Genomic DNA, 144,179 nt, shown 5'->3' on the forward strand with positions numbered 1-144,179 from the left:
ATGATTTCTGCACTACCATATTCTGGGCAGGAAACCAACTTCTGCTAAAAATGCTTCTTTAAGTGGTGCTTACTGGAAACGCTCACATAATGCAAACACTAACAGCTGTGGGACTTTTTTTTTTTCCCCTCTTAAGGATATAGGTAGCTTTAAATTAAAATAAAAATATAACGTTTCAAGACTCATCCCCATTACAAATACATTGTAATGAGTGAACTTTCAGCGGTCCCTATTTTCAGCTCACAGCTGAAGAAGTCTGAGCCTTAGCTGCTTTTTACATGGAGAAAACCCATGGGCTGAGTCCCTGCTCTAGCAGCAGTATTTTGGCCAGTGGCAAGAGAACCCCCCACCACCCCAAAAAAAAAACTGCCCCAGGGGCAGGCTCAGGCAGCTCAGCAACATAAAACTGCTTCTAGAGGTAGTTTTTTATTGATGGGGTCACCATCAGCAAACTGCATCTGCTGCAGGATTCTGCTTTTGCAGAAGATCCAGATGATCGTTTTCCTACAGAATCAGCTCATTGGGAACCTCTGAGCCTCCTCTTTTGCTCCATGTTTCCCAGCTGCTAAGCACGTGCCTAGGGGTAACAGGGTTTTGCCCAGCAATCAGCAAGATCCCAATCTCCATTCTGCTGAGGCTCATTTAGGGTAACTTCCACTGCTGTCAGCGGTGCTACTTCAGTTTGCCATGATGTAATTGAAAGCAGAATTTGATCCTGAATTAGCTCGAATTAATCTGCTACTAATGTTGCTGATTACAACTCGCTGTGATGATTTAGACAATAAAATGAAACAGACTGGTAATCATTTAGCATTAATGCAAGCAAAACTGCAAATTAACGGAGGAGAAGAAAGGATCTGCATTTTCAGTAGCTTTCAATTTTTGCCTAATTAAATTTCTTTAATGCAGTCAGAAATTAAAGGGAAGCCCAACAATTGGTCCTTCAGGTGAAAGAAAAGTTGATGTAAAGGCAGGAAGGGCTGATGCTGTACTCTGTTCTTCCAGCCCTAAGTTGGTATTTTACAGTTGAAAAATGGTAGCGATATGAAAAGTGCAGGGTTCATTTCACTTTACAGCAATAACAGCTTTTTGGCCTAGTGCAGAGAAGGTAAGTTATAGCATTTTTTTTTTTTTTGGTATTTCTGAAATATGATACGATACATTTGGTTAACATACTTATTTTACAAGCTCTTCGCAAAGTGATGCCGTTGCATTTACCAAAACAGCGAAGAAGTACTGATTTAAATAAAATGTGTGTAGATCTAAATTGTTATTTTAAATGTACTATTTTTTAAGCGTTGTAGTTCTTCTACAACATGGATTTTCCAATGCTGTCTTTGTAACCAAGTATGAAATAGGTTTAAAACCTATATCTTAGTTCTGTTATACTGTTGATACAAGCATTCTGTCTTAGATGCATAATGGCCTTCACAGGGATGCTAGCAAAGGATTCTTAAATTGGGTTATTGTGATAGCCATCACTCAAATAAATAACTGGAGCAGATCTTGACAAAATTGTGAAGTTGACTCATTTTTATGAACTTTGTTTGGAATCACAAAATGTGGCTGAGTATAGCTGATCAGATAGAACCTGCTGTCTTTAATAACAATACAATGGCAACCAAATCTTAAATGTTATCTTTCATTTTTGACTCCAATTATCAACCTTTGTGGACTAACCAATGAGGGAAACCAAGCAGCAAATATTTTCCTGTTTTGCTTATTATCAGTAATATTTTCTGTGTGATTGTGATGGAAAACATGGTATTTCCTAATGGTCCTTAATTATCTTTTGCGATAAGAAAAACCCGAAAATGTAGATAAGATTCACAAGGTTCATGCATCAGAAGCACATCTTCAATAATTTCAGCAATCAGATTTGGATTTAGGATTAAATGAAGTAGTATCACTTGAGTTTTGCTAGCAATGATGAAAGTGAATAAAGCGCCCTGGTATTCAGGAAACTTCCCATTTATTGCTTTGTGAGAGGTTTGGGTATGTAGTGGAATGCTCCTGGGTATGTATCCAGATAGAGCGTGAGTGTTGGCAGGGCTCCTCTGTGAGCAGGGGTGTGCCTTGATCCCACCTATTGGGGCTGGTTTTCTAATTTTTGGTAGGAGAATCTGCCCAGGGTTTTGGCCTGGAGGCTGGCACATTGATGAACCATCCCAAAGCAAGCTGTAGTGTTTCATTTCAATCATATCTGAAATCGCTAATAGGGCACAAAGTGCTTTATAGGGGGGTCAGAATGGAGCAAAGAAACATCTGAAACATCTTTTGTCCCTTATGGGTGTTGCCCATCTAACATCAATGTGTTCAGGTGTCTGAGTGCTTTACTCATCTCTTACATTGGTTGCATTGTGGCTTTTTAAGTGAAATATTCCTTTCCGTATTTCTCTCCTTAAGTGTGTTACTTTGCCCAGTACAATGATATTACTGTTAATCACTATTATTTACAATTATTGGGAGTACTCCCGGGGGTTTCTGGTATTGCTGTGTATATTTTTGGTGTATATGCATGAGGAAAACAGTAGGAATAAAGATAAAATTGGAGACATTTGTAGCGAAACTTTAAATATGTGTCCCAAGTCAGCAAGATACTCTCCAGGTAATGCATAATGAGATATCTGAATCTTTTGAATTAATAAATGCTCTTGAAGCAGCCCTTATATAATGACAGAGATAGCTCTCAAGATATCAGGGAGGCAAGATTGATGGGCTATGCAGATGCTTATGCCATTAAAAAGACCTTCAGAAAGAAACAAGTAGGATTGCTAAAAATGTTGTTTTAAATTAATGTCTGACTTTGGAAACAAATTGATGCACCCCAAGATAATTGAAAAAGTTAGAAAACAATCAAGGAAGAACAAATTGAGGCTCCATGAGAGACAAAACCCCTAGATAAAGGAAGTCTTTAAATTCTACTTCCAGAACAGAGACCTTTCTCCTATCTGAGGGATTTTTTTTACTGTCCTATTTTTTTCTCTTCCGAACAGAGCAAGTCTTGCCTTGACATATGTAGGACTCAAGTTGAGAAGGGGCTCTGCTGGGAGGTGGGCTGCAAGACCCATCCTGCTTATGTAGGGTGTTGTCTACCTCTATATGGAGGCATCCCTCCCTCCATATCTGCCCTGTAGACATTACGTGTTTCAGTGGAAGGGGCTTAGTGTCATGAAAGGGATGGCAGTGGTTGTTGCTTGGTTTGTTTTGGGGATGCCAGGTCTTGATCTGCCCTCCTGGACCAGCTGCCTTGATGCAGTGCCTGCCACATCTCATGGCTCCCTTCCTCCTTTCTAGCGGTGGGAGCTGCTTTCTTTCAAAACAGATTGTCCATTTTAATTCAGATGCTTTTGTCTGAAAAGATGAAGCATTTGATCAGGCAACTTTTAAAATGATTAGTTGCGCTCGTTGCTTACACCGTGGTTTCGTGATTCTTCTAACAACATAATATGTCAATATGATGATATTGATTCTTCAGTTAGCTTTATAATTAATGATAAATGACTTGTATTCCACTGTTCATAAGCTGTTCTTTCCCTGGCGACGATAGCTGCTAAGAACTGTAACTGAGGCAGATGAGTGTGGTGCTGAGAACTGGAAGTGAGAAACTGCAGCAGGCAGTAATGCTGAATTATACAATGCAAAATGGTGGCCTTCTGTGGTGGAGTGACTGCGTCAGTTGACAAGGGATGATGGGCTGATGTCATCTACTTGGACTTCTGCAGGACCTTGACACGGTCTCACATGACATCCTGGTCTCCAAATCGTGGAGAGATGGATTTGAATGGAGGACCATTCAGTGGATAAGGAATTAGCCTGAAGGTTGCACATAGAGTCAATGGCTCCATGTCCCAGAGGAGGCCGGTAATGAGTGGTGTCCCTCAGGGGTCTGTTCTGGGACTGGTGTTGTTAAATATCTTTATCAGTGATGTAGGCCATGGGATCGAGTGCACCCTCAGCAAATTTGCAGATGACACCAAGCTATGTGGTGCAGTTGGCACAACAGAAGGAATGGAAGAGATCTGAAGGGATGTGGATGAACTAGGCCCATGTGAACGTAATGAGGGTCGGCAAGTCCAAGGTGCTGCATGTGGGTCAGGGCAATCCTGGGTGTAAGCACAGACTGGGCAGAGAATTCACTGAGAGCATCCATGCAGAGATGGACATGGGGGGGAGGTCTGGTGGGTGAAAGGCTTGATGTGAGCCAGCAGCACATGCTTGAAGTTCAGAAGCCAAGCAAAAAGCTATGTGGTAAATGATTTTACTTTTAAATGAGTTTTTCTTGGGGTGCCCCCATTGGAAAATGGGGCCAATTTACAGCCTGTGTCCCAGTGCTTTGAGTTTATTCCAATTCTTTCTTGTCTTTTTTTTTTTTTTTAATAACTTTCTTGGTTCAGGTAGGCATTGAAGGATATCAACATGTATCAATGTATTTCCTAAACGCGTGTGAGGGTTATCTGAGGCAGGGCTCAATGGAAAGGGGATACCTTCATTTTTAGCCTACAATTATAGCAGATTTAGTTTCTGCACTTAAAATAAATAAATACTTTAAGCAAGCCCTCAGCAGCCATAAAGCCCTAGTGTGCTTTGTATAGATTTACGTCAGGAGAAACAATTTGCCGCACCAAGAATGCCTCTCTGAGGGGTAGCTGGGAGCGTGCTGGAGGCACTGCACTCGGGAGGCTTAAGGTAATATCTTGAGAAATGTGGTGAGGGACCCGTAATGAGAGATGCTGAGTAATATGCACAATAATGGTATGAACTATTTGTGTACTTATTTTTAAATGCATTTCTAACATCAACCCCAACACCTTCAGGGAATAATTTCATTTCCTATTTAATTTCAGATGCTGCAAGTGCCTTAAGGTTGTTATAAATTATGTATAGAACTAAAAGTTACAGTTTCTATTCTTTGCTGGCTACAGATTTCATTTTAAATTAAACATGCTGTAGATCCACAGTTCAGCAGGACATTAGCTTGTTTCATTTGCACGATTCTTGTCTTGGTATCTGCAATCAGCAGCTCTGAAAGGTGTGAAATGTTTTATGTCTCAGTGCAGGGTAATCTACATGTTAAACAGCTCTTTGTGAAATTCTGTTGTGGTGGTTTTACCGTACTGGGCAGCTAAACCCCACAACCGCTCTCTCACTCCCCCTCCTTTAGATGAGGAGGGGGAGAAGTAAAGCGAAGAACAACTCACGGGTTGAGATAAGGATAATTTAATTAAAGGGAAATAATTATAATAGTTAAATAAAGACTACCATGAACTAACAATTTAACTAAGGGGAAAATAAAAAGGGAAAGGGGAAAGGGAGGGGAAAAAAAAGGAAAATAAAAAGAAGGGAGGAAAACAAACAAACAAAATAAATGAAGGCTATATGGAAGTGCAGAGGAAAGAAATTACTCTCTACTTCCCACAAATGAGCGATGATTGACCACGTCCTTGAAGCAAGGCCTCAACGCACGCAGCCGGTGTTCGAGAGGAGGACCGACGTCTTCCAAACGAGAGCCCACCCCTCCCCTCTTCTTCCTGTTTCCACCTTTTATTGCTGAGTGTGACATCACATGGTATGGAATATCCCTTTGATTGGTTTAGGCCAGCTGCCCTAGTGATGTTTCTCTCCTCACCTTTTGCCCACCCCCTAGGAGGGTTAGAGAAAGGCCTAATACTGTGCCACTGCTGCTCAGCAGCAGACACAACACTGGTGTGATAACACTGCTGTTCCAGCTACAAGTACAGAGTACGGCACTGTATGGGCTGCTGCCGGGAAAGTTAACATTCCAGCCAGACCCAATACAACCTCCACCCCTTATTCCATAACATTTGTGTCACACTCAGATCCCCATACTTTAGCATACAAGCATCCTCATCATTATTCCTTGTCCTTTAACAGGACAAGGATTTAATAGGACAAGATTAATAGGCAGGTGTATCTTCTCATTCCATAGGTCTTTCTTGGAAAACGTTCATAAGAACTGTTGATGATTAGGTCTTCATCTGCCAAAGTGGCCACTCAAGGCAGGTGGAGTTGGATGTCTGGACGCGAGCACCAGCTTAGCTCAAGTTCTTGTTGCACTGCCCGGCTCCTTGCAACGTTGACCTGTCGTTGATCCTACAGCATCTTCCTACAACATATAACTTAGATTACAGATTAGTTTTCTCTCAGTGTCAAATCTCCTTGAGGCACACACTTGATATCCCCATTCCTTTGCATGACCCACCAGGTATACCCTGGTCCTTGGGCGAAGACAATCCCACGAGTGGGTTTGCCTTTTCCCGAGGCAGGAGCAACCCACACTGCCTTCCCCATCCACCTTCCTACATGCACTACGGGAACTTTAGCTCCTTTCACAGTGTGTAGGGGTTTTGTTTCGGCAGGACCAGCACGGCTGTCAGACCCCCTATTGTTAACTAGCCAAGTGGCTTCTGGTAGATTTGTGTCCCATTGTTTCCATGTCCCAGCACCTAATGCTCGTAACATAGTCTTTAACAGTCCATTGTACCTCTCAACCTTCCCAGAGGCTTGTGGGTGATAAGGGATGTGGTATACCCACTCAATACCATGCCTCTTTGCCCAGGAGGTAACAAGATTGTTTCGGAAATGAGTCCCATTGTCAGACTCAATTCTCTCTGGTGTACCATGACGCCACAATACTTGTCTTTCCAGGCCCAAGATAGTATTTCGGGCCGTGGCATGGTTTACAGGGTATGTTTCCAACCACCCAGTAGTTGCTTCTACCATGGTAAGTATGTACCGTTTGCCTTGGCGGGTTTTTGGAAGTGGTCCAATATAGTCAATTTGCCAGGCCTCACCATATTGAAACCCTAGCCATCTCCCCCTGTTCCAGGGAGATTTTACCTTCATGGCTTTCTTGATTGCAGCACAGGTCTCACACTCATGGGTAACCTGTGTGATGGCTTCAATGGTCAAGTCCACCCCTCGATCACGAGCCCATCTGTAAGTGGCATCCCTCCCCAGATGTCCTGATGTTTCATGGGCCCATCGAGCTACAAACAGCTCACCCTTACGTTCCCAGTCTAGGTCCACCTGAGCCACTTCAATTTTCGAAGCTCGATCCACTTCTTCGTTGTTCCGATGTTCTACAGTAGCGCGACTCTTGGGCATGTGGGCATCTACATGACGTACTTTAACATCCAGGTTTCCTACCCGGGCAGCAATATCTTGCCACAGGGTAGCAGCCCAGATAGGTTTACCTCTGCGCTGCCAGTTGCTCTCTTTCCATTGCTGCAGCCACCCCCACAGAGCATTTGCCACCATCCATGAGTCAGTATAAAGATACAATACTGGCCAATTTTCTCTTTCGGCGATATCTAGGGCTAGTTGTATGGCTTTTACTTCTGCATACTGACTCGACTCACCTTCCCCTTCCATGGCCTCCGCAACTCGTCGTATGGGATTCCACACAGCAGCTTTCCATTTCCGATGACTCCCTATCACACGGCAGGATCCGTCAGTAAACAACGCATACTGCTTTCTGTCCTCTGGCAACTCATTGTATGGTGGTGCCTCTTCAGCACGGGTTACCTCTTCTGTTGGTACTCCGAAATCTCTACCTTCCGGCCAGTCCATAATCTCTTCCAGGATTCCTGGGCGATTGGGTTTTCCCATTCGAGCCCGCTGTGTAATTAGTGCTATCCACTTACTCCATGTAGCATCAGTTGCATGGTGTGTAGTGGGAATTTTCTCTTTGAACATCCAATGTAACACAGGTAACCGTGGTGCCAAGAGGAGCTGTGCCTCTGTACCCACAACTTCTGAAGCAGCTCGAACACCCTCATATGCTGTAAGTATTTCTTTTTCAGTTGGGGTGTAATTGGCTTCTGATCCTCGATAGCCCCGACTCCAGAAGCCCAGAGGTCGGCCTCGAGTTTCTTCTGGGGTTTTCTGCCAAAGGCTCCAGGTGAGGCCATGCTCCCCCGCTGCAGTGTACAGTATATTTTGCACAGCTGGTCCAGTACGGACAGGCCCAAGGGCTACTGCACGAGCTATTTCTTGTTTGATTTGTTCAAATGCCTGTTGTTGCTCAGGGCCCCACTCGAAATAGTTTCTCTTTCGAGTCACTCGATATAGAGGATTCACAAGCTGACTATAGCCTGGCACATGCATTCTCCAGAATCCCACGAGGCCTAGGAAAGCTTGCGTTTCTTTTTTGCTAGTTGGCGGAGACATTGCTGTTATTTTATTGATCACATCCATTGGAATATGGCGACGTCCATCCTGCCATTTTACCCCCAAGAACTGGATTTCCTGTGCAGGCCCCTTGACCTTGCTCTGTTTAATGGCAAAACCAGCTTTCAGGAGAATTTGGATTATTTTCTTCCCTTTCTCGAAAACTTCTTCTGCTGTGTTGCCCCACACGAGGATGTCGTCAATGTACTGAAGGTGCTCAGGGGCTCCCCCTTGCTCCAGTGCAGACTGGATCAGTCCATGGCAAATGGTAGGGCTGTGTTTCCACCCCTGGGGCAGCCGATTCCAGGTGTATTGGATGCCCCTCCAAGTGAAAGCAAACTGCGGCCTACATGCTGCTGCCAAAGGGATGGAGAAAAATGCATTAGCAATATCAATTGTGGCATACCACTTGGCTGCCTTTGACTCTAGTTCGTACTGAAGTTCCAGCATGTCCGGCACTGCAGCACTCAGTGGTGGCGTGACTTCATTCAGGCCGCGGTAGTCCACTGTTAGCCTCCACTCGCCATTAGACTTTCGTACTGGCCATATAGGACTATTAAAGGGTGAGCGAGTCTTGCTGATTACTCCCTGACTCTCCAGTCGGTGAATCAACTCATGGATGGGAATCAGGGAGTCTCGGTTGGTGCGATATTGCCGTCGGTGCACCGTTGTAGTAGCAATTGGTACCTGTTGTTCTTCAACCTTCAGCAATCCTACAACAGAAGGGTCTTCTGAAAGGCCAGGCAAGGTAGACAGCTGCCTAATCTTTTCTGTGCTCAAAGCAGCTATGCCAAAAGCCCACCGGTATCCTTTTGGATCCTTGAAGTACCCTCTCTTGAGATAGTCTATGCCAAGGATACATGGAGCCTCTGGGCCAGTCACAATGGGATGCTTTTGCCACTCATTCCCAGTTAGACTCACTTCAGCTTCCAGTACAGATAGTTGTTGGGATCCCCCTGTCACTCCGGAGATACAGGTGAGTTCTGTCCCTTGGTAGCCTGATGGCATTATGGTACATTGTGCGCCAGTGTCCACTAAAGCTTTGTATTCTTGTGGTTCTGATGTTCCAGGCCATCGGATCCACACAGTCCAATAAATCCGGTTATCCCTCTCCTCTACCTGGCCAGAGGCAGGGCCCCTCTAGTCCTGGCTGGAGCGTCTGCCACTTAATTCTTGCAAATGAGAGGTAGAGGTCTCTTCATCAGGGTCAAGAATAACATCAGCTCTTCTACTGCCTCTGGGGTACTGCCCCATGGAAACTGGAGCAGCATTTCTCTTAGGAACCCCTCTTCTTGCTGCTGTATTTCCTTTCAGTTCACGTACCCGAGCAGCTAGGGTTGAAGTAGGTACACCATCCCATTTCCTCATATCTTCCCCATGGTCACGCAGAAAAAACCACAAGGTGCCACGTGGTGTACGTCTTGGGTACTCTCTCTCTTGAGCGCGCGAATGCTGATTCTTAGTGGCTGAAGTATCACTCTGTCTAAATGAGGGGGAATATGCTCGTTCCACTCGTTCCACGAGCTTGTCAAGTCCTTTAGACAGTTTCTCCACAGCTGAGACACTGGACTGTAGCGGAGCAGAGAGATTGTCTTCATATTTTTGAAGCTGGCAGGACATATCATACAATGTTGGTCCCCTCCCCTCATCCCAGTTAATTGATGCCAGGGTACTGGCATGTGCTGGTGGTGCACTCCGCACAAATTTACGCCACATGGATGTTGTGCACTGGACTTCATCGGGGTCTTGAGGTGTCTGGGCATTGTCCAAATCACTATAAATCATCTCCCGCACAGCTAATTCCCGCAGATGCTGGAGACCTTTATCTATAGTGGTCCACTTGCCTATTTGATATACAATATCTTCCTTATGGGGATATCTTTCTCTCACAGCCGCCAGGAGTCGTCTCCAGAGGCTGAGGGCCTGTGCTCCTCTCCCGATTACTTTGTCGATTACCCTTTCTCTAGAGAGGGATCCCAGCTGCTTGGCTTCATTGCCTTCTAATTGTAGGCTATTGGCCCCAGCATCCCAGCACAAGTGAGGACACGTGGCCTCATTATTGCTGATGGCATTTCAGCTTGTGTTTACAGGATGTAAACTCAAACAATGATAAGATTACACTTTTTTTTTTTTTCTCCAGTTATCCTCCAATATAATATGCTTCAGGAAAAAGGAAAAGCAGCAGAAATCTGTAATGGAACAGAATCAACTGGTTTCTGGGAGAATCTGCCCGAATCTTTTTCTTCAAGTGAGTAGACCAGGTGTAGTGGAAGAGATTGGCATTTATAGTAGCAAATATTAATTAGTACTAGTAACAACAATGAACTTTTAGGCTTAGGAAAATTTTAGCTTGAAAGCTTTGGATTTAGTTAATTGCTCCTGGATTTTATTCACATAACAAACACCTATCTGTACTTGTCTTTATGGCGACTATTGCATGGCTGCTGCTGGATCTATGGCAATGGCTCCTGCCTTCCTTCTAGAGCCCTATTAACTTTATTTACAGCAAGTGTGTGTGGCTGGGGACATCTTAGTGCACGGCTGGTACCTAGAGGCATTCCTGCTGTGTGGCAAGAGGTCTCCTGGGTGTGCATGTCTTTTTTTTTTTTTAACCCTCCCTAGTCAATTTATATTCACCACGAAGCTGAGAATGTTTAGCTTTTCTCCAGCGTTCTGACTCCAAATTTATGAAAAATCTAGATTTTTAAAGTTAGATGAGTCTATTCTGAGAGACTCCTGAGCTTTGATAAGACAGAGAAACTTCTCCAACTTAGGGCTGTGGTTGATTTAAATGTTACTAATATTGTGCTATGAGATATGAACACCAAAATATATGCATCTGCTCTGTCCCGTGCTCAGTAGCTATTTCATGTTACGTAATGATTTCATATTTTTTGATACGGAGTTTCTGATTCTTTGTGACTTCTTTCTAGTTTCTTAGAGAAGTTATATTTTTATTTGGATATAAAGAGTTGTGATGAAAATAGTCGTTTTGCAGTGAGTGAATATGGAAGACTATGGATTTGTATTAGATGACAATGCAAGAAAAAAGTCTCATGTTTCAGTTTCGAATAGCTGTTATAGCTTTATGTTTGGAGATCCTATGCAAAGCACCAACAGACTAGTAAGTATTGACACTCAAGAGCTTGTCTCATAAATTAAAGAAGTCTTCATAGTTCTTGAAATTTGAGAAAGAAATGTGTACTCTAGCAGTGAAAGTGTTACATAGTTTGTATTTCAGTTTACATTTAGATTTATGAGACTAGACATATATTTTTCCTGAAATAAAATATAATTTTATAATATGTGATGTAGTCTTATTAGTTCTTGAAAAATGGAGTGGAATATTAAATTATTTTTTCATTAGATTCTTTCATTATGAAATATTAGGAAGGGCTCAATTACAAAATGACAACTGTCCTTGCAAAAATCAGCTTGAAACATTTTCAGTGTTTTCATCAACTTAGATAAACTGGCAATCAAAACGAATTACAGCATCATATCTGATCAACTAAGGCAAAATTTTGTGTTGTTACTGCCAACAAAAGTTTATGTGTAGAGGAAATAGGAAACTGCCCTGAAGAAATGCTGAAGCACCAGTCCTCTGGTAAGAACAGTGGCTGCTGGAACACCATTTCTGAAGCCGTGAGGCTGTCATAAGTATTTTGGAAGTTTTAAAACTGCATGTCTAGAAACCAGTAAAAACCTAGAGAACCAGCAGCTCTGGCTGTCTATAAATACTTAATAACACAAGATAGGGTCTTCCTGGTTGGTCCTTGATAAGGCTGCAACCAGCATCTCTTCTGACCCACAACATGCCACTTGCTGGTAATATTATTGTGCTGTGTATTCTAGATTAATGACTCCTCTTGCAGCGTTTGAATAAACGGATCCTGTCTGCTAACATTGCTAAGAGCATTTGTTAGTTGTAAATGATTTAAGAGACATTCTTTATGGAATAGTTATTTTGAATGTGCTTGTGGGTTGGAAATATTCATGTCAATAAAGAGCAGCAAGGGGAGCAGCTCTAATGGAAGAAAAATAAAGGAAATATAATTAGCATTTAATGATTTATTAATGGTTCATAAATATATAAACAAGATCGTTATACTAATATCAACAGTTCTAGGCAGTTAAAGACAGAAAATTGCTGGCACCATGTATTTGGATTAATGATGAAAGCCCCAAACCCAGCTCCAAGCTGTTGGAGTGCCATTGCTGAGTGAGGAGCAGAAGCTCCTGAGATGATTTTGGTCCCTCTGGGCACAAACAGTGCCAATGGGGACAGAAGAGATAAGTTTTGGGTTGGCAGAGCTTTGTGCCTGTGGCCTTTCTCTTTTATAAGCTGCAGACATGAGGGATGAAGTAGGCATCTACTTGCCCTTGGGGAAAGCAGCACAATTCCTCCTGCTTCCCTTCCCTGGAGCTGTTATGGGAGGCTGAGGGCTGAAGGAGGTCAGGGCCTGTTGTAGGATGGAGAGTGTGGTCAATCCAGATAGCTTTGACACGAAGGAAGCTTTATTTATTTCTGAATTCCAAAGTGCAGGAGATGAGGCTGTCCACCAGAGCAAGCAAAGGTTTCATTCGAAATGTGATTATATTTTTTTTCTATCTGGTCTGGCTTAGGGTTTTACAGTGTCATGAGGACAGCAAGCTCTTGTGTAAGCTCCTGCTGATGATCAGTGTGCCCTCATTATGCTCAGACAGAGGCAAAAACATGCAGGCAGCTGCCTGTCTGCCTGGGGATTTGCTTCCGAAAGTAGAAACAACATTTTTTATTGTTACTTTGGATAATCTCACAGCACTGGAAATTCCTCCAAGAGCAACTAAATAGTCTGAAAAGTAGCTTTGAGTTAATTAAGCGGCTAAAAGATACCCTTGGTCACGTACAGATACACTGCTTTGGGCATTAGGAATGGCCCTGCAATATTTGTTTCAGGAGGATGCAATTACTCTGGTTACAGAAACTTTGTCCAGCACCAGACCAGGTGACCAAGAGGGCTCCAATGAATAAAATAAAATGACCAATTATGATGTGTAGGTTACTTAATGAAGTAAAATTTCCATCTTATATAAGGTGTTTCTTCCAGGCCACCAGCTGACAGCGTGATACAGCTCCCGATGACTCAGTGAGTCTGAGTCACCACGCAGTATTTGACCCATCAAACGAGGCAGCGGACTCATCTGGTGTTAAATGCCCAAGCCATGGCTTGTAAAGAGAAGTTTTGCAGCAGGGTAATTACGCTAATAAACCAAGATGATGCAGTGTGTTTCTGGAGAGCACCTGTGCTTGCCTAGTGGTGGCTGGCTGATGGCAGCCTGCAGGCTGGGCTGGGCTCCGTGCAAGGAGCTAGGCCTCAGCAGCACTGCAAATGATGTGACTGCTGCAAAAGCTCATAACTGGACATAAAGGGGATGGGAAGATGGGGGAGATGCGAGGAGCGAGGGGGAAACTGCTCAGCAGTCACTGTGAGTGGCTCCAGATGTTGTTAGTTGAAGACACTGGAACAAAACTTGGATGTCATGAACATCTCCAAGGTCCACGTGGAAAATAGTTTTCCTCAGTTCATTGGCTGCAGAAGAGAGAAGCCACATGGGAGCAGCTGTTTGTGGCCCTTCCATGTTAGCAGCCCTTTCTGAGCTGTTTCCACGGTTATTTGTTGTTGTCCTTAGCATGTAACGAATGCAGGGGAACCCGAACTGATGGAGATTTTGCAGAGTCTTGTCTCTCTGGTGCTGAAACTATCTGCTACATCGTCTGTCCTGAGAAAAACAAATACAGACAGCAGGGATGCTTGGGTTCATGATTAATAGTTATTTTGTAATGATTCTACCTATTAAATTCAGTGTAGTGACACATTAAATTGTATAATATCCAACCTATGCCACAGCCTATGAGCAAGGCAGACTTGAAGACTTTTATTATTGTCATAAATGAGATATATGTGGGAAAAATTAACAACATTGTTCTGTTTAATGAAAGTCCAGGTTGATACCAACAAGAAATCCTGCAGTGATGCAAGCTTAACTGGTCAATGCTTGTGTCCTGGGGAGCCAGGCCTGTTATAAGATCCTGCTGCAGAATTTAGGGAATAACGTGTTGTGTGCCAGGTGGTATGTGCAGGATGCTCTTAGGTACTGCTTGATAGTGCAGATGTTCCAGTGAGACAAATTTGTGCCATTTATCTTATGAAATAAGCAGGGATCTATGATGGTTCAAGCCTCATTGACAAAATTGCCAGCTGAGGTAAAATAATAGCATTGACTACTGGGGATGAAGAAAAATTGATTTTTTTAAAATCTCATAAGTGATTTGCAGAGATTAAAGTTAGATAACTCATATTAAACATAAAAATTGAGAGAATAAATAAGAAACACTTTTAGACCAATTAAACAGAATCCATTTGCAGCTTATAATAAACTTCAGGCAGCTCCTTGGCCAAAATACAATTTTGGAGCTATGATGTATGAACAAGTGTATGGGCTGGGTAAACTGTTCTTGCAGCTAATGCTGCTAGGAGGGTGAATAAAATGGATCAGCTCATTCTATGCATTTCCACTTAAATTTTCCTTAGTGTACCAATGTTTTTGGAGTTATGTATTGCTGTGGTTATCATGGAGTCCATCAGGAATAGTCCTGCATTACTGCCTAATTGCTGGGTCTAACTCTTAGTGAATATCTGAATTAAACCACCATGAATATATCTAGAAAATGGTTTCAGAGAGGTGGGAATATAAAAACAAAAATGATTTTTTGATTATTTATTTTTCTGTGAAGAATTTACACTTCTCAAGGAAATGTCAGAAATTTTTACTCTTATCAAAATTGTTACTTTGTTCTAAGATTATGAAAATCTATAGATAAAAGCCATTTTTGTCCAGTTCTAATAATCATTAAGGCTGTTAGTACAAGCTTGTATAACACAAGCAGTATATTGTGCACTTCTGAAGCACTTTCTCCATTTCTCTAAAGAGCAGGTTAGTTTTCAGTCTGGCAACAGCTTCCTGCTGTCATCAGAAAAATTGTTGTCAAAATATACAAGGCAGTCATGGCAGGTGTCTGGCCCTGATCATCTCAAACCATTACTAAAAGGTCAAGGGCTAAGACTTCAGTTAAAAAAAGATAATTTTTTTTAATGCATATCCCTTGCAGAAAGTTTGACACTAGTTCATGGTTGAAGAAAAGTGGATCTCTTCAAGTTGTGGTGTCATATCAGGTTTGCCTATCAAATTGTTATGTCATGTCACATAATCTGACATGACAGAGCTAGCTCAGCTTCACATGGCACAGCATGATGTCACTCTTGGAAGAGCTAAAAATCGTTTATTTAAGCCAAGTCTGGAAAATGTGGTTTAAGAGAAAATGTGTGGGAAGAAAGAGGAAGTGAATCAAAGAAATGTTTGCATTAATTTTTGATATTGGAATATAGACTTGCAAACTTTATCACTTTTAATATCTTACTCGTGTGTGTGTATATATATATATCTGTTTAAATTGAGTTATGGTGGCCCAAGTCAGGCTTGAGATCTAAATGGGCAGAACTGCTGACCACACAAATGCTGAAGGCACCTGATAAGAGGTGGTGTAGGTGTTAATGCTTGGCACCTGGCAGGAAGGTTTGGGAAGATGCTTTGTAAAAACTAGAGTGGTTTTGTGGTGGCAGTAAAGAAAGAATAGAAACTTTGGGAGCCTCAGCTTGAACTCTTTGGGGATTATATCCCTGTTCACACTGCTCTGAACATGTTCATTACTTTTCTACCAAACCCTGGAATCTTACTAAGCGTCACTTGAACGCTAATGTTGAGGAAAATTGCGTGAATGATAGTAATGATGTACAATTACAATAAATACATGGATGTAGCTGGGAGCTTGATTTTCTTTTTCTATTTCTTAGAGTTTTATTATTCATTAAACTTGCTGAGCCCAACTTCCTTCACTTACATCAGTTTTACTACAGTCTTTACTGATGTTACCTTTACTGATACCAGCGGAGTTCAACAGGCATAACAAAAGTAACTAAAAGGAGAATAAATTCCACATTAATTAGCCAGCATGCATGATTTTATGCTGCTTAATGACTCTTGTAATCATCTACAACTGTATAAAGTGAATGGCAATCATACCCAGGCAGAGCTATACAAGAACACATACCTCTCATAATGAATTCACCCATTTTATCCTTTTCTTAATAGAAAAGACTGCACTGTTCTCTAAAATCATATCTACAGTATAAATGGTGACAGGGAAAGTAATGATTATAAACAGCCCTCTATGATCTCAGACTGGTTTTTTACCCAGTAGAAAGTGCTATGAGCCCCCAGCCTGTCCTCGTGCTTTAATGAGCCTTTCCAGGCTGGGAAGGATTGGCAGGGTAAAGCTCTTAGGACCTCATCTAAAGACCACTGAAGCAAGCAGAAAGATTATTTGTTTACAGCCCATTATACTTCAGTTTTGTACAGCAATTCCCAGGCTTGCTGGCTTGTTTTATTTTTGTTAACAAGACAAGAAGGTTTTGCAGGAAGAGCTTCAGGGTTCCTTGCACTGAAGAAGGGTGCAAGCTGGTATCTAAAGATCTTTGGACCAGGGTATACAAACAAGTCAGGATCTACTACGTCAGGCAAAGGCTTACTTTGATATGCACAAACTGTGAGTTTGGCTCAAGCCCAGCTGAACACAGCATTTTGTAGGAAGATGGCTCTGTTCTCTGTTGCTGTCTCCCAGGTATTTATTCACGGTGGTAGGGGGGATCATGTCTAATAAAGTCCATAAAGATATTTCACTTTAAGTACGAGCATGACCTGTTACTTCCCATTCTGTTGTATAGGTGTTTAATCCAACACGATTTTGCCTTTCTAGCTTAGGAAGCAACTGTCAAAAGCTCCAGGATAGACCTGGACTCTCAGTGAGCGGAGCACCCAGCACTAAAAAGATATCAGTCATACCTAGTGTTTAGAGACACTCAATTACACACAAATGATCAATAGAGCCAAATCAGTGCTGAATTGCACCCAGATTAGACCTACTATGCAACACTACATTTCTGATTAATTACTGTTACTCTGAGCCACCACTTCTCTTGATTTTTACCTGCATTCAAGCATATCAGTGTTCTCTATTTTTGTTTTTGATATTGAAAAGAAAATTAAGGTTGTGCTAGGTTTCCAAATGTTATGGAAGTGATTCCCCAAATACCCCTCAATTTCAGGGATGTCTAATGGACTGTGTGTGCATGAAGTTCCTGGCCGAATCTAGCTGTGCTGTCAGTGAAAGGGTGAAAAGGAAAGTTCAGCTGCTGAGGATACAAATTAAAATGGTTTCCTCCATTTGAAAAGATGTGGGATTTTATACTAGATTGAATTTGACACCATACCACTAAAGTGAATATAATTCACTGTGATCTTTTTGCCATTTAGAACCAATGGCCCATTCATGTGTAAATGCACAGAGTTAAAGAAAAAAAAGCACTGACAAAGTAAAGATAGACTGTAATGTCATCTGTATCCAAGCAATCAGCTTCATTGTGTCCCTGTGACAAAAGGAAGAGTAAATATTAAACTTAAAAAGGACCACAGTTTTACAGTCGTTCAGGAGTGTAGGTTTTATTACAAAATATATTCAGCAGCTGTATTTTGAGTGTGTGTATATCAATCCGTATTATACAGACTGCATGAACTGACTACAGAGGCTAATTCACTGCTTAATACTGAATCACACCTACTACAGGAACAGAAATTAAGCATCCATGTGAGGAATGATTGTAGATGATTTTAGTCTCTTAAACAGAAATATAACTTGTGCTATTTACAGAATGATAGGTATAAGATACTAGAGATACATAGGAGCTAATTCTTTGAGTCCATGGAAGCTGTGACATCCCCATCTAGTGCAGCCTGCCACAAAACCAAAATTCAGAGCGGTGCAGGAGGCTGGGCTCCCCAGAGCAAGTTCTGTCCCTGCTTTTTGGTAGGTAAAATGAGCACATGTACCAATGGGCACATAGTCAGGTCTCCGATATTATTTTCCTTGGCATGCCAACTCTTCTGTTCTGCCAAAGCTAAGAAAAGGAGTGCTTGCTGCCCCCAGTGCTTGCTGCATCCCTAGATCCCATTGATTTTAGGCACTGGCCAAAATGATTTGCAGCTCTTGCAGACTTGCTAAATGCAGCTGCATTTTGAATTGTTTCATTTTCAGACCTGTTTTGTGAATTGATTCAGCACTTACACTGTAATGCCAACACCTTTCTTATCTAGATTGCGAAGGTTTCTGACAGATGCGCTGGGGCTCTCCTTAAACAGCATCCTGAGACCCCCAAACCCAAATGTTTACAGATTTTGTGCCTGCATTCTAATGTGTTTTTCAAGTAGTTACTAGATGTGTGTTTCCAGTAATAATCTACAGCACACTAGATGAAGGTTAAAGGAGAAAATATACTGACTTTACATTCTAATGGAATTATTGATCTTAATTGTTTAGATATATGCCCATTAATCTAGTACAACAAAATATCCATAAAGACTTCTTAATTTTAAGACTTTATATTTTTTGGTCTTCATTTAAATCTCAGGACAGGTGATTTATCTTGGAAAAAAACACAACACATTAACAGTAAATTTACGTGGTGACGCCACCTCGAAGCAATACATCAAACACAAACAGCATGCAAATCTTTCGTGAGCCTGCAACTTCATTATCTGTGAAAATCCATAAAAAGTGTATTTTCTGTTTATAGCTAAGTAGTAGTCAGAAAGGGCTAAGAGACTTTATATTCTAACACGCTTGAGAACATCTATTCATCATCATCTCTGCAACATTCTGGACAAGACTTTTAATAATTCTCATAACATTTTTCTTGGCCTGTGGTTGAGAAACATTAATGATGCTTCAGTTATATTTAAAATATTAGTAATTAACCATGCTATTATAAGGCCATTACATTCTCTTCATAGCCATAGCTATTTTTAAAAATGTGTGTAAGGTACTTCTGTGTTTGGATCTTCAGTAATAATGTGCATCAGGTGCACTAAATATGCAGTATGTTTGCATTGCCTGAGATGACTCAGTGAGTGGGGACTGATGTGGTGACCCTCCTGTTTTGGGCAACAGGAAAATAAAGATAGGAAATATGGGCAAATAAGAACAAAGATATTTTTTTTTCTATTGGTTTGTGAACTTCCAATAGACTCACTCTTTATGCCATAATTAGATTAATTTCTGCTAAAAACTTTGAACCTGCAGTCTGAAGGAAGAATGAAAGAATAGAGCCAGAGCTTTCTCTACTGCTTTGACGTCTCCTGATGTACTCTGTTTCAGTCTTTTCCTGCTCTTGGTTTTGTCCCCTCATTCATTTATGGTGGTATAATGATAGTAGTATGCAATTTTAGGAAGAATTTCTATTCTGAACTTAAACAAAAAGAAAGAAAAAGGTTTTTAGAATGCATATTGAGAACTGGGAAGATTAAGAAATGGTAGGTAGCCATCGATTTAGTAATCACTTTGCTATGTTAGGTGCAATTGGTGCTGTTTAGCATCTTTGGAGATTTAGCATATTATGTATTTACCACATTTTAAGACTGTTGGAACTCTCAACAGTGGCAACTTTTAGTTTCATTGAGTTTTCCAGCAGAATTGGCCTCTACATCATAAGAAAAGAGGTTAGGGACAGAGCTATGAGTTCAGGGTCATTTCAGCTCCTAGGTCAGAGAGGGTCGAAGGTGGGTAGGAAAAATACAGAGAACTATCCAGTTTTGGGCATCAGCAAGAGAAACTTCTGGTGCTGAAGATACTATTTGACATTAATACAGGCAGCTTGTGTTTAAATGTGACGGGAAGGTAAGAGAACGTTATAATTGAATATAAAATGTTAGAAATATATTAAATACCAAATTATATTGAGCACAGTAGCGCTAAAAGAACTTTTCAGGATTCAACTAATGAGCAATATGGAAAATAAGAGGAAATAAATTTAAAAGGAAAGCCCTAGGTGAAAATAGAAGATGCATTATATACAAATTACAAGCCATCTAATAATGCCAGCTTTTTAATTGCTTCAAAATGTGGACACATTTGCATTATTAGACTGAAGCCATATGTTTCTTCATGGGACCTGACAGCCAATGGATTCATTTATGTGCCCTATTCCAGAACATGAAGCAAACAGTGCTGCTTATCATTTATTCATTAGCATTTATTGCAAAAGATTTGATCAGCTGTCTTTTTTTTTTTTTTTTAGTGAATCTTGATTTAGACTTCTTAAAGGAATATTGCTTGTTATTTCCACTGAGCAGTCTGAGGCACAGTATCACAGTATGTATCGTGCTATACGTGTCGTGGCTCCCTGAGCAGGTTGTCTTCAAATCTCAATGAGTTTTTCATTTGCCTGCAAGATTCTTGAAACCTTATGTGCAGGACAGAAGTTTCTGTCTACTTTCAGATAGCACAAGCAGAGAAAGAGATTGTTATGGAAGCTAAGGAGTTTAACAGTCATTTGATCAAGGACAAGGGAAATCATCCTCAAGGAGATCATGTCGGTATTCTTGATTATTGATTGGTATTCTTGAAAGGAAGCAGAAAGAAAGATGTTTTATGGATTTTTTTTTTTTTAACTTTGAATATTGATCCATTTTCTACATGTGACAGCTCACTCATCAGATTTGTTAAGAGCTAATATCATTCCATTCTTCTTGCAAGAGATCCCCTGTAACAGAATACATCTTTCTGGGGAAGAAAAAGACTCTTCAGAAATGTCCAATGAAGAATGAGAGCTACGGAGTGCGGTGTGTGGTATAAACCATACAATATCTGCCAGGTTTAGTTAATTTGACCTAATTCTGCATGTGGAAAATTGCTGTGGTGCAGGGAGTAATGCTTTTAGTGCTCAGAGGCACTGGCTGCAATTGCCGGTGATATTTGCGGTGTTTATGAACATCATAATGAAGAGGGTTTCAGATAGATCTTGAACTCCTGTGATCTTGCCTGTTCAAATTAGGTTGTCAGTTAATAGGTTATTTTATTAATATGGCTGTTCAAATGTGTATTTAATCAAAGTATAGGAAGCCTAACCTATGAAGCTCAAATGAAGACGTTGTCCTGGTTTGGGCTCCATTGCAAAGTAATTTATTCTGTAGTTCACATGATGATGTAGCTCTTCTGTGGACTGACAGCTGTGGCCTTTTGCTAGTGTAAGGTGGGTCTGGAGTCTGAACCCTGAGATGACTTCTGCATGTCCTGACTTTTTTATGCCTAAATTCTCTAACTATTCTGCATAGATGAACTAAACCCATTAAACTCCTGGAAAAAAAAAAAGTAATTATGCAAGAAATGTGAATAAATTATGCATGAGAATAAATATATTAAATTAAAGCACTTTAGATCAGACGCAGGCCAACTCACAATGTGTGTGCTGTACAGCAGTGAAGTTGTATGAACACAGAGATCGAGATCCACATCCATAACAAACAATGCAGTCTGTTACATTTTAAGTCGATGGATTTGCATTCATTTGTATATAATTTTCTGTTGAAGAGTCAATCATTTTCTGATGTTTGAGCAAGTTCATGGTATGATATGCAAACATTATAAAATTTAATCAGATGGCATTAGATTTGTTGAAGTAAACAAACCTCAGTGATAATGACAGGATGTTATGGATTTCTGATCACTTCTATCATTTAAATTTAGTTCAGTGTTGTAGAGCTCATTACTGAAAAGAAGATGGTGATGTGTTCTATGAAAGGTTATGGTAGCTTAGGACAAACCCATGATTGTTGTAGTCAGTATGTGGTGAGAAAATCATTAACTGGACATATCACTGGTACGCACAATACCATAGACTAAAGCACACCAGGAAGTTTTGCTCCCAGAGTATATTTTGTATTGATCTCAACTGACATACACATGTTGTGATGACTCTTCAAAGACTCATAGGAAATAAGGCTGGAAGTGACCCTTAACAATAAGTGTTGAGTTAGGCCTAAAACTTGCAGATAGGCCTGTAACTCCATCAAATAGAAGAATATGATCAGTGTTATATTACATGATAATATTAAAGTACTTGTCTTATTAGTTTATATCACTTTTCTAATAAACCACAATTTTGATTTATTATGTTAAAAATTACAAATTTGCATGCCTGTTTTTCTGCTCTTTGCTTATCATATAGCAACAATGCCAGCACTTCTCCAGCTTGTATACCAAACACAGTTGGTGGTAAATAGATACTTCCCACTAAAACCAGATTCATCATTGATGCTTAATTCTTTCTTAGTATTTAGTTTCTGGGCTGGGGCAGGGAAGTTACACAGAAATGCAGGGAGCATGCTGGTATGGCTTGGCTTGACTGCTCTTCTGCTGCAAGGCAAGGACTTTTTGGGTATGTGGGGCAGTGTTATTCCTGCTGCCCCCTGGTAAATCACAGCTACTGCCCACACGAGGGGTCTTTGTGGTGCAACACTGTGGTCCACTGCACCTTGTGCAGATCTGCGTTTGCACCTGTGATAAATGTAGGTGGTCACCCAAGTCCAGGTGTTGTGTAGGAAGTGATGAGGAAAACATGAGTACAGGTAAAATAAGGGCTTTTTTGTTTGGAGGGGGGTTGACAAAATTATGAGTTGTTTGTAATTACACTGACATAATAATTTCTAAGTACCCCTAAGGGAATTTAAAGTTTATCCTAAGTGCAGCAAAGGGGGGAAAAAAACGAAACAGCATCAAAAAAGCAGCCCTCAGTGGTCTATTACATATGCTGAAGTGCATGTGGCATTCTATTTGGGAAAAGAGAGTGGCTTTAAAAAGAATATTTCATTTGACTCCATCTGCAATGAAGAATGGGGAATGAGAGTAAAATAAATAGGACTATGACAGGAATGAGAAGATCTGATTTATATTGTGGAATAGAAAAACATAAATTCTTTCCAAGATACTGAAAAAGCTTTGCAGATCAAACACTGAAAGGAGATCGTCCTTCCTCCAGTTTGGTTGTTTTGTATAAGTTTTAGTCTGAAGTCACCCATGGTAAGTTTGAGAAGGGAGCAAGGCTAGTGTGCCTCTGTAATGCAAAATAGAAGTGGGCTGTTCATCATTATCTTCAGAAGAAGTATATTTTAATGGTAGGCTGATTTTTCTGCATATTATATAAAGCCCCATTTTTCAAGAATTAGAAATGTGAAAATGTTACATTAAATGAGACACTGAAATATTTAACCCATTTTCAGAGGAGAAGAACAAACACTTAAAAAGGAAAAAAAAAGTTTTAAAAAATTGAAGAACATTCTCTAGCTATCACGCCTCAGATATCAAGTTATCACTTCTCCAGCAGAGCCTGGTGGGCTGCTGGGGAGCTGAAGGAGTCGTGTTTCCCATGGGTGCATCCTGGGGGAGCGTGTCTTTATGGGGGCGTGGGGCTGCCTCAAGTCTGGCAGCACCTTTATTCCCATGTAATGGCTTTTCATCAGAAGATGGCAGCAAAATCTTATGAACCATAACACTTGCTATCCTGCCTTCCCATTGTTAGGGTGCCAGGGACAACATGAGGGATCTGCTGGAGCCAGCTTTGAACTGTCTTCCTTCTTCAGTTACCCCGGACAAAGCCATATAGTTCCTCGCTCCATGCATATCAAACGCTGTGGGCTGCATCCTCTCCCTTTTTTCCTTTGACCAGATAGCTCTTATAAAAATGCTTCACTAGGGCTCTCTGCATACCACCTGTGAAAGCAGACTCTGTGAGTGTCATTAAACCAGCTGGGAGCCTTCAGCAGCTCTGCTGCATTGCAGTGCTGGGGGGCTCAGCTCAACCGGGGGAGTTGGTGGCTGCCTACCTTGGCCAGGGCAGCTCCGGCCTCCTGGTGTTGTGAAGGTGATTTCTTTGGACAAGAGGAAAACAGCTTCAGGCTTCTGTCCTATGGCTGGTCCATGGAGCCCTCTTGGTGTGGGTTTGCAGATGGCCACCCTTGGGTGCCTGACTCATGCTCATAGCACAACAAGCCCAAGTGACTGCTGGGCTCCCTGTTGAGGTGTCAGGAGCCAAAACAAATTTCTATGTGCCACCGTGGCTCTAGTCTCTGCCTTTCAGCTGTCGGACTTTATTTTGTTCAATTTCTTAGTGCTATGGTTTCACATCCTTGTGTGTGTTTCCTCAATGCACAGTATTTGAATTCTGCAAGGGCGCTACTGCCATGGTGAGGGTTCAGCTGGAGCGAGCACTAAGTGTTTGCTGGTTGCTTTAATCTCTTTAATCTATTTGTTGGCTCGTAGTTGCTCTTTGGGAACTGAGTGCTTATGTTAGAGCTCAGGCTTTCCTGGAGGGGTTTGGCTGCATACTGATGTCCATCTTCTTATAGGAAAAAAACTTAACCGGAGGTATCATTTGTTTCTTCTACTACAGGAAGCAACAACTACACAGTCCTTACCTCTGCTGGTGCTCTACAGAAGTGATGTTGAATTTTTAAGTATGTAAACAGGGAATGATATTTGTGTATACTAGAGCTTAACACCACCTTAAAAGTGATTACATGTTATTAATACAGAATTCATAATTTGGTCCCACTATTGTGTAGTTTGTTCAATTCCTAATCCTTTTAGAATAACCTCAATAATAAACATGGCATTTCCATGTAGCATTCTGGGCATCTTTCTTCTGAAGAAGTTTCTGTAACTTATGATCTGTAATTAGAATCCAATTTAATTATATGTTCTGCAAAGAAATGCTTCTTGAGCAGGGCTTTGTTTTTATGCAGCTGCTGGAAACAGGGATGAAACTGTGGGTTGTAAGAAATAGCTCAGAGGTGAGGGCAAAGTGTCTTCAGAAGCGATCAAAGTTACTGACAGATGAATGTAATCTGCCATATGGACTGTGTGGCATCATATATGGTGTCTAAAAGAGGTACGCATAAGCTTGCATAGCATAAGTCATTTGATGCAAAATATATATATTTTGACTGTTTAATGACATGTTTCTGTATGAAACTTAGCAAATCAAAGACAGTGTTTGTACAGTTTCTTTCCTTTGGGAAATGTCAACACAAAAACCTTAACTAAAAATTCTGAAACATTTTTTTCCAGGGTTTTCTTCATATGCTCAAAAACATACAGGAAAAACTTTAACAACTGTATTATTAACTTAAGGCTAATTCAGACTCATTTTGGCCTTGAACATGAATAATTTGAGACTGACCTGATGATGGTTAAAATTCTTTCTTGTTTAACTGAAGGAGCATGCACTCATTTCATTAACTTCTTGCAGGCAATATTGGAAATTACTTAATTTGACTTTGGAAATGACTTAATTTGTTGAGATTCATGGCAAAGGTTTTTGGAAAACTGCCTGCAGCAGGAGGTGCATGTAATAGATACATATTTCTAGCTTGCAGGCTATGGTGGTGTATGAATTGATCATATAAAAAGGTCTGTTTCTTGGGAAGGTCTTCAGAGAATGCAGTGAAGTTATAAACTCACAGAAATGGACAAAAAAAGTGTGCTTCAGACTAGATTCAGTGACTTCATACACACATTTTTCCTCTACTGCTGATAAAAAGAGTTGAAAAAAAGATGGCATTGGGCCCAGGTGATTAATAAAGGGCAAATAGTTGACTTTAGAAAAATTTAGCTGTTCTAGTTATTTTTACTGAACAGTAATTGATTTCCTCCATGAAAAATGTCTGAGTGCTGTTCATCATTTCAGCTGAGACGCGTTAGAACAGCCAGGACCGTGTCGGTGCTCCCAGCTGCAGAAGGTGTGCTCAGCAGACGGATGGAGCGAGGGCAGGCAGGGATCTGTGTTGGTGCCTGTGCCAGGGTAGGAAAGCAGCCTTGTGGTGGCTCTCCAGGACTGCTGTGTGCAAAGGGAACTGCGCAGAAAACTCACTCTAAGGACTAGTGCTTAAATGTGCACTGAAATATTAATGCAACCTCATTTTCAGATGGCAGGACTCTCCTGAACGAAGCCATATGTTGTACTCGCGGGGGACGAGAGGTGGCTCAGTCTCTGCTTGGAGAAATGTGGCGATGTTGAGAAGACTGGCCTGAGTCAAGTTCAGGGTTTCAGCAGTTTTCTCCTCTACTTTGTCCTTTCTGCTTCAGATTTTAAGACAAGACATACTGCAAAAGCAAACTTTTTTTTTTGCGCCATATCATGCACCATGCACTTAAACCCCACAGACTTTTAGTCTTCTGCTGTACTTTTTTCTGTACTTCAAAGGATTAAAATTGAACTTGTTCCAAGTGAAAAGCAACAGCCCAAATTGACAAATTATAGTATATGTAACCCTGTGTTTCATTATAAAGACTTGGTGTGTTCAGCCTCAGTCTCCCTGGCACAGGGAGTATAGGCCTGCCTCTTCTCGGACGTCTGTCCATACCTCATGGCAAGTCTCCTGCAGCACCTACCAGCTCAAGCCTTGTTTGGTCTGTTCCTGGCCTCTTTCATGATAAACATTTTGCATGTGTTACATCCATCAGTGAGAGGGCACTACCCATAGGAGAAGGCTGACATCTCTCCTGGTTTTACAGAGGCATCTGTGGTGCCTCCTGCAGGGATGGCCTCCAGGCCGGCTGTGGTATGGTGTTAGTGGTAACACAGATGTAACCTCCGGCAGCTGCCAGCCCTTCTTGGCCAAATAAAGTGACTGTTTAAGCCTACCTCTGTCATTCCTCTCCTCTGGTTTGCATTAGGTGCAGTGCTTTTGGGATTATTTCAGGGCTAGCTGCCTCACGGTTATGTTTCCAAGTGCGGTCAGTCATCTCCAGGCAGTGTTTTGAAGTGTTTGGCTTAGTGGAGCCACTTTTTGAAAACTGTAGGGTCTTATAAATCCCAAAATGGAGATGCAGGCAAGTTGTGATGATAAGAGCCTTTGCAGTGTCAAGTATCTCTCCGCAAATTGTATGTCTGGCTTTTCCTGCAGCATCGCAGGGAAGTCCTGCAGGGCCCTGTGTACAGGGGAGGTGTCTCCTCCTCCCTGCTGACAGCCAAATTGCACAGTGCCATGGATAATTTTATATTCAATGCTTCTCTAATGTTGCATTTCCATGTAAAAAATTGCTGTCTTTGCCCCTAGGAACATTATAAAGCAGCCTGAAACTATGTTCAATAGTCCTAGTATTATTTCATATCTCTCACTGAACAAAACGAATGATGAGTTGCTTGTCCCCAAATGGATGATGAATATGAAACACTACAACAGAGGTTCTGTGTGAAGATTGATGGATTTGGGTAATGCCTTTTTTATTATTTTCTCTGTAGCTAAGTTCTATTTAAAACCTTCCCATTCAGCAACTCACCTGTGAAAATTAATTGAGCTGCTTTATGTACGTTGGGCTAATTTCCATATTTTACACTACCTTTTCTAAAATGAGTTAAAAACCCAGTCACTTTAGAAATCACAACACAAGGAGGTTGGGATAACTAGCGCTCACATGGTAGTTTCATTTCTGTTGAAACATTTCATATTAGTGTAATTGACCAAGAATTAGGATAATTTTTAATAACAACATATGGCAATTATGACTGAAAATGTTTGAGATACTTCTGATTTGTTTATATCATGGCTGTAAATGTTAGGAAAAACAATGTGAAATTCCTCCTGAATCGAACTACTTGTTTATTTCTACTGGATAATTTCCTGCAGCCTAAGTGAACTATTAAATTAATCACACCATATTTAAAGGGTAGTATTTGCATTGGTACAACCAATGAATCATAACCAACAATTTACTTTTTATAGCTGAGATTGTAAGAGAACATACCGTTTATTAGTAAATGATCCACAAACACCTCTCTTCTACAAATGACAGCTGTACATTCAAAATTTTAATCTAGGATAATAATAATAATAAAAAAACCAACCCTCTCCCTCAAGCCCCCTGGAAAAGCCATGCCTCACCCTGGTGCAGAATTGCAGCTTTCACCTGGTGTGACGCTGTTGTGGAGCCTCCCCAACCACAAGAGCTCCAGCTTGCTTGCTGTGTAACCCTTCACAGCATTTGGTTTGGTTTTAACTCATTCAACATAGGTGTCTGTCAGGTTAATCTGAGGTTACTTTAGCATTAAAAAGAATATATTTCAGAAAAGTCTTTGTAGACCTTCTGTAAAGAAAAGCAGTTGAATGAGAATGGGTAGTTAACAATAACCATTTAAATTACAGCTCCGCGAGTCTTATCCAATATAACGGGCTCAGACCACGAACTCAAATTCTAATATAAATTCAGAGGCTCTCATTAATTATTCCTTTTATTTTTGGGAGCTGATGATGGCAGCAGCATGAGGGATGTACTGTGCATGGCTCTTCCCATGACTCACTTCTGGCCTTAAGCAAAGCACTTAATGCATTTGTGGCTTACCTGAAAAAGGGGACAGCACTGCTTTCCTCCATGATCGAGCTGGTGCCAGCTTTCCTGAATTAATGTCTGAAAGATGCCTTGAGTTCATAAAATAAAAGCAGCCTTGGATGACTTGGTATTTGCCAAAGAAAGTCATAATCTGCTAGCGGTTAATGCAAAGGTGTTTGAGGCATTGCAGTCACCTTCTGTCAAATGCAGGGAGGTCCTGAGTTTCTCAGAAAAATGAAGGGATAATTCGTTATATTCTGGGTTAATGTTAGAATCAGAGGAGGATGGCAGTCTGAGTTTCTTGTGTGAGAGGTGGATTATCCACCTGAAATCAACTCCAGTATTCTCTCTGGGAGGTTGTGATAAATGGCAACTGTTTTTAGCAGCAAAACAAAGAATGTCAGATGTTGCTGGCTGCAGCCGTGCTGCTTTGGCCCTGCATTTCCACCCAGTGTGCACAGCTGACCAGGCTGCCTCTCCACCACAGCCTGAGTCCACCTTGAGGCTTGCACATGCCCCATGGAGGTGACAGCGACCCTGGTGGAGATCCGTGAGGGATTGAAGAGGTGGGGATGGAGGGAACGATGGTGGGAGGCTAATGGGTGTACTAGCGAGAAGCTTGGCTGTGCAGAGCCACTTGTCCTCCTGCTCCTGCTTGATTGCCCTTGGCAGGAAAATAAGACTGGAGAGACTTCAGATAAATCCAGCAGTTGTCACCTGCCTGGCTATCTACAAAGGTACAAGGCACCTGTGAAGCTCTTGTTTTGGCTGTCTCCTAGGATGTCCAAGTAGTGGTGTCACGAACCAGCCATGAGTGGTTTGCACCTCTGCATAAACAACATCTGGTTTGCGGCGTTTGTCTTTTCTGGTTGTTATTCCATACACTTTGTGGGGAAGGTGAAGAGCAGCATGGCCAGCTTTCCACGGGGATGGGAGCTGGGGGCAGCTTTGCCAGTTTTATTGGCTGTACTAGATACAGACAGCAGAAAACACAGCCCCCCTCTCAACTTTCTTCCCTACAAAAAAACAGGACAACTCTTTCTGTGACCAACCTCCCGTAAGAGTTACAGAGCTGAATTTCTAGAAGGGGAAAGCAAGGAGAAAAATAAAACCTTAGCTTTGGTAAGTGAGCAGAAATGTATACAGAATCTTGTATGATAGGTGTTTTAGGCACACTCTTCATCCTACACTCAAAGATGCATCAGGTTTAGGCACAGCCTACAGACTGGCATGCAGCCTTGCCTTCCTTGCCTTAAAATGAGTGTAGATGCTCAGCTACCTATCTGCAAAAAGGCAACCTTTCCACCAGTTCTGGAAATGGTCTCTTAATTCAATATTCTTATGGTATTTCTTTTTCAATAGCACATACCAGGTATTGTTAATTCAATATTCCTCCTGCAAGTTTTGTCATCCTAAGTAACCTCCACATTTCTGGGACTGTAAATCCCTCTCTTACAACACGCTGAAAATGTGGAGTTTCATGAATACAGAATTACAAATCTGTAATTAAGCTCCTAACACCAAGTGCTTGGGAGATATTATTAAAAAAAAGTATCTGATTTTCCAAAGAGGTGGGACAATAAAATTAAGTTAATGTGGCATTCAGGTTTCTTTCAGTAACCTTGTTCAAACTTGTAAGTGTGCTCAGAATATGAATGTGTTATTATAGGCCTGAAGGGGGGGGGGCGGTGCAATACAGTTGGCCTTTTTTAATATCATGATTTGCATGGCCATAACATCCCTCATTAGCAATGGGGCCGCTGGATGGTAGTGCCATTCAAGAACAGGGGTTGGAATGGAAAGTGCATTGTCCCTGGCTGAACTTACTGAAAGGCTGGGAGAGGATTCTCCTTCCCATAGCTTGGGGCAGCATCAGTAGCTGCCATTGGGGAATAACTGCTGAAGTGAGAATTGCCTTTTCCCTGTGGTTCCTGGCCCACCTGCAAGTTGTGGAGTCAGCCTTCCCCGATGTGACACCACGGGCTGTTCCCACTAAAGACACACCATTAAATCTGACTGTCAGATGTTCATCTCAATATTCCTGTTGATCCATGCTATTTTTTAGTGATCTTGAAAGGTGGTCTACACACTTTTTAAAAGGTGACATTCTCATTAACAGAGCCCCATGGAGCTGGAGAGGGGGAATCTTGCACCTCTTTGCAGAAACCAAAGAGAGGCCAAGAGATATGGCCTAAAAGGCACTTAGTGGGACTCTTCACAAGTTCTGTAGAGCCTGGTTCATTTGCAGTTTATCAATTTGTCTTTTGTAGATTCAGGGCAAACCAGCTATGCTCTTGCAGGCAGGAACTGAATGGCTTATAAAATTGTGGCTCCTCATTGGAAATTCTTGAGATGTGTTAGCTGAGCACATAAACTCTCCTTGTCTGTTCCAATAAAATATAAAAATCAGACTAGATTAAATTCCTGCTGTGGGACAACAGCAGCTACCTCATTTCAGACGACCTATGTTTGGGGCCTTTCATGCTAAAGTAATGTAATATCTGAGGAGCAAAAGTGGGACTACTGGTAAAACTAGAATTTCTATATATGTGTGGGTATAGAAGAAGGTTGCATACATTTTCTTTACACAGACTATTTTATTATTGTTTGGCTAGTATTATTCCCACTGCAATGCTTAGGTGTGATCTGGTAGGGCTCCTTTGAAGTTTCTGAACTTTTTTTGGCTACACAACCTCTGAATTATGCTCAAAACTCTTAAAGCTGTGTCAGCAAAACCATGCTTTAGCATCTACCTCTTTTGCAGACCTGGGGAAAAGCCAGATTCTGTCACTTCCATTCTGTAAGTAACATTTTTGGCAGAGCTTAAGACTGAATAGTAAAATGTTGAATAATTGACATTGCGAGGCACAAGTGGAGACTTTTCATGAGCACGAGGTGGCTGCTCCTTCAGTCATCCCTACAGTGTCTGAGCAGGGGGAAGGACAAGGGCTCTGCTGGAGAAGCTGGTGCAGGTGAAGGGTGGGCAGACATGGAGGGATGGACCCCTAGAGCTGTTATTTAACAGAGGAGAATAGGAACTACAAAATACGTCAAAGCTGATTGAAACTGAAAGTTATTGTATTGTTTATATAGCTGTATAATTTTGTTTATTGGATAGAAACATTATGGGACATTTTTCATGTAAAATTCTAACTGCAATGTGAGTAAAAATGCTCACAAACTTGTTTGGTCTGAGCCCCATTTCTTTTTTGAAGAATTAATTTGGATTCTGAATGCACAGCTCTATTGCTGCTCAGTTTGATATACGATGTAGTAAAAGCCATGTGTGTTGCAAACTGTTGCATGGCATTTGGATTCCTTTATTTTAAAATATGTTTTAATATTTCAGGAGTTTAAGCATAACCTGCTCCTGATCAGAATCTGAGTACTGATTTTCAAGTTATTTTTTCCAATTATCAAATGTGTATAGCTATTTTAAGTAGAACTCACAATGATAAGGTAAATAATTAATGAAGTAAGTTTTTCATGGCCATCTTTAATCATATCTTAAGAAATTGCCTGGAAGAGTTTGCCTTTGAGGGCTAACTTTGTCTTTCAAAGAGAACTTTATTATTGAGCCCTTTTCAAGTTTCCATCACTCCCTTTGACATAGACTAACAGGGCTGTATTGATTTCCCCTGGACTTGGTGCCCAGTGCTAATCTACATTCAGCTTAAAAAACACTACATTAACAGAATATTTACGTTCTGACACAAACTTCCCAGCTTAAATCTGGCAATGCCTCCAGCTCTCTTTGGCTTGATGAAAAGACACCACAGAGAGCAGAAAGTGGCCGGGTGTGAGTTGGAGGGACTCGCTCACCACCGCTTTCTGAAACTGTAGTTACTGTTTTTGTGCAATGTTTATTCCCTTTCCACATGCTTAAAGGTCTTAAGTTTTGCAGTATGTTTCTTATTTTTTATTTTTGTAGTTCCCCCTGCAGGTACGTTGAAGGTCCAAAGCTATGACAAATCGTTCCCTCTCTTGCAGAGCAGATTCTGCAGGGGCTTGATGTAATCAACCAGGGGCTTGATGCGATTGCAAAGCAAATATCGTCTTAAGCAGCATCTTTGAGACATCAATATGTTTCCAAAGGAAGAAAGTAGCACATCTTACAGATAATCTCATGCCCCTTGTCTCTGCTGCACAGTTTGGTATTTAAACACATTTTTCAATGACTGAAAATCAAGTTGAGGGGATTCACTGTCACGTGCATGGGAGACACGGCTACACACAACCCAGCTGGCTTCAGCTAGTAGCTGGACTGCAGAGGAAATCCTTCACAATCCTTTCTGATTGGTGCTTTAAAATTTATTTTTCTGCCCATACATTGGTTTCACATCCCAGTAGTAACATAGGGCCACGTTTCTCAAATGAACTTTAAGCAGCACTGAATTTTATATGTTGTTATGAAGACAGTGAGCTACAGTTATTTTGAACAGTTCTGTATGCGGACAGTCACTTCAGTAAATTCTTGGAGAATTATTATTTTTTAAACAGAGGCAGGAAGTGTCCCAAAGAGATTTAACTTGTCTAATTAAAATCCATTTAAAGATGTTATCCAAGCAGGTTTCATTGGAAAAGGAGAAGTTAATATTGTACTGCAAAGTACCACAGTGTTTTTTTCTAAAAGCAAAGGGAGTCCCACGCATTTTCAACCTCAAATCATTAAATTTTCCTTTTACCAAAATTCAATAAACCAAATCCTCTGGTGTGACTCAGAAAAGCTGAGAAGACTGAATGCCTAGAGATGGATTAGGATTTATTGGACGGGTGGTGTTTCAGGCCTTCAGAGGGGCAGCTGCGTGGTCTGGATCCCAACTGTGTTCCCAGATAGCCACAGGAAACCAATTGACACTTTCTTGTTGGAAAAGCAGAAAAGCATCCCATGTGTGAGAAGATTTTGTGTTAGAGCAAAGGAAATTGTTGGCCATGGCACTGCTTACCAACTTTCCTCCCATGCACTTCAGCAGTCTTGCAGCTCAGAGCTACAAGAGCTATGCCAGAAAGAGATGAAGGCTGGGAGAACTTGCTCTGCTGGGGAATTACCCGCACGAACCCAGCAAACACTGGGGGCTTTCGCCAGTCTGTCTGCCTTGGCCTGTTTCAGTTGAACATGGTTGGAAAGTAAGAGCACATTTCAGAATGCCCAAATAATCCTAAAAGCTTCTTACAATACCTTTCTGCACAGTCCCCCAAGTCTCGATATAACAAAATTTATACTGGATATCAAACCCAGCAACTGATTTGTAGTTGCAGTAAATTCAGTGCTGTCTTGGAACGAAATCCAAGTAGCACATACTCTCCCTGCTAGCAAGTAAATAAACTATAATTGCAATGACTTTCTCCTCCTATTCCTTTGGATGTAAAAGGCGTTTTTGACATAAATTTCTGAATGTTTCAATTAATCTTTCTCTGGTGGAAGTTGATTAAAATCTTACCCTTGTTAATTAATAGATGTGTAAAGCACATTGGGACACTGTCGTTTAGCATTTTAGCATTTCCAGTGCTGACACAGAAGAGAAACAAGCATACCAATTAATAATTTACCTAATGTAGAATCAAATACTCAATTTCCAACAAAAGGCTACCTTGCATTTAAATGACACAATCTGGAGTTACGTTAGCAGTTATATTTTTCTAACTTGTAAATAGGTGAAGGCTTTAAAATTTGCGATGTGTTCACAGGGGAATGTTCATTTAATAATCGCAGAGGCATTCCTGTAGCAGAAATACTCAGGCTGTTGTGGTGTTTCTGACATCCTTATGCATTTTGCATTCATATTTAATGTTGTAAACTTTGATCAGGACTTAAATTCTTCGAGTGAGTGAACAAGAAGCCCAGGAGGATACCTGAGCCATACTGAAAGAATGCCCATCCAGGCCATGGGTACAACCTTGGGTGTCATCAAAAATTTATTTCAGTTTAGTTTTTGATTCCCAAATTGTTTGTAAATTGTGAATTGGATAAAAGGATGCAGTTGCTTCCTCAGGGATAAAACGTCATGGTAATAGGCGATGTCTATGATTTGAAGTATTTAGCACGGTTAGAGGAGGGTACCCAGGGAACCAAGATGAGATCACTTGGTCACGGACTTTGCTAAACTTTGAGCTTTTACTGTATTTTGCTTAGCACACCCAGTGATATGCTGCCTCCCTACTTCTCCTTGCCCACTCGTGCTGGAACCAGAGGAGCATTTTCCTTTGGAATCACACACGGTTTCACGGTCATCCCTCACTGTCTGCTTGGGACTGGTGATGTCAGGAAAGATAGATGTGCTTTGCTTTCTGAATACATAATTCCCATTGCTTTGCAGATTGTCTGGATTTTTTCTCTCTAGTTGGGGCATGCTTTTCTTTCCTACAAAGTTCTCATGACTCTCACATTTCTCCTACTTACACAGTAGTGTGTTGTTATACTTGACTGTCTCTTGCTGTAGATGAAGGAGGTGTCCATTTCCTGTAGAAGGGGAAGGATAACCCTACAGGATGCCTGAAGTTCTAGTGGCTGCATCCTTTACAATCACATAAGATCCAGTTAATCTAAAGCCCTAGGTTGTAGCCGTTCAGCTACAAACCAGTGCAGTAAAGTTGTTTGCAACATCCCAATCACTGGGTGATGCTTTCACAAGATATTGACGTTGTGTAGCCAAAGCAATAGTGAACCTGCTCCTTGCTTTGCAAGACTATATCCCCTGAAGTAGTTCCCAGCTGCCTGACCATAAGTGGTCCTTCTACAGTTAAATGAACATAAAGATTACCCCCAGTCACTGGCTTTCAAGATAATCTCTGAGATAACTAAGAAGCCAACAAAGCCAGCTTCTGTTGGGTGTTTGGCCTTGACGGAAAACATGACAGATTGTATAAAATATGAGCTGATGTATAACATATTAATTTACCAGGAGCGGGGGCAAATTTCTAATCTCCCGTAAGATAGTATGGATGCCCTTACTTTTCTGTGATTCTCCTGCTATAAACACAGTTTATTTTAAGGCAGCCATCCACAAAATGCCGTAACCCAGCACAGGTGTAGGCAGTCTGGTTGTGGCTGCAAACCGTCAGTGGGGCATATTTCTGAAGATTTAACTTTGATGGAAAATTCTGCTTTTGTGATGTGTAGATAGAGACCATATAGATTTTAATTCAGTGAATTACATTTACTATAGCTGCGTTGTTTCTACAGTGTTATTTTCATTAAAGGACAGAGATTAAAAGGTCGGATTTTATTTTATTTAGATTTTATTGATTAGTGGTCCAGATAGAAAAGGGAGGAATCAATGTAGTTTGTTCAACATGAGTGAAGCCATAGAGCAGAGTGCTATTTATGTATGGAAAAATGAGGCAGGAATGGTCTTTTTTAATAGAAATCAATTCAGAATAGTAACCCAGTAACAGTTTGAACAGAAAGAGAATTTGCGTAGATTCCCATTTTGCTGAAGTTGAGTGAGTTTGCAAAATAAAATTTATTTTATGCTAAAATGCTTGTTGCCAGATCCAGTTCAATATCATCCATGGAAGCCTTTCCTGGAGAAGACAGAGGAGCAAGTGAGCAGCGTCACCTCTGCAGCTGTGATCCCTGCCCAGGCTTGTACAAGGGATAGTAACTTTCACATTTTGATTTTAGTGCATACCTACCCGATTTTTTCCTATTTAAACTCTACAGGATCCCATAGAAATATTAAAGAGGTGCATACTATGTGAGCTTTTTCTTGGAGAAGGGGAAAAATCAAGGGAACAATCAGGCAGGAGAAACATTATGTGTTGTTGGGGATGAGTGAATCTCCAGGAAAACCAGAGACATGTCCAAATTAGCTAGATTGCAATAGGCAGGCTAGGGTAAAATCATAACATAGAGGAGAAAAAAAAAAAAGGCAGGGAGTAGGGGGGAGAGAAAAAAGCAACCTTACTTCGAAATTTTTACTTTTGTGACAGAGATAACAAAAATAAAATAACTTCTGGAAATAGAAAAAGAACAAATGGAACCAAATCAACATAAACACAATTTTTTGTTCTCAAATGTGCAGCTTGTTTGAGATGGGTCAGAATCTGTTTTCTTAATGGGAAAGGATTTTATTTTGCTGATCAACTGGTGAACTTCAACAATAATAAGCTGATTGAATTGAAATATTGTTTTGCAGAAAAAAATTGATAAGAGGAAAAATCCAGTACAGCATTATTGGGAAGGATGTCTGGATATTTTGTTCTGAAACAATTTTTTTCCTCTAAACACATCACCACCTGAAATGAAAAATCATAATCTGACAGCAATATTTTGGCTGATCTAAAAAAATATAAATTATGGAACATTGAACTTTTCTAAACCTCTTGTCAGTTGTCACCTTGTTTTTAGATTTTAAGAAATAGATTCCAGCTACTTACTATGCCACTAGATTTGTATCTTTTTACAAACCAGTACATTCTCACACTATCAAAGTAAATAGCGTTAAAAACACTATGCTCTCAGTCACTTTTTATTCCTCTTCTGGAAGAAAAAATATTTTCTATGAGGTGTACAAGTTTTCCTCTATGAATGAAGGCTTTCTCTTTCTCCTCTCTGATGTTAGACTGTGGCAATGTTTTGCAGCATTATTAGCACTTTATCTTCTTTCCTTCGATGAGATTACAGAACTTGCTTGTGTGTCAGGACTTTTAAGGCAAACATTAAAACAAACAAAAAACAAACAACAACAAAATAATAAAATAAATGTCTTTTGGTGAGTACAGATACCTGTTTAATCATAAAGTCGTTGCATTTTGGGAAAATTAAATTAGTTGCACTTGTATATTTTTAAATGGATTTAGCATTTAACACTATTTAACATAAAGCCTCAGTTACCTAGCTTGCTAAGGAAGATGATTCAGTTATGGTTTTGAGCTACACAAACTAGTAGCACAAGTGAGCATTTTCTAAATTAATCTACAAATACATCATACTGGAAAAGTAGGCTAAAAACCTAAGGCCATTTTTACATTAGGAAGTTCACTACCAAAATTACTAGATCTCTCCTAATTTATTTGACACATAGGTTCAGCTCGGATATTAGAGCTGTCATCATAAAATGCTTCCATTTTTTCCTTCCACAGTGCTTTGAGATGGATCTTCTTTGAAGCTGCGTCAAAGTAGCTCTGAAGCGGGAGAAAGTTTAAAATTTTTAGGCTGAAAATCTAAACAGCCTCAATATGCTGTATAAAATTGTTCTGAGAATCGAACCTCCTACTATGGCACCCTGGAGCATTCAGTCACTTTCAATAAATCTCTTCTAATAATTTCTCACTTGTCCTTATTATTACTAAGAGCCAGAGCATCTCAAGGCAATCTCAGAGTAAAGACTTTGGCTGGATGCGGAAGGAAGGCTCATGTGAAAGTTAACATGAAGGAAAAGTTATCCAAATGTGAATTTACTGGGGAAAGTGACTTCTTTGAAAGTGACTTTTTTTTCCCATGAATTTACAGGTGACTGTTGTCAATCCTGTCAGTTAAGTCACCTCTTCTTTGATTTGAAGAAGTTAAGTTATAGGGTAAGTGTACTGAGAATGGAGTTTTGGCAGGCTGTTTTTCTCATCTTTAAAGCTTTGCTTTTATTAGTTTTCTTTCATTATCTCTGGAAAAGCTACACTCAGTGTCTGCTGGGAATATCTGCTGTTAAATCATTTCTGAGGGACACAGATCTGGGCCACTTGACATTTTCCCGGTCCTTTAGCAAAGAAGTATGCTAACCACAACTTTCCACTTGAAAATATCCTGGGAGTCTGGGGAAGGGCTTTTCATGTACTTCAGTACTTTGTGTTAATTGCAAAACCCTTTACTGATCTCCACCTTGTGATGGAGAGTTCAGGCTGGCGAGCAATCCCTTGCCTTCGGCTGGATGCCAGATTTACCCTGTGCTAGTTTTACACTGCATTTATTAACTTACTGATAGAAGGCTTCTCCATAATTCTTACCCAAATAATTATCTGAATAAACAAAGGAAATTCCCTATGTGAGGTGAACTGGATCAAAGCAGCAGGTCAATTACCAAGTCTTTCAGCATCTTTTGTGGGATTAACTCTACCACCCAACTCACAAAACTGTTCCCCTTTTTTTTTCTCCAACAAACTGATTCTTGCAGGTTCTGTGATCCAAATGGCATTATGTGTCATTAGCTTTATTTTCCCAGCTGTTTGTTTAAAAATGTGGTCTTAAGAAATCCTCCCAAAGCGCTGCCTCCTACTTTAGCCAGACTGTAAGGATCCAGTCTTGCAACTGCATCATTACTGAGTATTACCAGGACTGTAAAACATTTCCAATCCCAGTTGGAAACATTTCAGTCTGCATAACATGATGCTCCCTGGAGCAGGGTATTTGATAGAGAAGGACAAAATTGGGAAGAAATAATTAATGTTTGGAATCTTTTTTTTTTTTTTGGTTTTGTTTTTTAGTAACAGAACTGCTGGGAAGAGCTCTCAGACAAGGCTCTGGGTGGATGAGGGAAGCTAATTCTCTATATATGATTGTTCTTTTCTCATAAAAAAAAAAAGACACAAACACTCAGTTTTTCTATCAGTCTATCATAGATGAGATTTAATCTATATAAAACTCTTGACAACTGCAGTGATAATTTCAGCCTGCCAGTTTATGAGATTATAAAAGGCAGTTTACCCTCACTAGTCTGTAAAGGGCTGAGTTTGGGCACGATGCAGGCACTGATTCAGACTGCGTTTTGAAGGCTGCTGAAGCCCTGTAGTGCCTTGTGACCAGGCTGTGTGGAAGGCTGTACCCATGCCATGTCAGGGTGTGCAACAAAGTCCTCCTGTGGGGAAGCACCTCTGTGGCATTGCTGTCAATGCTGCACCACCATTTAGAGCAGACATTGCTGAGAGCAAGCGAAATGCAGGAGCGATCAGGGAGTTAATGGAGCAAAGCCTATATTTCACCCTCTCTGTCAGTACTTCAGAGTACAGAGGGGAAAAGAGAGCTGTGAAATAGGAGGGCATGACTTCTGAACTAACATTTTTGCTTTTCCTCCTGGGGCTGAGGTGAGGCTGTTATGAATCATTAAGGTTTTGCGATTCAGAGGCCTTCAGGCACCAGCTTCTAGGGTGCTTGGCTCAGCCTTGGCTCACCATCTCTCCTGGCCTGTGCAACCAGAAAACCATCTGTTTATGCAGTTACCTGTCAGTATTTCCAGTCCCTCAGAAAATAATGGAATTTGGCAAACTGAAAATGAAAACCTCTATCCCCAAGGTAGGGAGGTGAGAGCCTTCTGTACGTGATCACTGTTGGTGTGAGTTGTGCTCAGGGGTGAGCACATGAACTCAGCCCGTGTAGGAGAGCCCTCAGGGAGGAGGCCACCAATGTGTTATCCCTGTCTTCCGCCTGGCCATAGAGCTTTGTGAAAGCAGAAGGAAAAGCAATGATGTTGTCTTTTCTATCAAATCTAGTCAAACTCTCCAGGAAGAGACTGCTGGACGGGCAGAGGGATGTCCAAGCAGCAGGCTGGATCTCCTTTCCTCAGGAACTGGGGTTAAAATACGTCAGTTCTTCTCTCAGAGTATTGATCTCTTGAGGTGAGTTAAAGGCTAAGAGTAAGGTTTCTTCCTGACTGGTAAGGCTAGCTATAATGAGAATAGGTACGGGATGGTGTCAAGTCTTACAGAAGGTCCAAAGATACCACTATAATCCCAGCAATGCTGTACACAGCCATCCAAAAACATCACAATAGAAGAAGATAAATCTTTTAATTAAGTATTTCAGGTATTGGTCACAATTATTTCTAATTAACATTAATGAATAAGGATGGTGCAAACAAGCAATATAATCTGGTGATAAGCATTTATAATTAATACAAATGGCACAGGCAGTGCTAATGGACTCAGTTTGGTGATACATACTTATTTTAGATATGTTACATCAAAACAGTGTCTTATTTTCTTGAGCTTTTGTTTTCTCCTGATGCAAAATTTTGGACTAGATGCAAATAAATTGTGAGTACTACAAGCTCACTTTTATCCAAGAAAGTATATTGTCCCAGAATTTCAACACATGAGGTGCCATAAACATTCTTGAAGTTTCCTTTGCTTTTTTGAATTATTTCGCAGCTTTTCTGAAGTAATTCATTTGCCCATCATAGCTGAATAATAAAACACAGATTTATACCCACTCTTCTCGATACGCAGTCTTAGACAGAATTTCTGATAAAATTAAGTCCTTGCCTCATCTCCATGGCAGTAGTTCCCTTTATTAACAGTACAATTGAAAATTTGATTTTTTTTTTTTGTGTGCAAAACAGTAAAATACAGTCCACCATACAATAAGGAAATGTTAAAATGACAAAAACATGAAAATAAAAATTGAAATACTCTAATATTCTCAGATATTGACATTCTTCATTAATATTTAGGATTCCTTCTAGGAAACTCAGGCACAGTTTACTCTGATGAGGAATCCAATACATTGTTTTCTATAAAGGGTGGCTTTGCCAACCTGAATAAAACCCTTCAAAATAATAAACCACATGCAGTAGATTAATGTGGATGGCTTTTCTCTGTATCCATTTCATGCAGTGCATGATGTAGCTATCACATTTTTATTCTGGGATGGCCTGGGGTCTCTCAGGTCTTACTCACCATGTCCCATCCTCCCGAAGTATTTTGGCTTTCTAACCATCTATCTTCTGTGTGCTCCAACTATCCTGTAAAGTTTTGCAGGCGAAAATACATCTATATACATCCATCTATAATTATTTATTTTCCTGGAATTTGATGCAGGCAACCTATTCACTTTTTGCAGAGCCATGTGGTTGCTGGGAATTTTTATGGAAAAGATAACCACATTTAGAATTAGCCTGGAAAGGTTTGGGGGTGGTAGAACAAACTGGGAATTAGTCCTGGAGTTGGTGGTCCTCTCAGTGCTTCCAGCAGCAGAACAAATTTGTTTTACAGTTTAAGCTGCAATCTTCTTCTTTGATTTAATTTAATCCATTGCAGCAGCTATGAGACCCTAGTGACTCCTGGGGGTACAGTAAGTGCGGCTGCTGCAAAATACTGTCTTCATTCTCCTCTGTACCAGCACAGAAGGGAAAGTGTGCACAACTGCACCAAAACTTGAGAAATAGTGATTAAAAAGATGGTGGGTTTTGATGCAGTCTCCTTTAGTTAATTTAAAAGCTATCAGAGAAGATAATTCCATCAGATCCAGGCCCCAGATCTAGGACTGACAGATACCTGTAATCCCCCTTGGTTTCTGTGGAACTTTTGAGCATTAAGCACATTTCATTATCAGTCCTTGGACAGGAGATCATAAGTCTTTCCATTACTGAAATTACCTATTTTTAAAATTCATTAGGTGGTAGCACTTAAAGGGAGGAAAAAAAAAATTCAAATCATAATCCTGAATAAGGAATATTTTCTCTGCAGGTTTTCGGTGAGCAGCACGTAGGCATTGTCATCGTAAATCACAAAGTGCCCGGTTCTGTGCGACGAGGGGACCTTTGTGCAACTCAGGGAGTTTCACTGAGCAAAATGAACTACGGGAGAACAGTAGTTTTATTAAACTGCCCACATTTCTAAGACAGATTGTGCAGTTATCTGGCAAATTGGTGAGCCTACAAATGAAATATGTAAGAAGCAGCACAATACGAGCTCCTGGATTTACACCCAGACAGTTTGTCCCTACCAGTAAATATGTTTTAAAAGATGCTAGCCAGTTTGATAAGAACTGTCTTTTTTAGTTATTCAGGCATCTGTTTGAAATTACACTTGGTCCTCACAGCATCAAATCTCATTGTGCCAGTGATATTAGTGAATGATAGGTTTTAATAAATGTATTTGCTGTTTGGTTTGTACCTCTGGGGCCCATTTGCCTCTTGGTGAAGGTAATTATACCTGAAATTTTCTCGTACTAACAGATTCTCCACAGCTCACAAAATTCTGAGCGTACTAATAGAAAAGTATGAATTTCACTTCATTCATTGCTAAAAGTGCTTTACTTCACAGGAGGCTCCCAGATACCATTTGCCTAAATGAAACAGGACTACAACAGAGGTGGAAAATTACTTTGAATTAGATTTATTGATATATATTTTAAATACTTCAAGGCTTCCTCTTTTTAAAAATGGGTTTTATTAAGATTTGCTGAGAAGCTGTTATTGGTTAACCCCAGTTCTTGGTGAAGTCAAGATTTTACAGTCTATTTTATATATTTGCTTCTTTTTAGAGAATCTAATGGTGTAATATCAGCCTGAAATTACTGAATAAAGTTTTCTCTGAGCTCAGGGTTAGAGATTTTCTTATCCTTAGATATGGGGCTGAAAGCCCACATCACCCCAAGTCTTTGGAGGCCAAGTCAGATCATTCTTTCTGGTTTTCCTGGGGACATGGGAAGCAGAGAACCTTCTGATTATTATCAGTATTATTGTCTCTTTTCAAAGGAGGAAGAACCCAGATATATAACCATTTTGTGGATATTGGACCTTGCAGAAAGTTGAAAAGTGTTGCATCCTGGCATGTTTCAATACCTCATCACAGTTGATGACTCTGGATCAGGCCTAGAAACTAGATAAGGAAGTAATGGTAATAAACTGGATGGTAAATACTGAATAAATAATACATTACTGCTACAGAAATGAATCTGTCTGGAGGCTTTTAAATGAAGTCTTGGTTTCTTATAAACTGAAGGAAAAACACTGAATCAGATGTCTTCCTCTACCAAAAGTAGTATTTTAGGAATGCGACTCTACGGCGAAGGGTGGGTTGCCCAAATATCTCTAGGTACAGAAAAATCTAAAGAAATTTACTAGTATAAAGTGAGGCTTAAACACCCTGGGTGGAGTAACTCAAAGCATAAGAAAAAGAGAAATTTATAGTACTTTGTTAATCAACTTCCTTGGACCTTATTTCTGAATTCTGTGTATCCATAATCCCCATTTGCCTGCATGCACAATAGATCCAGGATGCTCATAAAGCAGCATGGCACAGGTGCAAATCCTCTTGGTTCATGTTTTGTAAACTCGTGTTTCCAGGTTGCTCTCAGTTCCCTGATGGAGAGAAGTGGCAGAGCCTGTGCTCTGCAGATGGGTTACCCGCTATAGCTTTTAGCTGCATCTGGCACCCGCGGGTTGGATTTTCCTCTCGTCAGCCAGCCAGGAGCAGCAGTTGCATTTTGTGGACTGATCCAAACCTCATGGTTGAACACACACGGGCAGAGAAAAAGTTTCACTGGCCCTGGTCCACTGCAGCAGGATCAGTGCTGGAGCCAGCGCATCTGTTACCCTCTCTGACTTTGAGGTGCTGTTGAATTTATTCTTCTCTTCACCAGTGTAGCTATTCCCTGAATCTCTGCAGTACTTGTTAACAGGCAGCTATATGTCAGTGCTACAAACACTGTATAGGAGCATTAAAACAGATTTAGAAATACAAACTCTGCTTTTGGTGCTAGGAAGGAAGATGTTTGCCAGGTGCAAGCTCTCTCTGTTGCCTGTATGCCTTGAACTCTCATGAAATCACTTATATAAGAAACAGATGAAAGTTTCAAGAAGGCATATATTTCAGTTTGATTACATTGCTCAAATAGAAGCAAAATATTTATTTGTTTGTAAGGTCACCTACAACTCCAGAGTAGTTTTACCTGTTTGAAAATCTCCTGTTGATCCAAATGGGATTGAAAGCATAGACTGCTACAGTTATATATTGGTATTTGAAAATTTCTGTAGAAGTTCTTGCTATAGAAGTTGAATGACAGACCTTCTACAGGTTTTGTGAACCACTTATTAGAATTCCAGAACCACATGTTATAACATACACAAACATACCTACAGCATACTTAACATTTCATAATGAATTTCTCATAGCTCTCCTCTACGTGTCCTCATTTGTAAACTTAAGAGACCTTCTCATAAATTTCTCCGACTTGTAGGAAGCAGAAGGATTCAGTGGGTGGATCTAAGATCTCTGATGTGTTAGTTCTGGTCTTTCATCTAACAGGGAATCAGATTTGTCACGTTCTGGCCTAAGTGGAGTGGCTTCATTGAACCTTTCATGGTTAGGCATCACATCTAATTTTTGAAGACCCAGAGAGGAAAACAGGCCTTTGTAGGGTCATATTGTGATATTGTTGGTCATCTAGGAAATTAGATGGCTGAGTGATGTTACTTTCTGCCATTTTTGGAGCCTGGTTTTGTATCTTTGCCAAGTATTTGAAATTGCTGACTTCTATCAGGGTGAAAAAGGGTAACTAGCCATGATGAATCAAGATGACAGAACTGCATTGGAAATTTCAAATTCCAAATGACTTTTAATTAATCTAATTAAAATTAATTGCTTCTGCTTCTTTGGAGAGTCTAGACCAGTAGTATTTTCATCCTCTAGATCTAGCCCTTCATCTCTCCTCATTTGCTTTGAAGTGAGTCTTTACAGCACTGACATTAGTTAAGAGAGCTATATTAAGAAACTGGAGAAGCTCTGCTTGTCTATCACATACCAGGATGGTTAGATGATTTTTATAAACATAGTTTTGATAGAAAAATATTCATTAATGAGAGATGTGGTAAAAAAGGTGTACTTTGTGTGGAAACTGTAGAGGCTTTTTAGACTACTCCCCTTTTCTCTTTAATGACTACGTGCTAGTATAGATCATTGTCTTTCCAGCCATTCACATTAATAGATTTTATTAATTTTGGGTCAAATACAGTGGAAATTCAATAAATTTTGTAAGGGTATGCAGAAGGAGAGTGTCTGCTCTTCTGAAGGTACCCCTTTTCCAATGCAACAAGAGACAAGGCAAAGGGAGGCAAGTGCTGGGAACCAAGTCTGGTCAATCATACAAATTTATGAGCATGTAAGAATGTAGGAATGGTTATGCCAATGTTAGCTAATGGAGGGCTTCTATGCTGGGAGACAATCATAAGAAACAAACCTCCCAGGCACACTTATTTGTGGGCACCAAAGCTACTGGCACCACTTCCAGGAAGAATGGAACTTGCAGCTGGTAAGACTGTGAACCAAGTTGCCTCAGACTGTGACGGTACAGAAACTGCAAAGCTCTGCAGACCCATGGGGGTGTTCAGGGGAAAGGGGGGATCACAAGGAACAAAGAGGGGGGACAGGTAAAAAGGTATAAAATGGCTGGTTACATGTAAAATGGGACCAATCAGTACACTTGTCTGGCCAAGCCCTGCAGCTGAACACCACGTTCTGTTCTATGTTCTTGTATTTTCTCATTAAATCATTTCTTAACTTTTTCCCTGTGTATTCACACTCTCTCATGTGTCCATGTGCACTGCAAGGATAATGTACCAGCTCTGAGACCTCTGTGTCAGTGGTGCCTGCTGCTGGAGTCAGGGTGGTGAAGGGCACCCTGGCCTGCAGAGAAGTGACTGGGAAGGTCTCAGTGCTGGTCACTGGTGGGATCTGTGTGTGTGCGAGTGGAGCTGCTGCCTGCTCCTTGGGGCAGGCCGGGGATGGAGGCCTGTGGTGGCTGCTCCTGGAGGCAGGCTGGAAGCAGTCTGGGAGGCTGGTCATGTCAGCATCCTGTCTCTCTGTGTGTCTCTGGAGTACACGTTGAGCTGTGCTACCAGTTCACCCTGTGAAGGGGAAAGCCATGGCCACATCCCTCAGCCTGGGCAGAGACCCCAGGCACAGCCTGGGCCCCAGTGGCCAGGCAGAATTGGTGCTGGGCTGGAGTGGCTACAAGGAGGCAGCCGTGTGCTTAACTCTCGACATCACTTAACAAAGTTCCTTTTCTATATATAAATGTGTTTGAGTCTTAAGTAAAACTATGACTTAATTTAAAAATAGAACAGTTCAAAATGATTGACACTTGTTCCAATTTCCATTAACAGATTTGGAAATGCTCACTATTGGCTAAGGATGAGCCACCACTAGTCACAGAGAATATTATTGTCTGCACTGGTGTCCATCAAAAGTCAGTGTTTGCCAAGAACTGCCACATGTTTCTCTCTGAGTTACTGTAGTTGCATGAAATAGAAGATGATTCCTGTCATACCTATGCTATTTAAGACACAACATGTGATAATCACCATTAAAGGTCAGTATTATCTGCCTGGAAGTACCTGTCACACGATAGAATTATATACATCACAATATACCATCTACATGCCGTAATTGTAATTGAAAAATATTTTCCACCTTTTTGATATTGGAAGATTTTATAACTAGGTGTTATCTAGCATTTTCTAAGTTTGCAAGTGAAATGTATTTTATGACATCTGTTGGCACAATACTTAAAAACCATACAGGAGACATGGTAACGTAAAATACATTTTCATTTGCCTTTCACTTGTTTTTTGTTGTTTTCTTTCTTTATTTGGATTACTTTTAGAAGGAAAAAAATATCTGTTTTTAAAGGCATTTTCTTCTTTTCACAGCTAATGTTTCATACTCCCTGATCCTGTAGTGAATGAATTATTGTGGATTTATGAACATATTAATCATCTCCATGGAAACAGTTTGCAATTTCACAGCACAAGAGTTTGACTTCCCTGCATGATAATGAAAAAGGAATAAGCTAAAAAAGTGAAGCTGAGAGGAGATGTAATGCCCCTTCCAACTCAGGCACAGTCAAAGTTATGAACATCTGCTGTGGACTCCTGGGTCTAGGAGAGAAATCAGTCCATCCAGACTGTGGGTGACCAAGAGCTTTGCAGTTTGCAGGCAAGAGCTTAGGAGGACAACACGTTTAATAAGTCCTCCATGAAAGACAATTTTTGTAAGGGGAAATTTGTGTGTATATATATATACACACACAAATTTCAGCTCCCAGGAAAACCTAGGGAGGTGCAATTAACTGTTTACTACTGTTAATGATAATTTTTGAAAACATTTATTTTGAAAGATGCAGACTTTCAGGAGGAACATGATGCCTGCCAGCTGGGACCATGATGCAGCCCAGAAACACCTGATGCTAGCAGAGAAGCTCAGGAAGGGAGGGTGCTCTGGGGAGACCTATCAGAAGAGGAAGGAAGAGAGGAAGTACTGAAAAAGAAAGCACAGCTTTATCTTAGGTGTTGGTGGGGAGCCTGGAGGCTGAAGGTTAAAGAAAGTTTGGATGTTTCTTCTTGGCTGCTTCTGAAGATGGAGGTGGTGGTTACTTTAAGGTAACAGGGCTGAGCTGTAATACACTTGTCACTGAATAGGAACTTGAGGAAGGTTTTGCGTTGTGGGGTGTTTTTGTCTTTTGTCTGCTGTATAAGGGATGGTCTGCCCAGGGCTGCTGAGCTCAACTTGGTTGTAGTGGCTGAGCACGAACCAAGGAGCTGTGTCTGTGATATGAAAGCCACAGCCTCCTGGGTCTGGGTGTGATGGCAGTCTGTGCCTTGTCCCTGGGACATAGCTAGATGTTTGCTTTCTTTTGTGCTCAGGAAGCAATGCTGAAGGAAGAAAGCTTGCCTGTTGTGACTTGAGCCTAGGGGTGGCTTCCCATCTACCGCCCCCTTGCCTTGTGCGTAGGGGGGTGGTAGGAAGGGGACTTGAGAAGGAGGGCATGGCTGGCTGATGTTGTGGTGAGCTTTTTGATTTTTGAGCTCAAAATCTTGCTATTTTGAAGTCTCCTAAAATTTGCTGTCTTGATGACTGACTCTGAACACCTGAAGGGGAGGAGTTCAGTTCCTTGGTAGTGAAGCCTGTGAGTGCCTGGGGCAGAACAGCCCGGTGTGCTGTCCTCACTCAGTGTTGTGACTGGTAGCTGAAGGGCAAGCAAAGCCATGAGCAGGACACATAGTGTGAAAGACAACCTGTGCAGGTACAGAAAGACCACAAGCAGTCTCGCCAAAAGTGTTCAAATAAGACAGCCTATAACCCAGTGTTAGGTCCTGGTGGAGCAGTGTCATGGCTTTGTAGGCTTCAGAGCAGAAGTTCAGCTTGATCCATGCCTGCTGAACACAGAGGAGTTTTCCTGGTTCAACATCACAGAGCCAAACTTCTCTCTTTAGTGAAATACTTGCTGGTAATGGCTTAAATTGCCCTTGACTATCTTGTGGTACAGGGAATATGTCCTAACAGCTTTCTAATAAATTGAGATTTTGGAGAGGGAGTAATTGGGCAGGCATGCAGTATCATTGTTAGGTATTTCCAGTAGCAAACTGACTTCTCTTGATCTGTCAGCTGGTGTTTACAGCCTGGAGGATCAGGCCCTTATTCTGATGCATGAAAAATTTGGTAATTATAAACAATGGAGCAGCTGGGGGAAAAAAAAAAAAAAGCAACAGCAGTATGCCTCTCTGAGTCAGGTTTGCTTGATGAATCAGAAGCTCCTCCAGAATCAACCCTCTAGGACTGGGAGTTGCAAAAGTGCCTGTGGCCAACATTTTCTCCCCCTCTTCTCCCCCCATTCTTTGTTCTCAGTATTTGACAGTCTGGAGGCTGTGTTTGTAACAGCCCATTAGCTTTTTGGCTCTCAGCTGCTGAGATGAAGCTCACCAGAATGTAGAACAAAACCACAAAACCCTGAAGCGTGAGGAGGAAGAGGAAAAAGAAAACATGGCATGACAGAATTCCTGGATTAGTGTTTATCCCTGTTGAACTTGGACTTAAATGGATGGGAAGGGAGGTCATCAGTGGTAGGCAGTCTCGTGTGAGCTAGAGACTGAAAGATAGTTAAATGAAGATACGCAGCTTGCTTTTCTCCTGTGTATCAGGTCTGTCTTGTCCTGTTGATCTGAATGAACTCACTTGGGGAAATTTGTGTAATTTATATATAGCTCATACCTCCAGACTGATGATACACGTTGATTCAGGCAAAGGATGTTCACATGGATGCAACAGCACACACTGAACTTTAGTGACAGGGAAAATAATCGTAGCTCTCCTACTAGCTGCTGTAATTTAGCACTGCATAACAGCACTGCTCTACCCATCTGACCACGTATCTGGAGGAGAATGAGTGACACCACCATTGTTTGTGTTGTCATGAAATTGTTCAGCTACCATGGTAGCTCAGCTGCATAATCAATCATTTCCAACAATTAAAACAATGCGCTTAGTTGGCAGCTGACAACCCGAAGTGCCAGCTGCCAATTTCTCTAGCTTGTGGATTTTTGGGTTTAAAAATTGCACGTGGATGGGAGTCACCTGACATTTCTTTCTTTGCATAATAACTTTTCTTGCTGCATCTCAGAAGTGCTCATCCAAGGGCACGACAGACCAGTCAGCACAATTGTTGATGTAAGATCGTGTTACCATGAAAGCTGTAACTTTTGTTAGTGGCACAATAGCACAGCTTTCTGCATTTCTAAACGAGCTGGATAAAGAGGTTAAAGAACAGCTGTGTTAACTATTTTTATGACTGGCTTCTCTTTCTAGTGAAAGAGGATTAGTTGTGTGCATTTTCAGTTTCTAAGAAATATTTGAGTTTATTTATGGCTCTTCGTTTAATGTTTCAAAAATTGCTACGATGAAGAGTTGACGCATCTTGCTGCCATTCATCTTTGGGAATCTCTCTTTTCCTGGAGTAGAGTTGCTAAAATTTTCTGTCCTCTGAAACGGTTTCAGTAGAACAGCTATTTCTACGTCGTATTTAATGTATTTCCCCAGGTAGTCCAGTACCTACCTGTATTATGATGCTTTTCTTCAGGAATGGTGATGAGCAAATGTTTGGCTGGAAATCTTTCTGCTTTGTCCTGTTGCACTTACTGATGTCTTACCTATGTGCTACAAACATGTCAGGCTGGCAGGTGTGTGTGGTGAGGAGGTGGAAATCTGTAATAGGATTCTGCAGTTTGACTTCCCAGCTGTGTATAGTGTCTTACAGATTACCAAAGGCTATGTGTCAGGCTTGTAGCACTTCAGCACGTGTAAAGTCAACATGAAGCTAGCTCAAGGAGAACTTGATATCCTATGCTAGACATAGCAGTGACTTAATGAAAGGCAGGCAGGAAGATGGGATTGAAAAACGTTGGGTGGAGGATAAGGAAACAGTTGATACACCTTTGCAATAATAAAAGGTGTATTTATATGAATGTTTTATAACAATGATGTCTGCTTTTTTAGGGTAAATAATGCTTTGTGTCTCATTGCTTAAAGCACACTGAGGAATGCTTTTATGCACAGTGGGTTTTGCAGTGGCGGCAGTGGACTGCATAGATTGCCCTGCAGCCATTGAGCTTGGTGCTTGCTTTAGGACTGAGACACAGCACTGTAATCTACACTGGATCCTTACAACCAATAACAGCACTTCTAATTACTCAAGTAGTATAAACAAATCTCACACTGAGGGTCATGAATTAATCACAGAGTTTGGGAATACTGCTTTCCTTCCTGCTTACTCTTCTGCAAGAGTGCGCTGTGCTGAATGCTGTAAAAGGGGGAATGGTCCTTGGTTAACAGGAGCTGAGCAGCAGCTGCTCTTCAGTGAGCAGGTACTGGGTGGGAAAGGCTGATAACTGTGGGGTGCATGCTCACAGCCTGTGGTACTACACCTGTGGGATCATTAGACCCATATGTATTTTGGCTCTGCTGCACAAGTGGGTAGCTATTTTCTTTTATGTGTACATACTTGCTCTCTTGAGACTGCCTGCACCATTGTAACCCAGATCGCTGGGTTCATTTTGTAAGACTCATGGCACGTGTATTCCTAAGGGAAAAATCCAAATGGAAAGCACCTTTTTTCTTCTCCACAACTTTTTTGACATCTTTCACATTTCTTTTTTTTGATTTCTACAGTTCCAATATTCTTAAAACACTATTTTTCTTACAATTTTTCTTTATATTTTTGCTAGTGGGTTTCACATCAAAGCTCCCTAACTACTTGCGTTTTTGATTGTGTAGCACCTGTAATTGTTCAGTTACTGCAGATCCTTACAGAATGAAATCAATCTTGCAGAAATATGCAGTAATAGAAATCAATCTATTTACGTTATTACCTGCCTGTGTTTCAAGGTCTACTTTTCTCTCTGTCCCTATGTTAATGGCATGGTTTGTAAATTGGTGTGTTGAACTACCTATATATTGATTGTAGACTTACTGAATGTACTTCATTCCAAAAGCTTCCTTTTCCCTTGTCTTAACTGTGTTAAGCTTTGGGCATTTACTTGTAGTATATATTGAACCTCAGTGTCTACTTACTTTGCCAAATGGTCTTTATATTCAGTGGCATGTCTCAAATATTTGTCCTTTAAAAACTAGGTGGACTCTATTTTAACTTGCCATTTAGTTTGTAATCCAATAGAGTATATTCTCCCACAAAGAACAGTGTGTTTTGAAGAATAGTAAGGACTTTGTGTATTTAGTTCTACCTTCTTGCTACAGCTGTTAGGTGTGCATTGAGGCATGGATGAGATCTTTGCTCTAAGGAAGCAAGAAATGAAGGTTATGTTCGTGTACCTACAGCCTTGTGGACAGGCTCTTGAATCTTGGGAAGAACCTCATTGCCTTGGTCCTTTAACGTGCATTTCTTTCAGGTGTTGGGATTAAGCAAAAGCCATCACAAAAAAAAGAAAAAAAAAAAAAGGGAAAAAAGGAAGAATTGGAGTAGGTTGCAAAGAGGATCGTTTCTCAGTTGTATTCCTTTCATATCTTCTGAGATAGGTTCTGGTGGGATCTGGTAAAGAGCTGTTCTTTGAGTGAGACATGATCGAAAAGCAATAGGCATCTGGGACTTAAGGAACAAGAAGGGACTTTAGAATTAAAGAGAAACAAGATAAAGAAGAAAAAAAAAAAGAAGAACAGATGCTGCCTTTACAGTAAATGAGTTGGCAGAAACTCGAACAAGAACAGGTGTGATAAGGACACTTTTTTTTTTTTTTTTTTTTTTTCCAGAACACATCTCTACACTGTCCTGTGAATCGGCGAGCTGTTAGAGACTTGTCTTGCTGATCTGGTGAAGAGGGGTCCAAATCATAGATGCTCAAATTTATCATCAGCATTATAGAGGATCTTTGAGGTCCATTCTGTGATGATTCTGTGATTCTTTCCTTGTGATATAAACTGTATGTTGAAAGCCCTTTTTCCTGAATGTCTGCTCAAGGCATGGGGGTTGAAGTATTTTTATATTTTTAGCTGTTTTCTATGCTTGTGGTTTTTATATGCTAATATGTTTGTTTCTTTTCAGCCTTTAGAATATTCATTTCACAAAGTCTAAAATTTGACACCTGCTGTAGCTTGTATTATCACTTTCACCCTTAGAAACCCAGAAATTATTAAGGTGGAGTAATTGCTATCCGATTATATAATAACTACTTTAATCCAGCAATCATAATATGATTTAAAATGAACCCTTTTGTGCAATTGATTTTGGAATAATTACTGTTATATTGTACTTCTGCAAGAGTTATTCTCAGTTAACCACTTGAAAATAATATGCTCTACTTATTGGAAAAAAAATCTGGTTATTCCCCAAAGCTCAATATTCTTCCCACATCTGTGCCTGAATTGTGTGGAGGCACGTAATCGTGCTGTTGGATGGTGACCTGAGCCCTTCTGAAACAGGCTTCTTTCTGTATCCACTCTAGGAAATATCAATTGAATAATACCTAATTCAATGTAGCCTTATTTATTATTATTTTTCCTTCTGAAATAGGAATGTGGTGGGTTTTTCTGTTACGTTTCAGCATGAAAAAGGTAAAGACAAAAGGAAATATTTTCCTTCTTCCCTCCCATCTAGACACTTTTATTTGTCTTCTGTGTATGTATAAAGTTTCCTAGCAAGGCTGTCAGATCAAGATCTGTTCATCTATTTGAAGTAGGACTGACTGGGAAGTTGTCCACATGCTTTTCTTATTTCTATATCACGTGGTTCTTCACAGGTCAGTGAATCGTTGCCATTTTAGGTGCTGAGCACTTGTGTAAGCCTTTACAAAAATAGAAGAAGAAACTTTTACCTTGTTTATCTGTAGAGCTCTTGTAATCGCTGATGAAAGGAGATGATGGCATATGAAAAATTTCCAAGTAAGCAAGGAAAATGGTCAAAATAGTAATGAAAATTTGAATTTTCTGCCCTGCCCAGAGGGCCTTGAACTGGATGGTTGCACAATATAGGATGAATGAAGAACAGGGAAGGAAAAGACAGTGCTAGTGAGTTCAGTGGATAAGTCAGCATCTTGTCCCTCTAAATTCTTAAATTTACATCTTGGTAGAAAAGGAGATTTTTCAATAGGGAAATTGCAGGCAATTTACATGTTCTCAGCTTTTCCTGAATCCACAGATGATCTTGTGTTGTGGCCCTTTCCCTCCTTTGCCTCTTGACATGAACTATCAGCCAGTCAAGTTTTTATTTAATATTTTAAAGTATTTTTAATAGTTGAAAAGTAAAGCTGAAGTTGGTATTTCATACTAAACTGTGTGCCTTACCTTAAGCACAATATTTTATCTCTGTAGTCAGAATCTGCCACGCACAATGCTGCTGCTTATGGTGATCTACATGGGTGTACCTACATGGAACTCAATAAACAGTGTGATTGCAGAGAAATAGGACTTAAAATATTCTTATTGGTTGTGTTGGTCTTACAAGCTATTGGGAAATAATAAAACAAGCAAGCTAAAAAGTCACTTAGTTCTGAATAATGCCTGCTGGTTAAGAGGTTATAGCTCAATTACATTCAACACAACTGCAATTTACAGTGGTGATTTTAACTGGCGAGTGTACAACTGCTTGGGATGGAAACATGCCAGCCAGGGCAGCTGCTGCTGGTTGTTGGATCCTCAGCTGGCTCTAGTTGGGGAGCTGGGCTGCTTGCAACCACCTTCTCCCATGTTATGTGGTTAGGGAACCATATGCTGGTGTCTCGTGCAATTTGTGTGTGGTTCCTCTCCTTTTACCTAGTCTCAAGAATGAGACTTGCCTCAAATACTCCTTATACATCAGAGTAAGAAAGCAAAGTAAATCACAATAAAATGTATCATGTGAGGATTTTTTTGCATGTGCTTTAATTACTACATTCTCTGTCTGGAAATTGCACAGATGAAGGAGGTTGTTAAATGGAAGACAGTGAGATGAAGGATATATTGGAATGAGTGACAAGGCATTATTCTGACTGAAACATGCATTTAGTTGCAGCATTTGTTTGTTGCTAATAACCATGGTAAGTTAATGGCTCTTTGTGGAAGACCCAAAATTAAATCTTGGATGTTCTTTATGGATCACCTTGGGAATGGTTATAGGAAAAGATACTGCTTAAAATGAGATCCAAGTTCTTACAGCTTTATTTATTTATTTATATATATATATATATATATATATATATATATATATATATATATATATAGACAAGATTTTTGTATCTCTTCAATGAACACAAACATATGGGTCAGCAAATTTCAAAGCACGTGAGCAGGCTGACAAAACAAGACATGGTTATCCGCCTTCCACTTTTGTATTGATGTTGGTGCAAGCTTTCCCTTGTTCCCTGCAATATGAGGACAGAGTAAATAATTTACAAGACTCAATGTTAGTCCTCACGGCAGTGCTGAATGATTCTTTCATGACTTGATAGGTTTCTTCTGGGAAGGGCTTTGAATGCTTTTGGAGCTGTGGTGTTGAGGTGTGTATTCCTTTGGTCTATCTACTTTCAAATGTGTTTTACCCTACCCTTTTAAGATGTATCGTTATGCAGTTCACTATATCTTAAAGGTCATGCTGAAAATTCTAATTACTTGAGTAAAATATAATGTATTTTAAAGTACAGTTCTACTTGTTATTGAAATGTAAGGCAAGTCATTAGTGAGAGTGTAAAGCAAATGTTAACTGAGTCGGAAGTCGTGTTGCTTGTACTTCTTTCTTCCATCTGCATGCAGCAGAAGAGTGATGCTAAGCTAAAGCACGTAATCTTTGATAGACCTACCTGTCTGCTCAACCCTTGTGAATTTATTCTGGTGGCAAAGTTTCTGGAGCAGGCTCTCCCTCGTTTGTATCAGACATTCATTTGTGTGAGTGTTGGCATTTCCATGGCTGGTGGGCTCAGAGGGTTCCAGTAGCAGGCCTGTAGTGGTCACTGCCGCTCTATGTGCTGGTGACTGCTGTCTGGAACATGGTCACTGTCCTGGGGGTCAAAAAGCCTTTAGGGACATGTCCTGTTTATCTTAACTGCTGTGCTGGGGTCACTGCCAGAGAAAGCATGTTTATAGCTTGAATATTTTATTTTAGCGTTGCCCTCCTGAAGGCATCTCTGATTTCTTCAGGTTCATGGGCTCCACAAGACTTCTTCTAGTTCCTATGCTTCAGGCAGAGTTCCCTGACTCAATGCCAATCTTCCCTGACAGTGTTTTTCTTCTACATTTACATTGCCCTTTGGATTTTATGTCTGATCAGCACCTTCTGGTTTTGGCACTTTCTTGACACCCTGAGGAAGTTTGAGGAATGATGTGTTTTGGACTATTTCCCCTTGTTTCCTTCCTAAAATCCTTCTATTAAAATAAATAAGTTATTTGTAGCAGAGCTCTTGAGCCAGGTCAGCCTCTAGTGCTTAGACATGCAAAGCTGCTGTGAGTCCATATCGTCAGTGGTTCTCTTACACGAAGTGAGGAAGGTGAGCAGCAAAGAGCTGCTGCATCTGCATGGACCACCATCACCACGTAGCCCTCCCCTGGAGAGAAGCCCTGGGACATTTATAACACCTCTTTTGGCCTCTTTTTGGCTGTGGATTTCCTGCTGGATTTTCTCCTTCTTGGGAGAGAAGAGCTGTAAGTTATCTCTGTGTGATTGTCTTGTGTTTCAGACTTTTTTTCTTAGGGAAATCTATACGTGGAGTAAAAGTACATGTCTAGGCAAAAGCAGTGTATTGATGTTCCAGATCACATTCTTGCAATTTTCAAATGAAGGGAATAAACCCAAAGCTTGGATGCATGCTCTAGGATCAAAACTTTCCATCCTGTTTTTTTTTTTTTTTTTCCCCAACTCACTTTCTAGATCTACTATTTACCAGTCCTTTCCCTGCCTCCCCTAGGTTTTCTTTCCATTTTTTTTTTTTAAAAAAAAAAAAAAAAAAAAAAGGAAAAAAGAGCATGGGGGAAACTTGCTCCTACTGAGCCCAGGAGATGGCAAAACACAGTAAATACATCTTGGTAATAGAAGTTCCTTCTTTTTCTATATAAAAAAAAAATGGAAAAAAAGATGTGTGGGTCTCTTTTTCTTAACTTGCATCTCTTTGCTCTTTCTAACCTTGTGTATCTCTATCACTTAAAGAACTTGAAAGTATTTGCATTTACTGCAAAAATTCTCAGGCTCAGACTTCTGACAAATACTTGCTGTTGACCTGGTGATGGAGAGAAAGTCTCCATGGGGGAGACTGGTGGCAAGCAGAGATGCTCGGGGTCCTCGGAGCACCAGGGAGCAGCTCTCCAAGGGAGATTCTGCTGGGCTGCCTCCAGCATAGCCTTGGCTTGAATTTAAAGTGGCTGTTTGGTTCAGATACCCAGCGCTGTGTTGGCTAGCATCCCATGCTTGAACTGCCTGCAGAACAGTATTGTTCAGATGCTGTTCCCCAGCAGTGACCAGATGCACCTACTGAATAATCACATTTGGATTTTATTGCTTCATATTTTTAACTTAAGCCCTAAAATGCTGAGACAGCTAAATGTGTTCTGAGCCACTTCATGAATCCCAATCATTCAAATACATGACCTGTGTTCACTTAGTAAGGATACACTCTTCAATATTTTTTGGGAAAAAAAAAAAAAAAAGATTTCAACAGTATTTTAGGCTAGGATTTACAAGATTTTGTCACTAAAATATGCATTTTTATGCTGTTTCCCCAACATGACTTTCATTTTATTGCTAAAGTGGTATAAATTCTGCTGTGAACACTCCCAGTCTGCTAGGAAATGCTTTTTTAGGAAGAAACAAATGTAGCCGCAATCCTACACTGATGCTTTAGTGGCCCAAGATGAGCTGTGTTTAATACCTGACTATTACGAACAGAAAAGCAAGGAAGGAAATGTTGTTTCGAGTGATTGTGGCTTTCATGTGACGTCGTAAAAGATAATGTCAAATAGTGACTAATAGGACTACCACCTATCAGGATTATTTGAAATAACAAACCAGGGTGACAATAACAAATTGTCCTTTTATGCTATCTCTGTAGGTAGATGAAGCATTGCCAGTCACTATCACTGCGGTGGTATTTACAGACGGCCACGGAGCTGCTGCCTTAGCTGAGGACTTGTCTTAGAGCTGCTCATCAAAAGATTTGGGAAGGGATGCTGAGCACAGGAGTGGAGCACAAAGAGGTGGGGTGTTTGTCTCTGGTGCTGCTGTAGTGTCTGGGAAGGGCTGTTTGTGCCTGGACTCATCAGTACAAATGAGCTCATCTTCTGAACAAACAGAAGCATTTTTCCTTGCTGTGGTGCTGGAGACCTTAAAAGGAAGAGTGTGGAGGAAAATGATGGAAGGTTCCCATGCTCTGTACTGACTGCATGCCTAGTCTTGCGTTTTGAAGAGGGATGTAGATCCCCGTGTTCTGCTCATCCCCACAATTATTCAGGTCCTCAACTTCTTGTAGTACATGTTGAAAAAATGGCTGGTGGCATGTCTAAGTGCACCAGTGGCTCTTTTTTTTTTTCCCTTCCCCAGCTCATCAGGCTGGGGATGGCAATAAGAACTGCGAGCAACAAGCACCGCTTGCAGCACCTCAGGTTTCAGAGATCTCAGTTGTGCTGAGGGTTTCAATAATTCTTTGTGGTGGCCTTGGACTCTACAGTCAATTTGTTATCGATCTTCTAAACTAAATATGTGTCAAATATCCCCCAAAGCCTCTTGCTCATTCCACTCTTCCTCTTCAATGTTGCATAATGAAAGGAGAAAACTGCTGGTATCAGTTCTCAGAAAACCTGGGGCACTTGTAAAAACTGATGTGTTTTTTTTTTCTTCAGCTAATTTTAAAGTACTTTGTTCTGAAGGAATTAGTTTTGGCTGTAGTTTAATATTTTTCTACAGACAAAAATGGAAAGCAGGGAACTGCCCAAAAGACTTGTCCCTGTATGTCCTGCTGATACCCAACGAGTCACCCCAATGCAAGGATGCTGCTCAAAGGAACTTCGATGCCAGCTCGATTCATCTCTGCTCTGGGCTGTGTGGGAGGCTCTGTTTCTCTGCATGAGATTCATGGACCAGGGAATGATGATATAATTCCTTCATGAATACTTCTATCAGACTTAAATATCTTTCTTCTTTCCACCTTAGGTGGAAATTTGCCATTTTTGTAGTTATCTTTATGGTTGTGGATACTAAACAGTTTGGTGCTCAATGACAAATATTTCTTTATTTCCAAGTGATTTCCTTAAAGGTAAGGTGGATTTTTTTTTTTTTTTTCCTTTCTACATATGTCATGTCTTAGAAGTGAAATCATACCAAATACAGAGCTTTGGATAGCATTTTAATGTGAGTAGGTCTGAGGCTTATGTAGAAATCACTAAAGACTTGTAAGGTTTAACAGGGATCAGGCAAGAAAACTCTTACTAATTTATCATTTCAAAATATACAGAAAATCAATCTAATATGACAGCTAAGTTCAGAAAAATTGCTTATTCATCTTTAATCATAAGATTCCTTACGATGAAATAAAAAAAAAAATGAATTTTATACTGCTAAGACCCTGTAAATTAGTTTCTCTGCAATTTCCGTGTGAAGATGCAATGGATAGATGATAAACTCCATGTTGTGATGCCACAGTAATTGCACAGTTCTGAAGTCTTGGTTGTGTGACTGCAAATAATATCTTTGCCTGTACTTTCTTGACATACTGAGTTTGAAGAGCTCCTCTCTCCAAGCAGTCCATTGCCATGCTGAGATCTGTTTTGTCAATGACTACGGGATGCTTCACTCTGTATGCATATCTGTTGGGAAAGTGCTAATTTTCCTGGCAAGTGAAGGGCTGAACATCTGCCAGTCTTCACTTCCCAGGCAGCAAACAATGTGAGGGAACCACTTTCCGTGCTGTTGAGGTGTCAGTACTGTCACACTGCATATTAATACTGAACGGGAGACATATTCATGATGAAGCGCTGAATGGTCACTTCGCTGAACTAGGTAGCCTGATTTTGTCAGTCGATTAAACCTTAAATTAATAGTAGTTTAAAACAAACCCAAAGAAACAACTAAACTATAGAGGTGCAAATGCATGAAATGCAGAACTTTCTGCCTCAGTCAAAAACCAACAACCACCAACCCAAATCTATAAAACACCACCAACAAAACCCAAGGAACAAGACCCCAGCCATCCACCTCCAGTATTTTCTTTAAAACTTCCTTTCCTTGGTTAAAATCTTCCTTTCACTTGGTTAATACATATTCATAATGAGACTGTAGAACATCTGTTATATTTGGGAAATAAAGGAAGATGAGGTTGTTTAGGGAGGAGGACTGTGAGGGAAACCCTGTCCAGAGAATACCATCCAGCTGTGTAATCAGGTTTCATTATTACATGCATAATGTAGCATTAGGTGTGGAGGAAGACTATAAAAGCAAATTAAATGGTAGCAGGTTCTTTTATAGCTTGGTTAATGTGACATGTAACCACTGTTACAAACCTCATTGAAAGAGAAGAATCTTTTAATATACAGACTTTACCTTTTCTTTAGTTTTTAACCTACTGACACTTTCATGATGTTGTGCTGTAAAGGAAGTGGGCTCCTCTCCTTGCATAGTGGAGGTTGGGAGTGAAAAATACACCTGCATCTGGAGAGAATGGGTGAGTGGTTCCCACTGCTGGCACTGGATTTTTGTCTTGCTTCATTATTATTATGTTCTTTCCTGCTAATAAATAATAAGTGTCAACAGAAGTAGGAGAACTAGCTCAGTATTGAGTGCTTTGCAAATCCCCATCTTGACCCGAGTGACTTAAGCATGCTATTAAATTTCTACATATATAGAGAGAATTCTATGCTTACGTCCATGAGAATATGTACCGCATAGCAGTGGCTGCAGCTGGACTCAGGTTGTCCTTCGAGCACAAGTCACTTTTCTGGTGGCAATGTTGGATGTTGGCAATTTGAAGGGCATATGTTCTTACTACAATTACTAATCGGTTGTAGCTGCTACATATTCCCCGTCTGTGTGTGTGGAGTTGTGACCACTTCAGTTTTGGGAATTTGTAGAGTACGTGTGCTTTGAAGTGAAGAGTTTGCAAGGAAAAATGAGCTGCACCTGTGAGGCTCAGGAAAGGAAAGTATTTGCAATTTATTTAATAAGGTGGTTAATACAAAGCCTTCCTTTCACAAAATGGCAATGAGAGTTTCTCATTTTAGTGGGGGGAGGAAATGTAATTACTAAATCCCTTTTAAGTACTTCAAGGGGACTTGTATGTCAAGTCTCCAAGCCAGAGGTACAGCAAGCAGTTAAGAACAAGCAAATTAAAAAACAAACAAAACCAGCAAAACAGTCAAACTATCTGTCTTTTGGAAACCCTCACAATACCTAATGTATGTCAGTTACATGCCAGCAAAAGTCTTTCCAGAGGCACAATTCTTGTACAAGTCTGGTGAAGGGCCCAGGTAAGATGCTTCTGTCCGTCCCTGCAACTGATGATGCATGAAGGCTTCACACTTCTTTGCTGCACAGGTTGAAAAGCAGAATACGCATCTTTGATAAAATAGAAGGATGTAAACAGATCTGGATGAAGCTAGACATCTTCTACGATGCTTTTTTTCAAAGTTTCTATTAGCATAGAGTTGTCAATAAGAGTGCTGCTAGATGGTAAAAGTGATGCTACAGCAGATTTACCAGTGCTTCTCCAACATTTGTTTAAAGTTGCTTAAATAAAATCTACTTATCTTTTGCCTGTGGCCTTCCTTTCATGTGCCTCTCGCATTGCTGCCTGCCTCAAACTTTGTGATGAATTGTGCTGATGGGCTTGTAGATGTAGAAGTCTCTGAATGTTTAAAAATACTTTTTCCTTTTTTTTTTTTTTTTTTCCCCCCCTCTGGTTTCCTCCTTGACCTGGGGAATGTAAGGAGTTTTTTGCTTTAAGGAGCTTTTTTGCTTTAACTCAGTTTACTTCATTAAGAACCTAGCAGTGGCATAGATGAGATTCATGAAGCCTAACTAGTAACTACACAAAGCTAACCAGCACAGCTCAAGTATTTTTTTTTTAAATAAATTTAATAAGATAAGAAATATTAATCCTTGGATATAAAACATTTAACATTAAGATACCACCTTCTATACATAAGATGTTGGAGGAGCAGCTGATAGAACAGGGAAGGTTAGGCAAGCCATTTATATTGAGTACTTATATCTTATATGGCTCATCATTATCTCACAGTATCTGTGCATTAAACAAATACATCTGACCTTGAGCTAAGCCCTCTGGTTCAGGATGTTTCTGGTGAGGTGCATTAGGTATGCACACTGCGAGTAAAGAGGCCTCAGGGACAGTCCAGCATACTCTTATGGAGTTTCACTTTGTCAAGTAAATGGCATTGTCAATGCTTTTTTGGAAGGTATTTCAGGGTCTAAGCTATGATTTCTGAGCTACTGAAGCTGAAAAGGATGTTGATGTTAACCAGAATGAAACCCCGTGTTGTGCTGCTGCTGTGCAGGGCTGGTTGGAGATGAGGGCCCCTCAATGGGTGGTGACACGACATCGTTTCCAGCAAGGAAATGCAACTTCTTTCGATGATGTACTGAACCTGCAATGCCAATACTTACTGGGGAGAGAAGAGTTCCCTCCCCCTTCTGATTTTAACCAAATAAATAATTTTGATGGGGAAATAAGATACTGTAGAGTTTGTTTTTTTATTTTATTTCAGTTCATACGTGTACTTATGGAACCTGGGGAGGAATTCACATAGAGTAAGCTGCTCAATCTGTTTGCTTGATCATTTTTCCTCATAAGATCTTAAGAAAATTGATTTGCAAAATCGGGGAGGCAAATGAAGTTGTCAGACAGAAAGGGGAACCCTTCCCACATCCAAAATGTGTTTTTTAATAAGTTTTTAGAGTTTTTAATATTACTGCTATTATATTAAAAAATCACAGTGAAATATGAAGAAAATAGATATTCTAGTGATATCTCATATTGTGAAGAGGTTGCTTTGGGTATTTATACAAGCTTGGGAGTTTGATCCTTAGTTTAGTATTAAAGAAATAAAATTGCTGAGCCCTGCCCCAGTGGATTGTCTTGTTCTCAAATTATTAAGATTGACAGTGTTTCTGGTAACTCTGAAGCATAAAGCTTGGGCTGTGTGCCTTGGCATTTGCGTTTGTGCTCTGCAAAGTAGATATCTACCTGGGGATGCTCACAGGAAGATGGGAAACATCTCTGGGCTGTTTTTCATGAAGGCATGTTGACTAATTTTGTTACCTTGAGGAAGATGTTTTGCATTAATTACCAAGTTTGTGCTTAGGCAGCTTATTTAGGAGTGTACTAATGAAATGAGCATGGCTGCAAAAATCCAGAAGTGTAAGAACCTTGCTGAGCAGAGTGTAATAGGTTGTAATTTAAAGACTTGTTTTGAAGCTGTGAAGACTTACCATGTCCAAGAGTTTGTAAGATGCTAACAGCTACCTGACAGTCTCTGGGTGCTTCATAGATAAAGTACGTTATGCTTTAGTCTTGAAATCTTGCATATTAAGCTCCTTTATTGAAAAAGAAAGCCACAACTCTCAAATGAATGTTACGGTCTCAAGACACGAAGAAAATCTGAATATGTCCTAGCCCTCAAACCTGAGGTGTGTTTTTCCTGGTATTGTTGCCACAGCATTAGGCCGAGGTGACTGCAGGACCTCCTTGCACTACAATCGACCACTCTGTGGTTCTGCTTTCGGAGCTGCATTCCCCTTCAGAACAGAGCCCAACTTCTAGACTAGGGGTTATAAAATCATTGCTTATCTACAAAAATGACCTTCCTGAGAGTATTTTGTGCATCCTAAAGCTCAAAGGAGCATCTTATGCAGTTGTCTCTGATCCAGGCTGCAGCATGCAGCGCTCTCTGCAACCTTGCAAAACCCTTTCTGCAGCAACTCCGACATGGCTGGAGCACCCCATCCTCACCACTGTGGTATCTGAATCTTCATGAGATGCTTAGCGTGGGCGTCGGTTAATGTGTTAAGGGATGATCTGAAGCCACAGACGATGCATTGCCTCTGAATCTTTTGCTTCGAAGACGGTAATTGCTGCTGCTCTGAAACGTCTCCTTGTGGCAGGCAGCCAGGAGCGATAACACAGCACTGCACCTAGCGCAGTCCCGAATGTCAACACGGGGAAATGCCAACATTAAACATGAGTAGGCTCTAGCGCCGAGCTAGGCTCACATTTTAAATTCTGAAGTGTTTAAAAGGCCCAAGGTGGTACTTTTATGAAACTTGTTTAATGAATTTAAAATATTTATTAGAAAGGCCCACTGAGATGTTACAATTAAAAAGGAAAGTCTGATTTATATGGATGATCTTTTGATTAGACATATGCTGAACTCTCTGAAAATCGGCTGGTGAGCAGGGCATCGCTAACAAGCTTTTCATGTCAAAAGCTTTTGATCCATTAGAGTATGAAGCTCAGAAAGCTGGGTATGTGAGGCACGTGACTTGCAGTTGGTGTTTTCCTTGGGCTCACTGCTGGGAGAGAGAGAAGGATGAGTTATAACAGGTGATACTATTGAACTGTAATTTGGATAGCAGTTGAAGTATTGGAAAAATCTGCTAAAATAATAGAAATGCTACCCTTGGAAGTAAGGAGGAACAAGGAAAGGGGGTTGTTACTTCCATGAGTTTCTGAAGATTAATGCTGGGATGTAGGGAAGAGCTTTCTGTAGCATGCTCTGTAGATGTTAAGTAATAACGTTGAAGTGAATTATAACAATCGGTGTGCATTATTGTTGTATATATGCTCTACCATTGTGGAGTAACTTACATTGCAAACCTCAATTCTATGGCTGCATGGAAGCTCTTTATAAAGTGCAGGCCTCTTTGGACATATGGCATCTCGGACCCTGTTCTTACCTCTTTAATTCAGTAATAATTATTTCTGACTTCTCATGGTACTTAAGATACTTGTATTTGAGGGTCTGTTCCAAGCAGTATATATGGCATATAAGAAATTAGAATTAAATATTAAATTTTTGAAATTGAAGTAGAGTTTAACATTGATCTCTGTTGTTCTTCTAAATTTCCACAAGCTATAGAAATTCCAGGGGAGGAAAAACAAACAAACAAACAAAAAAGAGAGTGAATCTCCTTTGGAAAAGTTACTCTTGAAGATTTTCTTCCAGAAGGTTCTCTGTGTGGAGGGTTATTCTGATAAGATGAATATCTTTGTGTTATGGTCTTGTGTAGCTTTTAAGTTGCTATTAATGCAATCAACTTTTGAAGTTGAAAAAGAAAAACTTATTAAAATATATAGTTCTTCTACAGAGGAAGTTGTGTGTCTATATTCTTATGATCATCCTCTGCATGTACATGGTGTTCATTTTTAGGATGTGATATAACTGAAATGCATTTTGCTAGGCCTTATTTTAGTTGCTTGATTTCCCTTCAAAGTCAAGTGACAGGCTGTGATGAAGCCTGAATTTAAAAAGACGAAAACAAAGAAAACAGCCTCTCTTTCCCTGGTTGCTCATTCTATCTCTGTGTCATTACAGATACTTTTAAAATCCTATTTCACCCCTGCTGAGTGGAGCAAATTTAAACAATCCCACTTTGTAGAGAATGTGGAAAAAAAAAAAGGCCAGTATGTCTGTAACAAATACTCCATTTATTAATATGTATGACAGCAACATAACACTGTAACATGAGCAATATAAAAACAGCCATTCTTTCTCACTGTTCCCCATGCAATCTCTTCTGTTAGCCTGTGGCTTACTCTCAACTCTTGCAGAGGGCGAAGGGTTTCTCCCTGGTGGTGTGGCTGATCTGGTGCCCCTGATGCCTGGTTGTCCCTTCTTCCCTGCTCTGTGGGGTGCTGGGCTCCCAGGGTGGTTCCCCAGCCCCTCCGTGGCACCCAGCTCTGTTAAACTTAGAACATAATTCTTAAATTTGGATGGAAAAATGAAAGAAAACGTTGGGCAAATGCCCCAAATCCCCACTCTGCTGAGCTGCAGCCTTGCATACATCCATCAGCCTCTGCCAACAGCTTTTAGCTGCCTGGTGGTAAATCAAATGAAACCTCTTTAACTCACTTTGACAGTAGAAAGTGCCCTGCTGTAGAGGATAAACGGAAAATACGGTGTTTGCCAGGAGGGGGGTGGCAGCTGAGGGACACCTGGCTTTTTGTGATCAGGGTGTGCTCATGCAGAGAGTGATGGGCAGTGCAGCCTAGGGGGGACCTGGGCCTTCCCCTGCCATCTGACAGGCTGGGTGGGTTCCCTATTTAACCCATAAAAATACAGAGCTCTGGGTTATAAATGCGGGATTTTCTGGGTTTAGCCATCATGTTGCAGCTAGAACTCGTGAGATGGTATTGGTGAGCAGAAGCAAAAAGTGAAGGCCAATGCGTTCACTATGGGTTAGCCTGGATACGCTTCTGCAGCAGGGGACTACCCATGGTTGAAGTGTGGGGGGGGGGGGTTATGGACCTCCTTGGCCTCATCTATGTGAAGGAACTGAAATTCAGGACAAAATCCTCCTTCTGTGAGAGGTGGCAGAGGATCAGGCTCCCTAGACCAGGCTTGGGCCTTGCACCAGGGCCTGCAGCTGTTCCCTTCTGCTGGAACAGTAATGCTGCCTGTGTGGAAAATGAGCTTGGTGTCATCCCCTGATTTAGAAGTTGTTTGTTAAATCTTATTTAGTCACTTTTTAGTAGTCATTTTTGATAAGTTCTCTAGAATGTGTCTTCTGTTTTTCAGTGAAAAAAACAACAACAAAACAAAATAACAACAACAAAACCCCAACATTTTTAAAATAAAATATCCTGAGTTTGAAGGGAAACGGAAGAACTATCAAGCCCAACTCCTAATTTTAACGTGCTGTTCTTCAGGCTCCTGATTAAGCACAAACTATCCTGCCCCCAAAATGAGGCTATAGTCGTGCAATCCAAAGGCCGTGAGAAGGGAATAATGCCACCGTGACTGATGGGTGGAAGATGTCCCTTGCAGTCTGCTCAATATCTGCTTTATCTGTATAAATCTGGTTGTAGCATCTGAGAGAAAAGTCATTATTTATTGTTGGCCTGGATTTATGTGTGGTATTTTCATGTAAATCTGGTTTAAATACATGTGCTATTTTTAAGAAGTCCCAAGAGTATATGGGATGTGGGAGAAAATGGGGAGGATGATCAAATTAAAACTGAAATTGTAAAAATAAAATGGATAAATGTTAGAATTAGGTGACATGCGTAGAAAAAGTCCCTGTAATTCATCATGACGTGATCCATATGGATGCCTTACCCAGTACTCCTGAGAAGCAGTTAGAAATTCCCTGAAGTCTTGTTCACTTTGCTACATGGTTTTGTTTTTTCTTTTTAAATTTAGTCACTTATATTTACTGAATTTCTGGGTTCTTTTCTTATACATGGCAAAGGAGCTGCCCTTGGAGCATACAGGAGAAGTTTGGTTAGAAGAGGCTGGTGAGAAGTACAGTGTAGCCTCAGCATGTGGCTGATGGGTATCTCTTCCATCACAGACAAATTCACGTTAAAATATGTGCCAGGAAGCTGTTTGCAAGTTCTGTGGAGTGGAGATGCTCTGGTTACACTGTTGACCTAAAAGTTCGGGGATATCAAACTAAAGCTATTTAAATGATTTTCTAATGGGTGTCTGGCTGAATAGATATTAACTCCATTTTACTTTTGGGAAACCAGGGCATAGAGATGAGAGAAGAAGAGTGAAAGCTAGTTTTCTGGAAAAGTTGGATACTGAAACTTCACAACATTTGAGGAAAAACAGAACTTTAAGATTGGGTTTTGAAGTCTTGTTTGTGCCTGCTTCATTTAAGTGATGGCTAACTTCTACTCTTTGGTTTCCCTCTGCCTTGGCCTTGGTCTCTGTTCCCAAGCCTTGCTGGCACCTCATTTTGCAGCCACTAGATCCTGTGGCATGCTGTGCTCTGCCTGCCTTTCTCAGGGACAGCTGGCTGCTCTTCAGGGGGCCTTCCAAGATGAAACATGCTGGAAAAAATAAATAAGTATTATTATTATTATTGTGCAGCTATCATGGTTATGAATGTTTAATTTACAGACTACTGGCTGTGGCCAAGCTCCATGCAAGGAACAAGAAAAGAAAAGGAGTAATTACATGCTGAAATGCCTGAAAGCCTTCTCCAAAGCTTTCTGTACTATACTTGTCAAAGCTGTGCTTTTCTTCTTAAGGTCTGTTTATCGTTAGTTTATCAAGCAATTGAGCAGGATGCTAACCGGATCAACCGCCGTTAGGACCAGACAAACATGGAACGTGTTTTCTTCAGGTTTTTCATCCTGTCCCCTCATGTGACTTACAGATCTCTTTTGGGTTTCTCCCCCGGTGTGGAGGAGCTGGCTCACTCCCCAAAAGGCCTCAGCATGCCCCATAAATATTTCAACATATGCTTTTGTTGAATCAGGACATGCAATTGTCTCCAGTATTTTAAAGTTGGATCTGTGGATGTGCCTGAAGTTCTGCCTTTCTTTTAGGCTTTTTTTTTTTTTTTTTTTTTAAACCTTCCTGAAGTGAGGGAAGGTGGATTGTGTACATTGGATGTGGGGTTGTTCAGAAGGGCTTTAACTTAGGCACCATGGAGCATTGCACTAAAATTGGTGCGATGGCCTGAGGGACCTGTGGATCCATGGAAGGGGATGAGAGCTTTTTTGTGTGGGCAGGGAGAGAGAAGGTGGTGAGGCATCTCCCCCTTGCGTGGTCTCCCTTGCCCACCTCCCCTCTCCCACCCCACCCCTCCTTCAGATGCCTGCTGCTGCTGGGTGGAACAGCTTCACAGCACAGCAGCCTTCAGCTAGTCCTGCCCTCATCCTCTAATATATATTTTAAAGATAATCCTGAAATACACTAGTGAATGCAGCTGTGGATTTTGGTGGGCAATGTTGTATCTAGCGTCTACCCTATGATTCATTCCCGGCATAAGATCTCATTAACTTCCAGCAGAATGACAGGCTGGATACTGTACTCCCACTTCTGAGATTTTTTTTTTTCTGTTTTTGGTAGGTAATATCTCACAATTTTCTGCTTGTTTAAATAGGTAAGGTTTGAATATTGTTTCATGGAGGAAAAATGTCTGTTAGACGCTTCAAAAATGTCTTGTCTTTTGTTGCTTTCTGTGTTTACAAACTTCTTTTAGTAATAGTCCTGATCCTGCAGGGAGTTTCCTGAGGAACCTGGATTGGTGAGCGGGCTCTGAGAGTTCAACCAGAAATGCATTTGGTCAAGTCTTTGGCCCCTAGCCTTCATGAGACTTGGCAGAGCGAGTTATGAGCAATTACTGGATATTTTGAAAATGTCTTCATGTGCTATCCCAAACGTTGTTCTGCAATATCTTAAAAATCAGGCTCTTTACAATATGAACAACTAAGACTATACATGGGCTTTGGTTGTGTTTGTGCTGCCTCGCTCCATCCCCCAAATTGTGTGGTCAATGGCTCAATCTCGTATCAAAACAATTTAAGTAGAAAATGAAGACTGATATTCTCTCTGAACTTCTGGTGAGCTGCGGTGTGAGGCTGGCAGCAATCTATTTCTCAAACAGCGAAAATGTTGCAGAACAAAGCTTTATTTGATGCGAAATCCAGAAGGATAATATTGTGGATCATTTTAATAATTTTAATTTTGTAATGCTAATGAGGTTTCTATCTATTCCTTGGTTTTATTTGGTGGGAGAGTTGTAAATTAAGGAAGGCAGATATTAGAATTACAAGGGCAATCATGCTTCATAATCACCACCCAGCAGAGGCTTTTATTTCAGCAACGAGCAGGAAATATTCAGGATGGTTGCAGTAATCTTATTGCTTTAGTAGGCAGGTCCAAATTAACCAATTATAGGCCTACGATGAAGCAAAACTCACAATGGGAGTGCATCAGCTGTACAGCTTTTGCTGCACCCCAAACTGTGATTCCTAGAGCCTAAGGCGGGATTCCTCAAGGCACTGCTGCTCCTTACTTCCATCTGAAAGCACCTGGATTTGGGCACATGTTACAGACTTTTTTGTCCCATATTTGTCTTATAAGATTTTCTTTAATGTATTCAATTAGAAGAAAACTTTATGCAAGTCCACATGCTCCTAGTGCAACAAAGATTTCTGGGGGAAGAAATATGGCTCTTTAAATCAGAACTCACATCTGTTGATGTAGCTGCTTTGTCAGTGCTATGGGGTTTTGTTTTTTCTTTCTGCTCAGCTTGGAGCAAGTGCAGATGGGAAGAAGTGTGGTTATTTCTGACAATGATTGTGTGAATGCTTCGCACATGACCTGACTGAATAGCGAGGAGAGGCTGAATGATGGAGACATAGAAGGATCGAAGGGCAGCCTTATGGCAGGTTCTGTTCTCCCTGACTTCAGGAGTCATTTGCAATATGTGATTATGTTTTATCTCACATCATTTTGAAAGCAGTCTGGGCTTTTTTTTTCTCCTTCAGTTGTGTTCTTGGAGTGCTTGATACTTTTTTCTTCATTTATTTTTTCTGGAATTGGTTCAAAAGACATTTGGAGAAGTTAATGAGACAATTTGTAATTTTTTTTTATTTTTATTTTATTTTTTTCTTTTGGGGGTGATCCAAAGCCATTTGAAGGTAATAGAGCAGTCTCATTGACTCTGAAGAGCTGTGGGTTAGGCCCTCGATGAGAATTGTTGTTAGTCTACTGACAATTAGGTGATATCTCCATATGTGAAATTACAAAATACAAGTACAAACATTATAGCTCAAAATGTTTTGGTATTGCTTCGCAGTTGTGTTTTCCAACATGCTGCAATTGTACTGCCTGCCTGGCCCTAGATGCAGTGGGGCAGAGTAGGAGGCTGGTACAGGAATGACTTGGAAATTGTCAGAGATTTATGTTGAGAAGTATTGGTAGCAAAATAAAAATGGGGGCTTGTGGAGAGAGAGGATAAAGGAAAAAATCCAAAATTCTTATTGTAATGTGGATTTTCAACAATAGTGAGGACAAGGCTGCTCTTCAGTCCTTATAGGTGATGTGGAAGCTGTATCAGTAGGCGCAGGTGTCATTGTGCCTGCCTTGAGACTGGAGGTAGGCTGGCTGACCTCTTACAGCCACTTCCAGCAGAGCTTTATTTACTTGTTTGTTGGAGCAGTGATGCTCCTGAAAACTCTTAACAACACACTGCAAGAATACACTAATGTGTAATTAAAGATTTAAAAAAAAAAAGGGGGGGGGGTAAATATAAATGTGAGGGAAGAAACTGAGATAGAGAATGGAGAGGAGAATTGAAGTTGCTCTCACTGGCTTGTAACTGACAAGGCAGTTGGTGCATAGGGGTCCTGTGTGTACGTTTGGAATTCTTCCCTGTTGCTGGCTTTTTATTTCGGGGTGAATCCATAGTAGTTTGGTTACAAGTATTTGAATTTCTCAATGAGATTTCAATGTGAAGAGGAGGTAAATGTGGCCTGAGACACCCACTCCTGTATGTGTAACAGGTGGTTTTTGTACAGCACAAAACAGCTCAGGAACACCTGTCATTAAAACACGCTTTTCCCAGATTCTCAGTGTAAAATCTATTTCTTCCCACTATTTTCTAGGATGCATACTGATGAGAGAGCTCAGCCCAGCAGGGTACCACGAGAGGCAGCACAGAGTGAAGAGGCTTCTGTGTGTCCGAAGGGAATTCTGCCCCCAGCAGTTTGCTGCCCCCAGCAGTTAGCCTCCCCCAGCCCAGGCAGTGTTGTCCCCCGTACCCCACACTCTGTGGGGTGTTCAGGAAGCCTTTGGTTGTGCAGCTTGTGCCGCCTGCCCTGGGAGATGGCCCAAGGCTCTCAGTTAGATCAGGAAAGCATCCTGTGTCTGTCCCAGCTCCACCACCCCTCTGCAGGGTCCCATCCCTCCCTGCAGGACCGCGGTGCTCTGCAGCAACCTCCTCTCTCAGCACCAATGTGTTGAGACTGAGGTTTCCTCCTCGTTTGCTTACTCTTCCCTGTGAAGTTCTGCTAAGAAAGAAGTGCTGTGTGCTCGGAGTTCTTCAGCAGAACTGTGCATAGCAGCCTCAACCTCCCATTGTAAACCTTCATTTTCTCAGAAGCACCCGGCAATGACTCTCCTGATATAATTTTCTTTTATTCTAAAAGTAACATGCAGCTGCTGACTAATACTTGGCCATGATTCAGCTTGCTTTGGTGGGAAGTATTAATGCTTTATAGCATCTCAAGGGTATGGTTAATAGCTTTATCAGATAATTACAGCGCTGGAAACAACATGTAATGTGTGTTCTGTCGTGGGGATTTGAGATGCACCCTATCCCACAGGACTCTTAGTATTAATATCTTTTCTTCTCTCATCCCTTTCAAACAGCAAAGGATGAGCAGGAACAGATGGTTACGCGTCGTCCTGGCTGTGCTAGCCCAAAGCCCAGACCTGCTTGTTCTCCCCGGTACCCCCAGAAAAGCTCTGTTCTAAAGCCACCAGTAGCTGGCTTTTCTACAGTGCATGTGCCTGGGAGAGGTCAAGCAGGCAACTTCTGAGGAAATGTCACAGAAGTGACTCCTCTGTGCTCCAAGATCCAGGAATGCACGACTGTGGATGTCACCTTCGTACTCAGCCAAGGCTTTGGTGAATCCGGCATGCTTGGTGCTGGATTAGGGTGGTGGCATAAAAGGTTCCTGCTTGTCTGCACACCGCTACATCTGCTGCGAGGACTGTGTAACTTGGGCACAGGGTATGATGCTTGTGAGCTGCCCTGGGGACTGCTTTGTTGCTGCCTGGCAGAGGGAAGGCTGAGTCACAGTTTCTAAAAATGATGGCAACGTATTAGGAACAAGTGGGGTAATAAGCATTAGGGAAGAAACAAAGCCTACAGAAGGGACGTGGTCTCCTCTAGCCTTTTTTTGGCTGCTACCATAACTCACTGTAAGGCTAACAAGTCTTTATTGGAGTGCTCTAATGAAATCCAACCTTAAGTGCTCAGCTAAAGCGTAACCTGCTGCTGCAGAGGTCCCCTGAGGGCTGGAGAATTTCCCTCGCAGGGAGGATCAAGAAGTGGACCAGAAACCCTTTGCCTCTAAAGCTGTTACTTGTGCCATTTTACTGCTTGGTACAACTGAACTGCCAGGAGACTTTGTGCCCTAAAACCAAGCCTGGAAGGCAGGTGCTCAAATGCTGCACTTTGCCCTGTTCCTTGTTTTGAATGGATTAAATGCCTCAGAATAGAAAATGATACTAACAGTATATTTCTGGGCTTACAAATATAAACTATCAAGCTTGCAGAGCCAGAAGATTGATTAAAACTTGTAAGAGGTAGATATAAAATTCTCCTCCATCATCAAAAGAAATAACATCGAGCCATGACCTCCCTGTGTCCAGACTTGCTGTGAGCCAGAAGCAGAATTTAAATGTTTCCAAGGCCTGTTTCCTCCTACTCGGAAAGAGGTCCGAAGCATTAGCTACTACTTCTCAAAGTCCCCCGGTTCTCCTATCTGCTCATCAGGAAAGAGGGATGGTGTGTGTCATGCTCTTGTGTGAGGCATGTGTAGGTGAGAGGTTTTCTTTCCCTGAGGAACACATCCATTCGGATTAGTGTCATGCCACAAAAAGGGACAGAGTTTTAGGCTGCAGGTGGCAGGGTGTTTTTTGTTGTCATTTCTTTGCTTGCTTTATATTAACCCGACTCTCTTTCCTTGTTGGTAAATTTTGAAAACTCATTGATTTTCTTACTGAACTTGTTATAACATTTCTCTGTTAAAAGCTGCTTTTCCTTTCATTCTGAAGAACCCCATACAGAACTCAGTAATAAGACACACATATTATGGACTTGAATGTCAGCCTGGAGTATCATTGCTTTTCTTCTGCACCTGTCACCTCCCTGGTTGATCACTACAATGGTCTTGTGGTGAGACCTGAAAAAATGGGAAAGCATCCCCTGACCCACGGGCTGCAGATGATCTTAGAGAATTGAGGTTTTCATCCCTGCTTTCCATTGGAGGCCAACATGCAGTTGGGCTCAGTGTTCATGAGGGTTGTGTAGCCTCATCTGGGAGGATGTTTTGTGAAATTCAGTGTTTTATAACATCAAGGAGATGAATCAAGTTCAGAATGGCAGTGACTAGCATGATCTTTCACTTACAAACTGTTGGAAAACTGAGGGGGATAATGGTTGAGCTTTTAGTCTTTGCTTCTGAAAGCCTTGAATTATTTTCCTTGGTGAAGGACAAATTTAAAGTTGCACATCATCAAACATCGAATATATTCGCTGCTTATGTAAAAGAGTAACTTTATTCTGGTGAGATAGAGGAGATTAAAACAAGCAGGCTGCATTCCTAAATTCAATTGTTTTCCTGGGAGATGCCATGCAGCTCGGCAATAGATTGACACTGTGTCAAATCCGTTTCTTTAAAATTACACTCAGACAAGTTGCCCTCTAAATGTGTCCCTGAAAACTGCGCGGGCTGACGCGGTGCCTAATGAAATTAGCGAATTAAGCTTCTGAGAAAGTATTATCTGAATGCAAGAAGCTCTTTCAGACCATCATTTGTTTGAACATTAAATTAAACAATCTACCTTCCAAAGAGCTCAGAAGAGCACTTGAAAGGACCAGCAGTATGTCTTCTGCTCCCTCTGGAGGAAAACACATTTACTTTGCCTGTTTGTTCCCCGCTCAATAATTGAACTCTTTGCAAACGGTGTATCAACAATAAATTGACAAATCGGGGAGGACACTGTTTACTAAAGTAAAATTAGACCTGTGTCATAGGTCTTGAAATACATTGAGGCACTCGATGAAAACGCGACGGCTGATGCCTGGAGCCAGCGGCTACATGACAGTGCTAACTGCGCCCTGAGCATCAGGCAGGAGGTCTGATGATGGCTCTGGGCAAATGCAGTCAATAGCCGATATATTCTCCTGCAGCCAGGCACAGCCCTTGTTTTACTATCAGTCCTTATTGGTCTGGACACTGCAAAAACAGATGCTGCGTGTGTGGGTATCAGATAAGGATTAAAGGCCACAATTTAAAAAAAAAAAATATATATAAATAAATCAAATCCAATGTTGGGCTGGCTGAACAGAGGACTGCTAAAAGCTGAATCTCCTGACCACCTGTCAGCACAAGCCCAGCATTACAATTTAATATGTGAACTGTGATTAGAAAACATAATAAAATGCTAGTACTCCTTACAAATTCTCTTTCTTTCTGCCCTGTCTCCTGGCATGAAAGGGATCATATGAAAACTTTGCTTTAAAGAGGCTTGGCATGGCAAAGCCTGGGAACGGGGCTGTTTAAAGCTGAAGATATGGAAAGAGGCTCTCTCCTCTTTGTGATTAAAACATGAGCATTGCTGGTTGCTTGATTAAACTTTCCAAATCAGAGTACATATAAAACAGCGTGTGTTTAAGTATGTGCCACTGTGCACATTGAAAAAATAAAGCTATAGACGAGGAATTGTTGGTGTGGAATAGGTAAGTCAAGTGCTCTATGGCTGAGGGGTCCTAATTTGGGGCATTGGTGTTTGTGTGTGAAAGATTTCTAAAGATAATAATAAGGAAGTCAAAGTATCTCAGAACAACCATGTTTTGACACACTTCTACAGCCTGGGGAGTCTTTATTTAGTTATAAACCCAACCCCTCTCCCCTCCTTATTATCTTTGAAAAGCTTAACAAGATTCAGGGTTTTCAGGGCTGGAAAACATGGAAAGAATGTAATATAACTTCACTTTTGTACATGAGATCTGTCCTGTCTGAGCAGCTTGTTAGGGATGCAATTTATATTATTTGTACCAAAGCATATGGTTGTTGGCTAGTACAGAAATAGTTGGGTGCTCTTAAGAACGTATATCTAAAAGGCTTTTGTAGTGAGCATTTTTTTCTGGAAGTGCTGCCAATTAGCTTTAATACCAGCAAATGAATGACAACCTGGAGAATACTGTGTCTGAAGCAGATGTGGCAGTGCTTTAAAGAAATGCAAAAAGGCAATTATCAAAATTAGCAGCAAAAAAAAAAAAACACCTCACTTGACATGGTGCTGTCAATGAAATCTAAACCTTGAGTTAATAATGGCTTTTGATGATATTTTCCTGAACTGTAAAGTTTGTGGAGAACAAACTTGTTTTTCTGTGACTGACTATGACCATCACCAGGTCATGGAAATGAGCTATCATCAGTCTACAATGTATGGATTAACTACCAGTGTTTTTATTGATGGATTTATTTTATTTTCACATTTTCACTTTGAAACAGAGGGGCTGCACTTTCAGCCAGTGTAGATTACTGAGGTCAACAACAGTATGCTGGGGAGATGTATTTCCCTCCTTTTGCGGGAAAGAGTATTCCCAATAAGTTAGTAAAATTCCCAATAAGTAAGTAAATATCAAGTTTTCAGTCACTGGGTTGTTCCTAGGATATACTGTCATTGAAGGATGCCAGACTTTCTGCCAAGGTCACCCACACGTGGCTGGGTGCCGTCACCAGCTTCCCAAAACCACTCCCTTTCCTCCAGTCTTTGCAAGATGCACAGAAAACCATTGAACATGGAGGTCCTATGAACTGACATGGAAGAGTAGTAGATCAGTAGAAGATGAGTTTGTGTGAAGTACTTAAAGCTTTTCCCAGCTCTGACAGCTGGAATGGTTAATGACCAATGGGGCACGATGCATTAGCTCCTGAACACACCACTAAGCATAATGAAAAGCTTATCTGTGCTTAACTGAAGCCCTTGTTGAGCTAGAGCCAGACACGAACAAGTGTGAATTAGTGCTCATGTTTGACTCTCTCAATCCAAGAAGTGGATTTCAGACAGCAGCTGTCAGTGCCGCCCTCTTGAAGCTCAGAAATCCTTCCCAGAAGAGCCACCGCCAAGGGCCGAGCAGGTATGGTGCTCCTCCAGTGCCCTGAGACAGCAACGAGAGCTGTTGAGAAGGCTGCTACTCTTAATTGCTTTAAAAAGCATTTTTCATCCAGTAAAATGAAAAATCTCACTTAGCAGCAGCGTATACAAATATGGTTTTATGGGTCTGTTTTTAGCTTTCCTCTCAATGAACACTAGCAAAAACCACACCTCGTGGTAGGAAATGCTTGTCACAGCAGAATAAGAACTGAAAAATCCACACAGCTTAAAATAGATTATGATTTTAATGAAAATGATTCAGACTTGACAAGTTACATTAAAACAGAGGGAGTCCACTGGTAGGTTTGTGTATTTTAGCTATATGAATCATTTGGAGAAACTGTGCTTCAAGCGGATAACAAAAAAAATGTACCCTAAAGACACAGTGGTATTTTATTCTACATGGGTTCATGTTTCTTATCATTAGAAGTTAGTTCTCTTTACCAAATGCCTTTTTCTCTTCTGATAAGCAATTTCAAATTAAAGGTTGACAGGACATGCTAATGAAATAAAGCAATAAACATTTTCTGACAGGTGCAAAATACAGTACTTGTTCAATAAGATTATATTTTTGGAAAATTTTGCTTTGTAAATCTAATTTGTGTCAGTTCAATATTGGCTTGAACATCTAGTTCTAATTTATTGAAAGCACCAGAAAGACTATGACCATTTGTTTAGCACAAAGTGTTCAATCTATGAGAACAAACTTCATGAAATTTAATCTTCTGAGCGAAAAAAAAGACTATCAAAGCAGCAAAAACCCATGTTGGTTCTCCCTCTGAACAAAGGAAGAAGCAAAGTGCATTTGAAAGCACAGGGCCAGTGTTAGCAGCGACCTTGCCAATATCATTCATGTGAAGAGGACTGTGCAGGAGCTCAGGAGAGGTTGCCAGATGTGCTATCAAATTTATATGCAGAATATTGAAGATTTTTTCACATGGAGAAAAACTTGGATCAGCTGTACTGGTATTGCTGCTTTTTTTACCCCCTCAACAAGGGCAGATTTAGAGATTAGGCATGCTCCAAGAGCTCTTCAGGTGGTTGAAACAACATCCTTTTAGGAGGTGTTTTATTTACCATGAGCCAAATGGAAAAACCTCCATGAAATAAACTTTGGTTTTATGTTTGTTTGTGTTGTTACTACAGGTGTAACACACACCAGACCTATTGGGGCTCTGCAATGTGACAACAGGGGTCTCAGTGCCCTTCAGGCCAGGTTTAACTCTCAAACAGCTTTGCCAGTGCTGCTGTTATCAGAGCTGTTGCAGACGGGGGTGACATCAGGAGAGAACTTCACTATTACTTTAGTGTTTTATTTATTTAAACTCATATTTGGTTTTGTGTGAGGCTGTAAAGATCAACGAATGAGCACCTCAAATACTATAAATGCATATTTTTCCCTACATGCTTGTTTAGGGCTCTCCTTTCTTCTGAGGGTGTGAAAGGGATAGAGTTAACCCTATTGCTCCATGGGTCTGCTTGGATGGCTTTGGAGCACAGAGCCTCTGGGGCTGGGGACGTACATTGACTAGGAGAATGATTGCAAAGGCTTGTGTTTCAGCTGCCTCTCAAACACTCTGGGGTTAATCTCCACTGCCAGGGCCTTCTGAGGCACCTATGGGACCTTGGCTGATTGAAGAGTGTTGTCCTGATAACAAAATACCAGATGTGACTTGGAGCACACCCATGGTAGGTAACACTCGGTGCCTGTTGACCTAGAGTCCTGTCTTCTGCTGTGCAGGAAGTGGTACATTACTTCAGGGAACTTCTAATTCTTTACTCAGTTTGGCCTAAAATCATGACAAATGAAAATTCTTGCGGCCTTCTGCATGGTTGGCACATTTCAGGGAGCCTCTGGTTATTTGGTTCTCGTGACCTCAGGTGAGGCCTCAGCAGGAGAAGAAACCAATGGTTCTGTTTCAGCACTTTCTGTGAAGTTGTGTTTTTGTGCTGTTTTTGCAGTGCCAGGCTCGATGTAGCTAACGGATCACTTGTGTTTCTATTGATTGCCACTTCAAACAAAGCGGCGATAATTGAAGTTAGTGGAGGCCATCTGAGACTTCTAGCTTTCGAGACAGAAAGAAGCTGGCTGCATTGAACACTTTGTGTTGCTTTGTGGCATCATTTGGCAAATGCTGACTTTTGATGATAGCCTCAGACTATTAAACGTAGTCCACATCCATACCGCAGTCTGTAGGAAAGACTGAAACTTTTAGGCTGACTTTAATCCAGGTTAATCAGTTCAAGGAAACAAAAACAGTGAAGACACAGTGGCCAGGCCATAATAATTCATAACAGTTGCATCTTGCAAAGAGCTTGTAGAGCCCCACAATCCCAAGGCCAGAAAACTTCATTTTTCTGGCTGTCACGTCTTGACTTTTTTTTTATTTTCTGCTTAAATTAGCTTTATTTTTCCTGTAACATCTCGTGGTTATATCATAACCACAGTTTATAGATTTTTCAGCATTATAAATGATGCCTTAGAGAGCTCAGTCATGAAATTTAGTTGAGAGGCAGATAAAATTTGAATTAATTCCTTGTATGATAACAAGAAATTGGTTCAGTAATGATGTGGAAAACAGAATTACTATTTTCCATCTAATAACACTTAAAGAACTTAGACTGCTTATACTATAATCAGTATAAAAAATATAGGTATGCCTACCTCCTCAACTTTAGAAGCTGCAGTATCCTTGTACCCAACTGTACGGAAGGGGTCATCCCTTCTGTTTGTTTGTTTCTCTAAATCATCAAGCAAAGATCGAATCTAATAATTACCCTGAGTGAGCATCTGAAACCGGGTCTGCTTTGCTGTTGGTGTCGGCTACAGCCTCTGCCTGTGCTTGGCACCACAATGCGAGTGTTTCTGGATGCTTGCTTCTCCTTTCTTTAATGAGTTTTGTGGAGTCGCTGTTTGTAGGGCTGCTAATCTTTATATGTAAAATGATACAATTGAGATAATAGCACGGAGATGATGATAACGTCAGACCCCTGGTTTCTGCTTGCTCTGTCATTTGTATTTATTATGCTGCACGCTGACCTGCTGAAGTTGTAACAGCTACATTAAAATGATTGAACTCCAAATATCACAGCTTTATTATGTTTCCCATTGTGGTTTATTTTTGAGAGGAATATGTAATGAACTGTAGTGAAAACCAGAGGCAATCGTCTCTCCTGAGCCCTTGGCTCTTGTACAGGGTTTCAGAAAAGTGCTAATTGGAGGTCAGAGATCATTAACATCGTTTTTGGGGAGGGGGAAGCCTGCAAACAATCTTCCTTTGCCCTCTGACTTGCAAGAATTTCCTTTTTTTCCTTTATGCAAACACTCAGCTAATGACCGAATCACAGTGAATAAATGTAGACCAACCTGACTGCTAATTAAGCATGGTTAACGAGACACTGTTTCTATTATATGCTGTCCTTTGTATTTTCTACTGCTCTCTTATTGAATGCTGCACAAAGCTGCTGTTCCTTTAGCTTTACGAGATTTTCCAGAGTTGCTTATGGTGGCAACTCCTATCTGCTCAGCACTGGACCTCGGCTGCCACCTCCTCGGGTCTGGGGCAGAGCCTCTGGCTTTGCAGGAGGGCAATTCGTGGCCATGAGGTCAGGGGATCTGCTAGGTTTAAAAAACATCATTAGAATCACAGGGGTTGTATCTAATGAAAATAGCAAAACGTGCTTAATTTGAACCACCCAACTTTGTGCTGTGGCGATGCTGGATCATGAACAAGCACGAAGGATCCATGATTTCTTAAACTGTGGCTGTCTTACCTGCACAGGAAAACTGTACATCAAAATCGCTCTGGCTCCAGCTGCCCACGCAATTGGATATGAATTGCCATCTCGGCTGAAGAGGTGCAGCCTGAAATAGCAGCAGTGTTGCAAGGCCCGGCGCTGTGCTGTCTGGCAAAGTTATGTGGAAAGATCGAAAACGCATGTATGATATTAAGTAATACTTCTGGTGTTATGGCTTTTAGATATTGGTTCTATTTACTTCCTGAACAATTTCAGTTTTATATTTCTGTTAAAGAAAGTGTAAGGGGGATATTTCTCACTTTTATATGGTTAAAGCTCAACAAAACCCATAAAAATTCTCAGGGAAAAAAAAAAAAGAAAAATCCATATGGGATATTTATAGTCAATTATTCTTCTGATTCTTCCTTTCTTCAACTCACTTGCAAGTTTTATGTGAGCTTCAGCGTTATCCATTTTACACCCCAGCAGGCTTTGCAAATGGATACTGATGGTTAGGGAGAATTACCGATCTATTCTTAAGCCCAGCTTGATAGGAGCTGTAATATTTGGGCTGTCTGTATCACATCGATCTGTGTTAGAGTAGAAGCTTGTTCCTCGTTGCCTGCTCATTTATACACCTTTTGAACATATAGTTATGAAGCAGCCTAAACGTTAACATGTATTAAAAAAATATAAATTGACTGTATTTATCAAACTTACATTTTTTTTTTTTTAAACTGAGCCTATGCTCAATTGAACAACTTAGTGCTGCAGCTGTAGAGTCATAAAATGAAGAGCAGACAACTCACAAGAGTCTAATGCGGGTAGGTTTTGCTTATTAAACTTCTGTGCAATGGGGAGATAATCTTTTCATCCTCTGTCAAAAAGTTCCAGCTGTTATGAAGTTTGGAATTGCAGTAGCATCAATACTGAGTTCATATACACATGTGCTATATCTGTATTGGCAAGTAAAAACTACCACCTCTTGCTTTTCAGAAATCACATTTCCAATTGTATCATTGTGATTCTTGGATTAATTAGTGTGTGGTCTTTGGCCTTAGGGTTTTGATCCAAAATGGAGTAGCTGTATATATCATGTATCAATATTCCTGCCATTTGTCTAAGTAACCTTAGCAGAATCACAGGAATATCTGTGTGAAAACATGTTATGTTATTTTTAAGGAGATTAAAGGAGACAGTTTTGGATAAGTGTGATACAGTAAGGATGAATCAGTTTGAAACTGTAATTCATTATATCACTCCCACTACTTAAAACAGCTTTTTTTTTTTTTTTTTTTTTTTTTTTGCACAGCTTCTCCACTTTTTTTTTTCTCCTTTCTCAGGATGTGTCTTTGTTATGATAAGGCAATACGTAAAACACCTATTAAGATGCAGTTCCACCACAGTTCTGGGTCCTTGAACAAAAATATCCTTGTAACTATATATATTTTTAAACTTTTATTGTGGATTTTTTTTTGTATTCTAAAAGTAGCTTGAATCATTGGCATCTTGTATGGCAAGGTACTGCCAAAAAAGCCCAATGGAGGGCCTGGCCGTAGTTAGTTCTAGAGCTCAGACCATGTCCCTTTCTCTGTAAGGGCTGGTGTGGTAACCTTAGATATCATTCTACCCTGGTCTGCTATAAGAATATGCCTGTGGCAGGGATGGCAAAATTAATTTTAACCACATCTTTGTCTTTTTTGGCCACTCTTCAATAAAAATTACTAGGTTCTTGTATATGGCTGTACTCTGAGTGTGCAGTAGCACTTGCAGTAGTCCGAAACACTCAGCGCTTGTAGTAAAGGGATCTTACTTCTGGCTGTCAGGCATTATGAAACGGAAAATGATGAACTTCCAGATCAACACAGACATGCCGAGATAAGAGCCCAGATTCCTGGAAATGACACAGCTATCAGCACTTGTTGACAGAATTGAAGAAGGGAACTTGTAACCTGCAATAATAGACTTGGTTTTCAACTCCAGCTCTACATAAGAGAGCACTAAGAACGTGTTGTTAGTATCTCAACCCCTTTTTATGTTTGTGAAGATGTAGAAAGGACGTAACTGATCTTTGATTGATGCAGTGTTTTAGTTGCTAATTGTCTTGTACATGGGTGCAACTTAATCAGCGTGAACCACACAGTTCAGCTGAAACTACTGCCTGGTGTTTCTAAAGGTACTTTAGCTAGCTGATGCTCTCCAGCCAAAAAAATGATGTGTTTGATTGTTGGGTGTCACTTAATCCTCAGGATAAGAAGCAGATAGAAAACTGTGTTTGCTGCTTGGGAATTATTTTTATATAATGAGTCTCTGTTTTATTCCCATTGTGTGGGATTTACCTCATCACAAACAAAGCACAATTTCCAACATTTGCAGCATCCTGCCCATGCCACATCTGAAGAAGCGGGATCAGCTTGACCATGCAGTCCTGATACAAGTCAAAATGTTATTCAGCCCTGTACCTCCATCTTTTTTTCTTTCCTCATCAGTCTTGCATTTATTTTATTTATTTACTATTTTTGTGCAAGACGACAGCACTGGGCTAACCCATTCTGTAGTAGGATGCAGGACCTGACATCCTTGGCCTGTGCAGCAATGTTTACTTTGCGACATTGTCAAATGTCTTATAATACTCCTGACTTACTGGGTTGTATTTTGAGTAGCATGTGGCTCTGCAAAAATGTTATCTCTTAAGCAAAAAGTGTGGTTAGTATCACTGCAGTCTCTTGGGAAAATTTCAGCCCTTTCTGAAGGTGCCAATTGCTTTGCCCATTAAAGAAAATTTCTGTAGAAATCACACAAAACAAACCCTCTCTCATGCTTTTGAGAAAAGGAGTTTTGTTTTCTTTTACAAACAGGAGGTTTTTGTTTTGTTCTGCCCTTGTTTGAAAATCCCTGCTGTTTTACCAAGCATGGATTGGTAAAGCAAAATTCCTGTTTTGCTAAGGAAGCATTTCAAAGTACTCACCTTTGAAAATCTGTAGTTTGAATTTGGAAAGAAAAAAAAAAAAAACACACACACAAAAAAACTAAGGCATTTTTGAAACCCTCTGTATGAGGGGGGTATAGAAAACAGTAGGACCCATTTTGGCAGCTTCACTAAAGACCCTTAGAACGAGCGCTGAAATGGGGACATCAAAAATCTGGAGGAGCCTGATCCTGCCTGGTAAACATTGTGGGCAAGAAGTAAAATAGGTCAGCTGGCACAGCAAACATAAATGGGGAAAATGAACAGAAAACCATCTTGCCCCAGCAGATCTCAAAAGCTGTGACTGGAAATCAGACATTTGTGTCTGCTTGCTTGCTTCCTTCTGGCAACACAACTGCTAATGAAAGCTATTATTGGTATCTTTATTTAATGCTTAGACCTTGGTATATGGATCCAGGCTTCCATCCCCTTTAATGGCCCTTCACAGAATTCCTGTCTTTTGATTTCTTGGCATTTGTTTTTCATTTGCTTGTTTGTTTTGTTCAAGAAATTATTGACAACTCATATGGAGAACACTCGGGTTCCTAGCTGTCACCAAATTTCAAAGTGAAAAATGAGGAACTACCACTGTTGGGCTCTTTCTGTGCAATGATATCTTTTCTTTGATGGGATCCCCCTGTTGTCCATGCAAAGGGAAGATTTACTCACTGAACAGCCCTTCAAGAGATCCAAGCAGTGCCTAGGATTACATGAAGTACCAAATATCCCAATAGGTTTGTGTTCTCTGGCTCCACCTGGCACCCAGGATTCAGAGGTCCTCGTGACCTTAATGTCACTCTGCTTTGGCTCTTTCTCTAGAAAATATCTGCTCATCTCACAGCTGTGTTGTAAAACAAATGTGTGTTTACAAAGCACTCGGATGCTGTTGTGATGAACTCCCAGGAGTAAAATAAATACTTATTTCATCAGGGTAATAATGTTAATGGGCAATAAATTGCACTTTGGCCACAGATTTGGGTGAAAAAAAAAAAAAAAGTAATGTAAGATCTGGAGGGTGTTTCCCTTCAGTGGGCATTGCTGCTTCCCTCCCCGGGGTGGAAGGAGCCTTTGTGCAGTGTTCACTCATGCAGTTAATGCTTCCTCATAACATGTAAATGTCTTTAAAAGTAATTATGTATATATATTTTTAGCTCTTAGTTCAGGATAGCTATTTAAAAGGTAATGTGTCAATGAGACATACGCAATCACACTTGAAATCAGACTTTCAAATATTTCCGTGCAGAATTTTTCATGAGAGGGGAAAAAAAAGGGCACGTGGGTATGTATGTGGGTATACACGTGTATGTATGACAAGCTTAAAACTTATATATAGGCAAAGAGTGGAAGTTGTGTTTTGATGCACAAACTACCTGAACATGTCTATTTTAATACGTGAAAGATACATTTGAATGCTGTGGTAATAGCACACCTTTATATAAAGTCTAAAATGATAATTGCATTACTTTGAGTTTTCATGGGCTTGTACAGGCATTTAATTTGGATTTAACAAAGCTGATGTATCAAATCAGCAATCACTTATTTGATAGAGATAACTTTAAATATCCTACTATTTAAAGTCTGACAGTCAGGAAGCATCCATCAAATGCACTGCTAACGTCTCACCGAACGTGTGGCCTACTCAAGTCGTCATGCTCCATGTTCCTAGGTTACTCGTTTACTTATTCAAGCTCTCTTCTGAAACTCCTCCTGAGCCTGATTCAGTACCCAGAGTGGGAGCATTTCCAGTGACTACAGCAGGGATGTAGCCCTGGCTCCCCATGTTATGTGGCAGGGAGGACAGGGGTGTTACTGTGGGATCATAGAGCCTGCTTGGTTCCCACCTGGCAAAGAGCCATGGAGAGATTGGAGCCAGCTGCCTTCTGCCCCATGGTGTTAGCCACCATGGGAATGATGTCAAGTACCCCTCCTGTTTCCTGGGAGTAAAAGATGCAAAACCAAACAGTAATGAAAATAAGGCAGCGGGTGCAGAGAAAATAATGGAAAAGGCTGTGTCCTGCTAGCAACGTTAAGTGCTGCCCTGCAGAATCCAAAGGAGTCACATTGCCATCGTGGTTGTCTGTGATTTTTTGGAGGGTGTGTATATATACTATATACATATATAATATTATATATATATATATTTTTAAACATCTTATTAGCCTTTATTAAACATTTTGCAATACTGCTCATCTTGTATGTGGAATTCACCTTCAGCATTTTGAAAGGCTTTACCTTAAGCTACCGTGGCAAATCATTGGTGTCTCACTTTGCCCTCCACCCTGCTTTGTTGGTGAGACGGCCCTCCGTGCTCCCCCCTACCTGCTGCTGAGCCCCAAATGAAGGAGCTTAAATGCATCTTGAGTTCTATATTTGGCCACATCAGCATCCTCTTAGTGCTCTTTTTCTGTAGGACTGTTCCTTCCCACATGTACCCATGTAACATTCATGGGTGATGTGAAAAGCAGCATTCTGAAAATAACTTTTTATTTTAATGTAGTAATGGTAATTGCTATTTGCTGAATAACAGAATAGTGAAGTAGAAAATGTAGTCCTAATTCAGAAGTTGCTTAAACATAAGATCCCTAAGGACAAAAACATTTATGGTTTTCTTGGTGTGGTTTGGGACCTTGTGCCAGTAATTTGGGAAGGTCTGTGGAAAAGACTCACTGATTTGCCTTCAGACTTTTTCTCCAAAGGTTGAAGATGCTTTTGAAGGGGGGGGAGGAAACTATAGCCCAAGAGTTTTGTACCCCCAAAATGCTACCTGAATTGCAATGTTTAATCACAAGGTGGCAGTTCTGCTTCACAGATAAGGTTTTGTGTGGTTTTCTGTATTTTTTATTTATTTAGTTAATCTGTCATTCTTTCAATCTAGCTATGAAAATGCTAGTGTGTCTCTTCTGGCTAAATTCCTGTTTTCCTATATAGAAATATTCTTTAGGTTTGTGAAAGAGGACTTCTTACTCTATCTGTAGGTTTCAGTTCTGTTTCAGTCCTATTATGAATTAGCACAGCATAACTATTAATAAAGTGAGGTTGCAAAGCTTCTTTATTTTTGTTTTCACATAGCTGTAGTCCACATCGTGAATTTTCATTAAAATGATTTATGTTAAAGTTACTAAAATTGCTCCTATGGGTGTTTTTTAAAATTTTGGTCATGGGTGAATTATCTGTTTTCCTTATCTGAATTTGCTAATATAGTCAGGCAATGGTATCATTTTACCTGCAGTAAACTTTTAATAGGATCTGGGTACAGGTATAAAATAACTTCCTGAATGTTATTTCACACTTGTGTTGATTTTTCTGCAAGAATCAGGGGCATGTGAAATGTACAACTATTTCATGAGCTGTTCTAGGGTCTGGGTTTTTTTCCTCTTGAATTCTTCTCAATCCTTCAGGAGCTGAAAACCTTCTGACAGCTCTGTGGCCCCTTTGGCTTTTCCTTGTTTTAGTTTGATATTTGTGGGGGGAATGAAGTGAATTAGTTTGCTATGGCTTTTTGGAACAGAGCCTTTCCTTTTGGGGTCGTCTTCTGTGATTGAATTTTGAGCACAAGAGCCAAAATTAACATGTTTCTCCAAGGCACCATAGGAAAAGGCATGTGGCTGGGTCCTGCGCACCTTGCTCAGAGACAGAGCTAGCTGTGATAATATGTTGTTGTTGCTCTTATTTATTAGTTTCTTCCTCCAAATGTTGGCTTTTAACTGGGGAAAAAAAAATCAAGAAAAAGTCACTGTGGGAAAGCCTGCAGCAGCTTTTAACTCTGCTCCTCCAGCACATCCCCGTGGCGAGAGCTCTGTTTTCCTCCTTCCAGGGAATTCAGTGTAGTCACAACCATTTACTTGCTACTTAACAATTGTTTAAAAGAAAACCGAAGGTGACCTTTTCCACGCAGCAGAGCTGCCTAAAAGCAGCGCTTAGCATGATGCCCGAGACAGCATCTGCATCCAGCAGGCCTGCACTTAGCAAAAGCCCTCCAACAGGAGACGGCAGGGGGACGTTCAGCCCTCTAGTGTCCTGTTTGTCCTTGTTTGCGGTTCTTCCCCTCTGAATGTGTACATAGAGGAAAAGCTTTCACTTGTCTTTACAAAACTGCATCATCTTATTACATTATTTATTTATTTATTTAATGAATGGCCAAACCATCCCTTTCAGCCTTCTGTCACCACTGTCACCTGGTTCTGCTGTGTCATTTTAGCAGCTTCTGCTCATGAGCAGCTTCAGTTTTTCTGATGCGGGATTATCATAAGTAAATGAATCCTTTTCACTGGAAGGTCTGCATTTCTCATGCAGCACAGAAAGAAGTGGTTAGTATTTGGAAGTACACACACTGGGTTAGTTTCAAACTGTACACGCTTCCTTCTGTAGCGGCAGGGGGAATGAGGAGGCTCCGATTGTATGCGCATATATCTGGGTGCTTGAGGATGGGCCAGAAGTTATTTGCAATGCTTTTTCTTGTGCTGATTCTTACCACTGGAAATTGGGGGTCTTGGTGAAGAAGACTGAGCTTGGGTTCCTGGAAAAAAAATTAAAAAATCCGCAGTAGCTGTTATTGCTACTAACACTGTAGATATCTAGTTGAAGTGTCACCAGTGATTTTTGTTTCCTTTTGCAAGGGATAAGGGTGACAGAGCTGGAAGGTGATCTGTGTTTTCTGCAGCCAGAATGTGTGCCCACTTTGTTGAAGTCCTGTGTTCAATTTCTCCCTTTGCCTGGCCATATTTCACAACTTGCAGACGGTCTGTCCCAGTAAACACCTAATGGAGAATGGAAACTCTTGCTTTTTCCTCCTGATGGGCACTGTCTGCAAATGCCTGATATTCTAAGCCCTTTTGAACATTTCTGTGTGCAGTTCTTGATCAAGTGTGTGACTGTGCTTGTGCTGAGGTCAGAATGGCTGGGACAGACCCTTGTGCAGGTGGAAGCTGAGCTCCCGGTGGTGGGAGAGCTGTGGAACTGTGGCCATGCTGTGTGGGGCTTCAGCACTACAGCTTGAGCTGCTGCGCTTATGATCCTACTGGTCCTTTTGGAAGTGACCCAAAAAGATGATAATTTGGTCATTAGACCCTTCTGTTCACATTCTTTCTGAAGAGAGTGTGAATAAGCATGCTAATTATCTTTTATCACGACAGTAATAAATTAAATTGATGTCTTGTTTCTCTTGCTTGGTATACACACAGTACCTTTCCCTCATGTCCCTACCCTGGCTGCTGTTGGCCTGCAACATCAAACTTCCATCCCCACTGATGGGACACGATCTAATCTTGTTCGTGGGAAATAGATACAGGCCCTGGATAATTCATACCAAAAACAATTAACTCTGCCTAACTGCAGCATATGTGTTTCTGAGAGGGAGCCAACTCATTTTGAGAGAGGCTTAGCTCACGGACGGTTTGGTGGGATAACAGACAACCGACAGACAAGAGTCAACATCAGAAGTCAGCGTTGTAGGTGGCTTGTAGCTCAAAAGCTGTCTGACTGTTTTTCTAGGCTTTCCAGACACTTCCTTTTTCTTCAGAATAAATCCAACAGTTTTCAAAGCAACATTTATCTAAACAAAGCCCATGGTGTATAGTTCAATCTTAGTGCACTGCTATACAAAGATTACTTTTTTTTTTTCCCCATAATAATTTCCTAAAACAACTTGTGTTCTCTTATTTTGTGTGTGAACTTATTTATTTATTTATTCTTTCAATGCCAGCCAGAATCAGTGTTTTCACCTTATGGAGTTACAGAAACCAGAAACCCCCATTACAGAGCTGATAGCACGAGGTGATGCTGCACAGAGGTGCAATAACCTGAGTGGTGCTGAGATGCCATTCCCAGCAAGCACTGGACCTCCTTCATATGGCATGAAAGCACAAATATAAGATTGTGTTTGTGGTATTTATGTGGTTTTACATCTGGCTGTAGACCATATGTGGTATTTCTACTTAGACATGCATCTGATGTTTTTGCTAAATTGAAGGAATTGACATTTGAAATGTTTTATGTCTTTGTTAAGTTCAATTTGACCAGCTGATGTCAAGGCAAACATCTGATTAGATCACAAATAATGGAAAAAAATCAAACAGAAAATTGAGGAGCCACAAAGTGGTTTTCATTTATCTATGTATTTCTTTCTTTTCCTGAAGAGTTAGTTTCCTAATTTCCTCTTCTGCCTAAAAATTTTGTGAGACTCTTGGTGTTGCAGTACGGATAAAACGTCAATTCCAATAGATTAAAAAAAAACAAACAAAAACCCTCTGTGTTAGCTTTATGCTAAAGCATCCTATTAGTGTATTTATGCTCATCAGAAGGCAGATGGATTGAAGTCTGGGAGCGCTGGGCACACCCAACCCTGCTCCATGTCAGGGGCTGGAGAAAGCCCTGCTGGCCAGTACCTGCTTTATAAAACAGCTGATGAATGACTTAGTGGCCTAATCTATACACTGGTATCTCTAAACATTGTTTCTTGGTAGAAATAAATCTATTTTAATGATCTCTTGTGGGTTTTATTGTCAAAGCATTTATTTACTCATGCATAAATTAGTCAGAGGTGTGACTTGCTGCTGGCCTTACAGGGACAGGAGTGAGTGCAGTAGAAAATGTGACTGTTTCTGGGTGCCCCTGAAAGTATCAACAAACCTGAGAACTAATTTTCCATTTTCTCTGCTTTCTGGCCACCACACGTGTGTGAAACTGCTTGGAAATATTAATTACACTTGTTTACATACAAATAAAACAGATTTTTCAATCATGCTGCCAGCACCAACTTTCCATTGATGTATGATTTTTTTTTTCTGTTTGTTCCTAATGGAATTGGGTGAAGGCGTATTTATTATTTATTTCCTCAAAAACTTATTGCTGTTATGGGAAGATTTCATCTAAATATCTTTCCACGTGTATTATTAAGTCCCTCTTAAAGTCATCAGTCTCCACCAATGAGGCCAAATAGCTAAGCAGGTATCTCTGATGCCTACTTATGTTATTAAGGGAACTCTTATTTTCCTGAACTGTGTGTAGTCTAAAATACTACTTAGTCTCTCTCCTTTTTTCATGGTTTCTTTGAAACATGTGTAATAATTGCACTACATAATGGCAATCTTCTGTTGTACCTCTTCATGAAGAAGTCATGCATTGTCCAGCTCCTCTGTGCTACAACACATGCTTTGCTCTGTGTTTCCAAGGCTGATTGTTAGTGTAGGCACACATGGAGTAAATAGCTGGTAAGAAAATAATTGTGCCATATGGTCTCAATATTGTTGCAAAACTTGTGATTTTTAAATCCTTCGTATATATATATTTTTTTATTTTACTTAAAGCATATGGTGGTAGTGATTGTGCTAGATAACTTCTGCCATAAAGTGAATGCAGGTTAATGCCAAATATATCTACCATATGTATATTCATGGTATCATCACACAAGTATTAGACTGATAATACACATTTACAGAAATAGCTCCAGCTATATTTTCCCCCATGAAAGAGGCACTCATTAAAACATTGAGGAGTAATGACTGCTTGCGATTCTCTCCTCTCCAAGTTCCGCATAATGGAGTACTACACATTTTCAATATAAGAATAATGTCTCCCCATCTACGTTTATTGCAGAAATGACAAATTGTGTTTTCCAGTTTTGTCTAAGTGAAAGCTGGGTATATTGCCTTGGTAAATTAGTATTTGAAAACCTGGTGTGAGGTAGATACTATCATTGTACATTAATAATGGACTATACTGGTTGATGGAGTGATCTTGTTTTGTAATGTTCTTAGCTCATAAAAATAATCTTAGTACCGATAATATTTATATTAGCACTAAGCATCCTGACAGAAGGATGTAACTAAATTGATTTTATTAATAATGCAATAAATCATTGATGACAATTGTGCTTGAAAGGAACATAGAAACACTGTAAATGAGCTTTCCTTCCATCTTGCTTACCATAGTGTCATTTTTAAAATTACTTAGTTTATTAAGGGGAATAGCAAGTAAATATGTAATGAGAATGCACACAGGCACCTTATGAGAAGTACTGCAGAGTAATAGTGTGCTTAAACTGAGTTATGTGTGGCACTTCCCTGCCTTTTGTCCTCTAGCAATAGCTTGGCTGCTCTTAGTACTACAGAGAAGGCAGCTTTTTTTCAGCTGGCGCAATTCTTAGCCTTAATAATCTGTTTATTCAAACTAATGAAATAATCTAATGTATTTTCAGTAATAACCCACGGTGCCAGTAATATGGCAGTGTGGTGCTTTAGGAGGTGGCTGGGAAAGAAATCCTCTCTGCAGCCTTCTGTGCTGTTCCCTCTCCTGTGCCTGCGGTGTCTGGTGGGGTACCTGATGTTTGAAAACAAAATATGTAAGCTTGTGAGAAAAAGGCAGCATTAACACTCTTTCTTTGTCAGGTCAGACTTAAAGCCAGGAAAAGTATTTTGAATGTAATGGCATAAATTGGGGTAAACTAGGACGAAGGGACTGATGGCCGTGTATATGAGGCTTGGAGTTCATGGGACTTGCCTTTAAAATTGGCCACTCCTTTTCATGGAGAAATTTATCACATTTAAAAAGAAATGAAAGATATTTTGTGCAGTTAGGCTTTTTCCTGTGAACATTTTTCCTACTAAACCAGACCTAGAACTGAACAAAAATGATGTAGGAGCATAAAAATAGGCAAAACAGTTAATTCTGAAACCTGAGCTTCAATGGAGACCATCCACAGACAAGTTTTGACTCAGACCTGCTGAAGGCCAGGGAACTTCTCCTGTGGCTACTGAGATGGCAGAAAACAAAGCCAATTCAAACAGAAAAAGAATTAAATGAGGGGGAGAAAAAAAAAAGGGAAAAAAAAAAAGACTATGGCAGGCAGGTGGTGGTAGGGAGACAGCAGGAAGTGGAGGGCTTCAGGAGATGGAAGGATGATAGATGCTGCCAGTGTAGCGGTAAAGGGATACATTAAGCAAATGAGAACTAATACAGCCTTTAGTGCTTTGCTTCCTAGGCAGAAACCACCTAGGCTGGGGAGGGATGCGCAGTGCCTGCGGCTCTGAAAGTCTGCTGCAATAAATCTCCCGTCTGCTTCTTGGAAAAGAGGAGTAAAGTGTGTGGGCTGGGGGAGACTAGATGTGATCCTCTGCCCTGAGCATCAAGACTGGCCGGTTGTGTTCCTCCAGCTCCCATCTCCATCCTTCTCCTCCAGGGCTGGCAATTACAAATTAAACAATTTGAGTCTATTATTATAGAAGCTGTAAAACCTTAATGTATGGACAGGGCATGTAATGTAAGGGCAGTAAGTTTTATGTATAGGTAAAAGATCATTTAAACCTTTAAACTGCCCTGTGTGTTTCCAAAAAGGGCTGCAGAAGTGTAGAAACTGAGTAGCTAAAATGCTTGTTGGGAAGGGATTGCATGCACGGAAAGTGCAGAGGTAATTAAAACCAGCGTGACGCTATTGACTATTTTGGGTTAGAGAGGTTCTTGGTTTATAGCCCAAGTGCAGGGGAAACTGAAGAGAAGGGATGTGCTGGTTGACCTGATTTTCTTAGAGCTCTAAAACAGGGAGAGCTTACAAACAGGAAACGAAAGTCTTCAGACTTCCTGAAAATGAAGAGATGTCTTTGTTCATAAGATATGTAATGTGTTCATACGTGTCTTATCTGTTTGTCTTTATATAAACACACTCAGACATGTGTTGCTCATTTGGGGTTCAGCTCCTCCAACTCAAGTCTCAGCTCCTGTAGGCTGAATTTTCACAAGGAACCTGGGGATCTCTTGACCTTCAGGAAAAACCTTCCTGATAAACATTGAATTCCCCAAGTAGCAGTGTCGTGGGAGTGGGACGTGCCCAACATCCCCCCCAGTTACTCTGTGATTCTTTGTGCCCAGCTTGTTCTCATGAGATTATTTTTCCATTCCAGAACTTTGCCATAAACTAAATGTTAGAAAAAGAGAAGGAAAAAGGCCTTCAGGAGGTATATCTTTATTATCCTCAAGAAGATAACATTTCAAAAGCAAGGCGAAACAGGGAGACAGGTAAATAAGATTAGTGAAAGACACAGTATTATGGACCTGCACAGTGACAGAGACCGATTATAGTTTAAAAGATTCTGTCCTTAAAAAAGGGGAAAAAAAACCTCTAGCCTTTCAATCAGAACATTTCAGAAATATTACACAACAATTTACGCACTATCTGAAGCTCTCGTACTCCACATGCTGTCTCTAATCTGCAGTAAATTTTGGTTTTGATTAAAAGCCTTACTAACATAAAAATCTTTTTTATTGGTTCAAAATAAAAACCTCTCAACTGATTTTTTTTCCCCAGTTCTGACTACACAGAAAAATAAATATATTGAGTAAAGCAAAACTTTTAGTTTCAGTCAAACAGATTTGTTTTTTTCCTTATAATAATGTGTCTTTTTTTCTCCCACAATATCCATTGTGTCCAAATGAAGTATTTCCATTTTGAGCATATGACAAGTGGATGGGAATTAACATTGACCCTTTTATATCTATAATACATATATATGTGTGTATACTGGTACATATAAATGAACGCACTTGTGTATATACAAAGAAAACATACTTCTGGAAGACATACTACATAACAAAGGGAAAGAAATGACTGAGAAGCCTGCACCAGGAGTATATTGCAGTCATGAAAGTAAAAAACAAAACAAACAAAAAAAACAACACACACAAAAAAACCAACAACCTAATGCAAATTACTCCTAGGACATGTGATGTGTGAGTATTACGCTTATGACCAAGTTTATCTAAAATGTTAGTAGGACCTATGCACATTTTTGACTACCTGCTGTAGTAGCTCAGCTGGCATCGATCACTATTGCTCGTATTTCCTATGGCTTCTGCACTGTAGTTTAGTTTAAAATGTTTTTTGGCAGCTCACTGGGATGACCTAGCCCACTGGAGAGGAGCTGGGGTGTATCGGGTGCGGCGTGTTGAGCGGATGTCCCTTTTTGCAGCATGCTTTGAAGAGCACTCATCCTGATAGCACTTGTCTGTTTGTGAGATGAGAAAAACGCAGTTTTGGGGTAATTTTGTGATTTCCACTGTTTACCTCCAGAAAGCCTTGGCTAGGCTTTAGATTTTTGTTCTGTTTTGCTTTGCTTAGCGAAATAGGATGCTGCAGATACAACCTGTTTCTTTTTTCTGGTTTCTTTGAACAACAATTTTATAGCTGCCTGAATGTGAGTTTTGGTGGAGAAGAGGGTTGCTTGCCAACTAACCCACGATATTTGTGCCGGGGCCTGCCGTGTGGCCTCCCCATTTCCTGGGAAATGTAGTGCCTGGGGCTGTGCTGGTTCACGCTTGCTGGAGTTATGGACCCCTCTGCAGAGGTTTAACAAACAAAAATGTCAGCTAGGCATCTTTGGGTGTTGTGAGCATGACCAGGTGTAGGCAGGGGACTGAAGAGCACACCTCTCTGGTTATTCACTGCTGGGTTCACACTGCGTTTGAGCAGCACACCGCCAAGAGCCAAGGGCAGCTCGGTGCAGGCAGATTTGGGAGATGTGAGGTGTTAGAGCCACGTTGGCTCCTCCGTCTCCTCCTGGCAGGTGTCTGGGGCTGCAGCCGGGCAGCTCTCGTCCCTCTCATCGCCTGTGCATCTGGCTGTAGCTGCAGGCTGTGAATTAAAAGAAGCCATTTGAGTGAAATTCCCAGACATCATGAGTGCTTTGATCCTTCACCTCAAACCCTCTCAACTCTGAGAGGGAGAAAAATGCAGGGAGAACGCCTTTCTCTTCGAAGAAACCACTGAGAAGACCTATAATGCTGGATTTGTCCACAAAGCATTGCTGCAGATGTATTGCCTCATGTGGCCCATGGGTGTATCAATCTCTCCTTCAGGAAAAGGCAATCACATAAAGGCAAAAAGCCTGGTTTTATGGTATGAGAGCTGTGAGTTCAAATCGTACTGTATGCAGTGCCAAGGAAAGCTCCCATCACGTGCTTTGTGCAATTCCTTTAGCTTTGCCCTTCACCCTGTTTAAAGAAAAGAAAAGAAAAAAAAAGTACAATGTTATTTTATTTTTCAACACAAGCATTTCCATATGGAAGGGTTCAGTAATTAGCTAGGGTAGGTTTCAGGAGGTGAACTGATTGCTACCTCCTACTTCATCCTCCTGGGGGAAATTCTGATCATAAAATTCAAAGGCTGACCTTGGTTCGAATTTTATAAGGAATATTGCATTCAGCCTGACCTTCACAATCTAGATTGAAAAAGATGAAAGGATTAGCTGGAATTGCACACTATGCCTAGCGTCCAAGGAGGGGAAAAAATAGCTTAAACCCTGGTACCTATAAATTATACATGAGAGGCCTTGTATGCTAATGTTGTAATCTTATGTCACCAGGCTTCTCGCCTTAGCTGGATGTGTAGGTGTCTTATTAGGTGAATAGTAGCAGTCGCTTTAAAAATAACACTTGCAGTGAATAGTCCTGGCGGGAGGAGATGCGCTTTTTTTATGAAGTGAAAACCTAAACTGCATAAGATATTTGCAGAAGCCTCTAGTTTTCTGTAAATACAAGATGTATCGGCAAGCTATAGTACTTTCCCACCTGACTTTTTTTTTTTTTTTAATGAACGGAGCAAACTTTTTATAAGTCTGAATTTAATGGGGGAACACACCCTCTGGTTAACACCATTGTTACCATGGTTCCTTTTCCCCATTTCTGCCAGCTGGGGTGCGTGGTGATGCTGTCATGCAGGGATGCAGGGCTCTGTGCCTGTTGGATTTCCAAATTGATTCTCACAGTTTGGATTTTTTTTTCTTTTAAATGATTTTTTTTTCCTCTTTTAACGTGATGATACTGATATAAATACGATATTTATTGAGTGAAGAGAAATATCGGTGTTGAAAGTTGGCAAGTAAAGAATAGCAATTCCTAGAGACTTTCTGTTGATATGATTTATGGTTTGAAAAACTAGTTTCTGTAGAACTTACTGTTCCTCATTATAGGGGAAAAAAAACATGTCAAAACTATTTTGGTGTTGAGCTTTTTCTTCTGTCTCTCTCAGGGTCCACATAGTGGTATCTGGTGATAACAACAAGAAGGACTATTGCTTTCTTTATATACTCATCCAGTGAAAACAAAACATCATGCCAGTGTAAGAAATCACCTTTCTGTTAATCTGAAGATCCCATCTTGCAACTCACCTGTTAATTTGAAAAATCGGAGCTGAAATTATTGGAATGACTCTTCTGTAACCAAGGAACGACTATTATTGTAATATGCTAATATTTCTTGAAATCTTTTGCTTTGATTGTTGGCATTGATGCTCTGCTCTCCAGAATGTGCTTTCCTGTCCTGAAGCCTTCTGCTTTTGTACTGGTTAACGACATTTTCAGGTCCATTGACATACCTGTAAGTTAGCAGACTTTTTTTCCTTATATTATTTTTTCTTCCTTCCAGTCCTCATGTATTTCAATGTTTTATAAAGACTGGCTAATTCCATTCCCCAGGACTCGCATTGCTGATGCTGTGCCTCTGGCAAACTGCGGTGCCTTAGCTGTCACTGCTGGGACTGTTATCTTGGCAGCAAATACTGGGCAGGCCTGTATCATCTTCAGCATATTTGTGCTGCTGATCTGATTTATTGTTGCTTCTGACACAGAGGTGCTGACTCCCAGCATATAATATGTCTATTGATTAAATCAGCGAGAGACGGCTCCGATGATAATGCGCAAATCAACGTGCCCTCAGGATGGGCCAGAGCTGGATGCTCACCTGGCTCTGCAGAAGCTCTCAAAATATTGAGATACACGTTTTGGGGTTTTGCATATGCTTTCTCTTCCCGATTTCCATGATTCATTAGAATGTCAGTAATTTTAAGGGCATTTCAATGTATTTTCCAGTTTTAGCTATTTGTCCTACCACTGTAATAAGGCACTGAAATAAGCCAACTTCTATTTCTGGGTGCAGGAATTCAATAACATTTTAAAATAATGTAAAAAGTGGGTTAGTCTGTTCTGTGACCACGGCGCTGGCATCACAAACTTAATCTTAATTAATAAGATCATAATCTTATTTGTTAGGAAGCGCAAGAGTTGGGGGCCTCTTCAGTACTCAGGCTGGTTAAACTTTTAGAAATATTCTGAAATGTGCCTTTTAGTTGCCAGTGCAAAGTAGCTCTCAGCTTCCTTCCTGGTTAAATGAATCCAAACTTACTGAAGCAGACCCAAACCAAGTCAGGGGAAGCACCTGAGGCCCAAATACCTTATTGTTCAGCTCTCCTGGGTCACAGCTGCTGAGTGGCTGAAATCTTGGTCCTCTGACTGAATCCCCAATTACTTCAATGCCTAATAAATAGCTTGTGTTCTCTTATGCTCACTCTAAGTGGTGCTCAGGATATTTTGAGTGATTAATGTTCTTTTTAATAAAGTTAACCTTAACACTAAAATAGTTAATGCTAACATTCCTGATGGTTGAGAGGGATTTACTGCTCCCTGCATGAGGGACTCATTGGGATGGAGCTTTTTATTATTATTATTTTTAATTATTATTATTATTTATTTTTTTTTTGCTGCAGACCACAGGCAGATCTGTTTCTCCTGCTTCTACTTCCAGTTTCTCTGAAGGGGGAGAGCTGTTTCAGGCAGGAACTGAGAACCCACAGGAATCACAGCAATGTCCATTGCTAAAACATTACCCATGTCATCAGCCATGTTCTTGGGCCATTAAAGCTCTTACTGGATAGTTCACAGAAGCCTAATAATTAATTTGGGTGCAGTGATGCCCACTGATCAAGTTAACTTAAGGAGATCTAGACTATGCATCCCACTGAAGTTTCTACAGACACACAAATCCTTGAGGCTTTACATTGTCCATTAAGTCTATATGGCCCATGCATGGCTCAGCCCCAACCTTTCTGTATGTCTGCCTTCCTCCAGTAACACCCCTGGGTTTTCTCACACCTGGGAAGCAAAGTGGTGAGTTAAACTAGCAAGGCAGATTTATTGTGATAAAAGGGTTTTTTCTAGGAGAAGCAGTCTGTAAATGGAGTGAGAAGCTGCCATTTATTTCGGCAGCTCTTCCTCTTGTGTAAAACTCTTCACTATCTATCTATGAATATACAGATAGATACCATCTTTTCTTGCTCTGTGAGGCCATTCATCCTAATTTAATTCTGAAAACAAAACATGTCACTCCTGTGCCATTTTTATTTTTTCAAAATATGGCATCTGAAAGATTTGGAGCTGTGCTAGGGGCCTGGTGAAAGGAGTTCTGCCAGGCTGGGGCCAGGGTGCCCCTGCAGAAACTGGTGTTGATTTTTTGACTTTTAGCAAAATGTAAGCGAACTGCAGTAAGTATTTCTTTCAGGTATTTCAAATGGATGAATTATTGCTCCGTACTCATTTAAAAATATGACTGTTTATTATCATTTTTGAATACTTTTTTATGGCATTTTTCTTTGGAACTCCATGAAAGGCATGCTCAAATCCCACTTGCAGATTGCATGATAGCGAAATTGTTAATTTAGAAGTCAGAGATGAATGACCTTCAACGCAATGTCTATTATACCTGAGAAGAACACTAGAAAATTGAGAGAAAGTATGTATTTTCTCAGACAAAGATTGAAAACCGTTCCTGATACTTGCCTTTATCCGTTTAAACTCTTGTCTGGTCTGAAATTTCTTGAGTTCAGAAGCTAATCACAAAGTAGTTGTCTTTAATGCAAGCAGGTGAAAGCTGCCTATCATTGTATTAATATAAATCTAAATAAGAATTTTATTACTTCTAATAACATTAACTGTGTGATTTGATTTTCAGATTTCCATAATTTGAAATTAATGTTTGTTTGTTAGTTTTATTTCAGATCTCCCTATGTAGTTACAGTTGTTCTCTTTAATGTACATGGTTTCAGGTATCCTGGTACTGAGCCTTTGTACACACCTTTTTGTAGAGTCATGTAATTTTTGATTTGCAGGCAAGAACATTTGATGGTAAAGTAATAATCTGCAATTTTTATCTCATCTTTGTATACAAGTCTGGCACTGTTTAAAGTAGGAGAAAAATAAGAAATAGTAACAGAATTGTTTAAAGAATTCAAGTTAATGTTTCTTAAATTTTTTTTTAAAAAAAGAGAAAGTCACAGGATGCACTAAACTGGACCAGACTTCATGGGGGCAGAACAGTGTTACCCACTCTACTTCAGTACTCTGAACCTACAACTTAAGTCATGTCCAACATGAACTTGCAAGTGGAAATGGCTCAGTGTCCACAGAATTTGTGATGGGAAAACATTCTTCAAGGTTTCAAGACTGGATTGGATCAAAAATTGCTTGTTATACATCTTCCCTCTTTCCATATGAAGGTAATTAGAGTGTGGAACCAGTCCATTCCCTTTGTCATGATTCCCAAATTCTCCACATAAATGTATGTAAAAAAAAAAAAAGTAATTAAAAAAAATATATATATAATTTTAGTATGGAGAGCTAGAAGTAATAGTATTTTCCATTATGAGTTGTCCTTCAAAATTAAAGTGCTTGTAGGAGCAGTTAATTCATTAATCAGAAAAGTTGTTGATTGGCTGTATTAATATTGTCTGAGATTTTTTTTGTGGAGAACCCAAAGAAACTTGCACTGCTAGTTCGTCTCATAGCCACGGCGAGTTGTTCATATCTGAGCAATAGATTCATTTTGGAGGAGATAAAGTCAATGCACAGAGATAAAAACTGGTTAGGTTAAGGAATCCAGTCAGTCCAGCTGCCTAAATTCCTGGTTTGTTCCCTTAAAAACTGGTCCAGACCCTGTAATTCTAGTCTGTGTTACTAGAAAAATCTATGGTAATTCATATTAAATTTAACTGCAGTGTTTCCATAGAGATGATGTTTAGCATAAAAATAGCTGAAACATTTTGACATTGATTCTGAGACTATAGTTCATAACATCTTATTTTACTACTATTACTCACCCTCGGCAATACCAAAGTATAGAAATAAATCCTTCATTTCAATAGGACAACTCGTGTAATGAAATATGTAAAGGTAACAAAAATTAGCTCTAATTTAAAATAATAAGACTTGTCTACAAATTGTAATATGTATCTTAGCTTGTTACAACAAAGGTGGGTTAAAATGAATATTTTAATGCAAATTTCCTCAAATGCATTAGATGTTTATAGACCTGAAGGCTAGGGCAAGGGGAGAGAAAATGCAAGTTAATGTAGATGTTTGAACTTTGTGGAAGAAGTCAGAAACATTGATTTTGGTCAGTTTGTATTATTGGCACTGACTGCAGGAATATTTTCAGAATAGCTTAAGGTGTTTCTAGAGGTGAAACAAGATTATCTCCCTGAACAGTCTACTGAGCAGCCGATGAGAACAGAGAGATTTTTTGGGCTTCATCCTAAAAGAGGAGCCAAATCTGATGAACGCTGGTGAAACTGAAGATTCAGTGATTATAATGTCATTACACAGGAAATTTAGTTTGGGTTATTTGCATTTCATGGTAGATTTTAGCAAGGTAGAACTGGAATAGCAAGCTGAAGGAAATCCATAAGTTAAAATTAAAGGATAAAGAACTTCTCTAACTTGGTAGGGGATGAAATGAATCCTGCAGCGTGGTGATGCCATCAGAAGGTGATAACAGGGATGCAGTAACACACATCATCCCGTGCACAGGGATTGAGCAGTGCTTGGGGGAGGAAAGTCTCCCCTGCAGAGGGTCAGAGGGCTGCAGTGCTGCCTGATGGGGTCGTCCTAGTACCTTGGTGCATGGTGTGGTGATGAGCAGCCTTGGTGCTGGTGATGTGATACAAGAGGCCAAGCTTAGGAGGTTCTTTGAGACTTCTGTATCTGGCGGCATACAGTTTGGGATACTTCTGTAGATAGTTGCTGGTGCATTTGAATGAGACTATTTTAAAATGATTCAATTGAGATTGAATAAAGAATGAAAAAAATTTACTGATGATGCAAGATGAGACAGTAGTTCTTGTGTGGATGGCCAGTCTGAGATTGCACATCAGCCACTTGAGTACAAGAACAGGGATGGATAAACACCGAATTCCTGATAGAAGCACTTTACCATAAATTTTACGTGTAATCCATCATTTGTATGCATCTGGAGAGCCTTGATGAAATTTAACAATGCATACTTGGTTGAACCATGCATATGTTCAACCAATTTCATACAGGTGCAAATCTGGAGGGAGATAGTTCATACTGGATTTGGGGCTGCTATACACGGCAGCTCCAGTTGACTGTAGCATAGAACTGTTTAATTTGCTTGCATTAAATACCATATGTTCTCTCTTTGTGCCAAACGCTATACCAAACATTTGCATGCTGTTGTCAGTGATATTTCCTTTAGGAGTAATGCCATGCCGTTTAAATACCCACTCTCTCAAGCTCCTCTCTCTTTCTGAAAAATGTATAGCTTAGAGACAGTTTTAGCCTGGTAGCAAATTGACTTTTCTTCCTTTTGGGTGCCAAAGCACCTCCATGATTCAGGTTGACAAAAAATGTATGTGGGTATGTCAGCAATGTACCACTGCTACTTAGCTATGTTTTTTTTTTTTATGTACTCCTGATACAGAATGGCTCTGTGTTCAACCCGAATCTCCTAAGGAAATGAATGCACTTCCTTTTTAACTACATATTCTAATTCAAGCAAATATCCTGCTGTGCGCAGTCCCCCCAAACTTAAAATTAACAGTTTTGGCTTCAGGAAAGGAAGATAATCAGGTGATTAGTGAACTATGCAACTAATTAGGACAGTTGACTTTCATTCCCAGCGAACGCCCATGACCCTGCATCTGTGAAATGAATGCAGCCATAACCAAGGAACTCACAAAGGGGTTGCTAAAACTGCTTCGGGATTCATAGTTAAAAACACTTTAAACCCCATTTGTCCCAGCTGCATTTCAGTGAAGAAGGCAGGAATGGTAAACCTGCTTGAGAGCTGGGTGTTCAGGGACCCACAGGGGAAATGCAAAGTTAAAAGAGCAGGTGTTGAATTGGCACCTCCTCTAAATTACTCCCAGGAACTGAAATCAAACCTCTAAGTGTGTGTTGACAAAAAGAGCTGAAATACTTGTTCTGCTCTATATCATTACCCTTTAAACCATCGTTATTTCTTACTAAAAATAATAAAGTTAAGGTAGATATCTTAGACAACTGTGAATTCCTTGTGTTTAATTTGTGTTCTCTACAATGGTTTTGCTTAGTTTTCTGTCTGACATATACGCACTGCTCATAGCCTGTTAGATATCTCTCTTGAAAGGACTCAACAAAGCTATCTCATTATTTTTCCTTTTGAGTCTCCAGATTCTCATGGGAATCTTATTTCATATAATGTGGAAGTTGTTAAGTGGCTGTGCACAACTTCCAGTGAAAATCAGCACTAATTAAAATGTAATTATTTTAAATTGTCATGATGCTTGAGAAACAGTATTAGAAACGCGGAAGGGGAAGCCGAATGAATTGATTTCAGACTTGATCCTCATGTCTTCCAGACAATTAGAATGATTTCAAATTTAATTCTCCTGAGACTGCAGTAGATAGGCAGGGGTCAGGTGGTGCCTGCAGTAATTTAGCAGCCCGATCCTGTTGCACTGCAAAGTATTGCTCGGCTCCAGACTAACTAATTGCCATGATTTGTCACTGTTGCAGCAGAGACAATGGTCAGGCAGGTAGTGGTGCATGGGTTGCTTGTCACCAAACCCTGCAGTTAAGAACCAGGGAGCAATAAATGCACTGGGCTTGTTATTAGGTGTGCACAGTGACCATCACAGTTTGCTTCCCCAGGAGGTGATAAAGGAACATTGCCCTGGCATGTTCCAAAGGGGACTGCACAAAGCTGTGGTTAGCAGCTTTGACCCTTTGGTGTCACCAAAACACCAGGCTGTTTCTGGGCTGTCCTCTTCTGGTGACTGTATTCTCTGAAAAAGGGGGAGAAGTTGCTCCTCCATCCACTACACTAAGATCACAGAAGTAGTTTCAGAAACCTTAGTAGGGAATTCAACATTTACTTCCCTATTATTATTATTAGCTGTTTATGCCCTTCTACATATATTTACATCATATTGCATTCATTAAAAAAAAAAAAAAAATAGAAAATAAGTTATAAAATCTGTACTCATACTCCACGGTAGCTGGAAGAATGATGGTGCAAAAAAAAAAAGTATTAGCACCCATGTCTCTAAGGGCCTGTCCTCTGCCTTGTACCGTGAACATTGATTTACAAGCATCCACTGCTGTATTACTTTTAAAATCACTGTAAAAAGAACAACAAAAAACTAAAGCTATTGGGAAGTGAATTTTAAGGGTATAGCTATGTTACTGGAAGCAAGAGACATCTTGGAGGGGAGAGAGCCTGCAGGTGGGGGGGCTCTGCTAAAAAACTCTTTTGGTCCCAGGTTAACATCTCAGGTAAAGTAAGATTAAATGTTGTCTCATTCATGGGAAGGTTTGATGAAGAGACAGAGACATCGTCTCAGTGTTGATGCTTAAATGATACATAAGAGTCTTAGGTCAAGTTGTGCACAAGATCTAGGACAAGGTGAAACCTGATCCAGGAGGCTTTGTGATTTATTTGTAGTGAAAATGTGTTAAGTGCTGTAGTAATTGCTGGGATTGTTGCTCCTGATTTACTCATCTGATGTGTAAATCACTATTTCCATGTATATCTATGTTAAACAAATAAGACCTGACACTACTTCTTGTGCAAAGATTTCAAATGCATTTGTTTATGTGTTGTCTTAGTAATATTATTATAGTGTTGTTTTTTTTTTTTTTTTTAGTTTCTGACATCTTAAAATGTTAATCTACACTGTTTTTTTTCAGTTTTATTATGAAAAAGTGATGATAACTTCAAGTTTTCTAATAAGTTTTAGGTTGAAGCAACAAGTTACAGTACAAACTGTAGACACCTTAGAGCAAGGAATTTCTAGGAAAAAATATGAAAAGTGTCAGAGCTGCAAGGGTCTGAGGTGCTGGGGCTGCAGGTTTCCCTTCCAGCCAGAGCTTTCTCTTCCAGGGAAAACAAGAGACCTAACCAGAAAAGTTAAGGAAACTTGTTCTTGAGGTTTTTCTATTAATCTTGAAGATTGCGGTGTAAACTTGAACAATTTTCAACTGCGCAATAAGAAACAATTTCTGTGTCTGGAGATGCAGACTTTTTGTTTCCTTTTTTTTTTTTTTTTTTTTCCTTTTTTCTTTATTCTTTTTGGTATCTGTTGTTTACGGTGCTACAGTTGCAGACATCCGGAGCTCTTTTGAGATAATGGAGAGGAAACCCTGCAGATACAGTGACAGAAATGGCAATTACTATAACACCAGGGCTTAGATGTCTACATCAATCACATCATGCTCAGGCATCGAGAACCACGGACTTTGAAAAGCTGCCCCAGAGGAGGGAGCCTCTGAGTGAAAAGGTCAGCAGCAGCACCCCGGACGGGATGGCAACCTTCAGACTTCGTCCCAAGGTGACAGATTCTGTGCTAGCAGAGTGTGGGGGGGGGAACAGCCCGGCCAGTGGAATAAAGAGCAAATTGTGTGCAATGCGATGTGAAAAAGGCATGAGCTTTCATTGGAAGGAATAAATGAAAATTCAGAAAGTATTTCTCTGTCTGGAAGAGAAAATTGTTTCTCATGAGACTTCAAAGGTATTTCTGAGAAGTTCAGCTCGATGAAATAGTTCTTCAAAACTTGGGGGGCTCATTAATGTAGGAAATACCCATAAATTCTCGAGTTGGCCCAAGTGATATACATAAGGCAAACAAAGAAATTTCTATTGTAATGAATATAACTGAATTACTTCCAAGAACCTTTTGTTTGTAAACAGGATTTTGTAGTGACTGGAGCAGTTCCTGCCTGCTAATCCAAGCAGCTTTGAAGAATTGTGCATTCCAGAATAATAGCAAAGCACATTGTTTTTAATTTTCTGTTTTGAAGGGCCATGGTAGAAATTCATTTCTACATGATGCTCGGGCAGCTTCTCTGTTCATGGTGAATTTACCTTGGACTCCTCTGTTTTCTCTGCGAGCACTGGTAAAGTTGGAGCTGGGGACAGGTAGGCATCACTCTTCAAGAACTGTAGTTTGGTTGAAAAAAGTGCTGGCTTTGCACTTCCAGCGAGAGGCAGGAGCTGTACCTGAGCTCAGCCTGGCAAGATACCCACAGCCAGCCTGTGGTGGTCCTTCTCCATAATACTGCTTGATAATTGTAGCCCTGAAGTATGTTTTCCTTCTTCAGATGCGTCTTTTAACTTTCACTGCTTGCACGTGTTGGCATTTCCTTCTTGGGAGGTACGATTTCTGAAGCTTTCCTAGTCTTTTTCCCATTTTCCCATACTTTTTTTTTTTCTTTTTTTTTTTTTTTTTCCTGGAAGCTTTGAGGGGAAAAAAAAAAAGTATAAAGTTTCCTTCTGATAACTGTGTGTAATTTGTGTTAATTTGCAGTCACTGCCTCAGTAATTCATTTGACAAGCTCAGCCTTGCTGCGGCAGAGGCTTCATCTCAGACCTGAGCGTGTCCATATGCTTACATGCAAGTCTGACACACTGCAATGTTCCTGCAATTAACTTCGCTGTTAGATAAGGCAAGTTGGTACCCTTTAATTTGGTGCAGCTGACGTTGACTACTATCAAAAATTTAAGGTGGTAGTAAATAATAAAGTAGCTTTGCTTTCTCTCCAGCTCCAAAGAACAAACAAGGCGGGGAGGGGGGCAAGGGGAAATGGGAGCATTAATTTTTAAGCTTTCTTTTCTTGTTCAGCCTGATTGGGAACAGAAAGGGAGAAATGCAAGGAACTCAACCAAGAACTGATGCTTGTCCTGCGTAATTTTCTGCATGCTCATCCTGCGCTGGGGTGCGAGGAGTGTGCCCAGATCTGTGGCTGAGCTCAGGGCACTGTCCATGCCCAGCCTGCAGCCAGGCAGCAGAGCTTCCACAAGGACTTGCTTATGGCTCTTTTGGGGAGAAATTCCTTGTTTTCAGGACTTCTGTCGTGCTCTTTTTCAGAGCCAAGATCCAATCTAATTTGACATGGCACAGCAAAAGGAGATTGGGAGTTAGACCTTGACCCAGGGGTGCCTGACAGCCATGGGGAGGTGGGTTGCAGCTGCTGATGTCCAGAGCAGGGCTGACCAGGTGGGAGAGGGAACGCAGATCCTTCTGTTAATGCTTGCTGTGCTTGGAGCATGAAACCTCCAGAGGTATGGTGTGAGCCTGTGGGGTGCTTGTATGTGGCCCTGTGCCTTCCAGACCCGAGCCGGCTGTGCTCAGCTGTCCCTCACAGCTCCACTCAGTGCTTTGGTGTTTGAGATCGACATGGGCAAAGGGCATAAGCCACCATGTGGGTATGTCCTGAACCTGTTTCTACAACTAACGTGGTTAAAAGAGACAGCAAATAGATATATGTAAATAAAAAATTGATCCAGTCCCTGTGAATGCCATGGAGAAATACCAAGGCAGTTTTTTACTTTATTCCCTAGTGCACGAGTTCTTTGCTGGCACGTTGGCCAAGTGCTTCTGTTCAGCGGGGCAGGGGGCGGGTGGCTCAATAACCCCAAGCTCAGGGGATGCTCACTGCTGCAGCAGCCTGCCCGGCTGCAGGGGGCCAGCACCGCGGCAGCACAGCGTCCTGCTTTGTGGGGGTAGCCTGCAGAACCAGGCTTTTATCTTCCCTTAAAAGTTATTTTGGCTCTGCTAGAAAACAGGTCTTTTAAAAGAAGAAATGAATAGAGTGAAGGAGCAACTGTGGAATGATAATGAGTTTCATAGTCTACAAAGATCAAAGACTGAGAGACACTTTAAAAAAAAAAAAACACATCAGGTACCTGAACTTTTCAGGTATTTAAAGATGATGCAGCTGGGGGTCTATTTGAAGACAGTCTCATTTCTTCATAACCAGAGAAGCAGCTCCTGTTTGAAGCATATTGTCCAGGCTATAAACATGTTTTCACCACAGGAATTTTTACACGAGCTGCCGTTGGTGTTGCTCAGTTGCCATGCACTGCACACTGCTGCTCGGTGGTTGCAGGCTCTCTTTTCAGTGTGTACGGGTGGTTGTCTGCGTTTCCTTCTGCCCAGTGCCTCTACAAATTGCTTTCACTGGAAATCAAAGTGAAATCTGAGCAATGATTTTTCTATTTACAGCCTTAAGGTCTGTGGCCCTCTCTGGGTGTCACACTTGCAATGTCTTTCCTGTGAAGAATGTATAAGTGCTTGTCTGTAGCCACAGGGAGCTGCCAACAATATGTATGTGCATATAGATAACATGCATATGTATATATACATATATAATCCCTCTCCCATCACTAAGAATAAAGATGAGGTGTATTGCTATAGCCATAAACTCTAAAAGTAGCTTAATCTGTAATTTCCATAGTTACTTAGTCCTTATCGCTATTTTTGCATGCACTGACCGAGGTTGGTAGAAATTAGTTAAATCTTTAGATTATTTCTGAAAGATTTGAACGCTTCCTCTTCAAAAGCAGTGAGCAGGGGTTTTTCTGAGGGGCTGAAAGAGAAACGCTGAAGGCACAGACACAGTCACAGTCAAGCTGAGGAGCTGCGGTGATGAGAATGTGGGGCTTGATGCTGGGGGTCGCACCGCTCCTTGTGATGGGGATTAGGGGAGACCCATGGCCCTACACCTAAATAGAAATGTAGGGTTTGGTACTGTGTTGAGCTTCCACCTATAAGCATGATCCAATCTGCCAGAGCTTCAACACCTTAATTAGGCAATATTTAATTACCAGCTGGAACTGCAAGAAGGAGTGAGGCTATGGGAAAAGCCTTGTATGAGGAAAGTCATTCCTCGTTTTTTTTTTTTTTTTTTTTTTTTTTTTTTTTTTTAAGGAACAATTTATTTATTTATGGGAGATGACCCCATTCCTTTAGTTTCATCACTGGCAGTGCTTTCTGAGCACTGCTGTGTGATGTTACAAAATAGGGGCAGTTTTATTGATTAAAATGAGTCGATAAAAATTTATACTCGCTTAGTGGATGGACCAGAGCTTTTCACTTCATTTTTACAGATAGCTTATCAAGGGAAAACACAGAGTGGGCACCATGCTCTTGAGCTTCAGGGAGAGTTAAAAAACACAGCATACTCAACAGTTCAACAGGTATCCTGATTTTGTTTGGAGAAAAGTTTCTGGTTCAACAAGTAATTTTTCTTCAAATGTAAAAATACATTTTTAATTGCAACCAATCTAGCATGATTGCTTTTATTTTAGAGCATCATGATGATGAATCTTGCTGAGATAATTGGCTTGAATAAACTGTCCCTACCTATGTAAATAAAAAATGGAAAAATTGGATCTATTCTGAACATGTGTTGTTCAGGCAGGCGGGAAAACTTCCAGAGATCCTGAGGTTGAAGGCTAAGATTAGTGCTCATCACCTGCACTTATTAATGCTCCTTTTATTTTACTTCATATGCAAAACGTGCTAGAGAACTTCAGCTTTTAAAATGAATTAAGTGAGCTGTAAATATACTCTTCATCCCTGTTGAGCACTGAGTAAAGTCTAGCATAAGTTCTAAATATTGTGCAATTGTCTTGGTCTGTTATCACTTAGCACACTGTGGGTAATGTGTGTGGGAGACTTACTGAAGACAAACACCACTTAGAGTTTTAGTCTATGGTGATTTATTGAAGGTTTTAATTTTATGTGGGTGCATATATAAGATTTAAGACCATCTCTTGAAATTTAATCACAATATATTAATACAATTTTATTTATTTTATTTTATTTTTATTTTTATTTTTTTTAAAGTAGAATGAGTTGTCAAGTATTTTGCGAACGTTCCTGTTTTTCACAGAATTTAGTGCAGCAGTTTCTGATTGAGTTTAAGATGACTTGAGACCAGGGACTCCTCTTTGTGTCCCCAACCCCTTCTCCAGATGAGCAAATAATTCCGGACCAAGCAATAAATAATAATTAGTAATAAGGGAACAGTTGCAAGTGTTCTGGAAAAGTTATTAGTGAGGGCAAAGAGCAGTGTCCTGGTTACAGCTGTGTTTGAATTGGATAATAAGAAAATTCTGTAATAAGCCATTTTTCTTGATAATGTATAGGTGGTTTTGTTTGTTTGTTTGTTTTTTATCGGTATGTCATTATGAAGTGAATATCTTTAAAACCTGCAGCGTGTTACATCACACCTGAAGAAGGAAGGTGTGTTGCTGCTGTGGGTTTGCCCACAACTCTGTAACTCTCTGCAGCCTGACAGAGCTGATGCCCGTGCCCGGTGCTTTTCCCAGGTTGGCTCTGAGGCGCTGACAGGCAAAGAAGAGCTTGAGCACTGCCAGTTTGTGCAGTTAGGAGGATGGGAGGCCTCTATCCTTGCCCAGCAAAGGAAGGCAAGAGCTTTGAGGTGAGAACATAGCCTTGCTAGCCCCCATTGTGTTGCCCAGAAGATGAAATGTGCAGGGTACGATATGGCAGAGAGCATTTCCTTGCCTGGGATGCTGCGCATCCTCCCCAGGCCCCTTGCAATCAACCAGGAACGACTTTCCCTGTGCTTGTGTGCAGCTGCATACTTTTTTTTTTTTTTTTTCCTCAAAAAATCTGAAGTACTGCTGTTGTGCATACAGTACACACAGACTTTTTTCCTGGCACCCCCTGTAATCGCAGCAATCTCTTAACCTATTTCCACATCACAACTTGGTGCTTCTGTCTGCAGAGGTGAGTGTGTTCCCTGGCATATTTCTCCGTTTTGCTTTTCAGTTGGGAGTGGTTTAAAGTCCAGCTAGATCATGAAATTTACAAAACAAAGCTGTTACAGAATGATCATCAGAAGTATTAAAACATTATTGAAAGTGAGAAATTAGAGTTAAAAACTTTGATATTCATTTGTGTTATGCAATGATAACAAATTACACGTGCACTTTTAAATCATTATATCTAAATTGTATTTCATTTTAAAAATATTTGGCAAGGAGACAGCAAAATCTCTGTTATTTAGCATAAAGCTAATGAGTTAGACTACCATTATACCTAGAAAAGAATCCTCTGCAGATGACAAATTATTGGTATTAAAGAGAGTGGGTCCTTTTTATAATTATTTTTCTTCACATAGTACAGGAGAGTCTAGAGGTTCATAACAGATTTTTATAACAATAAAGGGAAAATTTGAATCCTTACCAATAATCAAGTAATATTGCCATATGGTAACATGATAAATGAGGTCTGAAAGGAGAGCTGTCATTCTGAGCCAGCAAGCCCATGAAAGGTTATATTCAAACAGCTTAGATAGAAAACACCAGAAAGTCACGACTGTGGGTGGATGAAAAAGGATGAATGCAAGTTACCTGGTAAATGAAAGGGGAGAAATAGGGAACAGGATGAATGGCAAAGAACAAAAAGTAAACTGCAGAGAGCAGCCTGGACTCAGAACAAATGCGAGAATTTGGGTAGCAAGGCATGCTGTGTAGCCGTGCTCTCTTTCCCAGAGAATATGGCCATTGTTTAGGATTTTGGAGCTGTTCTACTGGAGTCACGCCATGATGAAAATGTAAATAGAAGATCGCACAGTACTTGAACTTTCCACAGCAATGGACAGCCCAATGCTTGAGACCATTTTTGCTTTCTATCAAAAATGTGTTTTGATCAGTTTCCCAGAGTGATGCATTGCAAGGAATAAGTGCTGTAATTTAAGGAGGACAAAACTGAAGTCAATGTATGGACTTCAACAGGGTTGAACACCTCACATTTTCCCAGCAGGCTTTATGTCAGAAGGTCTGTGTGATCACACAGGTCAAGCCTAGAGGCCACTGATGTAAAAGTAATGACTTGTGAAACAGCATCCCTTGTTCAGCTGTATAATTTAATTTTTAGAGTTTGCAAATGCTAGCTGTAATGTATTGAATGCAGAGCTCTTACTAAGAGGATATATAATGTTTTCACTTTATATTCCTTCCCACCCTTTCCTTTTTCCTGCTTTTCCATTTCAGTGGCTCTGCCCTTAGGGAAATGAGTGCTAGTATGGTGCAAAGCACCAAGAGCCTGCATCCTCCTGAGTTTGCAGGCATTGCTGTGAGGCTGCAGGAGCATCCCTGCGCTGCCCACAAAATGCACGCATGCTGCAGGATTACCTAGCCCAGGGCAGGAGTTGCTGCAGAGCTTCGTTAGCCCAGGGTTATGCCTCTAGTGCTATCAGGGCCATTGTGGTTGAAGAGTTGTCTCAGCAGGGTGGCACATTTCAGGGCATGGGGCTGTGCTTCTCGAGGCTTTGCCCAAAGATGAGTGTCAGTGCAATTGGGTAGCCAGGATCTATCATTGAAATATCTGGGCTGATGGATGCTGCGCTTGAGAGGGGGTTGGATATGAGTTGGCCTTGCTTTTTTGCTTTTTTAACCCAAATGGGTGAAGATTTTGGTGCCTTTAAGAGGATGGGGGTGGCTGGTATTCATGCACTGAATGCAAACTGTGTATATTTGAGTAGGGGAGTTAAGCAAAATGTGAAGTTTGCTGTTTTAATCCCACTTCAGAGTCTGTGTGTTCCTCTCAGCTCTGTGTCAGTTGCTCACTTTCAATTTGTGCTGCAAAGACAGAACGGCTGCGTGCAGGCTGGGGAGCCTGGCTAGACAATTGTACGCATTTGTGACTCAGCCACTGAAATAAACGATTTTTTAATTTGATGTGCTTATTCTTTGAAATCTGAGAATCATTTTCCTCTTTATTCACTGGTGAGCTTTTTTCTTTCTTTTCAGAGACCAAATGAGTAAAGAGCTATAGCAAATATTGAAGGTTTAGAATTCAGAAGATAGTTCATAAAAGTATCTCTCCGAGTTTATAAATCATATTGTCCGTGTGAGAGATTTTGGTCTAATGACTTGAAATAAATTGAAGTCTGAGATGTTTTTCAAGGAGCGTTTCTCTGTGAGCAGCAAAATAGGGGTATGAAATACTGCTGCCTTCTGCGGCAGTTAAATGTACCGAGAGGAGAACAATTGATCGTGAACCCCACACGTAGCGTGCCCTTCTTCAGATCAATGAGGGGATTGCTGAAGATGTCATTATTAACTACAAGTGGCTATACTGCCGTCCCAGAAAAAGTGGTTTATGCAGATTGAATTATTTCAGTGATGCTCTTTTCTTCCAATTGGCTTAGCCAGCTCTCGTGTACGTTGACATCATTCTTCAGACTTGATGGCAGCACCCAGTGGCTCCAGCTGGAGAATGTGTGTCCTGGAGGCAGAGTCAGCACGTGTGGTCACTGCCCATCAAAACCCTAAATAATGCCATAGCATGAGAGACAGCTGCAAGTATGTGAGGTTTGTTTAACACAGGATCTGCCTTGGTGGTAATTTTCCTGTCTTTGAAACTTGCACACAGTCAGGGATAAAAACCTAAGTGCAGTGGCTGTAGGGTTTGTGCTGCTGGGGATAAGGCTGCTGGCAGCTGCATGGTGTCAGGATTCCTGATCACAGTTCTTGTTTTAGAGAACAAAGTATAAATAAAATCAGCAGTCCTGATTTTAGCAGCAACCTATGTGTTACAAATTGAGACTTGTTGCAACTATGGCATGTTAGCGTTCCCTGATCCATCTTGACCTCTGTCAATAGGTAGTTTATCAATGCCACTTGCCAGTCAGGCTGCACGTAGCATGCAGGTGGGTGTCTGTGCATGCATATTTCCTTTTGTCATCATCTTTAAGGCAATCACATTGGAATAGCATTTCAGGTGCATTTGTCATCTGGGATTAAAGTCTGCGCTATCCATTAATGCAGACATACCCTTGACCGAATGCTTTATTTCTCAGATGAAACTGTACACATGGTGATCAACTGCGTTTACTCCTGTTGTATAAAGTTTTTGAGTGAAATGATATGGTAAAAAAATAAAGAGCAAATTGTTTTTGAAATGTGCACTGACAGCAGACAGAAAACACATGATCGTAAATAGTCTGAAGCTGCACTAGAAGAGAACAAAAGGATAGATGGGGTTGGCTCCTGAGAGAAGCAACAAATGGGCTAATGCTATTCATGCTGTGCTATTCATTCTTGCTTTTTTTTTTTTTCTACACAGTGAGCACCTGCACATTATAATTACTTAGCCATAATGAGGAGATATACCTCAAACATGATATATATATATATTTTTTTTTTTGGGGGGGGGGGGGGGTAGGGAGGGAAGGGGTTGTCTGCTTTTGTCTTGTCTACTTTCATGATGAGTCAGGATGGAACTAACAAATGTGTATGTGTTGACCAACCAGTTCTGCATGCACAATTCTCCCAAGTTTTTTTTTTGCAAGCTGTTCAGAAGGATGTGTTCCTCAATGTGCTGAGGAACAGACCTCCACAAACTAGAGGAGGTCATAAAGTGAACTAAGCTGAGGATCATGGTGTGGTCAAGAGTCTGTGTCTGTCGTTGTGTTTTGCTTGGTTGTAATGAGGAGGAAGGAAGCCCAGATAAAAATACTGTAACTGAGCCTATTAAATAAGAGGAAATGATGCCCTGTAGCTTCATGGCTAGTGGGAGGTGAAGCTGAGTGACAACCTCACAGTAGCCAATTAGGTCAACCAGCAGGCTTTCTATTTACTCCTTTTAGGCAACCTTTAAAAGAGGTTGAGAACAAAGATACTTTACGGGGACTGCTGTAGGTAGAAGCTGTAACATGGTGCAATGCAAGGACATAGCAAAACAAAATGATGTCAACAAAATTATCATTAATGAAGAGTGATTTGACACTTAATTGAAGCGGGGTACTGCACAAGTAATAAAAAATGGAGGAAAAAAATAATAGGGCATGGAATAGGAAGATTTTCTTGTAAAAACTGGAAAAATAGATAAGCCTGGAGGGAAGGAGAAGACTGAGGGAGGGAGGAGGAATAGAAAAGTAGACAAGGAGAGAATTGAGGTTATCAGAGTGATAACTGTTAAAACATGACTACTTGTCAAGACCTCCTACTGTAAGATGGCAGAGAAAGTTTTCTGGACCAGGAAATGTTCTTACATGCTTCTGTGTGGCACTAGCACTATTGAGCAGTAGGATTAAAGAAGGCCATAGGGGTTTAAAAGTAGCCAATGTGGAAACATCGTGGTATTCAACACTTGTTATCACCATCACTGAGAAAGATCCCAAAAGAGTAAGGGAGGGGGGGGAAAAAAAAAGAAAGAAATAAAGGCTAAATTTAGCTCTCACACTGAGATCAATGTGGGACAGAATAAACCCAGAATAAACCAGCCTCAGGAGACCCTGAGGCTTTTCCAGTGCGTGAAGGATGCCTGATGCACATTCTGAAATTCAGCAGATAATGTTTTCCTTTTGCTGTTATCACTCTAAAGATAACTCAGCTCTTCCCTATCTTTTTCTTGATGTCAGCTCTGATAAGTATACATTTCTTTTTAGAACCTAAAGCAACTTTCAGAGGCATTGGTCTTATATACAATTTTTCAGCCATGTACCTCTAAACAGTCACAGTCCCAACAGACTGCACATGTTCATGGACTACGACAGGTACTACATCCAGGAAGGGATGGTGAGTTTTCTGTACGTGTTTTGTACACTAGTCTTTAAGAACTTTTAATGTGTAATTTATTAGATCTGGTAGTGAAAATTAACCACCCTCAGAATAGATAAAATATTTGAAATCTGATGTCCTTGCATAGAACAGAACTGTATAAAGAGGGAAGGGAGAACATAGCAAGTCCTTTTCCTGGGACCACCTCCCTGCTGTCTCCTTCCCCATAAGGTCAGTAATGTGCTAGTGGGTTTACCATTCCCCTTTCCTAACCTGTGTCCTTCTTCCTCTGTCACATACAAGAGACAAAATGCCAAAGCAGACCATGGTGGTCATTAAAGCTTAGAAATGAGACCAGGAATGTGCCAGCAGCAGCTTTTGGGGTCATATATCCTTTTGTAATAATTTGAAGCAATGCTGTGCTTTTGTTTGCACTGATGCTGATAAGATGAGCAGATTTGGTTGCAGAAGAAGGCAAAACTGGACAGGTGGGGATGCTCACCAAAAATGCCTGATAAAATTTGCATCAAGCAATGAACCAAAACAATAAGTTATTCACATAGTTCTAGTTCCAAGGCTTTTTCTTCAAATCTGAGAACAACTTGATTTCACTTGCCTGCTCCACAGAAGAATATTTTTGGTATATTTATCTTACATGGGACAGAAGGTACTTAAATATAGGATTTATGTGAGACTCCTTGTTATATTTTTGTAAACGTAAAATACTTCCGCTATTGTTCAATGCCTAAATAGGCAGCTGAAGAAAATTAAAGAGCCCCATTTCTCGCTTGCATCTGTTGGGGGGGAGATGGTTCATTGGCCATCTGGAAAGCCATTAGAGAGGACCTGAAGGGCCTCGAGCCGTGGAGCAGATGTCAGAGCCTCAAAGAGAGGCTGGGAGACCTCTGTCCTCCTGCTCCTGGGGAGGCTGTGAGCTCAAATTAAAGCCTTTAAACCTCTCTGGGACTGCCCAGCTATTTAGAACAGGCATCCTCAAAGAAGTGAAAATTCTTGGCTTATAAAAGGAATTTGGCACCAAAAATACTTCTAAGGAAAGTTTGTTTCCATATTGCCCTGGAAAGAAATAGTTTGTCTGCAGACAGCAGTTGAGGTTGGCCTCAGCAGCTCAGAGCATCCCTTCCAGGTGTGGCACAGGCACATCCTCTCCTGATGTGTACAGAGAGGGGAGTCTCTATTTTATTACAATGCGCCTTGCCTTCAGCAATCAAAAATGTTTTGTGGCCTGATAGAAATGCATAGAAAATAAATACCAGAAAGCTGTCTTTAAGATACTTTGGAAAAATCATTATGAAGATGTGCTTCATGTTGTTCTGGAAGGATAAACAGCACCTTTTTTTTTTTTTTTCCTTTTCTTTTTCTGTTTGAGAAAGCATTGAAGAAACTATATGCCTACTGTGGAGATCTATAGAGAGGGTCAGGAAAGGTTATTATCTGCTATTATAATTCTACCACTTTTGTTGGTTTTGTAACTTCAATTCAGGTAAGTGCTTGAAATTTTTGGATACTTCAATTTCTTGTCTTTCTAGACAGTGTTCAGAAAATACATTTATATTCCAAATATCTGCATGCGAATGGGATGCAGGAAGCACAGCTAGCCTGGCCATCTTCAGAAAGGTGCAAAGGGCTGATTCTTTGCCAGTCTGCAGCAACTGCTTCCCACCATGGCTCCGGCCAAGGGAGGGTGTCCAGCAGTCACCCAACAAAATAAGTTCAATCCTTTCTGCTAAAGAGTGAACTTCCTTTTCTCTGTCTTGTTCCTATCGAACCATCATAACAAATGCACTTTGCTGAACTGCTGAGTTTTTTTTTTCTTTAAAACTAGATATGTGGATACAATATTCTTCCAGATATAGATATACATTATTCTATTCAGATATATCTTCCAGATATATTCTGATATAGTGCTGAATAAAACCAATTTTTGCTCAAACGACAAAGATTGGCTTAAAGTATAATTTTCTGGTCAGCTTTAATACTTTATGAGCTATCTTTTTGCATGTATCTGGTTAGGAAAAAGGAGAAAGGTATTTTTCTGGAAGGTTAACTTTATGTTGCTGCTAAGCCTGTTGTTTGGCTTTTGTACAACTACTCATAAAAAAAACAATTGTAATACAAAAAAGGAGTCTCATTTCTATTTGTGCTTTGTGATTAATGTATTGGAAACTGATTCACAACTCTCTGAAATCAACGCAAAAATACCACTTTATTTTTTTACCCATTGATTTCAACAGATGTTAGATTTAGGCTCTTAAACTTTCACATTGGGAAACCAACTTTCTTAAATCTTTCAGACAAAAAGAAGTGACCTGTTCTTTAATATTAAGTAGATTTGCTTCTAATATTGTTAGGAAGGGTAGAACATAATGTCCGCTTGCCCGCACACTCATCTCTGTAGTCTGCTTTACTATTTCTGAGTGACGCCTGTCAATTATCTCTGGGCTGCTGCGTTGGCTGACTCACAAATTGCCATTGCAGGGGAAAATACAAAAGCATTGTAGATAATGATATTGATGGGAAGCATGAGCAAATAATAGTGTCTGAAAAATAAAGCTGTACATTCAAGCCCCTTAGAAAAGTTTGGTAAAGGACACTAGAACTGGCTGACTACTTTTGCAAGAGAGGGACATTTTGTTCTTGTACGTATCCTTGCACAATAATGTTTTCATTTTAAGTGTCTCCTAGAATTACTTTGACTGGGTAGATATTTGCAACTAGCTAATATTTCCACATTTGGAGTCATTTTATTTCTTTTTATTTTTATTTTTTTTCCCCCATCCATTCATCTTCTTTTGTTTGTGTTTGGTAAGACACTTCCTTTTGTTTCAACTTCATACTCTTTTCCCCAGGAGAGTTGTTATATATGGTTTGATTTTCCTGTCTGTTGTTTTCCTAAGCTAATCTCCTTGTTTTCTTTCTCTTTTGTTTTGTTATTGTCTTTTCTATTTAGGCTTGCTGTTATATGTATCTTCACTTACAAGCTTGCCTTTATCTTGTTTTGCTTGAGAAGAATTGCTCATTTTGTGTACAATTTTGAGGCCGTGTCTATTCTTGCTTATATTTTTTATTACCATGACAAATCTTTTTATTTAATGGCATCTTGTTAACAGGAAGAGCATCTTGTTATCTTCGTTACTGCATGTCCTGAGTGGGCTTAAGATTCCTCTGCTGAGTTTGCTCATGCATATTGTATTGTCTGCTGCAAGCAGTAACTTGTGAAGTCTGACTTGTGGTCACGAGCCATGAGGTTTCTCTCTAATTTTTCATCTGAATTATGTGTCTTTGAATTATCTGCCACAGTAACTGTGGTCATACAGAGACTGCAGATGTGTTTGTTTAGCAAGTAAGGGAGTGTGATGGCCAAGACACTGAGTCAGCCCACAGTAGGCATTCATGCCATGACGTATGCCAATGACTGTTATCTTGTCAAATTTTAAGCATAAATCTATCAAAGTTTTCCTGAAATTTCATTCAAAAAGTTTCCCTTCTTTTAAAGCTGAAAACTTTCCTGGTTATTTTTTTTTTTTTCTCAAAAAGTCAATTATTAACAGTACTTTTTTCCTTAATTTTGTATTCTATGTCCATTCTCAGTTCTTTTTTTGTTTGTTTTTTGGTTTGTTCTTTTTAATTCTCAGCTGTAGCTGCTTACAGAAGGCAATCAAAGCTAGTATTGAACCAGGAAAGACCTTAGGCCCCTCTCTTTTGCTCAGCTGGAAGTGGTGAGGAGGCAGTGTTGAGGAGGGGTTAAACCATGCATTTGACATTGTGAAACTCAGAATTTAGAACCTATGAAATATCCAGAGAAATATATCTGGAGAAACTTTCACAAGGCAAAACATACATTTTGAACTCCAAACTCCCATTAGATAGCATTACTGACATTGTTACAAATTTTTGAGTTAGCTATCAGTTTTTATTGTAGTACAGCCTGCAAGTGTACTGTCTGAACAAAATCTGTTCTTAATTAGCATTTCCAGAAAAGCTACAGAAGGTGATGTGGTAGCTCTGGTGGCTGAAGGAATCTTTTCATCCAGATTGAAAACCCCAAGAAATGTGCTATGAGATACCAAGCTCCTCCACATACCCTTTTCAAACCATGCACACCTTTATTTTCTGCATGTTTATGTGTTGACCTTTAGGTTTCTAACACTGTTTGCAGTGATACTCTTTACATGTGTGTGCCCTAGCTGCTTCTGTTCCTGGAAGTCCCTCATTCTTTGGTCAAACTTACAAAGAGGTTACAAATGACAGCCTCCACACTCCAGTTGATAGAAATTTTTTGCACTGTTATTTACTCCTCTGATTTAATCTTGTGTTTAATAGATAACATACTTAGCTTGTGTAAAGCACAGCTCCAAAATTCAATCAAGCTATGTTGCTTCAGATTTGCTAAGGATCTGTCCCAACACATTTTCCCATACTTTGTATTTATCTCAATTTTTGTAACTTGCTATCAAATATTCACTTAAAGAATCATGGTTAGATTTTTTATCTGAATGCAACTATAAAGTTGCTGAGAATCTTTTGTGACTCAGCTACCATGAAAATCCACTTATATATGGTATTTTTATAGATAAATATGATATGCAAATAAATGCACTCCTATTTTAATTATTGGCTACTTACAAAGCTCTTACTTTAAAACAGCTACATCTAGTACTAGATTAATTGGATATCTCTCTTTAATGATTTCTATATGCCTTTTCCCACAAATATAAATCCAATCACATACAGATTTTGATAAATTGGGTAGTACAAATAAAATTAAAGAGAATAATCATGTAAAGAAGGCTTTGATAAATAGTGCTTTTAAAGGATTTTTTTTTTGGGAAAAAGCGTTTTTGAGTTACACAGTGAACTACACTTGAACTTAACTTTACTGGAAGTTCATTTGAACATGCCCAGGTATCTTATGCCTCTGGTAGTAGAAATGAGCCTGTGCATCTTGGTCTCTGGTTGTAAAGGAAAAAAGGTTTTGAGCTGACCCTAACGGTGATGGATATAGTTCACAATCATTTATTTTAGCCAACAGATGCATGGCATAAATATCTATTGGATGAGTGAGTAGTGAGCTCACATGAAGCCATGTCAGAAGCTTGAGACTTTTATTACAACAGAAGCTGAACCTCACATTTGAAAGATGCCAAAACTCTTCTGGAAATCTCACAACTAATCTCACACCTCAGTAGCTTTGAAAATAAAGCCCTTAGTCACACAGGCACTTTAAAGGCTTTATTAAAGATAGGTGAAAATTTAGCATTTAGGAAACTCCCAGGAATATTGTAGCTGATTTTGTGACCAAAGCTTTCCCTTTTACATTTAGTACCATTGGTTACAGCAGCTCTTTGCTCTCTGTCCATTCTGCAGCTCCTTGGTGCTCCAAGAGGATCCCGTAGCAGCTGTATGGACTCTGCTCCTCCAGGCTCCGTTTCAGGTCAGTTGAGCCCTGCCCAGGAATTAGGCCTGTTCCCCGAGTGACAGCCTGGGATATTCTAGGACCGATATGTGTGTGAGCCAGCTGCACACACCCAGCTGCACACTCCTAATGTGGTAATTGCTCACAAGTCCTTCCCAAAATGAGAGGCACGTCTGTCAGACAAGTGTGTGTGTAAGAGTGACAGCTTCGTACCACAGGGCTGCATAACCCACACAGGGCTGTGTCCTCAGCAGGACGTGTCGGTATAGCTGAGGTGTCATTGAAAAGCTGGAGCGGGCAATGTGCTGCCAAACCTGAGGGATGCTAACACTTCTGACAAGATTAACAACGTCGGGAAATTGGACTCCCTGCATTGATCATCGGGCTGATGGGAAAGCTGCCATGGAAACGTGAGGAATATGTTGGTTTCATCTATCAGTCATCTCCCTGGGCTTGATTGGGAGATGCTGGGGCTGCAAAGGCATTTTGTCTGTGCTTTAATGTGGGATGTTCAGCAAATGCTTTAAAATGTAATTGCATTGTGCTTTGTCCTTTGAACTCTTGCACATCCTGTTGTATGTCTCATTTCATTTCTATTTTGCTGCCAATGTGATTTATAAAGGTGCATTGAATTGCTTCGTTGTTTTTTAATTTCTCTCTGAAGCCATAGGGGCTGGAAGTGTAGGACTCCTACAGACCAAAGAGAAGCTGAAGACTGGAAGCAACCTGTCAGGAGTGAAAAGGGTTTTCTTGTAAAGCCAACAGGTAGAGGGTCCCATCAGTCTGATTGCACCTTCAGAAAAAAACATTAATTAGCACTTGTCATCTGTGACAGTCACAGGTAATTCCCACACTGACAGATCTTTGCATGTGACAAATGGATTCCCGTTATTCCTTTGACAACTGGACCATGAAATCTAATTTTGCCAGGACAGTAAATGGTATTGCTGTTTATGCCAGCTTTTGAAATTCATCAAAATGAGCAGAATGTTCCCACAGATGGAGGAAGAAGAAGCTGCAATGCATGAGGAGCACAGGAGTCCTCCTCTCAAGACAAGGGGCATCACTCTGACAAGTAGCAACTAGTAATTACAAGCAGAAAATTGGTCTCATTAGATGAGGCTTGAAGTTTCAATTAAAAATAAATAAATAAATAAATAAAAACCAAAACAAATAAAAAACTCACAATTTTATCGTTTCTTGTTTACCTGCAATGAGTTAATAAGTAAGTGAATGCCTGAAAAACAAAGGAAAATACAATATCTGATTTTCATTCCCCCTAAATTTAGCATTGGTGCAGTCTCACCAATGCTAAATTTTGAATTTAGTTGAATATTGTACACAGTTATGGCCTTCCCAACATAAAATGGCTGTTTAGATGCTTGAAAGCCTCCAGAGGAAGGCAAGAAAGCAGTTAAAAGGGCTAGAGGACAAATCCCATGAGAGGTTGAGGACATTTGGGTTGTCCAGTCTGGACAAAAGGAGGCTGAGAGGCAACCTCATTCTTCTCTGCAGCTTCCTGATGAGGGGAAATGGGCAGGGAGGTGCCGGTCTCTGTTCCCTGGGAGCCAAGGAGAGGACACATGGTAACAGCACAACGCTGTGTCAGGGGAATATGTGTTGTACAGTATGATTTGTACATGTGTGCTAGGCATGGATGAGCTTTAGGACATTCAGAAGTAACTCTACTCTAGTACATGAGGTCTTCACAAGACTTAATTATCTTTGTTGCTTCATCAGCACTGACTTTTTCCCTGAGATAGCTTGGTCAGGCATGTATTTTGGAATGCCTCCAATTATCATTTCAATTTATAATGTGAAACTGAGCATACACTCTTGAAACTCAAAGAACAAGCATAGCATGAAGGCTGAAATGATGTGCATGTATACGTATTAACTACCCTGACAGAAATGGCATAGGCACAAACTCCTGTGCACTGATGACATAGCTTTCCAGCATGATTTTGTATTTCAGGATGTGTGATGTAAGTAATTGACATTAATGACTTTGGGATATTACATGATCTTTCTGTAAACAGAGATAATATTGACTCTAAAGGGTGAGATCTAATTTGTAGCAGAGCTCTCTTGAGGATTTTTCTGAAGGAAGAGTATAGGGGCTCAGCCTAGCTGTTCAGAAGGGAGTGAAAATGGTGCAGTGGGATGAAAAAAAATTCTTCAAATATAATTGTAAAGTGACTTTCTGCTGCATGACTTCCCTGTAACCATGATTTCCTCCCTATTCTCCATCCTCATCTATTTCTCAGTGTGTATATCTATATTGCTGCCTTGCGGACTGGTGCTCTGATTCCACACGATGCCTGTGACAAAACTAATGATACAACAGTGTGTTACTCCTGCAAGACAGCTGATGCTGGATTTGATATATTTTTTCTACTTTATCAGCAAATACCAATCCCATCTCCTCTTGCACCTGCCATCTTAGATACCAGAGTTTCCTGTAATATGTGGTTTCACTATTCCTTTCCTACTTGATAATTTCTACAACTTTCAAGTTTTTCTGGTGTTAAATTTGTCATATTCCATTAGATAGCAACTTTCCACTTTATATTTTAGAGTCTTCTGGTGCTGAGATTGTAGTAGAATACATACCTTGTATTTGTCAGTCATCAGCATACTGCTGCCTGCCTTGATTGATGTACTTTATCTCTTGTAATTTGTTGTATCTTGCTTGCCTTCTCTCCCCTCCTTTTTCATGAGCAGGAAAGACTGGCTACTGCTCTTCCATAAAAATATTTTATATATCAATCAATGTTATATGTGAATTTGGTCCTAACATCAGTGAAAAGTGCAATACGTTATGATGTTCAGAGAACATATAAAACTGTATAAAAGTTTGTTCCTGTAAGTAGGGCTGTAGGTAGGACAGCCCTGAAATATCCATTATATGTATGTATACATATATTTAAAGATTTACAGTGCTGTATCCGTGGAACATAAGTGCTCAAGTTACTCTATAATATTCTTGGAAGGATTTTCCTTTATCTAGCTTTGATTTGTGTGTGTATGTGTATATGTTGTAAACTTTCTCTCTTTTTGCTGGAAGGCTAGGTAATTTCACTTACATCTATGAGATACGTGTGGTTAAAAAAAATAAATTCCCCCCACCCCAAATAATGTTTCACTTGCCCCCTACTTTTCATTTTTGCCTTATGCAAGTCTTTTAAAATATCTGTAATGTGGGAAGAAGATATTATTTTGCAAAAGGTGCTTTTCAATTAAGCTTCTTTTCTTGATCAAACTTAGCTCTCTATGACTTTGTCTCTGCTGTCTCAGAGAAGAAAGAGGCTATCCTGAAAATCATACTCTTCTGAAATTGCAGAAATACCTATTAACCATAGTATGCAAACTTTTTAAAAATATTTCTGAAATTCACCCTAAACACTGACATACGTTTCCAGGCTCTTTGGAGTCAGAAAGTGTTATGGTTGATCTTAGAGTTAAAGCAACCAGATAAGCATGAAACAGAAGGGACTTCTCCAAGCTTCTGGCTACTGAGAAATAGCAAAATGGCTCATTTAAACTACTGAAAGTTGAAGATACCCAAAGAACCCACAATGAAAGGGCAGGAAAATTGTCTTAGCAGCGATACTGTTTGCTTAGTCTTACGTTAGACTATATTGTGTAAACCAGAAGATCTGAATCTTTATTTGAAAGCAGATTCCCAGAGCATTTAAATCAAATTAAAACAATATCTTTATATGCTAGCTTATGGCTGTACAATGGTTTATTTAAAGTCACTTACTATTTTTGTCCTCAAAAAAATTTCATTTGGGTTACATCCCAAAAGGGTAAAGTATCTCATATATTTCATAGGAACACTAAAAGCAATTGGTTTTTGGTATGGTTTTGACATGGAAACATCTTGGCTTCAAATTATTCATAGAAAATATTCATACATGCTTCAACTCTCGTTAAAGATATGTTTTAGTGAGTAAATTTTAACGAGTAAGTGTAAACGAATGGTTTGAAGCATGCAGTCATCTTATTAAGGCTATCAAATGGTTAATGTATTTGGAAAGGGAAAATGATCTGGTAGCGTTGGATGCACAACTGAATAAGGATAATTAAGGTTATTTTAGTGTGGCTCAGAAAAATTAAGAAAGGCTTAGGCACTTTAAATTATTATACCTCAATTATTATAACATTAGTTGTGAATCAATGGATGCGCATGTTCAGATCACAAACAACTAAGAAAGATGAGCTGCATATATTTTGGTGGTATCTGTGGTAAAAAGAAGGAAAGTTTTTATACTCGCTATATTTTATAATTCAGGAGTCAGGGGAGACCCAATATGAACGGCAGCAAAAGTAAAATTGATTAAAGGATATATTTGTGCTACAGCAGTGGGAAATGTAACAGATTTAGGTCAGAAACAAACTCATAATCCTAGTGTCTAAAAGCTACACTCAAATCTAGGACAATCATTCTCAGGAGCACATGTAATATCAGAGATGGTCAGTAAAACATTCTGTTTTTTCCACTTTTCTAGCCTCTGTCATCTCTTCCAGGTGTTGTTGTGACCACCTTCCTTGAGCAAGTTACTCCCACCTGCACATCAGCTTGTTTTGGTATCCAGTAAGAGAAGATACTAGTTGGCTTGAGCTTTGCTATGAAGACATAAGATTGTCTGCTATTGTGAGTGTGACTATTTCTTACAAACTTTGATTTCATATTTTTCCCAAAAAGATCTTTGTTTTAATGGCAATGCAAAGCTACCACGTTTCTTGAGGTGCTACAGGTATTCCTATTTTTTGGTCCAATGATGGCAATTGATCTCAAGGAACGATTCCTCCTCCAGTGAGCTGGTGAAACCAAATAAAGCTGAGATTTCTGAAGTCTTACTATTGGATCAAATTTTTGTTATGATCTAGCTTACTGGATCGTAGACTTAATAATCAGTAAGAGTCATGACTAATGTCTTGGTATTTTCCTGACTATGTTCTGTTATTTCAGAACTATAATTTCTCATACTGTGCTTAAAGATTGGCTTTTTAAAATCCATTTCTTGAAATGGTTGGAATGAACATTACCATTTGAGATCAGCCCTTTAAAGAAAACAGGCTTAAAATACATGTAAAAAAAACAAAAAACAAAAAACAAAAAACAAAAACACGGATATACTACAACTTGAGGTCTTCCAATATATTCATCTGCTGTTTTGAGACTCTTCCACTCTTCCCAAAGTCTTTAAGATTTATCCTGGAACACCCATAGAGATTCATTGAAGCAAATATAGAAAATGTTAGTTTGTACTTTATAAATGTAGCGTAGAAGAATTCTTTAACCAAACAGTTAATTTGTCAATATCAGAATTAACCACATTTAATACATTTTGTATAACCTTTTCAGCCAGAGGTCTTGATCATGTCATTTATTAATTTTAACTATGCTGAGTGGATATTTTTTAGTTTTGGAGAAAACTCTGTCTGGTTTCACATATTTCCTGGCACTGTTCCTAAGGGGGCATTTATTATAAACACCTGAATGCTACTTGGACAGCTAGTATTAGTTATTTTTGATTGTTATTGCAGAATCAACTGGTTTTAGAACAATAGAAAGGGGGCAGCTATACATCAAAACTTCTGTCATATTCACCTTTGCCTCATGTTGACCCATCTCTTACCAACAAAATAAAATAGTTTTATGTCAGTGTATTAATATACATCAAAATATTCACAGTATTGTTCTGTATTCTGACAGATCCCTTTGGAATATGAATTAATGTGTAGAGCTATGAATACAGATATTGAATTAATGAGTTCACACTGAATAGTTTTAGTAAATTTAGATCTTCATTAGATCTTCTCACATTTGAGGCTTTCAAAGTGAAAATTTAGTACAAACAATGAAACAATTAATGATAATAAAAGGCCCCTTGACCATCCTAACATTCAGATTTACATGAATGCATGCCATAAAGAACTGATACTCTTTCCCCTTGAGATACATTTCAAAAGACATTCATCTGATTTATTTAATTGAATCACTTTGTGTTCCATTCAAAGGCATCCTATGTTTCAGGAGGAATGTAAAACTAGAATAAATTTTATTCTAGTATCTCCTCCCCATTTTTATTTTTTTTTTTGTAGATAAATCAACTCACAAAGTTATATTTAGCAGAATGCCCTGCTTCTGAACTGGTAAAACAAATTTGTTTGGGCTTTCAACAGCACTCAGTAATGATGAAAACTGATGCCTTGAATGCAAATTTTTTTCTTTTGTACAGTGCACTCTGGCTTTATAAACTCTTGAAAACTGCTATAAATATAGTTGCATACAACAGAGTATAACCAGAGTAAAGCATAAAGCCATTATATGTTTTTTTCTGTTATATGCACTTTGTTTAAAATGGTTATTTAAAAATGTGGATTACTCATTGTGTTTCTGTAATTTTCGAAACATGTAAGACAGAAAAGCAGAGACTATAAGGGATTGTCATTTCGATCTGGAATGTCACCAGTCTGAGAGAGAAAAACCTAAAGGGTGAAGACAAATATGCAGCTGCATAAAAATAAGTGTTTTGACCCCTTCATGTGTCAGTCATTCATGCTGTCTATAGTAAAGTAACACACCTGACAAAATACTGAGTTTTATTGTTCCATGAGGTTACTTTCAGATGCTCCTAAATAACCCTCGTTGTTACAGCTGCCAAGACTCACCTGATGGAACATGTTTTGATTCAGTTAATCATCCCTTTCACGGGGGTCATAAAAGGAAGGCAGCAGTTCATCTTTTTTGAAAGGTAGAAAATAGAACATAAAGCCTCTGGTCTGTTGTGTTAGTTATTGGGAAACTGCCATGCCTCATTTGTATAAAATCTGGAAACAGTGAGGAAGGGACAGGTATTCCGAAATATTTGCTAACCTGTGCAGTCTTACATATCCTCTGGAAGTAAAGGAGGCATTCAGTCTAGGAAGAAGAGGAAATAGCCCCCCTGGACACCTAGCCCTATATCTTGCCATTCTCAAAGGTAAAGGTTAAGGTATGTTTTTTTGCCTTCTGTGGGCAGAGCTGTCCTGAAGCCCTGAGAGAAAGACAGTATCTTGAATATAGTTAACTTTGGGGGCACAAATTAGAAATATATGGAAAAGAGGTCATTATTATTATTATTATTATTATGAATTTATTTCTTTATCTCCAGCAAGGCACCCTTTTGATAGCTTTCCCTCTGATTATTTTCTAAAATTGTTAAAGGAGTTTGCATCCTTGTTTGTGTAACTGTTTGCCCTTTGAGGCCATTTCTCCGTGGTGGTTTTGATGTTTCAGGCAGGAATTGGACCTTTCTGAGTATAAGAACACATCATTTGAATTAGATAAGGGTTTTTTTAATCTTCTTAGTCAGGTTGCAGAAGCCCCTTCAATTGGCAGAAGAGATCAGGATAGACAAATGTTACCCGGGGGTACCAGTACAATTTCTGTAATGGGGATGAAGGGGGAAATAAACTATGTCCTTGATTGTCCCCTGGCAATATCAACAAAAAATGTTTGCATTTCCTACATTACAGAAGACTCAGAAGAAGAATTTTAATTAAGTAAGAGCTGCTTATCACATGAGACTTTTTCTTATTTTTGAGAAACATCTTTAATCTCAGTTTCTTTAGTAATTGGTTTACATCTACTGCTAGGGGTAGAGTGTTTTATCCTAGACAGTAAAAATGATATTTATTATGGGTTTTAAATCGCGTGTGTTATTACTGCTACATATTTCTTTCATGATCATCTTGATTTTTTGCTTACATATTTTTGTGCAGTTTTCACTGAAAAGGTTTCCAAAACAGTCATTTTCAAGGTAAATGATGACAGTCAGAAAAAGCTCCTGCTTCAAGGCCAACAGCTGCTTTAGTTCCTGCAAATTTCCTGAACATATTGGATGGTTGCCACCAGCAGTAAAGTCACTGTTTAGGTGTATGTGTCTGCCACATTTTCTCAAAACTTATAACCTACAAACTCATTTCTTGTCTGATGATTTCAAGGGATTTTAAATACAAGTGTGTAATTTATTTATGTGCATTTACCATCACACAATTAAGTCCTGAGATTATAAACTCTTCAGAACAGCAATTTCATTTTCTATTTCATTTTCTATTATTACTGAGAAATGTTTCCCATTCTAAAAGAATGTAATCAAATTCTACAAGTGGCCTTCCAAGAGACAGCATTGTGCTGAAAAATAGTGAGGAGAAAATCATTGGCCAACCACAAAGCAGTGCCTCGAGGGCCTGTGCTGGGCTCTCTGTCATTTGCAATGTTTCCATACTTTTTCTAGTGTGAAAGGGAGCACTGAGAGTATTTTAATCCTTTCTTTTTTGATCCATGGGCACAGAGAAAAAGATTAATACAGCCCTTTAAAAGGCAATGTTTTTCCTCGCACTTATATGTGTTCTTTATATACTCCTGTGTAAAAAGCTATTATATTTTGCCATGGATAAGACTAGTGCAGAAATTGTACACTTAATTTGTTTCATTGAGCTAAGTAAGCTGTTTTAAACACTGATGCAGATCTGACCTGCAGATGAGATAGAGTTAAATAAGCATTTCCTAGCATTCTTGGAAGAGTAAGGCATTGTCTGTAAACGGTGTGTCTATTGGTTAGAGTAGTATATTTGCATAAATAACACATGAAAAATGACTGTTTATCTGTTTTCCTCCCACCTACTTGAATCACAAAACCTGATTGAAATTCATGCCTGAATTTAAAAAATGAAATAAAACTGTGGAGCAGTTAAAGTAATTAGAGATATTGTTTTGAGTAGATAAACAGTTATGAGCATTGCATAGGTATTCATAAATAACAACATTAAATTAATGATAGCATTTTTTTTTTTTTTATATAATGTTTTGTTTGTTGTTCTGTATCTGCTATTATAAATCACACAGGATCTTCCTCCAGCTATGCTAAGATACACTGAAGTGTTTTTGCTAGGTCACAAGTTTAGGAATTTGTTTTCGCCAAAACTACCTGGTTTACATGCTCACCTTCACCCCATGTGAGAAATGGCAAGAGGAAAACATCATTATCATTGGAGTTGTGTTTAGTTATTTGTACAGAGACCATACCCTTGTTGAAAAACATGAATATTGCCAACTACAGAAATAGCACAGCGAATTGGAAGCAATGGACTGACATGCTCAGCAAAAAAAAAGAGGTTGTGGAAATAAAAATTTAAAGATTGAATTCCAAATACTTTCTCCTGTGTAGCAGTCAGCAGGAAGACAAGGGATTAAGTGTGAAGTGTAAGGCTACTGCAATGGAATCATCCGAGGACTTTATTTAAATGTAAGGATGTAAAAGAAAAAAAAAAAGAGCAGGCTCACAGGAATAAGGATTTCTATTACAGAAACTTTCAGAAAATGTGGTATTGCAGTATGGGTGTTTCTAGCAATGAAGCAGTGTAATAACCCCTTCCCGGGGGAGGCGGATGATGTGGTACTTCTGGCTAACTAGGAAGCTTTGGCAGTATTCTGCCAATGTTCTACCAGCAGAAGAAACAACACTGCTATACCCATGGTATGTGCCCACGGTGTTCGTGTTCCCATGGCAAACCAGTGGAAATTGTCTTGTAGGTAAGTGATTCCCTACCCTAAAGGGTTTCATTTCTAGTAATTGAAATAATTGTTTTTGCCTTTTACAATCAGATCTTCACATTTCATTTTGGATCAAACAAAGTAATGTAGATGATTGGAAAGTTTTATCTTTTAGGTTGTTTTCCTTATATCATTGTATTTATTTATGCACTTCATATGACTTTCAAGAAGAAACAGTTGTGAAAAAAGTGCTCATAACTTCAGCTTTCATTGACATTACTGTCTTTGTACTAAACTCGATTTTGGATTTACTACATTTCCAGCACTCTGTAAATAGAATCTCCCATTGTAGAAAAATTAGGACAGGTAATTTCCTTGTTAGCTTTTTTTTTTTTTTTTTTTAATATTAGTCTAAAGACCAAATGTTCTGCTTTCACTTTCCCCTTCACCTTCTGCCTAAGAAATAAGTTTATTGTTACACAAAAAGATGTAATAGGAAAAAGTTTTTACTCTCAGGAGCTTGAAGAAATGTAGCATTGTAGCTGTTTACTGATTTTCTCATATCTCAAATGAAAAGCCTGGACTGATTTGTAGAAAACAAAGCAGGAATAGTTCAAGAAATGAGCATTTAGATCCTCTCCATTCCAAAATATACATGAGCTATAATATGATGTTGGCCATGCCAGTGTTTGACTAGGTGCAGACAAGGAATGGGAGGAAAGGTTTGAGTCTTCTGACACAATGGCTCACTATAATGACACACCCTATTTGCCTAAATAAGAAAACTCCAAAGCTGCAAAAGCACCCAGGTTTTGGACATTTCACAGTGACTGGGGAAGGGCAGTGGGTGCTACACTCCCCCCTTGTCGTGGCACATCCCCCCACCAGTAGGCTGGTGATCATACTGGATGGTTCAAATGGAAAGCTATACTGGGGTTCCCAAATGCCAAATGAACGTGAGCATGTATGAAGTCCTACAGACTTTTTCTTGTAAACATTTTCTCACAGTTTCAGTCTTGACCTCTTTAGGATCATTTTTAGGCTTTACCTAAAAGCAATCTTTAGCAATCAATTAGGTTGAAACAAGTCAATGTGTTCACAAGTTGAAAGGGGATGGGGGCAGGAAGACCTGCAGGCAATGCAGCATGGTATAGACAGATAAGATATGAAAAGGTATACATTGAAAAACAGGGCTGGAAAATGACTGAAAAGCTTAACAGATGCTCCTCATAGACCAATATACAGCTTTTACCCCAAATTTCACAAAGATCACCACATACAGAAAGTACATAGTCAGCTGCAGAAAAACTATTTCACACATAAAGCGATTTCCCAATTAAAAAGACAAAAGGCTGAAATAACAGCACTGGGCAGATGTTAGTCATTGCTAAACTGTCTGTTTGGCTGTTGGGTGTTCTGGTAATGAGGATAAACTGGAATTTTACCACTTTAATAAAATGATTTCTAAAAAAAATTTTTACAAATTTCATCCTAAATCTGGATACAGGGAGGGTTTCAGAGGGAGCAGAATCAGGCTGCAAGCAGCCAGGGAGCTGTTTTTGAATAGTCGGTTCCCATGTGGGTGGTGAGCAGTATTGGAAATAACTTTCTCTAAAACAAAGCAGCGCCGTGTATGAAATCAGAATACAGCAAAATTTTTTATTATTTTTTTTTCCAGAAATTTCTACTCCTACAAAATATTGAGGACTAAAATATACCACTGAGGACTTCAGGTACAATGCACAATAACAATTAACTTTCTTTGTGGGAAATAATATGAGTAATGCATCATTGCTGACTACCACAGCCTAAGTTTATAGTGGTTTCTTTTTCAGCCATTAATAAACAGGCTAATCATTAACATTCATTACTGAGAAATGTATTGGATATTACATTATTGAGTTATTATTGCATTATACTATTGAGTTGTTACTCTGAATACACTGCATGCTAAATGTGGTATTTAATTCTAAATTACTGCTTCGTTGCTCCATATTCTAAAGGTGCAGTGCAATATCTCATAGCTTTAGTGTTTTATATCCTTCACTTCAGTACTCCACAACGCATTTCTGAAAAATTCTTTTTTCCATAGGGCATGTATAACTCATTCACTCCAAATCACTATTCTGAAGATAACTGTAACTAAATATGGGAGGGTGATAGATAAATGTTTCTCAAAATGATATGCAGTGCTTAGAAGAATCACAGGACTTGTATTTAAGAACATTTGTACATGTTTCCAGAATTGTTTTTGCACAGAAAAAGTGAAGAATTTAATAGATGTTTCTCTTCAGGGAGATGAGCAATATTAGTGCACATTGGCTTTTTGTGGAGTGACAAACTGATTGCTTATTCACTTACAACAGCATGATTTTAAATTACTATAAAAATGAAATGCACTGTTAATATTTTACTATTTTTATAAATATATGTCAACTGATAATTATGGTACTTCCATTCGTAGTGATAGGACAAGGAGTAATGGCTTTGAGCTAAAAGAGGGCAGGTTTAGATTGGATATAAGGAGGAAATTCTTCACTGTAAAGGTGGTGAGGCACTGGAATGTGTGGCCTAGAGAAACTGTGAATGCCTGATCCCTGGAGGTTTTCAAGACCAGGTAGGATGAGGGCCTGGGCAACCTGACCTAGTGGGTGGCATCCCTGCCCATGGCAGGGGAGTTGGAACTAGGTGATCTCTTCCAACCAAAGCTATTCCATGATTTAAGATTGGGCTAAGGAAAAATTCTGCTTCATTGTCAAAAGGATACTAAAAGTCATTTGGTTTCAGGCTTTAGTTCAATTTGGGTATAGGTAAAACTCAATAAAGTGGGCCATGGAATGACAGTTGAGTGCCTGGAATATGGGCTGCAAATTTCATCCTTGCAGTCTTCGCAACACAGGAAATTTACTCCGGTGTGGGGAGATATTAAATTTCTGAGCTTAAAAATTGATTACATATCTGCATAAGGGAATATTAAATTCAATATACCATCTGAAGGCCAAGGCTCTTAGCAACTGTGTAAATAATATGACTGCTGTTCAGTTGCTCATGTTAACTGCGTTTATGGTCGTGGTCCAGTTCTTAGCTCTTCACAGGAGCCGGGGTCACAAAACCACATGTCATCTCTATGCCTTTTATCTTGTCTTTCATTTCAGCAGGGAGGAGTGCATATGGAAAGTGAATTAAGGTACTTATACAGGAAGCTGGCATGGCTAGTGACGAATCCAATACACATCTGTTGTGATGTGAGGTTTAAATTGCCTTCCCTGGTGAGTCAACTGAGAGAGATTAATCTCAACCCAATACATACAGCATTTTCAAGGTCTAGGAAGTTGACACAGTTGACACTTAGATTTCATCCAAAAATACTCTCAGACTGGAGATCCAAGCAGCAGGAATACTGGAGGCAGCAGCAGGAAGGTGAAGGAGTTGGTGGAGCTCAGCCCTGTACAGTCATACCTTTGCTTCCATCTTAAGTGAGTACTGAGCTGAGGTCACTGAAGGAGCAGAAAGGATCAAAAAGAAGGTGAAAAGGAGATGGTTCTGGTCATAAAAGTGTCAGGAAAGAGATTGCAGTTTTACTGCTGTAAAAATCGCTGGGAGCCTGAGTGACTTCACTTCTTAGCCAGATAAATCTTCGAGATATTTCTGAAAGGGGTGTTCTTCTGAATGAAAGCACCAAACTGTGAAATGCTAAAAATATATTTCCTTTTCAGTCCCTTATTTAACTTCAAGTTTTCTGTCTTTGGCTTAGGTAAATTAGCTATGTTTGAAGCATTTGCTGCTTTTTTGTCTTCTGCACCACGTCCATGGGAGGTCTGTTTCTTAAAAATATGAGAGGTTAGGAGAACAAGAAAGATTTTTATTTTTGTTTGCTTATCCTTTTTTACAGGGAGTGTATTCCTGCTGTCCTGCAGCTTTTCAGGGTCTGCTCCCCTTGCACAACAGGGATGTGGATATGGAAAAATATGCTGACAGTAATGTCACTGCCATAGCTTTGCAAGGGGACCAGACTGTCATTGTAAAAGCTCCAGTGTCATCAGCCAGTTTATTGTATGGTCGCACAGTGGAAATCTGGGACAATTTGTATCATGCCCTATAAAAGCCTGGCCCCGGGTGGCACAATCTAGCCCTAAGGTAGGAAAAACTATAGAATACCCAAAAAATGTTCAGGAGCATCTTCTCAGCGATTTTCTGCCTTTCTCCAAACCCCATTATGTTTTAGTATGCACTTTAATACAGAAGCCAACGCACCTTTTCTCCTCCAGATAATCTGAGCTCCTTTTTTCCAAGGTAAGCTCTTAGAAGTCGCCTTGTTTTGATATTCTGTATATAATAAATATCCCTATATGCTAATGGCACGATACTTCAACAGAAATGAACTACTGATGCATGAAAGGCTGTTACTGGCAGTGCAGTGCCACTTGCAGAAGCTCCTTTTCTTTCAAGAAGGCTCAATTACCTTTCTGAAACAGCTGGGACATCACAAGGATAATACTCCCTTTCAGGTGTCTCTCTTTTCAAGCTTCCTACTGATGGAAGCCCTGCATTGCTGAAAGATGGCAATTAATCCTTAAACAAAGATATATGGCTTGTTACAGGTTCCTGCTGGTCCCCAGTTGCACAAGAGTCATTTCTATCTACTCAAATCTGGCTTTCTTACGTTATTGTCTACTCCTGTTGTATAAACATCTGACATACATTTTCTTCCAAATAAGTATTTCTTTTTCATTTTATCATTATGGCAGCTGTAGGAGGTGTTTTTCATTTCATAACAACTTCCTTGGGGATAAAGAACTAATAGTGAGACTAAATTCCCCAAAGCAATTTTCTTTGATATCCACACCCTCTCCTTGTTCTATTGGTATGATCAGAAGTTAGAAATGGATGAAAGCTATTCAGTTTCAAGTTCATCTCCTGTCAGTGCAAAAGTTGTTCTCTATAGCTTATTTCCAGTGTTTTGACCACTCTGTTATTTCAAATTTTATTATAGCTGTCTGTTAAGAGATAGAAGTTTCTGCTGGTTTTCAGCCTAAATTTTCTTTGTCCTTATTTCATCACTTTATTATTATTTTTTTTTACCCATTTCCACTTGCAACTTGAAAGTAGAGAATCAAACACCATTAATACAGGAATGTTGTTTTTCCAGAAAGAAATAACTATTAGTGGAAGTCTCACATAGTTTGTGAAGTATTAAATTTGTAAAGGTTTATTTTTGAAGTATAAAATTTGTAAAAGTTTATTTCTAAATCTTAAGATAGAGCAGATGTCCTTCTAGGAATGAAAAAAGACTGCTGAAACAAAGTACAGACTTATGATCTTGCTGGTCCTTGAATGTCTCTAAGCCATTTTGTCTGGCTGAGCAATGTGAGACAAATCAATCTTACAACTTTTGGCTTCTTGATGGGTTTTGTAGGGTTCACTTTCTGTTTGTGTGAGATTATCATTTGTTGTCCTCTTTTGGTTATAGCAAAACTAGTGATACAGTACAAAAACAAGAAGAGGAGGAGGAATCTAGACAACTGTGCTTGCCCCTTTCACTGGCATTTTTGGGAAAAGCAGCTGTCTGCCCCACGTGTAAGACAGGACTGGTCCTTTTTACGTTGAAAGCTTGTGGAAGCTTTTGGAAAACAAGGTTGTGGAATATGCCCGCAGCCATGTGCCTTCCAGCTGAGTCACTTTAGGAAGGAGCAGGGATGCCTTGCAAGACATTCCTCCAGTGCAGGAGAGAGGAGCAGGTGATAGATAGACCCAGTTACAGGCTGAAAAGTTAAGCCTTGTGCATGGACAGCTGTATAGTGGAAACATGGGTCAAATAGGAGTTGAAGAGGTTAATAAGGAGTAAGGGATGAAAGGTAAGATATCAAAGTACAAGGAAAATATCTATCCTTTTTGCTCCTTTACTTAAGATTTGCTAGCTCTGGTTGGTCTACTTTTTTCTTTTTCTTTTTTTTTTCCAAATCTATTCATAGTGATTTACTTCTGTTTGCTTTAAAAAATGAAAGTACATCAAGGCTAAATATAAGCATATTTCTAGGTCTTTTGTTCTCTCTTATAAAGGCTGTAGCTAATATTCTTCTCTACCTTGCACCTTGAGGTACTAATTACACATGTCAAATGAGGTGTGGACTGCTACCACCAACATCAGAGGAGAATTTTGTTTGAAGTCTTACACCTTCCCTGCACAGACTGAAATACCGCCAGAGGTGCAAGACCTGCCTATCCACCCGCATGTTTATCTTGATTGAGAGCTTTCTGATTAAAACATGAGAGCAAAACAATGCACCTGGGATACACTCCTTGCTTTTGACATGCTGTTGTCATAAAGTAAGGCAAGTTAGTTAACTCCTCCTGTTCCAATCCACCTCTGTGAAGAGAGGTCAGATGCACACACAGCATTTACCCAAAGGCAGTGTGTGAGTTCAGCTGAGTTACAGTTGGGATATTCCTTTGTTCCTTTAGCACAAGGTGTGGTAGAAAGAGAAAACCTTTAAGACAAGCTTAACATTTTTTTTTTCCACTGATTTCAGTGTAGACCGCCTCCCCACGCTGCTTGTGGTGTTGGAGGTAAGCACAGTCAGGAGTCTTGGGACTCCAGCTTGTACATTCCTCTGTGAGGGACTTTTTATTTAAGCACTCTTTATGCCTGTCTGCACTTCTGCATAAATAATAAATAATAACAAAGGTGATCCTGTGTAAGACGTTTCCCCTTGGAACATAACATCCTGCGGCACAACAGAGGCAGGGAATAGCAAAATATACCGTTGTACTTAGAAAAAAGGAACAAAACTGTGTCTTGATAAAACATCAGGGCCATCTGTGTGTGATACGTTTACCAGGGGTTGTTATAAGCCTTCAGGAAATGCGTGTATAGTTCAAAAAACAGGTTCAAAAGAGAAAGTAGTTACAGACCTGCGACAATTTTATCATTGTGCAATGGATACTGTAAATATAAGCTGCCATTACAAAATGTAGTAATTGTGATTTCCAGGAGTTATACTTTATTTTCTCCAGTTTTTTATTTTTATTTTTTAATTATTATTGTATTATTTTTTATACTCAACAAAAAACTGCAGCAATGTAAAAATACATAATTTTTTTTCCAACTTTCACTAATACACTGTATAATTCAAATTGTTTTAAAATAGCTTCCTAAATTCTGTTTCATTTTGTTATTTTTGGATTTATTACTGCTTTAGTTCATAAAACTGCTGGATTCCAAAATCTGAATTGCAGTCCCTCTATTTTTCTTTACTACAATAAGTTGTACACAAGTATTCTTGATTACTTTCCTTTAGTTTCTCGTGAAATAATAAAGTAACAGCTTTTTATGCTCTATTTAAATTTTGAGTGCCAGCCAAGATCCTTCTCTCCCTGTTTTAGCATCCATTTAAAGTGAGTTTTCTAATCAGCTATGCCCTCCACATCATAAAGCCTCTCCTCACTATCTTTGCTGATAACTCCAGAGATTTTCAGGCTGGGAAATTATTGGTCATGCTTCCCTAGTTATGCTTCCCCCAAGAATCTAGCCCCTAGGAAATTCATGCTCTGAACTCCCATTCCCTCATCTCGAGAAATATATAGATTTCAGGAGCAGATGGTTACATGTAATTTCGAAGGTCAGCATTCAAGGAGGTTAGAAAACTTCATCTGAATACTTACATGTTGGACAACTTTGTTCACCTTTGTTTTCAGTAAATTTATTTAATTGTTCTGAAGCTATATATATATTTTTTTTTTCTATGAATGGTGTCTCTTAATTTTCAGTAAAAGCTCTGAAAGGACAACATTCAATTTTAAATGCAAACATTCTCCTGTTGACTTAAGAGGGTTTTGGGTGACCAGCCAACCTATGTGTTCAATAAATAAGACAAAAAATTTGCATGCTTATGACAAGATGGCAGAAACCAGACAGATATAAGCTTGCATGTGTGTGCACATATCTGTACACATGCATGTAGTCCACGAACTATTCCAAATGATTTTCCACCCTTAACCACAGGTGCTTCTGCACACAGCTCTGCTGTGCTGAGGGAGACAAGCCCCTTTTCACCCTTCTTGGGGCTCCTCATGATCCCAGTGTTTGCTCCTCTGGCAGCATTCAGCTAAGGGTGTACTATGCAGCATCTCCAATTCAAGTCATGCAAGGTAAAAATAAGGCAGAGTGACTCCAGAAACCACAATATGAGTGTGATGGCTCAAAGGATGGGGTAAATAATACAGAACTCAGAGTAACCGCTATGTCAGGAAAACTAGATTCACCCTCAAAAGTCTTCTCTCAATGTGAATTTCAGAGAAATAATGATAATAAAATATTTAAATAAATTGAAAGCTAAAATTCACCTCTGTGTATCCTCTTTTTATTATATTCTCTAGTGGGAATATAATCAGCCATGGACTGATGTTACAAATGAAAAATGTGGATTATAACTGTGGAAATAAACTTTGCAGAGAATCAAACTGCATTCAGATTCAAAAAATGGTACTTAGCTCTGGTGGTAAAAGGAAAAGACAGTCAATAATACAGAGAGCTCATCATTATGAACTCGATTATTATGTTCATATTTGAACATTATCAATGCTCAAATTTAGATGCAATTTCTAAACATGTCCATAAGCCTGTGCTCTTAGAGATGGATTTACTTTTAGAAGACACTAAGACAGGTATATGGCCACAACAGTTCACAAAGACTTTTACTCATAAGATTTTTTTTATTATTATTATTTTTTTATGTCTTCTGAGATATGGGAGAAATGTGTCTATGCTAAATATGATATCAGAAAGTTGTCTTCTGGAATCAGTGTGGTTCAGCTGTAAGGCTGAGTAGGTATTAAAAAAATACTTTTCTTTTTTTTTTTGTTTTTGTTTTGAGTGGCAATAATTTAAACAATTTTCCTTGATTCTACTACTTTCAAGGTCAGTTTACTCCATATTTAGAGAACCAAACTTTCTAAAGCCTCTCCTAACAGGTTATCAATTTGGGAGTTTGTTTGATTTCCTCTTAATGGAAATAACATCTTTATTCTAGCCCAGTTTTGCCTGCACTTCACAATAATTAGAGCATAATATAATACATTTATAATTCATTGGTGTATAAAAATCTATTCTAGGTTATCACAAGGAGAAAAGCTCTCCTTGCTTGTGCTGCAGAGATAGGGTTAAAATGCTCTTTGTGCAGTGCGTTTTGCTGTAACTTGCAGTTTTCACCGATACTTGGTCGCTGCGGTCTTTCACTCTCTCCTCTGCTGTCTTGTACAACTCTTTCTCTTGCTTCAGCTAGTTTTATCCCTTCTCTTTTGTCTTTTGTGTTTGAAGGCAAGGTCAGCAAGCCGCCTGTCTGCAAGGGCTCCCAGCAGAGCAGGAGATGGCTGACGTGAAAGCCACCGCTCCGAGCTGCATGGGGGTACAGAGGACACCTGAAAGCGTTCCAACAGGAAAAAAGAAAGCTGGAAGGACCCAGAGGTTTAAGGTATAACCCTTTGGAAACAAGAGGTCAGATGAAGGTTTGAAATTGTATATAGGTTTCTTCTGGCTTTGATGGAAAGTTCCTTTAGAGCCTGGCTGGAAGAAAGGGCTCAAAGGGATGGGAGGGTTGGAAGAGCTCTGATTTTTCTGCCTTATCATCAGTATTGCACACTTTGCAATAGCTGAAGTCTTTTCCTTTGCTGTTCAAAAGTCTGTGAAGAGAAGAGTAAATTATACCCTTCAATGACAAATTGACTGTATGAGTAAAGTGCACACACAGAAAATTAATGATAGCAACATTAACTCTCAAGTGACTTCAACTTCCTCCTTCCCTCCCCCAAAGAAGGATGGAGGTAGCGTTGCCCACACCACCTCGCAGTGTGAACGTATTAGTTCTCACTTCTTGGAGCTACAGGTTGTACTTTGAGCATAGGTCAGCTAATGTGGAGAGGTGACCGTTGGAGCTGGGTACCTGAGGTGACTCCACAACTTTGTTGAGCCTTACAGGTAAAACAATGTAGTCAGGTGAAACACATCGAACAGTCATTTTTCTTTTCATTAAAAAAAAAAAAAAAGTAAAAAACAAAACTGCAGCCTCTTTTCACAAAAGACTCTACTTTGGCAACCTTTTTAGTTTTCTTTTTTTTTCTTGTTTTCTTTATTTTTATTTTTTGGCAGCACAGTTGCAAAAAAAAGCAATACTCTGACATTTTACAAAGCAAAGTAATCTGGTTTTCTGGTTCAAAATTAATTTTGGTTTCAAATACGACCCAACAGAGATACAAATCTTACTTAAACTTGTCAAATCCTGGATAAAATATTTCATTTGATGCAGACTGACATTTTAAACAAGATGTTTGATTTGTAGAAATGTTCTCAGTTTCAACTTTTTCTTATGAACTGCAAACAAAATAGTTTTAGACATGTTGCTGCCTAAGTGAACAGTGATTCACATGATCTCTTTACATGTGCAATATATGACTTAACTAGATCATGTGGTTTTAATTGTTCAGTTTTTCTAAATGAAAGAACAATATTTTAATTATTGAAAATTTTAAAGTGGTGCAGACCATCTGCATTACGATATTCAGAAGTTTGACAGTTTCCTGAAATCAGCTGAACAGGAAGCCACTGTTTGTTTATTTTGCATTGCCTTTGTGAGAATTGCCAATTAATAATTTATGTAAAAGTTTTTGGTTTCTCGTCTGAAGTGTAACTATTAAAAAAAAAAAAAAAAGTTGGGAATTATGCATTTTTATTTTTGGCTGCTCTACAAAAATATCTTATAGGATTTAAATCAATCTCAAGGAGGAAAAATTTAATGCGTCCGAGCAGACAGCTTGATATGCTCTAGAACAAATTATTCCAACCCACTGCAAATGTTTATAATGAAAATGATAACTGAACCTTAGCTACATTGGAGCAATACTGGATATGGTGGTGCAAATACACTGTGATAGATTATATCTTAAGAAAACAACATGCATACCGAACATAGTTGTAAAGAGTATGCAAAATGTGCCATTTCATTTCCACTAGTAGTAATATGATTGTTTCTGGACAATTTTGGGGTGGAAATATGAGGCTAGGTGCCCTTTGTTTTCTGCGGCTGCAGGAGGTGAGTGCAAGGCTCAGCAGCAGGGCTGGGGTAGGGTTGTATGTTCATGCCTGTGTTTTGCATATGCTTATGCACAAAGTCAGAAAGTTCAACTGTCTATTAATGGAGAACTAAACTGATGCTTTTAGGTAGTACTGCTCAAATTGTTCTTGATAAATAAGTTATTGGATGAATTGAGCCCTAAATTTACATATCATGTCTAATCCTAGCTTATGCATTCATTATTCACAAGTGTTTGATGAACAGTTTATGAAAAAATCCTAAACATTAACTATGCATCTTGTGGTATGATTGACTCACCACCAGTGAAAAATTGTTGTTTTTCCATAACTGAACAGCTAACCTAAAAAAAAAAAAAAAAAAAAAGGCAGCTTAGTCACAGAAATGTTGAACCCTATTATGCATAAGTGCCTTTGTTCAGACAACTAAAAATATTTATCTTATGAAAAAACAATTATCAAACACTAATGAAATAAAGAGCCATCATAATCACAGCTATGGAGTTCATGACCTCTGTGAACATGCTCACAGTGTAGAGCAGCTTGGAAGTGAAATAAAAGGCTGGTGCCCATCAGACTGGATAACTGAAAAGAGAAATTGCAAACAATCACAACAAACTGGCTATAAACAACATGGAGACTAAAAAGCGTTTGCTTTTGAAACTGCTCCAGGCAAACTGGACTGTCCTCAAACTTATCCACTACTAATCCTGAATTCAGTTCAGCTGACTTGTCTTCCTTTGAATTCAAACTCCAAAGACTCAAAGGTCTGAGACTATGGAGGAGCCATTGATGCAGGTTTTATGATTATGTCATCATCGTTAAATTTGGGAATTTTAATTAAATTTTAATTGAAGTTTGACATATATATAAATATTATAGCAGGACAGATTTGTAATACTGCTAAGACTGACCAATGTCACAGAGTCTCAAAAGCTGCATGTTCAGTCTTCCTTCAGCTCAGGGAAAAGATGATGCAAATCTGCAAGACAGTACCAGAAACCCTTAGGAAAACTCTGTTACTAATGGCTAAAATGCCCCTAACCACGTGAGGAAGTAGCAGTAACCTGGCTATATTGAAAAACCTACAGATAACATCCTTAAGCAATTTTAATTGATTGTTTAGTCACCTGCAAATGATGCCCCTGGCTATGAGATGCTAATTTGCCTCAAAATAGTATATCATAGGATGAGAAAAAATGCCTGCTGTACTTTGAATCTCAGTAAGCCTGGCTTGTGAACTGTCTCCTCTGCACACTTCAAATTATGTATATGAATATATAAATAGTATACTTATACAAATCATATATTTTAAATGTAGACATGATATCTATTTACAAGTCACCATTTTAAATATATATAAATAGACCATTCTAGAAGGTAGAAAAGATATATCACATGAAATTTTGCAACTAGGTGAAAACCTGGACATTAGCCCAAGACACATACTAGTTCTCACTTTATTTATGCATCTGCACTTGGTAAATGTAGGCTCCCCACTTAGGAGATGAAAAATGATCTGAGCCTATGATGATGAGTCATGTATTCTATAGAAAGACCAGCGAAGCACCTAGAGAATATTTGCTGTTCACTGCTGTGTAATGGGTATGTACAAACCCTTTCTTGAGTTCAGTAGACATTCTCTGGCTAAAGATATTTATTCATGAACTGGAGCCATTATTGTTTACTGCTGGAGGGGGAAAAAGATACCAAATGAGAAGCAGCAAAGAGACAAGTTTTATGACTTGTTTACGCAGATCATCCTTTATAAATTATCGCCAATGTGGAAAGAGAGCTGTAGAGCATGTACTGTAAATGTTGATTCCTCTAGCTGATGCAGAGCCATACAAATTGGGTAGGAGGGGACTTTTGGAGAGCTGTGGTCCAGTCTCAAAGAGTGACCTCACTGCTGGTTCCTACGTGTTCTGCTTGGTGCATCTTCATGCCCTTACATTGTGCAGTGCCTGTGTACCTTGAGCAGTGCTTGGAGTCCCATTTACTACAGGTGGCAGGGTCCTCTGCTCCACCTGTGTGTCCTTTGTGGACACAAAAGCTCTGTCTTCTGCTAATTTGATAAGGGCTAAAAAAGCTGCAAGTTAAAAGCAGAGATATGACTTTTGCCAGTGTTTATCTTCTGGATAATCCTCTAACCCCAGAATTTGGTACACGTTGTAATTTTTTTTCTTTCTTTCTTTCTTTTTTTTTTTTTTTTTTTTTTCCTAATCATAGATTAAGTTATCTAAATTTTAGGGCTGACACTTCTTCCCTTGAGAGACTATTCCACAATCTAATATGTCTCACTGTCAGGGTGATTTTTCACATCGCTTTAAGCTATACACCCTTAGGTTACCCTACATATCTTTTTTCTACTTAGCTCATTCATCAAATATTTGTACGCACATAGTGTACCTTCTTACTCATTACTTAGCCAAATTATACATACTTAGCCCATTTTCCAGTGTTTGAGTATTTTTCGTAAACATTTATTTTAGCTTAAAATATGATTTGATTGGTTTAAAAAAAAAAATTATATTACCCTTAACGTATTAGGGCAATATCTGCACTTATTTATACCTCATGCAATGTCAGTGAATTTGGAAGTATTAAATAAGTACAAAAATTGGTCTGTAGGGCTTGTATTGCAATTTGGATAGCACTTGGTAATCTGAAGTGACACCCAACTGAAAAATAGCAAAAAGCAGTGAGGCAGAATACTGTGGCTTTGCACAGGCATATTTCCTTCTTTGTTTTTTGGTTACTGAAGTGGCGGAGGAGTATGGCTGGTCTGTGGTCATCCTGATTTTGTCTGAGATAGAATTAATTTTCTCTAATGTGGGGGGTGAGTGAGCAGTTGTGTGGTGCTAACTGCCTGCCAGGTTGTGTTGACCACAGTGGTGTTGGCCGAAAGATGTGCACACAGGTTTGTACATCAATATCTTTGTATGGACATGTATGGACATAAGGATAGTAGAGAGCAGTGGAGCTACTTGCTGAGAGAGAGGGACAAGCATAAAGGAGTAATTGGTAGTAACTAGTATATTGCACAACTTTGCATTAATATTTTTTCTGTTCTTTTTTGCTGCAGTTAGAAAGAGAAATGCATATATTTTATATTTTATATGTTATAAAATTGTTCTCTTGATGCCAATTGTAATTGTCCTTTCTGTATTTTGACCATGGCACCCTTTTACTGTGCTCCAGCTTATTCAAAACCTATTAGAGGAAATCTTATTGACTTCATTGGCACCTAAGCTGCACACAGCGCTCTGCTGAGCAGTCCAACTTCTCCAAGTTATTCATGTCCTTGAATTGGTGGGGCCCTGGTGTAGCTCTTTGGTGAAGGGGACATGCACAGTTCTCAAGTCTAGAAGTCTTGTGTTTCTTTGTAATTTCTCCAAATCTTAATTCTTAGCTGTGAAAAACTGGTTGGGGGAAAATACCATGTAGACAATCTGCCAGTGTTGCCTGGAGTTGGATCTGCTGCTGAAAGCCCACCCTGAGTCTCTTGGGATGAAGGGAATAAACTTCTGTCAGTTCTGATTTTAAATCCATTACTTTTTCAGGCATAAAACAGTTTTAATATTTCTCCAACAATATCTTGTAGGAAGAGCTTGTAGGAAAGCAAGCCATTGGGCATAGAACATCTTAATTTACCAGGCGGTTGGA

General features: G+C 39.8%; 1 long non-coding RNA gene across 4 annotated transcripts; it reads left to right on the forward strand.

The window, feature by feature from the left end:
- The first annotated feature begins 829 nt into the window (after window positions 1–829).
- Window positions 830–121,068, forward strand: LOC106020252 (uncharacterized). 4 transcript variants are annotated; one of them, XR_011811412.1, is made up of 4 exons: window positions 830–1,108; window positions 10,334–10,441; window positions 119,832–119,898; window positions 120,135–121,068. It is a non-coding gene; the product is annotated as an uncharacterized lncRNA (long non-coding RNA). The 4 variants fall into 4 exon arrangements; XR_002406623.4 differs by lacking the exons at window positions 119,832–119,898; window positions 120,135–121,068 and adding exons at window positions 25,869–25,982; window positions 26,107–26,309 and having other exon boundaries at window positions 832–1,108; XR_002406622.4 differs by lacking the exons at window positions 119,832–119,898; window positions 120,135–121,068 and adding an exon at window positions 25,869–26,309 and having other exon boundaries at window positions 842–1,108.
- Window positions 121,069–144,179: the final 23,111 nt, after the last annotated feature.

This window comes from Anas platyrhynchos, chromosome 9, assembly GCF_047663525.1.
Source record: "Anas platyrhynchos isolate ZD024472 breed Pekin duck chromosome 9, IASCAAS_PekinDuck_T2T, whole genome shotgun sequence".
NCBI lineage: Eukaryota > Metazoa > Chordata > Aves > Anseriformes > Anatidae > Anas > Anas platyrhynchos.